This window comes from Phoxinus phoxinus (genome assembly GCF_949152265.1).
Source record: "Phoxinus phoxinus genome assembly, chromosome: 20".
Taxonomy (NCBI): domain Eukaryota; kingdom Metazoa; phylum Chordata; class Actinopteri; order Cypriniformes; family Leuciscidae; genus Phoxinus; species Phoxinus phoxinus.
This window is the reverse complement of record NC_136895.1, coordinates 26,058,855-26,172,594: the sequence shown is the minus strand read 5'-3', so window position 1 is coordinate 26,172,594 and position 113,740 is coordinate 26,058,855. Positions and strand designations below refer to the sequence as shown.

General features: G+C 38.6%; 5 protein-coding genes and 2 long non-coding RNA genes across 7 annotated transcripts; 3 read left to right on the top strand and 4 right to left on the bottom strand.

Annotated features, from left to right (window-relative positions):
* Positions 1 to 11,626: 11,626 nt before the first annotated feature.
* Positions 11,627 to 19,566, bottom strand: LOC306987925 (uncharacterized protein). The gene is made up of 5 exons (XM_079592572.1): positions 19,452 to 19,566; positions 13,478 to 13,720; positions 12,953 to 13,288; positions 12,585 to 12,863; positions 11,627 to 12,488 (listed from the first exon to the last, which is right to left on the bottom strand). The coding sequence occupies exons 2-5, from the start codon at positions 13,524 to 13,526 to the stop codon at positions 12,331 to 12,333; spliced, it is 822 nt and encodes a 273-aa protein (XP_079448698.1). The 5' UTR covers positions 13,527 to 13,720; positions 19,452 to 19,566; the 3' UTR covers positions 11,627 to 12,330.
* LOC306987863 (uncharacterized protein) lies at positions 17,888 to 26,721 on the bottom strand. Its single transcript, XM_079592462.1, has 8 exons — positions 26,446 to 26,721; positions 25,444 to 25,761; positions 24,906 to 25,226; positions 23,764 to 24,081; positions 20,520 to 20,849; positions 20,017 to 20,154; positions 19,860 to 19,891; positions 17,888 to 19,578 (listed from the first exon to the last, which is right to left on the bottom strand). Exons 1-8 carry the CDS (start codon positions 26,489 to 26,491, stop codon positions 19,498 to 19,500), a joined length of 1,584 nt encoding a protein of 527 aa, XP_079448588.1. The 5' UTR covers positions 26,492 to 26,721; the 3' UTR covers positions 17,888 to 19,497.
* Positions 26,722 to 31,360: 4,639 nt separating this feature from the next.
* Positions 31,361 to 52,352, top strand: LOC306988633 (SLAM family member 5-like). Its single transcript, XM_079593725.1, has 6 exons — positions 31,361 to 31,430; positions 31,879 to 32,196; positions 32,529 to 32,807; positions 32,905 to 33,018; positions 33,109 to 33,170; positions 51,999 to 52,352. The coding sequence occupies exons 1-6, from the start codon at positions 31,382 to 31,384 to the stop codon at positions 52,044 to 52,046; spliced, it is 870 nt and encodes a 289-aa protein (XP_079449851.1). The 5' UTR covers positions 31,361 to 31,381; the 3' UTR covers positions 52,047 to 52,352.
* A 9,246-nt stretch (positions 52,353 to 61,598) lies between these two features.
* LOC306988264 (uncharacterized protein) lies at positions 61,599 to 69,590 on the top strand. Its single transcript, XM_079593070.1, has 3 exons — positions 61,599 to 61,893; positions 66,565 to 66,909; positions 69,228 to 69,590. The coding sequence occupies exons 1-3, from the start codon at positions 61,665 to 61,667 to the stop codon at positions 69,557 to 69,559; spliced, it is 906 nt and encodes a 301-aa protein (XP_079449196.1). The 5' UTR covers positions 61,599 to 61,664; the 3' UTR covers positions 69,560 to 69,590.
* A 17,883-nt stretch (positions 69,591 to 87,473) lies between these two features.
* On the bottom strand, positions 87,474 to 91,321 carry LOC306988232 (uncharacterized protein; the record flags this gene model as incomplete). The annotated part of the gene is made up of 9 exons (XM_079593039.1): positions 87,474 to 87,665; positions 88,439 to 88,641; positions 88,790 to 88,843; positions 88,965 to 89,030; positions 89,909 to 89,968; positions 90,061 to 90,126; positions 90,677 to 90,745; positions 91,041 to 91,094; positions 91,195 to 91,321. The coding sequence occupies 9 exons, from the start codon at positions 91,319 to 91,321 to the stop codon at positions 87,474 to 87,476; spliced, it is 891 nt and encodes a 296-aa protein (XP_079449165.1).
* Positions 91,322 to 92,177: 856 nt separating this feature from the next.
* Positions 92,178 to 92,899, bottom strand: LOC306987955. The gene is made up of 3 exons (XR_013795282.1): positions 92,715 to 92,899; positions 92,472 to 92,565; positions 92,178 to 92,311 (listed from the first exon to the last, which is right to left on the bottom strand). It is a non-coding gene; the product is annotated as an uncharacterized lncRNA (long non-coding RNA).
* A 2,577-nt stretch (positions 92,900 to 95,476) lies between these two features.
* LOC306987945 lies at positions 95,477 to 105,524 on the top strand. The gene is made up of 4 exons (XR_013795273.1): positions 95,477 to 95,971; positions 97,825 to 97,840; positions 98,197 to 98,312; positions 105,078 to 105,524. It is a non-coding gene; the product is annotated as an uncharacterized lncRNA (long non-coding RNA).
* The last annotated feature ends 8,216 nt before the right edge of the window (positions 105,525 to 113,740 follow it).

Sequence of the window (113,740 nt, the reverse complement as noted above, 5' to 3'; positions counted from 1 at the left end):
TAACTTCACTACTTATTACTTTACTTTCCCGTTTCTTAATTTACCGTGTAGATACATGGACAAACATCATAGCCCTATCATCACTTAGCCTGCATGTCCGCATAGTGTTTATAAATGTAGCCTATAAAAATGGCATGTAAAACCATATAAAATAACAATATCCCTGTCTGCACAAAGAAATATGCCTCACTGTAAAATCTACAAACAACAGGATTATGTCCGTGGTGGTAGACACATGATCAGGGCTGGACAGAGATAAACATTATATTTTATTTTGACGGAAACTGCAAAACTGAAAATTTCTTCTCCATCTGTATTTTGACCATAGACCGTATATAAGAGATTTTGACAGATACACTGACACTGCACGCTCGCTCAAAGCCCAAAGGGGGAGGCATTTAATCAAGAAAATAACCAATGGGCCAATCTACGTGTTTCATGGGCCGGTCTGTCAGAAAAAAAACTAACGCTGACTTTTTTTAACCAATGCACCGACACTTACCCAGCGCCGCCAATTAAGCAAAACAAAACGAATGGGCCGCCGATGTACGAGTTTTATGAGCCGTTAACCCTTATGTGCTGTTGTGGCTGTTTTCAGCCACTATGGGGTATTTTTGAGTCTTATTTTGGCCATAACTTTTTCCGTGTTTCAGCAAATGGAATGATTTTTGGTGACAAAGCTTATTTTTACACATATTTTAGGAAAATGCTTTGAAAATTTTCAAAAACTCAACAGTACACTCTGGGCAAATTCACTACCCTTTCGTTATGTTCGTGGCTGAAAACAGCCACTACTTTAAACTGCTGTAAAAATTGATCAGATAAATATTTTTTTGCCATTTTTTTTGCATAAATCTATTAATCAACCTCAGTCCTGTTCAAAACTACTAAATGTTTTTTTAAAAAATCAAGATTTTAACTCTTTAATTGCCAAATTCATAAATTATGTAACTGATTTGGGAGGGGAAAAAACACAAAATTACTTATTTTCAATATAAAATGTGATTGTGGACTGGATTTTTTTTTACCTTTTATCACAGTCTTGGACATGTCAAAGATTAGAAACAACATTGGTTTTGATGCATTGTTAGTTTTTGTGCAGCATCAGATTTTAACTTTTTCTCCCTCACCCACATAGCAACATTTTGTCGGCCCAGATCCGGCCCACATCTGGCACTTGTGGAATGCGGATCTGGCCCACATGCCGCGTGGAATGACGGCCCTTGGGTGGCCCACTCCTGTTTGCCAGATCTGGGCCACAAGCAGGCCATAGCAATGCCACATGTCAGCCAAGAGCAAATAAATACACCAGAATTGGAGCTTATCTGAGCCACAAAACCTGTGTATATTAAATATGAAGTCATTTCAGCCTTAATAAAGCCTGTTAACAAGTAGAATCACTGAAGGAAAGAAGAGAACAGAAAAAGAGACGAGCAGAAACACAATAACTAAAACTGACTTCAGTCACAGCCTTAGAAGAAATCCACTGAAGAGAAAAGAAGACATTAAATCTGTGAAGATCTCAGCAGAGGAGGATTAAAAAACTCCACAAACAGCATTACCAGCTTCACTTATTACTAACCAGACGGACTTTGTTTCTGTTAGACGTCTACAAAAGTTTTATTGAGAATTAACAGAGGTTTAACTCGGTTTAATTTGAAGTTACCGTAACAGTGATTAGTGTTTCCATTAGTTGGGCTCTTAACTCTTAAAATATCTCTTGTCCATTTTGGCTGTTGTGACAGTGTGTTTTTCAAACACATTTGCAGCAGCAAAGATAGCTAAAGTGAAATGAGATCAGATGAGGATGGTGATCTGTTGATGGTTATATTCTAATCATGAAATAGACTGATTCACTAATGTCATTTGACTCTAACAATTGTGTTGTACCATTAATATATTAATATCTCAAACCCTGTGTTTCTGCTGCATGAGATCTGGCAATATTACAACAATCAGTTAGAAGATTTTAACAAACACGAGGACAAAAGTCTGATCAATCATAACACACACAGACATCAATAATCAGCGTATGAATCTCAACAATGGTGACAATCAAAAGTACCTTGCTGCAATGCATGCTGGGTACCAGCCTTGAACAAAACTCCCAGCATGCATTGCAGCATGAATAAATTATGCAGCTGAATTGTCCTATTATTTTGTTCTAAATATTTGCTTTTATTTTGTTGCTGTTGTTTTTGTTGTGACTTAGTAGATTTTCAGTGCTGTTCTAAAATGATCTGTTTATCTACATATTGTTGATTGTCACCATTGTTGAGATTCATACACTGATTGTTGATGTCTGTGTGTGTCATTGCAGGCTAGTTTTTTGTGATCGTGTTTGTTTAAATCTTGTAACTGATTTTTGTAATATTGCCAGACCTCATGCTGCAGTAACACAGAGTTTGTGATGTGCAAACATTAATGGAACAACAGAACTGTTATATTCAAAAGACATCAGTGAATCAGTCTATTTCATGATGACTATGGAACCATCAACAGATCATCTTCATCACCTGACCTGATTCACATTAGCTTTCTTTGCTGCTGAAAATGTGTTTGACACACTGTCATAGCAGCCGTAAAGACATAATAAGAGTTAAGAGCCCAACGAATGGATACACTAATCACTGTTATGGTGACTTTAAATGAAACAGAGTTAAACCTTTGTTAATTCACAATAAAAACTTCTGTAGACGTCTGACAGAAATAAAGTCAGTCTGGTTAGTAATAAGTGAAGATGGTAATGCTGTTTGTGGAGTTGTTTAATCCTCCTCTGATGAGATCTTCACAGATTTAATGTCTTTTCAGTGGATTTCCTCTAAGGCTGTGGCTGAAGTCAGTTTTAGTTGTTGTGTTTCTGCTCGTCTCTTTTTCTGTTCTCTTCTTTCCTTTAGTGATTCTGCTTGTTAACAGGCTTATTAATGCTGAAATTACTTCATATTTAATATACACAGATTTTGTGGCTCAGATAAGCTCCTGTTCTGGTTTATTTCTTTGCTCTTGGCTGACATGTGGCATTGCTATGGCCTGCTTGTGGCCCAGATCTGGCAAACAGGAGTGGGCCACCCAAGGGCCGTCATTCCACGCGGCATGTGGGCCAGATCCGCATTCCACAAGTGCCAGATGTGGGCCGGATCTGGGCCGACAAAATGTTGCTATGTGGGCATTTACTGTTCGTGGCTGTTTTTGCCCCATTGACTTCCATTATAACCACATTTTTTGATTGCAAAGCCATGACACCATAAAATCATTCATTTTTGATTGTTGGTGGTTTTCCCTGTTGGGAAGAGGTAAAAATTTAAATTTTTACTGTTGATAACCAGGTGGCACCATTAACCCTTTATATAGGCCTGTGCAAAAAAAAGCTTAGTTTCTGGCTTTTACATGGAGTTATATGGAGTATAATAGCATAATAAAGTGTGTGTGTGTGTGTGTGTGTGTGTGTGTGTGTGTGTGTGTGTGTGTGTGTGTGTGTGTGTGTGTGAGAGAGAGAACTCACCTTGATGCGTCTGAGAAAATCAAAATATGCACCTCAGCTCTCAGAACTACATGGAGTAAACAAAAACAAAGTAAGTGTATTTATGCATCTGCCTTTTGATGGTGAGAAATGCAGACTAAACAAAAACTAAGCAAGTGGATTTGAACACTTGCATGCAAGCCTGCTGGTCATTTGATGGTGAGAAGAGCAGCAAGCAACATGAGAAAGGGCTTGACTTGCAGTGAAGTTCTAGAGATGATCATGCAGCCTGACCCGTCCAGCGAGCTGCAGGATGTATTGTCTTCTCCCTCTGACACCACAGACTCAGGAGAGGCAGATCCTGATTTGGATGTGGCACCCTCATCATCCTCTCTAGCTTCCACTGAAGGCGAGGGGGATTCGGAAGATCCTGGGTCTGGGTGGATTGCGAGAAACGGCGAAGTGTGGTTTTCCACCAACGCGGAGACAACTCCCTTTCTTCAGCCTGCCAGAGGCGTGACTTCATGGCCGACGAGATGATTGACCTCATTGTCAGCATGACCAACCTCCAAAACGCAGAGCTCTGCTGATTTCTTGAATCTTGAGAGGGACATGGTGGCTCTAAAAATCGCACGACCATTGTGATCATCCCACAGGCATAGCGCGTCGGCCATGAAGTCACGCCTCTGGCAGGCTGAAGAAAGGGAGTTGTCTCCGCGTTGGTGGAAAACCAAACTTCACCGTTTCTCACAATCCACCCAGACCCAGGATCTTCCGAATCCCCCTCGCCTTCAGTGAAAGCTATAGAGGATGATGAGGGTGCCACATCCAAATCAGGATCTGCCTCTCCTGAGTCTGTGGTGTCAGAGGGAGAAGACAATACATCCTGCAGCTCGCTGGACGGGTCAGGCTGCATGATCATCTCTAAAACTTCACTACAAGTCAAGCCCTTTCTCATGTTGCTTGCTGCTCTTCTCACCATCAAATGACCAGCAGGCTTGCATGCAAGTGTTCAAATCCACTTGCTTAGTTTTTGTTTAGTCTGCATTTCTCATTATCAAAAGGCAGATGCATAAATACACTTACTTTGTTTTTGTTTACTCCATGTAGTTCTGAGAGCTGAGGTGCATATTTTGATTTTCTCAGACGCATCAAGTTCACACACACACACACACACACACACACACACACACACACACACACACACACACACACACACACACACACACACACACACACACACACACACACACACACACACACACACACACACACACACACACACACACACTTTATTATGCTATTATACTCCATATAACTCCATGTAAAAGCCAGAAACTAAGCTTTTTTTTGCACAGGCCTATATAAAGGGTTAATTGTGCCACCTGGTTATCAACAGTAAAAATTACAAATTGTACCTCTTCCCAACAGGGAAAACCACCAACAATCAAAAATGCATGATTTTATGGTGTCATGGCTTTGCAATCAAAAAATGTGGTTATAATGGAAGTCAATGGGGCAAAAACAGCCACGAACAGTAAATGAGGGAGAAAAAGTTAAAATCTGATGCTGCACAAAAACTATCAATGCATCAAAACCAATGTTGTTTCTAATCTTTGACATGTCCAAGACTGTGATAAAAGGTAAAAAAAAATCCAGTCCACAATCACATTTTATATTGAAAATAAGTAATTTTGTGTTTTTTTCCCTCCCAAATCAGTGACATAATTTATGAATTTGGCAATTAAAGAGTTAAAATCTTGATTTTTTTTAAAACATTTAGTAGTTTTGAACAGGACTGAGGTTGATTAATAGATTTATGCAAAAAAAATGGCAAAAAAATATTTATCTGATCAATTTTTACAGCAGTTTAAAGTAGTGGCTGTTTTCAGCCACGAACATAACGAAAGGATGGGAATTTGAACAATGCACAAGGGTTAAGACAAACGAACAAAAAAGTTTTAGATGCATCGGATCGGCCCAAAAAGCCGTGAATCTCCCGGTAGTCCCGATGGCCAGTAGGCTACTTGCCTGCCAGGGCATAGAGGGAATTTCTGGCAAATATTTTTGTCCTTTCGAGCAATAAACTGAAAGTAATGTGAATATCGCCACTGGCCGAAACTCGCGTCTCCGTCTCCATCTCCATTCCTCTCTGTCCTTCGCACCAGCAGCTACGTCACTCAAATCGATCTCTATGGCAACGGTGCCCAGGCAAGCACACACACACAGGCGTGCACGCACCACTTCGACAGATCAGAGCTTTACACACATTAAAACACGGCTTGAGTAACGCAGGAAAGCGCGTTCCTATAGTCTAGTAAAGTAGTATAGTTACTGATATTTTTAGTGTAATGCGTTACTTTACTTCGTTACCCAAAAAAGTAATATCGTTACTGTAATCCGTTATTTTGTAACTCGTTACCCCCAACACTGCTAAAGATGCATATGCAAGTATAACATTTTCCTTTAATGCTTTTTAAGCAGCATGTTGTTTAATTTATCAATAGCTCTAAGGTTTGTTGTGGCAAAAACAATATTTAACAAACACAGCATTCCCAGGCAAAAGAGACGTCAAGATTCAAATTGTATTTAAAAGAAAAATATACATTTATTCTTGCAAGAATAGTTCCCATTCTAGCCACACAGGCCAGCTGCAGGCTGGGATGAAACCCCAGCCTTCACAGACCAGTTTGCAGGCAGAAGTGAGACCCAGATAGCTGGTTTACTGGTAGTTTATAATTATTGTTCTCATGAAAGCATTCTCTAAACACCCACCCCAGAGGACAGGACCTGAGGAACCGCCATGGTTGCCTCCATCCCTCCCTAGCCTGGGGATCTCCTCACCTCTGTCTCAGTGTCACACCCACAACTGTATCAACGTTACAACATAAAGCTCAAAATACAGAACACAGGTCATTCAATTTTATCATTGAGAAAACAAAATAAGAATAAAATATTAAAACTGCTACTACAGGTTATTTCAACTTTTGGCTTTTTTTGTGGTTTGTTGTTCAGTGACGGGGCAATAAAGCATAAGCTTGCATTCTTATGCAAGAAATGACATCTGATATACAAGCTCCTCCTTTTAGGAACATTTTCAGCTTTTCCTATTATTATTCCTAATGTGTCTGAAATTTGCCGAATTAAATTTGATTCTATTTATTAACTTTTCACCTGTGTTTTAAATTAAAGACGTGAATCTATTACAGTATTATTCCCAGCTATTTGAGCTCTTGGACCACTGGGAGTCTTTTCCCTGCTACTATAACATCTGGGTCTAGATCTCTTTTAGCAGATAAAAAAAATAAAAAAAACATAAATACTGTTTTATCAGTATTAAGGTGCAGACTCGAGTTTGCTAGCCAATTGGAGATATTGATGCTCTTCTGCAGCTTGTCTCTTGTTTGTAGCATGTAGATATATGACTGTGTCATCAGCATACATCTGGCAGGTGACCTCAGGTAGATATATATATAAACGTTGATATATAAACTGAATAACAGGGGACCCAAAATGGAACCTTGGGGTACACCCAAATTAATGTCAGTTATTTGGGAGATGCTATCATCCACACAAACACATTGTTTTCTGTCTGTAATATTATTTTATCCATTTAATGACATCTGATGAAAAATGTAACTTCGATAACTTATTAATTAAAACCTCATGAACTAAATCGAAAGCTTTTTTTAAATCAAGAAAAACAGCTCCGACCACCCCACCCTTCTCCAGTTTAGCCTTTATATTTTCCAAAAGAAAGACATTAGCCATTTCCGTAGAATAATTTTTTTCTAAATCCAAATTGCATCGGATGTAATGGGAAGTAACCTGCATTTAAATGCATTGTGATCTGTTCAGATATCAATTTTTCTGAAATTTTTTAAAACTGCTGGAAGAATGCTTATCGGTCAATAGTTGCTGATGGCACTATGATCACCGGATTTAAATACCGGTGTTATTATTGCAGTTTTCCAAGAACTGGGAAACACTCCTTCATTAATTGACCAATTAACAATTTTCGTAATAGATGGAATGAGTGCCTCCTTATGGGTTTTTATGAATGCTGTGTCCATCCCATATAAATATTTTGCCCTTGAACCATTAAGAGAAGAGATGATTGAATTTACTTTGAAGTTTGTCACTTCTCTAAAAGTCATAATGGGGGCACGTGTATCTAAAGGAGTGAGAGAGTAATTTGATCTGGTTAAATTCTGAGATAGAGCATTTATGGAATTAATAAAATAACAATTAAATGCTGCTGCCACTTTACTTGGATCATGGGTTACATTTCCATCTATATTCAATTGTGTTACGTCATGGCTGGCTGGGCTCTTTAAAAAGCACCGTTTTGGATCAGTTCTCTCTCTCAATAGTATTGACAGGAGTCTGGTCAGTAGATGTCTAGAGGATAATTATTCTATGTTTACTTAGATATACAGATGCATCAAAAACAGATGACAATAGAGTAGGAGCTGCGTACATTATACCAGAAATGAATGTTATGTTAAATAAGAGAGTAAATGATAAATTGTCAGTGTTTACAGGGGAAATGTTGCCCATTCTCTCAGCCCTTGAGTGGGTAGAAAATAGTAAGCCAATGAAAGTGTTAATAGGGTCAGATTCAAGCAGTGCGTTAACCAGTATTAAGAACATGCAATCAGAAGCAAGACAGGATATTATGTTGGAAATAGCCCAAACTGTTTTCAGAATTAATGGAGTAGGAGTAGTAGTAAAATTCATATGGATTCCAGCCCATGTAGGATTACCGGTAGATGAAAATGAATTGGCAGACAAATATGCAAAAAATGCAACCAAAAAAACAGAGATAGATATGGTAGTAAGATATAGGATGGCGGAAGTTAAAAGCATAATCAAAGCCGAAATGAGAAAGTGGCAAGAGGAGTGGAATATGGAAACAAAAGCGAGAATGTACTACAGCATCCAGAAGAAGGTAGGAGGCATGAGAGAAAATAATAGGAATAAAAAGAAGAGGACATTATTTCGAGAATGAAATGCGCTTAACGAAACAGTAGAACATGTAATTATTAATTGTCAAAGGTATAACGAGGAAAGGATGAGGCTGAAAGTCTGGTTTAAGGCACACCGCGGACTTTGTGACCTAAAGTGTTGAAGCATATTAGTTATTTTAAATGATTCCTCAGGCCAATATACAGCGCTTGACACTATCAATGCTCCGAGTGGGGCTGCCCTCTTGAAATACCGCCTATGTAAGTTTGGAGAAGACGCACCGTCTTTGGCCAGGTCATGTGACCTGGAGAACGCCTGGAGAACGAATCACTTCACGACCGTCACGTGACCACAAGCTCTGATATACTCCAGGAGCTAACGCTTTTGCTACTATTTTTCCGCCTGCACGACTCCTGGCCATGGCTGAGGCAAGAAAAAAGTTTAAAACCGCTTCTGAGGAGGCAAAAAAGAGAAAACGCGAGAGGGATCGTGGATGTCTTCTTGACTTTTGCAACAGTGCTGCGGCGCTTGTGGCCTCCAGGCGCGCTAGACGTGAAAGTTACAGGTCTAGCGCCCCTAGTGGCCAAAAGTTCCGCGGTGTGCCTTTTAAGTAAAGAAAAAATTAGATTTGAAAAGGAAATATTACAAATTAATTCAGGGCATGTAGGGTGTAGAGCAATATTTGTGTTTTTGAATAAAACAGGGCTTATTAGAAGGATATGAGTTTAGTTGTCTTAGAAAGTTGTATTTAATAATGATGTGAATGATAATGTATTAATAATGTTATTAGATATTTATGTAGTTATTTATTGGTTTTATTTAAAGAATAGTGAGTAAAGGCTATGCACAATTAAAAGTTGCTTGCCAACCGCCATTAAAAGTGCCAGATAGGGATTGTTTTTTTATTTTTTATTATTTTTGATTGGGGGGTTAGTATAGGTTAGGGGAGATTTACAATTTTCATCAACACTTTCATGAGCCAGATATTCATTCCAATAGATTTCTTTAATTGCATGTTCAAGACTAACTTTTAGGGATTCCATCCTGATTTAACTTTGTATATAAATTTATAAATCGAATGCAGTTTCGGAGAGCTTTCTTACAATCCGGATCATCAATTTCTTACAATATAGCGGCATTTGAACTTCTCACGAAACGAAACAGTCCGCCTAATTCAACAACACGCGTGTGTGCACATATTACTTCTTAACCTTCTAATGTTGATGAACTCCGAGAACCCTACTCTAAATGAGATACCAAGAAATGTACATAAAATATGCCCATGTCCATTTATAAAAGGCCTTTCCGCACACCCTTTTCTTTCATCTCTCTCAGCAAACATGGCGCATGGGAGAAGTGTTCTCTAAACACAATAAAACACACTTTTACACGGACATACAGACCTAAGCCAGCTGTATGTGTCTTTTGACAGTTGATGGACTCCATTGACTTCCAGGAAAAAAATACTATGGAAGTCAATGCAGTCTTTCAACTGTTTGGTTACTGACATTCATTCAAAATGTGTTCTTTTGTGTTCAGCGGAAGAAAGAATTTCAGGTTTGAAACAGCTTGAGGGTGAGTAAATGATGACAGAATTTTCATTTTGAAGTGAACTATCCCTTTATTGTGACAAATACGCGTGTTAATTCAGAAAAAAATCAGACTGGACAAGCTGGCTGATTGAAATGTGAAGGTTGTAACTAAAAAAAAAGCACTTTTATGCAAATAAATGTCAACATTATTGTTTTCATTTGATAATTATTTAAAAAAAAAAAGCTGTTAAGATTATTGCAATTTTTAATTCAATACACAGCCTCTTTGTGTCTTTAAAATGATTTCTTACATTTAATTTGCCATTTGAAAACATAATAGATAAGCATATGCAAATATTAAGGAATTTTTCCTGTTAGTTTTAAATCTAATTTTTTTTTTCAAATGTCACATTAAGAAACAGTACACGCATTGAAATTATATATATATTAAAAAATCACCCACAATGTTTACATACCACACCAGCAGATGGCCAAAAACTGTATTTCATTTAGCCAATATTTTTTTATACTAGTAATAGACCACTGTTGAAAACTTTGCTATTATTGGGTGGGCAGTTGTATTAAATGCAACTATTATAATAAAAAACTGGTGAAAGAAAGAAAGAAAGAAAGAAAGAAAGAAAGAAAGAAAGAAAGAAAGAAAGAAAGAAAGAAAGAAAGAAAGAAAGAAAGAAAGAAAGAAAGAAAGAAAGAAAGAACAATGTCATATTTTGCCCTTTTTATAAATTGCCTGCTATTTAATTAAAGTGTGTGTATGGTTTAATCACACGAGCGTCATATAGTGTCCCAACCAGAAACTCTCCTTTCTGAAAAGGTGAAAATAAGCTCCACTAAACCTATAAATACATTAAATGGAAATTAAAAGTTGATTAGACGTTCATATTGCTAAGGATTGAGTTGAACAACTTTAAAGGTCAAAGATTGATTTCTAAAATGTGTTATAGTTTAGTCCATCAGAGAGTGTTGAAATCACATTCCACAACTTATCGAGAGAACAGACCACATATGTGCAGTGTATGTTGTCTTTTTTCATATTGTTACAGTGGAATACAAAGCTGGACAAGACTTGAGTTTGAAAACACAATAATATAAGTGACTATATGTACAGGAGAAGATTCAGCATTTCAGTTAATGTGGAAAATACACATGTTAATTCAGCCTAAAATAAGTTGATACAAGTTGACTGGAAGTAAGTTGGAATTCAAAAAGTGCACATTTTGTGCAAATAAATGTAATTTTATAATTATATTGAAAACCAATACATGTGGATTCTCCCTGAAAATGCTTATAACAGTAAATATTGTCATTGTGTTTTATGTATTAGTGAATATGTATTTTTAAATCCATACATAGCCTCTTTGTGCCTTTAAAATGAGTATTTAATTGATTTGCCACTTGATAAAACACACACACACACACACACACACACACACACACACACACACACACACACACACACACACACACACACACACACACACACACACACACACACACACACACACACACACACACAAAAATGCATGTAAATATTAAATAATTCGGACTGTTGGTTTCAAATCACAGGTTTTTATCAAATGCGACATAAAGAAACCGTATACACAAAATGAAATGAATAAAAACACTTCATATTGTTCCCAAAAAGTTTTAATTTAACATCAGACCAGCAGAGGACCAAAAACTGTATAAAAAAAATATATATATATATATTACTATTTTATGGCAGTGTTGGAAACGGTAATCGGCAGTTATGTAAAATAATAATGAATAAAGAAGCTCCTAAAACAAGCCAAAACAAACAATGAATATAAAATAAATCCGAATCAGAGGATCCAAGGTATTTATACACGACAACAATGAATTAAAAACAGTAAAAAGTCCCTTTAAGGTTTCCGCGTACAGACCATAACATTTTCAAACCGATCCCCGTTCACACGGTTCAGCAAAAACACTGTATTTTGCTGCCAGGCCAGAAGATGGAGATGTCATTTTGTAAAGAAACACTATGTGCCTATAGACTAAAAATGCTGTCCCCGTTTTCACAAACCGTTTTGTAGTTTACACAGAGACGATAACAGTATAGGTTTTAAAAACTTGCCATTTGAAACACGTTTTCAAATGTATGTTTTCAGGCACCCAAGACACTGTTATTGTGTAAATGAACGGCCAAAACGGATACAAGGTTTTCAGTTTATAGTTGAAAACAGTGTCGTGTAAACGGCCCCTAAGTGAGGTTAAGAAAGCAAGAATAAACCCACAGACTAAACTAATCTTTAAATGTTAGTGAGCTAATTAGATTGTAATTATCGTTTTGTTTGTTACATACTCTCTACAATATAGTAGCACACGTCATAAAACCCTCATCCCTGAACGTGACAATGTCTCTTTTTCACCTTTCCTGGATGTGATGATGTCATAAACTAAAACAGATACAGTAGCCACGCCCACCAGAACAGAGGCGACCAATCGGATGAACACTTCAGAAGCATCACAACAGAAAGCACAATCTGAGGGAAAAAAACACACAAAAAAAACATGATACACTTGTGAAAGACTAACAACATACAGTACAAGGCATTATGTCAATAATATAATTAACAAACCTGAACATGGTAGACAGAGATCAGTGTTGTCCAGATGTGTGGTCTGGTTGCTGAAGGAGTTGTTCAGCACACAGCTGTACGAATCATCCAGACACTCCAGATCTAAAGAGAGGCTTCTGTTGAGATCACACACACTGATGCTGGACAATACACTGATTCCTTTGTACCAGGAGAGAGTCACATGACTCACATTCACCACTGAACATAGCAGCACACATTTGGATGATCCTGATGATGAATTTGGTGGGAGTTCACTTATAACCGGAACGGGCAGACGAGCTTAAAAACATAACAGAAGAAAGAAAAATGTAGCTTTCCTGCAACTGTCCATATACAAAACACAGGTCAACCTGTAAATCTCTACTCACCGTAGACAGTAACGTTGAATTTATGTTTGTTTTTGTTTTCTTTACTGCTGATGGTCATTTGATAAACTCCAGCGTCTGTGATGCTGGTGTTGGTGATGGTCAGAGATCCAGTCTGATTGTCCACCTTCAGTCTGTCTCTGAATCTCCCATCAAGAACATCTTCCTTTATTGAGATGTCGTTGGTCGCGCGGTTGATTCTCACTAAAAGAGGCCCGTTGGTTTTAAAGTTCCACATGATCACATCATCTTTCTGTAGTTCAGTATCAGTCTGTAGAGAGACTGAATCTCCCTCCGTCACTGACACTGACTTCACTTCATCTGTCTCAGCAAACACACCTGGAGAACAGAGAAAAAATAGTCAATTGTGCAGATTAAGGTTCTTAAAGGCGTCGAAATTAAGCTTTAACTGAAATTTGTGGTATTGAAACACTTGCAAACTCTGGAAAGTCCAATTTTGGCTTTTCAAATGAGATCCTTTAAAATAAATAGATCTCAGAGATCTATCTTCATATGTTTGTAACTTACCAACCAGACGGCAACAGCACAAACAGAGCAAAATTGATCTGTCGAACATTTTCCTCAGCAGGTCTGAAATGTCCGTGAAATATTATCACTCAAGGTGCTCAAGCTTAAGACTCTGAAAGCGCAGTGGTTTGCAGTCGATGAAATCAAGCCCGATCTCCTCCGCTGCGCGTCTTCTTTCTCCTCCCTCCACAGACACCACAGCAAATCTGATCATGCAAAATGGTGGACGCGTAAGAGAGTTTCCTGCCAAAAAAACAACACCTTGCCTGAAATGACTTCACTTACAAGTCACTGAATTCACTGAAGCCGTTTGCAAAGCGCAATCCCCACAAATGGACAACTTTACATCTGGACTGTTTATTGTTGTATTGTGGTAATCCTGCTGAATAATGTGCCGTGTGCTCAAACGTAGATCGTTGATGCTTGTGAGCCGACAGAACACAGGACGACTGCGGATTGTCATGATAACAGTGTGCTTTCCACTTAGGATACGTTTACACGACAGCGATGTACTAAAAACGGAAAAGTTTTTCCTTTGCGTTTTTCAAGTACAGGCGACAATCTTGTCAAAACAATCCCGTTCACACAGAAAACGACTAAAAACACTGTATACTTCTGCCAGGCCAGGAGATGGCCTTTACACTTTGTAAAGAAACACATATACACATACACATGACATCAACCGTTTTCACTCGAGTTGTTGTTTACATGATAAAGATATACAATAATGGCATCGATTTCACAAGTTTGTGTTTTTTAAGGCCCTCAAAATGCCATTTGTTGTGTAAATGGACGTCCAAAACGCATTAAAAAGTTATCCGTTTTTCGTTGAAAATGGTGTAGTGTAAATGATCCTTTAATGTGATGATAAAGCATCAATTTTTTTAAAGAAAAAAAGTCCTATTGTGTTTTTGCTGTGATTGACTAGATGCATTAAACTGTGTTTGGGAGTCAAAATGAAACTTGCTGATGTGGAAAGTAATGTGGTTTGATGTGGTAACCGATTGTGTTGGACAAACAGCTTGTGCAATAGTGGCCTTTCACAGTTCCCCCATTCCTGCAGATATGATCACAAAACAGTTATTCTATAAAAATATAATATTAGGAATGCTGATGTTTGACATACCAAAGCAGTCTTCTTATTGTTTGAATGTGAATGTGACATTAAAATGCCATATACTTTGGATTAAGATTGACTTGATTGTTCGTGACCTCGATCTTGCAGTGTGATGTTTTAGTAGAGCTTATCAAGCTTCTCAGAAATAACCGTTGCTATCAAACCTATAGATCCCACATCCTGAAGATGACCAGAAGACATTCAAAAAATATGTTTTTTTGTGTGTGTGCGTCAATGCCTGGATTGAAAACAGTCAACAACCCAGACAAAGCGCAACAACCCCGACTGAATCCAATATGGCTGCTCAGTGCACCAACGGTAGTAAAACAGTAGCAAAATAATATTGTTCATTAGCACTTCTGTTTATCTGTGCCTTAAAAGTCAAGTGGTCCACCAAGTGGGATCCAACATCTATTCGTGGACATGACATTATCTGTGCAAAATACCGCTTTTTGTGTTTGTATTCCGAAAGCTCTTTTGCATTTCTCCGAAAGCATTTGCTTTCTGACCTCTGTGATGGAGAGCGGTCAACTCGGGAGTGACGTCATTCAAGCTCCTATCCCAAGTAAATGGATATCTGTGATATTTTTTATCTTCCAGCAGGTGAAAGGAAAGGTGAGAAGTCTGATCCTCAACAAGACACGTGATATGAGGATTCAGAACTGTATTAATGCAGGATTGTTTATTCACTGTCAGTGATGTACTTTTGCATTCAATTCAACTCAGGAAGTATGAATTTCCAACTTTTACTTCCAATATAACGCTGATTACAGTCATAAATGCATATACACACCAATTATTGTTATATAAGGGGTTTAGGTGGGTCAGAGCAGGCATACTTTAGTCTGGCTTTTTTGCTGCATTATGCCTTTACACAGACTTTTGAGCAGACTATAGAGCAGCCTTAACTCGGCTGTGTAAAGATGCTTAAATCCATTTATGCCACCTCTGAGCAGCATTTACCAGTATGTGTAAAGACACCTAAATGCCATTTCAGAAGCGTTTCTGCAATACAATGTAAATACAGATCTAAAGGACGAAGGACATCCTGGGATTTTTAATGACCACAGAGAGTCAGGACCTCGGTTTAACGTCTCATCCGAAGGACGGCGCTCTTTTGGCAGTATAGTGTCCCCATCACTACACTGGGGCATTAGGACCCACACAGACCACAGGGTGAGCACCCCCTGCTGGCCTCACTAACACCTTTACCAGGGGCTGGTAGGGATTTATGTTTGAACATTAAATCACAAACTAAGTTACATTACTTAGGTTAATTCGAATAAAAATACATGTCTCCACATCATTTTTAAAGACATATTTTAGTACAATAAATCTATTGTTTTAGTTATATAATAAAACATATTGTTTGTTAAATCAGCTGTATGTAATACTTGCCATTCTGTTGTGCTCGTTTAATTCTTCTGTGACACAAAAAGCATCATAAATAGCAATAACATATACTGGCATATATTGCTCTTTCAGCATCTGGAGACACCCGAAGCTGTAAGGACAGTCATTATTACAAGGATACAACTGTATCTTTATATTTAACCAATATTTTAGACTGATAATTACACCTTCTACTTCAGTGTTAATGATATTAAGTGAACTGATAAATGGCGCCATCTGGAGGAAACTAAAATAAATGACAGTCATGAGGAAACGGACTATGGCTGCATTCAAAATCACATACTTCCCAAGTATAAAGTAGGCGAAAAACAGTATGTGAGAAAATCACAGAACTCAAAATGTAGGCAAAAAGTCCACGGATGAGCTACTTCTTCTGGCGAGATTCTGAAGTGTGCATATGATGGACACTTTAATATCCCATGAGGCCACAGGAGAGGATTTATGAATGGCAGTGAAGAGATGCAACTGACGCTGGTAGATCACATGATAATGATAACATGGCGAATGTAGTACATCTGGATTACATTCATTCTACACACACACTCATACTATATAGAACATACTTTTTTTAGCGGTCGTGAAGTAATTAGTTATTAAAAATAAATACCTACACAAGAGGGAATGCGATTTCAGACGCAGGCCAAGACTAATATTATGCGTTGTTTATGTCAACAAGAACTTCAGTGTTGAAAACACACTCTTTTTCTAAGAATCAAATAATACAACGTCATGTTTTTCTACAAAACGTTCGGCTAAGCAATGTTTCTCTGCTCTCATTTGAATGTGAACTGGATTTGTAATGGTTATAATGGGAATTGTAACACACTACTGGACAGTTTCTGTGCAATAAAACCAGCACAAAGGCTAATCAAAAATAGTCCAAAACAAGCCGACCCTACATCAAAACCACTACATCAGAGCCATACTCCCATACCTAAAATGCATATTTTAAAGTCACTGTTATGCGTTATAGGCTACACAATTTCAACTTGAACATCACTAGTAGGCCTAATCATAAACCGTCTGTTTTCATAAGGGAGTTTAAAGGACCCTCCCTCGCAAAACTCATGATCTTGCAAGTCATTGGTAGAAAGTAAAATATTTCAATACATACACTTCAGTCAATTACAATTTATGCAATACATTTAAAATCTTTAAACTTGCAAAACCGAACACTTCACAAACTGAAGCGACGTTTTGAATTACGGTATAATGCCATGTTACTATTAGATCACATTTTAAACATATCTGGTAGGTGTGGAATCCCTGGCTGAATCTGAGATACTGTTCACTTGAAGGAGTGAATGAAAACGAGTGAGTGAATTCGGACAGCCGTTGAGCGTACATCGGCTGTACACTCGTTATTGCAGTGCACTGTGGGATTGAATGAGTCCACAATGGTTTCGGACACCACTACAAATGGCTGCACCCTTAAAGGGATAGTTCACTTTAAAATTAAAATTCTGTCATCATTTACTCACCCTCAAGTTGTTTCAAACCTGTATTAATTTATTTCTTCTGCTGAACACAAAGAAAGATATTTTGAAGAATCTCAGTAACCAAACAGTAGTCTGTACCCATTGACTTCCATAGTAGGAAAAAAAAATACTATGGAAGTCAATGGACAGACTACTGTTTGGTTACTGACATTCTTCTAAATATCTTCCTTTGTGTTCAGCAGAGGAAATAAATTAATACAGGTTTGAAACAACTTGAGGGTGAGTAAATGATGACAGAATTTTTATTTTAAAGTGAACTATCCCTTTAAATACTGCCCTATTTGAGGGTATAGGGGGGCGATTTCTGGTTCAGCCCATGTGTACCAGATGTGGACCGGATCTGTGAAGACACTGTGTTGCTGTCTGGATCACTAGTTAAAGTGAAAATAAGCTGCGAGCTTGGACTGTAATGTAGAAAAAAAAACTATTTTTCAAGTGCAAAACATATGCAAAATAGGCTACTCATCTATTTCATTTATTTACTTCTGTGCATTAATGTGGTTTGATCTGTTGGTGGAAAAACAGGTTTTGCATGTATTACTGGAAGTGTATGGTTGTTTTCAGTTTGTGTGTCAGTAGTGTGTCTGTCTACATGACTAGCATGCGGTTGAAATTGTGTTTATATAGGCTTAATATTTATTTGGCTATAATGCTAAGTTAAAGAAAACAGAAAGAGTGAAGATGTTCCGCTTCGAGCCGAAAGCACACAATTATTGTCTCTTACTGAGGTTGTGTTACAGGATTTTGAGGAGTTTGGCACACTATACTACAAACAGGCACCATGACATTTCTAAATACTATTATTCTTCTTGTTCACAGTTGCTGAGCTCTTTGAACAGTGACTCCGGAAACCGCTTTGATAAACATGAGATTTACACATTACAGGACTTTGCCATTGTTCTGCCGTTCACGTGCAGGCGATCATTTCCAATCACACAATACAAACGCATCAGGAAAACACAATAAGTCAATTAAATGATATAAAATGACACTAAAACAGCACAGTTTAACATAAAGCTAACACAGTTTAAACCAAAACAGAAAAGAAATGGAAGGAAAGAGAGAGATAATGTGAAAGTTTCCATCTTCCTCTTCACATGAAGTGCACAAACTTGGTAGTAAAAAACAATCAGCATCTCAAATGCTTTACAAAAGATAAAATGTTTCTCTTTTCTACACATTTTTGTTAAAACAAAGCACCAAGAAAAACATTCACTTTCGAAAGGGATTCCATAGTAGCAAACATCTGAAATCTATAATAACAAATGGTTTTGTCAGTGAACTCCATTCCGACGCTTAGCACCAGTAAAAGGCTTAATAAGCAGCCAGTAACAGTTATAGGACATAAGATATAACAATAAATTACAGAAACACATATTTGGCATTTTGTAGCTGCTTCAAACCACAGTGCAGTTCAGTAGTTTTCTTTTATCATATGTCATCAAGGCAAAAATGGGAATTATACTTCTATAAATATATAAAACGTTGGCAGATTTATGATGTTAATAACTGTGGAAAGGCGTCCTCACATCTGTGAAAACGGTCCATGCTCAAGTAAAAGAAAATGTGAATCGGATTGTAACATTTGGGCTTCATATAAACAGAACTTAAAGAATTTGAAATTGAATTCATTTGGACCGAAAAAATGAGTGCATGTAAAGACTCCTACAGTGTAAATGCTGATGCTAATGATCGAAGAAACATCAACACTGTCAAGAAACCGAGATAATCCTGCACTGCTTCTGTCTGGATCCTTTAACAGGATCGGTATTGAGTAGAAATGTAATAAAAAGTTACATTTTACTGCTATTGACCACTATTGGCTTCTTCCAGCCACCCCCCCCCCCCCCCCCACCCCCACAAAAACAAATTCTTTATGGCCCCTTCCAGTGAAAATAATAAAACAATTAAAATAATAAATAATGTTACTGTGAAATCCCAGTACCGTAGTCTCAAGTCTCACTAGATGTCCCATTATCAGTAGCCATCAGTTAAGTCTCAGTCTCATCATCATCATCCATCTGTGGAGTCTCAGTCTGATTAAGGGACGCTAGTTCTGCGACATCGTCCTCCTGAAAGACAGAAGCCGATTCACAGAAGGTAAAGCTAATGATCCAAGATTGATGATTCAGTCACACAAACACAGAAAAGTGTTTTTCCCTCTGATGTTTGCTGAATGTAAATACCCCTGTTCTTCATTCTGAAGTAAAAGCACAAGATCAGCGCTCTCTTAAATAAGTCTGATATTATTGTTTCGATGTGATTTCTAAGCTCAACCAGATACACACCGATGACAGTTCTCACAGATCTGAATCTGTAGTAAAGTCAGTGTTTTGCAGACAGAGATTCTCACCTGATGATGATCATTTTGCGGTGTCCCGTTTCCTGTTTGAACAACAATAAACTCTTACTTTGGTCAATTAGAATAAAAATACATACTTTTAAAGATTCTTTTTGTGCAATAAATCTCTTATTTATATTTTGAACAATCAGCTGAATGTAATACTTGCCTGTTTGTTTTGATCTGTGGTGACAGTAAATCCCAGCAGCAGCAGCCACCATCAGAACAGCAGCAGCACATATTCCTATTATAGCAGCAACACTTATTCCTCCTATATCAGCTGAAGACGGACCTGAACCTGGAACAGCTAAAGACACACACATTATTATTACTAGAGATCAACTGATAATCAACTCCACCAATACTTCTGACTGACATTTACACATATCAGTTTTATGATACTGATTTATTTTAACCGATAAATTGCACCTTCTGGATGTTTTTTTTTTTAAACAACAGCTGTTAAAACAGCATCACAGCTCTGTGAGATATTCAGGAAACAACGTTCAGAACGATCTGAACTATATTTTGATATTGAGCCGAAGCTCTCTTTTTCAAAAAAGCCACAATGGAAACATTTACTGGGTTGATGTATCATTTAGATGTAATATATTGAACTGTATTTTAAAACTGCTCAAGGGAAAATGCACCGAATTATTAAATGAGACTCACCCCTGACAGAAACACTGAAGCTCTTAGTGATGCTGAATCTGCTGTTGCTGATCTCTAGTTTATATTCTCCAGAGTCTGTGTTTCTGGTATTCATGATGGTCAGAGATCCAGTCTGATGATCCAGCTTCAGTCTGTCACTGAATCTCTCTTCACACTGAACATCTGTACAGATCTTACTCTGATCTCCAGTGATTTCAGCGATGAGAACCTCATTAAAATACCACGTCATCACATCATTTGTGTTTTTTATTACACCAGGATCTAAAGTTACATTTTCTTCCTCCTTCACTGACTTTATCTTCACTTCATCTCGTTCAGCAGCAGGAACTCCTGAAACACAAACCAACAGATGCTGGAGGATCTTTAAAAAAAAAAAAAAAAAAAAAAAAACTATTATGTGTATGAAAGTGATTATACTGTACATGTTTTTAATGACTTCAAGTCTAAAAAGCAACATTCATCCATGTTTTTGCATTTTACATAGTAATTTCACATCAAATCCTCATTTAAACAGATGATAAATGAGGTTAAAAGTTGATCTGAGACAGCATTCAATTCTGTAATCTTCACCAAAATACAAATGCATCTTTTTATAATTATGCAAACTGAGATAATGCTAAACATTTCTCTTTAACAGCAATATGCTTTTAAAGTGACTATGTATAGTGTATGTAAATTAACAGTCACGATTATGGCAATTTATTAGATGCAATTTATTAGCTGCTGTGGTAAACTCATTAACAACAGTTTTTGCATTGCTGATCACTGTAGCCAATCACAGACAAGATCACAGCAGCGAATCAGACTCGTTTAAACTGCACAGAAGAGTTTTGTTCACTGACTCTCATTATAAACAACAAAGGCTGTGCCTAAAAGCGGAAAACATGCTCTCTGTTGGCAGGATACTGAAGCAAGACAACAGAGCACACCTGAATCAAATATTTGTAATGTCTGAGATGCCTTCATACGGCTGATTTTTAACAGTAGCACAGATTCATTCCAGAATGACAACAGGAAGTAAATCTGCGGATTTATTGTTTCATGACACACTCCTGAAATTCCAATGATCACCGCAGCAATGTCACTGTTTTGATTTACTGACACATGAATTAGTTTTTTGGCTTTAGGCGAGATTCCCAAAGCCAACTATGGTTGGTATATAGTTCAATGGAACTTGAGACCATAGTATTCTCTTTTAGTTCATGTCTCTATGAAGCCCCTCCTTCTGAAAAGAACAATGTGCTCTGATTGGTCGGCTGGAGTAGTGTGTTGTGATTGGTCAAGAGCTTCGAGTGTGTTTGGGAAATGTCCCGCCCCACCGTAACCACCAGTTTCACACACCACTAACTAACTCAACCAGACCCCGCACCTTCATTCTGCATATGAATTATTAAAATGAGATGTAGTCCAAGTTTTCTTTCTTTCTTTCTATTACAGTCACCCTCTGGAGGAAAATTTTTCATGCTCAGACAGCAACATTACACACTAAAGACAGTTGAACATGGAAAAAAAGCAGAGTAGGTGTTCTTTAACTCCTCCCACTATTGCTCAGAAATGTAACCTTAAAGGATTAGTTCACTTTTTAAAAAATTGTTGCTGATAATTTACTCACCCCCATGTCATCCAAGATGTCCATGTCTTTCTTTCTTCCTTCGCAAAGAAATTAAGGTTTTTGAGGAAAACATTACAGGATTTTTCTCAATATAACGGACTTCAATGGCAACCAACGGTTTGAAGGTATAAATGTCAGTCTCAATCATAGCTCTCAATACAGCTTTAAAGTCTCTACACGATCCCAGTCGAGAAATAAGGGTCTTATCCAGCGAAACGATCGGTCATTTTCTAAAAAATACATACAAATTATATACTTTTTAACCACAAATGCCCGTCTTGTACCATCTCTGAGATGCGCTACGCATTACGTCATCATGTTGGAAAGGTCACGCAAGACGTAGTCGGAATTACCGACCCAGTGTTTACAAGTATGATGTATACGTTGAATGACACATATTTATATGTATTTGTGTCAGTTTATTTTTAAAATGGCCCTTACGTGTGCATATCATTATTGGTACGTGTATTAGTCTTTGCCCGTTCGCTTTGTAAACACGTCTTGCGTGACCTTTCCAACGTGATGACGTAATGCGTGGCGCATCTCAGAGATGGTATAAGACGGGCATTTGTGGTTAAAAAGTATATAATTTTTATTTATTTTTTTAGAAAATGACAGATCGTTTCGCTAGATAAGACTAATTTCTCGACTGGGATCGTGTAGAGCCTTTGAAGCTGCATTGAGAGCTATGATTGAGATGGACATTTGGACCTTCAAACCGTTGGTTGCCATTGAAATCCTGGAATGTTTTCCTCAAAAACCTTAATTTCTTTTCGACGGAAGAAAGAAAGACATGGACATCTTGGATGACATCGGGGTGAGTAAATTATCAGCAACGTTGTTTTTGAAAGTGAACTAATCCTTTAAAGGAGAACTCCGGTCAATTTTAACATTGAGCTAAATTTTTTGTAAATTTGGAGTGCTGTCAATACAGAGAACAACGACAAAAATCGGTGTTGCCTACACTGTGTTATCCTCTTTTTAAAATGTGCGCCCTATTGACTTGAATAGGGCAAATTTTAAACCTGCTTTTATTTCTCTTATCATCCTTGATGTGTCATTACAAGTTCCCAGCCATGTGAGTGATTCCTTCAGAGTGAACACGAGTGAATCTGACTGCATTAGATGTGAAAGATATTCATAAAAATGATGTTAATTCAACAAGCGCACATACCTGTATTTAGTTCCTGTTTTCGGTCGAAGTCCAAAGTAGTCGATTGTCGAGTTCACGCGCGTGATCATAGGTAACTAAACCTATGCGCATGAACTCGACAATCGACTACTCTGGACTTCGACCGAAAACAGGATGTAATACAGGTATGTGCGCTGGCTGATATAACATAATTTTTATTCATATCTTTCACATCTACTGCAGTCAGATTCACCGTGTTCACTCTGAAGGAATCACTCAACATGGCTGGGCACTTGTATGACACATCAAGGATGATAAGAGAAATAAAAGCAGGTTTAAAATTTGGCCGGAGTTCTCCTTTAAGTATAAATAGCATTTAAACCTATTAACACATTGCATGCACAGCATTTCTCACTGTTTTCACTTAGTGTAACAAGATACTAGTGTTGCTATTTCAACACAATACATATAAAACGTATAAAACATATTTAAGGACTCACCATTGACAGTAACATTGAAGTTCGTGCCACTGTTTCGGCTGTTCAATGATAGCTGATATTCTCCAGAGTCTTCAGTTGTGGTGTGTGTGATGGTCAGAGATCCGGTCTGATGATCCAGCTTCAGTCTGTCTCTGAATCTCTCTTTACACTGAACATCTGTACAGATCTTAATCTGATCTTTCATGATTTCAGCGATACGATTGCTATTGAAATACCATCTAATTCTGTCTTGTTGGTTCATTTCAACACCAGTGTTTAGAGTGACTGAATCTCCCTCCGTCACGGACACTCGGTCGTCATCATCAGCACCAGATGCACCTAAAGAAGAAATCAACAGCCAATTATAAGCCACTTTTGAAATATTGGGACAGTGCAGAGTAAAAAAAAATTATATGGGACATAAAGAGTGTATGAAGAAAATATGACTGGATTCACAGAGTGGTTATTTTTTAAAATAAGTGCTACATGACTAGAAAATACAGATAAAATAGGTCTGTAGCACATTTGCCAAAAATGCATGGAACTTAAACACCCATTAACTGCCGGGTTTGATCAGCCTGTTTGGCAGAAAAGGCCGTAATATGAGATCTTGTTACAGGTAACATGAAGAAAGTGTAAACATTTAAATGATACTATTGACACTGTCACAAATACTAAGCTAGATAAAATCAGCAAACATCCTTTTAAACTGTGCACAAGTTAAAGTGTTGGTATTTAGTATGTTTTAAAGCTACATGCCATGGTTTAATTAGTATATATACTGTAGGTAGTAGCAGAGAGTAAGACAAGTCATGTGTGTAATTGAGGGAAGCACATTTTTATGACCGTGTCAGGACATGTGCAGGAGGAACCTAGCTTGTGGGATTTACTATGTGTTTGGCAATCAAAACTACAAGTTTTACATGAAATCGACAAGCTTTGTGATAAAGTTTGGAAGCTTGTCTTGTTTAGATCTCATGTGTCAGAAACAACCCTACAACACATATAAGTGACAAGATGGTAATTTGTAACTTCACACATGTGAAGGTGATAGAGATGATCTCAATTAGAATGTAATACTAACTCAAAGCATCTTAAAAATATTGTATTTAACTGTTTTCTAAAATTGCAATGGAAAATGCATTGAATGATCAAATACTCACCAGTGACAGAAACACTGAAGCTCCTGATGATGCTGAATCTGCTGCTGTTGATCTGTAGTTTATAGGGTCCAGAGTCTTCAGTTGTGGTGTGTGTGATGGTCAGAGATCCAGTCTGATGATCCAGCTTCAGTCTGTCTCTGAATCTCTCTTCAGGAACATCACACTGTTCATCTGCACATTGATCTCCAGTGATTTCAACGATGAGAATGTCATTAAAATACCACGCCATCACATCATTTGCTTTTTTTACTACACCAGGATCTAAAGTGACAGATTCTCCCTCCTTTCTCTTCATTTTGTCTAGTTCAGCGGCACGAACACCTAAAACACAAACCAACATGAGGCACTAAATACTCACCAATGGAAATTATTTCGTTTTAAATCAAACTGAACTGTTTAATGACTTTAACTCTACAAATTCCACTCTCTCAGCAATTATGTTTTTAAAGACATTATATACTGTACTTGAATGAATTGATCTTGAATGTCTCTGCAATAAAAAAACAAGGATGCAACTGGCTTTTAAACATCCACTCACCATGAGCAGTGACATTAAAGATTTGTTCTGTGTTGCGGCTGTTGATCAGTAGTTTATAAAGTCCAGAGTCTGTGTTTGTGATGTGTGTGATGGTCAGAGATCCAGTCTGATGATCCAGTTGCAGTCTGTCTCTGAATCTCTCTTCACACTGAACATCTGTACAGATCTTAATCTGATCTCCAGTGATTTCAGCGATGCGACTGTCGTGAAAATACCATTTAATTCGTTCGTGTTCGCCTTTTATAAATCCAGTGTTTAGAGTGACTGAATCTCCCTCCATCACTGACACTGACACATCTTTATCAACATCATACGAACCTAGAAAATAAATGAACAGTTCATTATAAATAATTTCTGAGATAGGCTAACTGGACAATGTTCAATAAATTTTTTTTTTTTTTTTTCTACAGATCAAGACATTTGTCTGGATTCATAATGCAATATGCAAAAAAACAGCAGAAGATCATCATTGATTCACACATTCACTCAAACATAATCTCATGGATATCATGCAGTCATGGATGATCTTAATTAAAATCATACAACCATTCCTGAATCATATCCTCACACATACTATATGGGTGCATTCATATATTCAAGTAGAGATATTATATCATTTTTTAAAAGGTTTAAAATGACCAAGCCATAACAATAAAGGCTTTTTTTTAACCATATAAAGAGAGTGCCTTTGAGTTTCCTGAATCTTATCCACATGGAGATAATTATAGACTTAGATGAATATCTCATAATACTGCCCATAAACTTTAAATGACAGTTTTAAACGCTGTACTTTTTGTCTCTGCTCCAAACATAACTTTCTAAAATGTGTAAAACTGTAACAATGTCATTAAATTATAATGCTAAAACAACAATATTTTAGAAATAATACGTTTCTGTCAAGTGATTTACAGCCTGTTAATAACGTAGCCTACAAAAATGATGCATAGCAAGCGCCATTTGTTTATCGCTTAGCTAACGTTATAAGAGAAAGTGATGTCTTACCTGGAACGATGAATGCACTCAATGTGAGCAAAACAAAGCCATACATGTTCACCACTTTTCCACTGAAATGAATGCGGATTATCTATAAATAAAAGCGTTTTTTCCTACTGTGTCGACGGCGCCCAAATGAAAGTTATTTCATATAAAAAATTGTTGTGATGCCGAATGCTACTGGGTGATTCTCATTTATGAGTGTGCGTCCCCCAGTGGCTCGTTTGAGAAATGTGGGCGCGCGAGTAGGCGGTGAGGGGAGGAAAAGTATACAGGTGTAGCACTGCAGTATCATACAAGACCGAAGGCGGATATATTAATGCAGTTGCTTTTATATGAAAATGAATATGATGAACTAGACATTCAAATTAGGGAAGAGCGGGGCACAACCTGACACATTTGGGTTTTGGCTGAATTATTAAAATAAATAAGTTAGATTACACAAGCTACATACACATCACTGCTACACATTATTATTTTTTGGACCTACCGTTTTCGTACAGTTGCTCTGAAAGTGACAGAAGTGCAAAATGTTACAACTTACCCCATATGCGGGGTTAAAGGTAGGGTAGGTCATAATTGTCTAAAAAAACTTTTATTCAAATTTGTTTAAACTGTCTTTATATACCAATACATAATTAAAATGCAACTACTCTGAAATAGAGAGTATAAAAAACTGAGTGACTCTAGTGTATTTAATCTTCAATAAACACAGCTCATTAATTCCATTCACTGCCACCTAAAAACGGGTGCGCGCCTGCGCGCACGTGGGCAGAGCCAATAATAGCGGCGGTAGTCATGGCGACGGAGAGTGACAGTCGCGCAAGCCAATCACTTGTTTCGTCCCGAAATGGAATTAATGAGCAGTGTTTTTTGAAGATTAAATACACTAGAGTCACTCAATTTTTATACTCTCTTTTTCAAAGTACTTACATTTTAATTATGTATTGGTATATAAGGCAGTTTAAGCCAATTTGAAAAAAAGTTCTTTAGACAATTCTTACCTACACAACCTTTAATTGTAACAGACAGAGGGGTTAGTTGTAACACTTGTATCAGACATAATTCAGTACTATGTTATCTCTATAGTTTGATATTTTTTGTGTGCATCTGTATAGATATATATCCATAAATCCATCCCTCATCCAATCATCCTTCTATTATGGATCAATAGAGATATAAAGGCTGCACAGTTTTGCAATAAATAAATAAATAATAATAATAAAAGACAAAAATAATAATCAAATATTGTAATTGCAATTGAATTATATGTATGTGTGGTAGCTGCATGCAAAATTATTATTATTAATAATAATAATAACAGTAATAATAATAAAAACGAACAAACAAGGGTGAAAAATTAACCCAAACAAATTATCAATGCATAGTAAACAAATGTGAAAAAAAATCATACTTGGACATTTAAATTCCAACATTGTTTGTGAAAGTCCAACAAAGTTAAATGTGGCAAAACAAATATATAAACAAATACTCAAACCTAAAAAGTAGTGTGGCTCCCTGTTTTCATTTCATTATTGTACATTTGGCGACTTACTGTAGTTTTAACACTGTGCTACAACTATCCCCACTGTGTAAAAAACATTTTAAGCCTAGCTAACAGGAGTTGCTGACATGTTTCAAAATGGTGATATGTTTTAGCCAACAAGACAGCGATTCAGGTAATATAAAGTTAGATTTGGTGACGCACACACCCAACTCAGAAACCGAAAAAAATTTACTGTATGATGAAAACATTTACTTGCATGGTGTCAAAACACTCTTTGTCCAGTATCTTCACAAAATCTTATCAAAACTTTCCACAAATCAGCGGGTGACCGTATTCTGGCAGCGAGAGAAAAAGAGCGGAAACACAACCTTCTTGACCCTGACTAACTATGTAAAAGGTCCGTGGTACATTTAACCCCGCGTTAGGTTGTTCCCCGCCATTGTGTGAAAATGGTTCCATCCAATTTTATTTGGTCACAAAAAAGTAAATTACTGACGTTTATTAGATAGCCCACTATTGTTTTTTTTTTAGCACATAATGGCACAGTTGAAGAAGTTCCCAAATATACAACTGTGAACTCAGTCAACATATTTACACTGCAGGACTTGATGCCCAATTCTGATTTGTTGACTAGTATATCTGATTTTTTTTATGACCATCTTATGGCGCTTTTCCACTGCATGGTACAGTACGGCACAGTTCGGTACAGCACGCTTTGGGGATTTTCCACTGCATGGTACGGTACGGTACGGCTCGCTTCGGCTCGCTTTAAATGGTACCACCTCTGTTGAGGTTCCAAGCGTACCGTACCGATACCAAAATGTGATGTGAAAACACTGCAGATCACTGATTGGTCAGACAGACAGAATTGTCACTACCAGCGTCATTGTGTTTGTGACACGAGACACCAAACCCACTAGATTTAAATAGCCAACAGCCACCGCTGTAACATCTGTTTTTAAACTACTTGCTTGACTTGCTCGAAGAAAAAAGAAAAAAAAAAACTTAAAAAAAGAAAAGAAATGGCTGAATCGTGGTCAGTGAACGAAGTGCAGACATTCCTCTCGTTGCCGAGGAGCGGATAAACTATAACGATCAGTCTATAATCCCACCCACTTTGAAGCGGTACTAACTGCAGTGGAAAAGCAAACGGAGCTAAAGCGAACTGAGCCGTGCCGTGCCGAGCCGAGTCGTACCACGCAGTGGAAAAGCGAAGCAAGCCGAACCGTGCCGCGCCGAACCGTACCGAGCCGTACCATGCAGTGGAAAAGCCCCATTTCATCTTTTAAAAGGGACTCATCCAATATTTGTATTTACACAATACACTTAGGGTGTGTTCACACATGATGGTCAGATTGGCCCGGTTTGGTCAGATTAAAACAAACCCTGGTGAGTGCTCTATTAGTGCGATTAATTTGAATAAGTGTGAAGGATGCCATCTGAATCCTGGTGCGCACCAAACAAGTGGACCGAGACGGCTGAAAAGATAGTTCTCAGTCCGCTTCCGAATGAACTCTGATGTGGTTCGAATGATATATGAACGCAACGCAAACCAAAGACATAATATTCGACCTTAAAAATGACAGAATACTCAAGCACACCTGTTTTTTTAAATCATAGTCACGTTTTTGCCCATCACAGTTTTGTACAGGCATCAGAACCGCGTCTCAGATTCCTGCTGCTGTTTTGACTCCTTCACGAGTTCTCAGCTCATCAAAATACCATGATATGTAGGCTACGCACAGACAACAAGCCCATTTAGCTTGTTGTGAAATATATGTAATAAAAGCCAGGTTGTGAACATTTCCCCTATGCCTGTAGGTTCAGTATCTTTAAAATGCCAATGTGAACGCAAAGCAGACCAGTACTAAATGTTTCTGCCCGGTCGACCAATCGGCTCCACCTTTGTTCCTTGCCCCCTCGGCTCCACCTGGGACATACGGGTCCACTGAGCTCCCTCGATCCTTCGGCTGCGCCTTGGTCAGTCGTTGCTTTGCCTATGCCACAGACTTCCAGGCTTTCGGGTACGCCACATCCCTCTACCTCTTTGGCTCTGTCGGGCTCCCCCTTTCCTACAACCCCACCTTGGTCCTCAGTCCTAGCAGCTCTGCCTCAGTCCTCCATCACCCTGACTCCATCTCTGCCTCCCATCACCACGGCTCCACCTTGGCCTCCAGGTCCTTCGATGTTGCCTGGTTCTGCTTGGGCTCTGCTTGGGTCTTCACTTTTCCCATCTCCACCTCTGTCGCTCGGTCGCCAGGTTCTGCCCGGACCGTCTGCAAAGGCAGTCTCCTCCTGTCTCCTCCCTCCATCATCTCCTCCATGGGGGTTAGCTCTTCATTCGCATCCAGAGCCCCCACCGTCCCTCAATTTCTGTATCATTACACCGCGAGGACATGCTTTCCCGAGGACGGGGGTGTAAAGTCAGATACATGTTTGGTTTGTTTGTGTTTTAGTTTTCCCTGTCTGACTGCCCATCTGTTTTCCTAATATGTTTCTATGGTTACTGATTGTTACGCACCTGTTTCTAGTTCTGTTGATTACTCCCGGTGTATTTAAGCCTTCTGTTCTCACAGATCTTTGTTCTGTGTCATCGTTGTTTTACATTGTTGTTTTTATTCTGTTTCCTTGTGAGCTCCTGTGTGTTTCCTGTTGGATTTATTTTATTAAAGTTTGTTTGTTTTATATTTTCTATCATTGTGCAATTTACTGCAACCACACGTGACAACATAAAAGTTAACTGCTTAAACTGCTAATGTGTCTGTTACAGTCAGATATTTTATATGCATTCTCTTGTTCTGTGTAGAAAAGAAGTCAGAGTGTGAGGTTTAAAACCATTGCAAAAAAAAAAAGAAACTTGACCCTGTTTGTAAACTTACCGGGAACTTACAAACTAAACACAGATTTAAAAAAATAGCCACTGTGATGCACAAGATCTTTGTCAAAGATATTCCACCAGATTTCTGAAGAACAACCACTGCAGGTTTCAGTTTGAAACTGAGCTGCTCGTGGCACACTTTAGTATGACTGGCAACAATGTGAGATGGCGGATGGTCTATATGATTATAAAACCATTTACAAAACCATATATAAAAACATAAAACCCATAAGATTCATTGTATCATAAAACGTATGCTGAATAATCCAATATTAACACAGTTTTACACATTTCTACTTTTATGTATTTAACACAGTCAAACTACCTTTCAGAAACTATCAGAGATATATACAATTATATGAATGTTTTCCATTTGATAAGATTGTTTTTCAATATAAAGAACAGTTAAATGTCAGAAGAACAGTTATATGATTATAGATTCATAACACACATTCAGAGTGTGTGAACTACAAAAGTGAAACCGTGAGAGTATACAGCACATGATGGTTATCAGTAGGTAGTCTTTATAGGTCAGCCGTTTCACTGAACATTTGAAGAAAATGTTCCATATGCTTGTTTTGTTCTGTTTGTGCTGCTGCCGTCTGATTAGTAAGTTACAAATATATTTTTTGGCCTAATTTCTGTCTGTTTCTCAGTAATAATGCTGCTACAGTTTATATTATTTTAGAGTATTTTCATTTGCTGTTCTTGTTACCTTAATTAAATAAAATTCATTGTTGTGAGATCTGGATTCAGGTCTCTGTGAGTGTGTTACAATGAGCCGAATATAAAAATATGAAACTATTGAAAGTGTCAAGCAGAATTAAACTTATAGTATTACATTTTCACCTTCAGATTGCTCTACAAGCAGATAACTTTAAAACACATTAAAGATAAAAAATAAAAAAAATGTTGACACTGTTTGTACATTATAATCTCTTTTGCGTCTCTGATCCTGTTCTTCAGTTAGCTTTTAAAAGTTACTGACAACAGCTGATTTCATGCTTATAAACCAACATGACCATTAATCTGTGGAACATCTGTTCATGTTCTCCAGGTGTGTTTGGTGAGTCAGTGTCAGTGATGGAAGGAGATTCTGTTACTCTAAACACTAATGTCACTGAAATACCTGAAGACGATGATATACTGTGGACATTTGTAGCAGAAAACTCTCTGATTGCTGAAATCAGTAGAGCTGCTGGAATCTTCTCCACATATGATGTTCCTGATGGGAGATTCAGAGACAGACTGAAGCTGGATGATAAAAATGGATCTCTGACCATCACAAACATCACAACTTTACATACTGGGCTCTATGAAGTAAAGATGAGTGGAGCAAAACTGTCATACAAAACATTTAGTGTTTCTGTATATGGTGAGTAGAGATTTTTATTAAAACGTTCAAGTGTTATTAAAGGAATATTTGGGGTTTAGTACAAGTTAAGCTTAATCGACAATCCTTTTAGTGTTTTATGTTGTTGGTATTTTAACATGTACAGACTGATTCCTTTTACTTCCGTTTTAAAAGTCTCAGTCTATAACCCAGATTTTTGGTTTTCTGCTGGACAAGTGGAAATACATACTTTTGAAGTCATCAATATCATGACCCACAAATTCTGTTGATCGAGCTTAACTCACACTGAACTCTGAATGTTCCTTTAACTATTTGCATATTGAAATGTTAACTGATTTAAATATGTTTTCCAGCTCATCCCGTCACTCCTAGCATTACCAGAGATTGTTCATCATCAACATCAAATTGTACATTGTTGTGTTCAGTGTTGAATGTGAGTGATGCGACTCTCTCCTGGTACAAAGGAATCAGTGTGTTGTCCAGCATCAGTGTGTGTGATCTCAGCATCAGTCTCTCTCTACCTCTGGAGGTGGAATATCAGGATAAAAACACCTACAGCTGTGTGCTGAACAATCCCATCAGCAACCAGACCACGCATCTCAATATCACTCAACTCTGTCACACATGTGAAGGTACGACAACTTAGTGTTATTGTGTTTTTTTTTTACTGAGTTGCTCTCTAATCTTGTTATAGATCAGACATATTCAATTCCATTTGGTCCATTACAGATCAAGGACTACCTATATTGTACATAGCGTTGATCTCTGCTGCTGCTTCTGGATCTCTGATGATTGTTGCTGCAGTCGTGATCTTCTGCATCTACAAGAAATGTAGAAAAGCAGGTCAGGAGAGCAAGCAATTAATCTGTACAAATATTTATGTTTTTTTTTACGACCAATTTTTTAACATATAAGTGATTATTGTTAATGCAGTTCTGACCCAGGAGGAAGACAGAACTGATTCAGCATTGAGTAAACCAACAACACCAAAAACGGTAAAACCATTTTATATGACATGACATTGTTGCAATACGTTTCATTCAGTTAGTCTTTTCAGAGCTTTGTGTGCAGCATAAGACGGTCAGTGAGCAGACGAGTGTGGCTGTGTACTGTTTTGCAGACCTAAAAAAAAAATTATTAGTACAAGTCAACATTTATTAGCATATAGTAAAATGTTGTTCAAATGTATCAAAAGCAATGATTTATCAACCAGGTTCCCTAAGAAGGGGAATGACACGTTGCTTCTTGGTTATGACGTGATTGGAAATGCCCTTGAAGTGACCGGTAACCAAGCATGTGTAAATACATGCAAATCTATTGGCAGATGGCAATCCATGACGTCACACATTAAGTGCAAATAAAAGGGTGCCCAAGTTACACGTCATGAACTCTTTTCTTTGAAGGAGATGAAGGAGCCATGTGTCTTCATGAGCTGCAACTGTCTTATGGTCTTTTTGGGAAGGCCAATGAGGAGTCCATTACAATAATCCACCCTGCTGGTGATGGAAGCATGCACAAGTTTCTCTAAATCTTGACTGGAAACAAAGCATCTAATTCTTGCAATATTTTTCAGATTATAGTATGCTTATTTAGTTATTGCTTTGACATGACCACTGAAGCTAAGGTCTGACTCTAGAGACACACCAATATTCCTGACTTGATTTTTAGTTGTTTGACCTCTAGAGTGAAGGTATGCATTCACCTTGAAAACTTCATCTTTGTTTCCAAACGCAATGACTTCAGTTTTGTCTTTGTTTAACTGAAGAAAGTTTTGGCACATCCAACTGTTTACTTCATCAATGCATTGGAACAGGGAGTCAATGGGACTGTAATCGTTAGGCGATAGGGCTAAGTAGATCTGTGTGTCGTCTGCATAGCTGTGGTAAGCAATTTGGTTCTTTCTCATTATTTGGCTCATTGGGAGCATGTACTGGTTGAATAAAAGTGGCGCAAGAATTGAGCCTTAAGGGACTCTGCATGTCATGGATGTCCACTCAGGCTTATGGTCTCCTATACTCACATAATGACCTCTCGCTGACCTGAACCATTTTAGGACTATCCCAGAAAGCCCCACCCAGTTTTCCAGCCTGTCAAGAAATATGTTGTGATGCAACATAAAGCTGACCTAATTACCAAATGAACCAAACACAGACAGGAACAGAAGTCAAAACAAACTGACATCATGACAGAACGCCCCAATGACAGAAGGAAGGGGAAGGCGTGCCCTCACGCTGCAAAGACTTCACAGGGGTGGGAGGGTGGGCACCCTGGATGCCAACGAGAGCAAGGCCTAGCAGGACAAGGAGCCTCCAGGGTGGCTCAGGGAGTTCAGGGAGTCAGGACTGCACCGATAGTTCAGGGGGCCAGGGAGGATTGGCCTTGCCATGGGAGCCAGGCTTGGCCACTGTGGCCAGGGACGTATAGCACGTAAAAAAAAAAAATATTGGGAGGTTCTGGGCTAGAGAGGACTTTGGAATGGGCTCATTGGCTAGAGTGAACTCGGGGGCTCAAGCGGGCACTGGTCAGAGTTGTAGACCTGAGGAACAGCAGTGGAGACGCTAGGACCAGTAATCTGGCACTTCCCCCACAGTGAAGGAAACAATACGTCTGTTGCTGTGATTGAGTGCGAAGGCATCAATGATGTTATCGCAGTCAAGGGTCCTCGTTCTCTCTGTGTTTATAGCCAAAAGTGCCAGATTACTGGTCCTAGCGTCTCCACTGCTGTTCCTCAGGTAGTTTTTTACACGGCCCAAGCAAGAAAAACTGCGTTCACAGCTCACTGATGTAACAGGAAGTGTCAGGGCTATGCATATTAACGTGTACAGGTCCATAAATGCATCTTTATATGGCCGCATTAAGGATAGGAATTCCTGTGTGCTGTGTATGGCATGTCCCTGTTCTTCCTTCCTTTGTAGAAGCCGCCGCACCTGGTAGAGCTCTGCTGACAGGTTTTCCTCACTGACACCATTGTGCCGGGCCATGGGCAGCAGAAGTTGTTTGTCCAAAAATTATGTGTGTTTTGGGCTGAGAGTTGGCACACCTCTCAGTACATCATTTCCCTCTGTTGAAAAGCGCCGATTCATTTCCGCTATCAACCTGTCTATAACTGGATAAAAAGAGTGCATTTTCATGTCATCAGTATTGTCTGTCTGTGTTCTCTCTATCGGGGCCTCCACAATAAAATCCTCCAGGTGTCGAGTTTTCTGGGTCTGCCTTTTCTCACGTGAAGTATGTGTTGTGCCTGTGTTTGCACACAGAGTCTCTGCTTGTTGTTGGATTTCTTTCCACTTAGCGTCTGTGCGCTTTTCTGATAGAGCATTAAGTACAGACTGGGCCAAATCCTCTGCCGCAATGAGGTCAAAATTGGGGGCCTGTAGCTGATCTGACATGAACTTTGTTGTTCTAAATAAATCCTCAAACATGATGAGATGCAAAACAAACTTCTCATCGATGATGGCACTGATGGCTCTTGCCTCTGCCCTCCGATGTGGGTGTGACTGAGTGATGACATCACACAGGGTGGCTCGAATAGCGGGTAGAGTTTTCTTGACGGCGCAGATCGCATTATAATGGCAAGCCCAGCGAGTATCGCACAGTCTCTTGAGTTCCACTCGTTGTGCTGTCGGGTCGAGCTCTTTTTGTTTTCTCATGAATAGATCATGCACCACGGATCCAGAAAAAAACTTGTAGAGTGTTATGGCAATTCCCTTAATACAATATTAATTAACAGCATCAACAGGTAAAGAAAACTTTCAGAGGCAAATTGTTTTATAGAGAAAAGGTTTATTCTCTAAGAGAGGTCTGGTCAGGCCACCACAGCTACCTAGCGACCGGAAGACAGAACCTAACAGACCCATAAAAGGCATAGCTTTTATACAGTTTACTCCTCCTCCCCAGTTTCCGTAACTTTCCGTACTGATAAACCCAGATCTAGCTGGTTTGAGTTGGCTTCTACCCCCCTTAGGCAGGTCAAATTATTCTTTGTCCCCGGGAAGTCAAAAAGCTTCCATTTATGACTTAATTACCCTCCTGTTCCCCTCCTGATGAGGGTATGGGGCTTCACTTTATTACTGAATGACCCCTGTATTCTCCTGGCTAAAACCTTTCTCGGGCCCAGGTGTTACAATCTCCCCCTGCCCATCTGTTTTATTGTGTTTGTTCTTTCCTGTCTTCCGTCAGCTGTTAAGACACTCAGAGAAATACATGATTTGATGAGATCAACAGTAGTAAAAACAAATGAAACATAGAAATACAAATTAAACATAGAAATACTGAATTTTCCCAAAACAATTCCCGCTTTTTATCATTCTCTGATAAATTATTTCTTGAAAATTCACGCTTGTTTTCTAATTAATGCATGATTATACTATTAAAGGGTAATTACAAACTATTCAGTTAAAACTTGTCAATCCTGTAAATGGCTACATTTTCAAAATCAAGTCAGGTAAACATTTAAAATGTCAAAAATCAAACAATTAATTAAATGTAAAACAAACCCACAACGTCCCAAAAATGATTATAATTGTTTCAAATCTTTTCATCACAGTTATACTCTTCATTCTGATTTTTGTATATCTGATCATTCTACTTGAAACTTTTCAGAAAGAAGATAATAAAATAATCAAAAAGAATATTAATAAAGCTAATAAGCAATAATTTCAAGCTATGAAAGAAAATAAAGGCTAAAACATAGAAATCCCTCTTTTTATGTTCTAGAAAGGCAAAACAAAAACAGTTTATCACATTTCTGTGTAAATGTCATCACTCTCATAATCGTCACATTGTTCTTCATCAGCTTTTGGATAAACAGTCAGTTTCACTGCTTGAATGGACGTCCCAGCCCTGACTGATCTCTGTACTGAGCTTGAAATGCATCTTATAATGCATGGCAAGCATATTATAATCAGAATTCCTATTACTACAATTGGCAGAACAGTCTGAATTATCCAGTGCATCCAATCTCCCCAAAAGGACATAATCCACCCCGCCCATTGGTTGTTGGCCCTTTCAGGTTCCTTTACGGCCTCTCTCATGTGTTCAATTATGTTGGTTATATTATCACTGTAATCAGGAATGTTAAAACAACAAGATATCCCAAGCATTTTACAGACTCCACCCCTTTCTGCCGTAAGCATATCAAGAATTAAACGGTTCTGGATGACTGCGTCCCTCAGTTGCCTCATTTCGTCACTTATCAATGTTAAAGCGTTTTCTGTGCTATTGGCTATTGCTAAAACAGTCCATGCTAACCCATTAATCTTATTAATCGTTATCGCTGTACCCACCCCTAAGAAAATTGACCAACCTATATTTGCTCCTGGTGTTGTCCATGGATCCGTAAGTGTGTACCCTGCGTAATACTTTGGCAAAACCCCTGGCAAAATTGTAACATCCCGTCTCTCCCTCTTACCTATGCTACTTGGCAAATACACAGAAGTTCCCACGTTCATCAAAGCTGGATAACAGCAACCTGACCAGTCTTTCTTAGGCAAACGGTGATACGCCCTGTCACCACACACCCACACTGCCGCTGGTGAACTTTCGTTCGGTTTGTGGAATGGGCACGTGAAATTAATTGCTGTGTTGTTGATGGTCGCTGTACAATTGTTCATAGCTCTGTCATGTACGTTTATTTTGACTCTGCAGTCAGACCACCCAGTTTTTAACAGTCTCGGTCTGTTGAAACATACGCAAACATCACCCTGGGCATACATTACCCTCAAAGGTGGAATTACTATCTCAGTGTTGTTGTACTGCTGTATGTGCTCACAGTCGTCAGCAGGCTGTTTCGTCGGTGTCCTCCCTTCCTCCAGATCCACAACAGTTTTTAGCACATCAGTCATTTGTTGAGGAATTAGACACTTAGTTTCTTTGACTTTTTCTGCCATCAGGGGGACAGCTTTCCAGGCATGAGACATTTGTAGGCACATCCAGCAGCTAGTTTTGATTTCCAGTTCCTCTTTCTGCAATATTGCCAGCGCACAAGCTTTGTTTCCCTGGCATTTCATCATGGCTTTCTGCACTTCAGGATTTATCTGACCTTTGCTTGTGTCTCCATTTCCCATCCAGGCCAGTTCCTCTTCAGTAGCCTGTTTGGCCTCAGGTGACAAAAAAGGTGTCGCCGTCGTTGCTGTTCGTGGTTTGGTTGCCTCGACTACCATAATGTCTATTGTTTCATACCAGTCAGTCCCAGCCAAGTCCAGGGCGCAGTAGTATCTGCCTTGGTCAGCACGAGTTGCATGTCTCAATTCCACTCTCATCCCGTATCTGTTGTTGCCCATTTCGTCTTCATCCCGCACCAGAAATCTGTTATCGTATTCCGACTTGTGGTGATAAGCGTATGCCTTTACGTCTGTCCACTTACATGGGCTCTCGCAGAAGTAGAAATGTGCGTACTCTTCAGTATGTCCATCGCACTCGTGACAGTTCTTTTGAAATGGGTTGCACTTGAAAGTTACACTTGATCCTTCTTCTATCGTGATGGTGCTTCCCTCCAGTCCTTCCACCGGCTCCACTTCTGTGAATGTGTCTCTTTTATCACGTTGTCTGATGTTGCTGTTCAGCACGGCCGTTTCAGTCCCGTTGGTGTGTCTTTCCGCAGACCATACTTTCAAGTCCTTATTGAAACATAAAATGATCAAACAAATAGTCACTGATATCAAAGTCAAAATGAATGTAGTTTTACAAGGTCCGCACATTCCTGGCAATCTGAATGTGTGCCACGGTTTCGAACGATCCATCCTGTCTAGTTATTACAGCTCTTTGCAGTGATCGATGTCTCTAGTTGTGGCTATACAACTGGCTTTACCCTGCACACCGGCCTTACCACTCCTCCTGAGTGATTTTTGCACTTGCACTTGGTGGTTTGGGTTTGATCTCGGGCTTATTGTTGAACTTGTTGCTGCTGAGGTTCCTTCTGTTGTTGCTCTTCCGATATGGGCGGAACCTTCCTGCAGTGATTGGCGTGAACCCACGTAGCTCTCTCTCCGATTTTCACCGCCGTGTGTGTTATCAGCAGAACTTGATACGGTCCTCGCCACCGCTTCGCCCTCCAGTTTTTTCTCCTCAGGTCACGGATCACCACGAAGTCCCCCGGCAGGATCTTATGCAAAAACGTTTCAGCAACCTTCCCCTGGGTAGCTTTCACCTGCACAGAAATATTGGATAACAGACAGGACATTTCTTTGCAGTAATTTAACATTTCATTTTCACACACATCAGTTGATGGAAGCCTGCGTTTCCCCCCTTCTATTCCCATGAATGGTGGTCTACCAAAGAGAATTTCGAATGGGCTTAAATTTGTTTTGACTCTTTTTCTCATTCTCATGTACATTAGCACGGTCGGGAGCGCTTTAACCCATGAAAGTCCAGTTTCTTCACAACATTTTGCCAATTTGTTCTTTACTGTCTGGTTCTCACGCTCAATAGCGCCTCCACTGGCGGCGTGATAAGCACAGTGTGTTCTCATATTAATTCCTAAAAACTGACCGACCTGCTTTATTGTCTCGTTGACAAAATGTGTTCCGTTGTCAGAACTGATTTTTCTTGGAATTCCCCATCTCGGAACAATCTCGGTTAGCAGAGCCTTTGCTACTGCTGCTGCATCTTGTTTCGAGGTGGGGAAAGCCTCGACCCATTTGGACCACATGTCCACCATCACCAGGCAGTACTTCTGTTTTCCACAGGGGGTCAATTCAATGAAATCAATCATTAAATATTCGAATGGCCCCTCTGGGGCTGGCTGACTTGCCAGTGGTGTTTTAATACCCCGTGCAACATTATACGTGGTGCAAATAACACATCTTTTGCAAAAATTCTCAGCGTATATTGTGAACCCTTTGGTAAACCACAGTGTTTTCATTTGTGTGATCATCCCGCTTTTTGATACATGGTCCAACCCGTGTATCAATTTAGCATAATGTTGAAAGAAATGTTTGGGTAAACAGGGCGTTCCATCGACTGATGTCCACACGCTATCTACAAGGCTGCAGCCTGACGCCTTCCAGTGGTTTTTCTCAGCTCCTGTGGAAAAAGACTGCATGCTCTGTAGAGAAGGAGAAACGTTAAGGTTAATGTCAACTTGTGCGCAAGTGGCGCTTTTACTGTCATCTTTGGTCTGATCTGCTGCCGCTGCTTTCGCAGCCATATCAGCTCTGGCATTTCCTGTAGAAACAGAATCTTTATTATTAGTATGCGCAGCGCATTTGCAAATTGCAATCTTGTCTGGCAACAGGATTGCTTCGAGCAGGTCCGATACCAGAGACGCGTTTAGTATCGGCCGTCCATCTGATTTCAAAAATTTTCTGTGCCTCCATAAAATTCCGAAGTCATGCGTAACTCCATAAGCATAACGCGAGTCTGTGTAAATCGTCACACATTTACCAGTCATTAGTTTACATGCTTCAGTCAAAGCGACTAATTCAGCTGCCTGCGCAGAATAATGTGATGGTAATTTGTCGGATTTCACAGTTTCAAATTCAGTCGTTATAGCATAGCCCACTTTATTCTTTCCTGTTTGTGGATCTTTTGACGCAGATCCATCCACAAACAGGATATTGTCACAATTATCAAGCGGAACGTCCAATAAATCTGGACGCGGTGTGCACACCTGTTCAAGTGCTGACAGACAACAGTGATGCTCCTCCCCATCTTCTTGCGTTGGCAGGAGAGAGGCAGGATTCAGAGTTGTGCATCGTTTTACTGTGATATTTGGCATATCTAGCAGAATCGTATGGTATCTTAGCCAGCGAGCTGTAGACAAATGTGACGTTCGCTGCTCTTGCAAAATCATGGAGACGGCATGTGGGACCTTTAAAGTTAGATCAGAGTAGCCTACAAACTCTCTTGAGGCCATTACAGCCAGTTCAGCCGCTGCCACTGCTCTGAGACAGTGTGGCAGGCCCGCCGCAACAGGATCGAGTTTTGTTGAAAAATAGGCCACAGGTCGCAATCTGTCACCATGAGTCTGCAAGAGAACAGAAGTCATAAAACCATTCTTTTCATCAACCATCTGTACAAATGGACGGTCTACGACCGGAAGGCCCAACGAAGGAGCCATAGCCAACTGTGCTTTCATGTTATCAAATGCTGTCTCAGCTTCACTTGTCCAAACAAGCCTGTCACATGACCTCAGCATTTTTCCTGTTGTAAGGCTTCTTAAAGGCTGTTCTAAAATGGCATAATTAGGAATGAACGTACGACAGTAAGCACACATTCCTAAGAATGACAGCATTTGTTTTTTTGTTACAGGTTTTGGCACCTCTTTTATGGCCTGCACCCTTTTCTGAGACAGTGTTTTGCTGCTGTATTTGATAACATGCCCCAGGAATGTCACTTCTTCTTTCACAAACTGCAGTTTTGAAAGACTCACCTTGTGTCCCTCTTTTTCAAGATGCTTCAGGAGGGTCAAACTGTCTAATACACAAACAGATCTATCAGCCGAACAGATCAAAATGTCATCGACGTAAAAAAGTAATGCGGTTCCAGCTGTCAAAGTCAGATTCTCAATGCTTTTCTTAATTGCCATGTTGAAAATCGTAGGGCTTTCAGTGTAGCCCTGACATAGTCTTGTAAAAGTGTAACCCTTGCCATTAAAATCGAAAGCAAACCAAAACTGGCTATTCTCATCCACCGGGACGCTAAAGAAAGCATTAGCCAAGTCCACCACAGTGAAATATTTTGCATTTTGCGGAATTTGGGACAAAATAGTATAAGGATTTGGCACTCGTGGTGCTCTGGCAATGACAGATGAATTTACCATTTTCAGGTCCTGCACAAAACGCCACTCCGTTGGATGATTTTTATCTCTTATTTTTTTTACAGGAAAAATTGGAGTACGGACCGGTGAATCGTTACAAGGTCTAATTATTCCCGCTTTCAACAAAGAATCAAACACTGGTTTTATGCCCTCTAATGCCTCACGTTTTAGGGGATATTGTGCCTGGCACGGTCTGTAATCAGATTTTGGGATGATTACGACTGGCTCGCATCCTCTAATAAGCCCCACGTCATATTTATGTTTCGCCCACAAATTTGGTGATATTTGTGCCAAAGAAATATCAATTTCTGAAGCAGAAATATCCCCTTTCTCCTGTGTTGTCACATTCTTCCCAATAGCAGTCACACTTCTCACAACCCCCACATTGAAGTCACAATTTGATTTAAATGCCCCCACACTTTCACTCTCAGCTGTGTGTGAGTCAATTTTCACCCAGTCTGTGGCTAGTAAACATTCTTTTACAAAAAGCCCTACACCTCTCCATTGCTGGTCTATGGCTTTGGACACAGATAAGTGACACGCAGTGTTCTCTGTCATAAGATAACAGGCTTTCTGATTCTCATTCAGCACTGCAGAAAGCGCACACACATTTTCTTTCCAGAAAATTGTGTCAAATTTCACACTTTCATTATCTACAGAATTAAACCACATCTTTTCAAAGTCTGACTCTCGCTCCGTTACGACATGTGATGTACAATGCATTTTATCATGCGTCATAAACTCTGTGTTGATTGGGCTTGTTCGAGCTTTGGCCAATTTCAAAATCTTCTCTGCCCAATCAACATCTGTTATCTGCCACTCGTATGCCCATTTTGGCTCACATGTAGCACATGTCATTTGTGGTGTTTCCCCGATGCTAATTCCGTAGGGATTAGCATCGAGGGTCAAATTTAGTTTACACATTAAGTCACGAGCCAGCAGAGGTGCGGGACAGTTACGCGACCAAACAAACGCGTGGTTTAAAAACAGTCCGCCTTCTGTCTCGCACTTCAACGGCTCTGTAAACCGGTCAGAAATCAAATGGCCCGAGGCCGAAGTACTTTCGTTCATTTCATCGGTTAATTTTGGTACACATGGTAAATCACATGGTCGTAATGTGGAATGACAAGCTCCCGAATCAACAAGAAAATCGATCGCTACCTGTTACGTGTTTAAAGATGTAAGGGGATGATTACGTAACATTTATGTGAGACACTGTTGCTGTGTGTGGATGAGAAAAGACAACCAAGAAACAACTTAAACGTTAACAGAAGAAACGTTTATTCTCGGTAAATGAAAGTGAAGGACATGTTCATTTGAATCAACGGATTCGTTAGAGTTAAAGTAATGTACCAAAAATAAGAAAAATCAAGAGTGTCGCCAAATTATAGAAACTAGCAAAACATAACTTATATCTAATTTTAGCCGTACCTAAACTAACTAACAATAAAAGATAGAAACAAAACCGAATTCTTCAGCGGGTACGCCGCCTTAACTAAACTGTACTAACTAAAAACAAAAGTACAATTGTGGCAAACACTCCACGCTTAACTGACACAATGATTCCTACCTCCCGTCCGATTTCGCAATAGGTGAAACTCAGTGCTCTAGATCGAATTAGCTAGGCATCTCTCAATGTATATGAAGGCTCAGTTCAGGCAGAAGTGCTTACTCATTTCAACAGCGATAAAGATAATAACATAAAAGTGATGGTGGTTTTGAGAACGTGCTCGGATCACGCAAGTTGGATGAGATCTGGCGAGGATCTCTCTTCATCTTTATGAATGGGCCTTTTAAACCCATGGCACAGCAGTGGATTGGTGGAACAGATGATGACGCGCCCACAATGATGACACGTGCCCGCAAACAGCCAATGCCCGGTCACCACCTGAAACCAATGAAGGGAGACAGAACAGAAACACACACACACACACACACACACAAATACACGGGGAACGTAACACTACCCCATCAACTAATAACGGATAAATTGGCATTTCAGAAAACCCTGTGCTTTTGTGCAATTTTACACGCTTATCACTCATGACATTGCTCAAACGTTCATCAGTCACACATAAAGATTTGCAAGCAGATTTTTCATTGCAGGTAGCAGAGAGTAAATCAGTGTATGTGTTTGTGTGTGCGTGGTGTGTGTGTGTGTTAGTAAATATAATTTCACTTTCCTTTGCTGTAGTCAGAGACTGACTTCCCAGAGCTGGACTCTTTCCTTCCCGCTCTCCTGACCTCTCGGTTCAATCTGACTTCACGTAGGGACACGCATTTCTCCAGTGTCCGTCTTTCTTGCACACTCTGCATTTTGTACAGTCTCGGAGCGCGTGTGCATTTGTGGAGCAGACATAACAGTTCCACTTCCCTCCCGCAGCTTTTCCTTTTGGCCTTCTTTGATTCTCAGAGTTTGAACTGGAAAACGCAGGTTTGTTAGGTTCATGTTGCACAACTACCATTGTGAGGGGTTTTTTCTTGTCCTTCTTTTCCTCAAGCTCATCTTCAGCGTGTATTGCGTGCTGCAGTGCTGAAGCCAAACGTCCGTTCTTCCATTCCACATAACTTGATTTTGTCCCTCGCTTAACTTCGGGTCTCAGTCCTTGCAGAAAGTAGCCCATCAAATGACTCTCCCACGTGCTAGCTTTCGTTCCCCTGTCCTCTGGCTCTGTTAAACCGCTGTGTTTTGCAAATGTTTCAAAAAGTCTGTAATAATAGTTGCTTACCAGCTCATCTTTCCCCTGGGTGCAGCACGTGATTTTTTCGGTGTCCACACGCGCAGGAAAAGCTGTGCTGATGGCGTTGGTGAAATTTTCCACTTCTTTCTTATACGGAGCGTTGCTTACATGGTCCCAGTCTACGTGTATCCGTCTCAGGTTTGTGTTCGCCAGATTACCGGCCACCTTACCCCAGTTCGGAGCGCCCATTTTCACAGCGAGCAGCCGTCTCAGTTCTTGTGTGGTCGGGCTGAATTCCCGGCACATTGATAACAGTTCATTTGCAAATCTTTCGCCAGCGTCCTGCGGGTTTGGTAAATGCACCATAACATCCTTCATATCAGACATTGTCCAGGCTCTGAAAACCAGCATTGGCCCGTCCGAGCCAGCAACTTCGACCATTGGAGCCGTTACATTACTTTTGGCGCTGTAAAACTGACCTTTTCTTGATCTTGTCAGTATTTGTCCACTTTGTCCCGGTCTTTCATTATTCGGAGTGTCTGGACCTGTTTTATACCCCTCTCCGAAAACTTCCTGCTCTGTGTTCTCTTCTTCGCCGCTTGTTCCGGCCAGTGCTGAAAAGTCTGCCTCCCCCTGCTGTACTGGAGGTGTGGGTAGTTGTGCTCGAAGCTGTGCTGTTAGTTTTTCTGCCACTCGCTCTGCAGCTTCCGCCCCCGCTCGCGCTGCTCTTGCATCTGTCTCTGCCTGCGCGGCTCTTTGAGCTGTTAATGCAATTTGTGCTCTTGCTTCAACGAGTTGTTCTTCTTGGGCTGCCATTCGTTGTGCGATTTGTGCTCTGTTCTGTTCCAGTTCTTGCGTTGGTCTTAGGAATGGTGGAGAGCGGTCCAGATCGAGATCCAGCTTAAGGGCCGTCAGTTCTGCCACTGGATAGTGATTGTTATATGCCGGCGGCGGAGCCGTTGCAACCTCGGTCACATGTGGAAAGACACATACATTCGGTTCATTAGTAGTATTCTGTTCCATTGGAACTGTTTTCACACACATAACATCTTTCACTTCATTCATATCATTACATGCCAGTTCTTTCTGTATTTGCTTTCGTTCTCGTCTTTCAGCTTCTTCTAACCAACACTTTATAGTTTGTTCACATTCTTTACACACATGTCGAACACACACACATCCATTCTGTTTTTCATTGTTCCCTTCTATTGATTCTTTTACCACATTAAGTCTAATCTTACTTAAAGTCCCCGCCTCAGGGAAATCGTGATATTTGATCAACTTTTGTATGTCTACCATACATTTACCCCCGTAATTATTTCTCATTTGACAGAAAATAGGCGTGTAAAAATGATCTAGCCTACTGTTAGATGACCCCATCTTTGGCTGAATCTCCTCTCTTGGATTTTTACTTTTGACGCGCCTTACTAATCTGCTGAACGTCTTCAACAGACCTGATCTTTTAACCCAAAATCAGACAGGTTTTAGCAAATATGCTCTGTATTCAGTTGTGACTCTTCCGTTCACTTACTTAATCAGCTGTGGCTCTTCCGTCCACCTACAAGCTAGTTTTCAGAACATTGACCTGACTTCCTCATGTCAATTTTCCGCTTAAAAACTCTGCTCGCACCAAAGAGACAGTCTCAGCCAATATGGTTCACCCACAGTCAGCCTATATCAATTCTACACCCAACAATAAAAGTCAAATAGAATAAAAATAAAACAATTTGCCGTTTCTTACCCGGAGATGCTTTTCTGTTGTTATTTGCCACGGATTCGTTCTGATCCCGGTGAGGATTTCTTCTCTGGCCCTGAAATCAGGAGTTGGCTCTCTCTCTCGTAACCTGTTGAGCTCTCTCTCTCAAACCGTCGAGGTATGAGACCAGTACCTGGTACCGGGGCGATTCACTCCGTCAAATCCGTCTCAGGACCAGGAGAAGAATTTTCCTCACGGAATCCCACTTCTGACACCATTTGTTATGGCAATTCCCTTAATACAATATTAATTAACAGCATCAACAGGTAAAGAAAACTTTCAGAGGCAAATTGTTTTATAGAGAAAAGGTTTATTCTCTAAGAGAGGTCTGGTCAGGCCACCACAGCTACCTAGCGACCGGAAGACAGAACCTAACAGACCCATAAAAGGCATAGCTTTTATACAGTTTACTCCTCCTCCCCAGTTTCCGTAACTTTCCGTACTGATAAACCCAGATCTAGCTGGTTTGAGTTGGCTTCTACCCCCCTTAGGCAGGTCAAATTATTCTTTGTCCCCGGGAAGTCAAAAAGCTTCCATTTATGACTTAATTACCCTCCTGTTCCCCTCCTGATGAGGGTATGGGGCTTCACTTTATTACTGAATGACCCCTGTATTCTCCTGGCTAAAACCTTTCTCGGGCCCAGGTGTTACAATCTCCCCCTGCCCATCTGTTTTATTGTGTTTGTTCTTTCCTGTCTTCCGTCAGCTGTTAAGACACTCAGAGAAATACATGATTTGATGAGATCAACAGTAGTAAAAACAAATGAAACATAGAAATACAAATTAAACATAGAAATACTGAATTTTCCCAAAACAAGAGCATTTGTAGTGTCTCAAAAAACTCTGCTGCAGCGCTGACATTATGTACACAGTCCACTAACACTAAATTCAGCTTGTGTGCATGGCAATGTATATAGATGGCTTGCGGCACCTCCGTCCTGAATTTTTCCTGCACACCATTGTTACATCCTGACATCACAGATGCTCCGTCGTAGCATTGACCGACACAGCGATGTATATCAATATTACACTGAGTGTGTGTTTGATGCTGGCTAGCAGAGAGTCTGCATCCAATCCATCTGCGGCAGTGAAATGCAAAAACTCCTCATGCACTTCCCCTGACTCTGGCTGTAAATACCGCACGATAACAGAAATCTGCTCCTTTTTACTCATATCTTTACTCTTATCCACTAAAACAGCAAAGCATCTCTTACCTCATCACTTATCTTCTTTCTTATCATTTCTGCCATTACAGCAAATATCTTATTTTGAATATCATGGTGAGTGTATTTAGCGTTTGATGGGTTGGTAGCTAACTTCTTGTCCACTGTTGGATCAAACTTAGCAATAACATGCAGCAACTCACGAAAGTTTCCCAAGTTGTGTGACGACTCACCCTCTCTGTGACCTCTCTGTGCGATCCCTTGGCAGGCTGTGAACCGCAGGCTCTCCACCACAGCTTTCATGTATTTTCTGTTCTCCATAACTAACGCAGAATGTCCCTTATCAAGCAGGTTTGCTATTTTAGATTTGCTTGTCCATATCAAATTTGTGTCCCATACTTTCATGATGGCTCTTCAGAGATGCTGATGCTTTCCGCCAGTTGTTAAATCCGTTGCTGCTGCTGGTAAATGTTGGCTCTACATGAAATCCGTGCCCTCGTTTCAGAAAATGCCTGCACGCAAAACAAAAAGCGGCATCTTTGACCACGCTGTATTCTAGCCATGAATACTGATCCATCCAACTTTTATTAAAACTTCTCTGCTGATTCCCAAATTGCCGTGTAGGGTATTTTTGAAGGACTGGCCTTCTTGGGCCCTCTTGAGGATGGTTGCTAATATCAGCTGCAGGACAAACCGTAACGTTAGCATCCTCAATGGAAACCGCCGCCGGGGATTCTCCTCCGTCTTCAAGTTCATCCCCAGGATTTTCTTGTTCCTGGGGCTCTGTGACGACGAGTGGCGGTGTGTCTGCACCTTCACAATCTCGTTTCTCATTTCTTGTTTCAGGGTGTGACTCATCCACACGATCCATGACGATCCATGGTGTATTTTTGCTAAAACTCACTATCAAAAACAAGCTGAAATGCGTTAAGGTCAAAGGTTCGCCGGGGGCTGCGCCCATTGGCCAAAGAAGATCACCTGTTTCGGCCTCATGTTATTATAGACTAAAATATATATATATTAAATTATTATTTGATTCCTATTTTAAAAACATGAAAAAGAATATTCAAACATGACATTAAAATATAAATATAAAAAATTACAGACATTTCTTGGGGGTGCTGGGCAGGTGCTATGGCTATAATAGGGGGAGCTGCAGGACCACCTAGCTCCCCCCTGGCGCCGCCACTGGTGCTCAGGGATGCTCGAGGACCATTACGGGCAAGAAGGGATTGGAGTAAATGGTTTAGTTCATGGCAGAAAAAGTAAATCAGAACATAGTCCGGGAGGTTGGTGGAATTTGAAATGTCCAAAACATCTCTGATGTTGTCCTAGAGCGAGCGTGTTCCCTGGAGCAGTCGGACCAACTTTGCTGCTGCTAAATGCATATTGTGGTCATTTCTTCTGTTACACGGTGGTTAAACTCAAACTTCACAAAATAATCTCCAGAACAAGAATAAGAAAAGAATAACCAACTCATTGCAACATAGAACTGACCTAATTACCAGATTATCCAAACTGTTACGATCCTGTTCTTAGATCGCAACAAAGTAAGGGGGACGCCACACAACCGCTGCATAAACAATAAGATCTATTTAACTAAAGTAAGAAACATGAAATGTCAAGTGATCAGTGTAAGTGTTAGCGTGTCAGCATGTAAATGTATGTAGCAAGTTCGAATGACATCAGTTCAACCAAATATAAACAACAAAAAGTCCAAATCCAAACGTCATAGGGGATACTGGATCACATCAGAGCTCCGATGCGGCTGTGGTCTCCCGTAACAAACACATCCCGTCAGCTCTCCAGAAACCTCCAGAGCAGCAACAACACCAGCTAGCAAACGTCTCTCTTCTCTGTTTGACCCAGTCTCTGTTAAAGTACCATGATCTCGTTCAGGTGTAAAGCCACGCCCTCAAGCAATCAACCTGTAACTCGGGGACAAACACACAACCACTCACTGAGCCGTCACAAAACAGATCAAAAACAGGAATCAAAACAAACTGACATCACGACAGACTATAATACAGAGATGCATTAAACCTTAAATCTGTATAATTGGAGAGGACTGTAAATGGTAGTGTGGGAGAAAAGCATTTGCCCAATGCAACTCCATTCACCAAGCTTCATGTCGATTATAGCAACCACCCACAGGGGGACACACTATACTACTGTTTTCATAATATACTGCACCAAGCCTGATATGACACAGGTGACAAAGAAAGAGCAGTTATGAAAATAAATGTAGCCTGCTCTAACTCTGTGCCTTTCAGAAACGGTTGCTAAAACCAGCACAAGCCCGACAAGGAAGTGTAATGACTCACCTCCCAGACAAAATGCTGGAATGGAACTGATGATAAATATAATTCCATGCATCATTTACCAACCCCAGTTTTGTGGTTGACATTTAATATGTTTCTTCAAATGCCTCTGAGTGTTCACCTCCCTTAGGCCTTGCTTCCTCTTTGCAGCGTGCCATTTCTGCTCATAGGATTGAGGCAAAAGCAACCACACTGCTTTCTGACCCTGTCTTGTTTCAGGGGACAGGTCAAAATGTTTAGAAGAGGAAGTGGAGGGTTCAGGAGGTGACTCGTACCTTTCCGGGATGTACTTCCTGAAAGCAAATGACTACACTCTTGCCTCCCTGAATCTACCCACCTACCACTGCCTAAACAGAGTTCCCAAAGAGTCCAGAGGGCGAGATCAGGGCATCAGGAGAAAATGTTTACTTCTTCTCTTTAATTATTGACAGAATAAGCCAAAGGTGCCTTTCTGTGACTATTGACCGCCCAGAGAGCAAAATCTGTGGTCAAGTGCAGTTCAACCACCGCCTCTGGTGACAATTCCTGCCCTTTTCTAAGTCCCTAAGCACGTAGGTTTGGCATGACTGTAAAACTGCCATAGTGTGACCCTGACCCGCTTCCCCATATTCCTTACACACGAGCCACAAGGTGGTCTGACATGGCTCTGACGATAAGACCGGAGCCCTCAATGAGGATACCTAACCCTGTGAGAGGGTATTCAACCTGGCCATTATATCAGGCAACTCCACATTTGCAGGGCTGACGGGGGAATCTCAATATCTTGGCCTACTACCATCACATCAAGCTCCTCAGAGCTGGATCCCGCCATACACAAGTTATCTGCTAGAATCTAGCAGAATCTAACAGATCACTTGAACTGGCAATAGGAGAGGAGATGGGATGGGAAATAAATGGGAAACCCCCTCCTGAACTTCTTTGCCTGCTCAACCTGTGACCCCCATCAACTAACTGTGGGGTGCAGCTGCTCGTTACTTTGGTTTTAGCAACCGTCCAGCTCTATTCTCGAGAAAAAGGATAAGCGTAAGCGGAGCTTATTCACAGAAATCTTTACACAGTGAACGCCTTCAACTCCCTTGAAAACTGAACGAATGTGCTCTGCCCCAAAGCAGATAACAGAGCTTGAGCATGTCTTTAAAGAGGACCACACTTCCTAAAACACTTGCTTTCCATTACCACACGCTACAACAAACAGCTCCTGAAGACAAAAAATCTGATGTTGTGTAACTTAGGCATCCTTTTGTAACCACTCCACCCGGGTCGTTCTCACCCCGCTCCGTGCGGGTCTCGAACCCGGGTCTCTGGCATGAGAGTCGGGCGCTCTAACAAGGAGGCTAAAGACTGCAGCCTCTAGCGTCTGTCGCTAGAGCGCCTATTGAGATCAGAGGAGTGAGGTTTACTCGCACAGCGACTACTAGCTGGCCTCCGTTACACTTTTATGCACATGTGCTCCTGTTATCATCAGTAACATTATGAAGTTGGACTGCGACATGTCTTTAGTTTATGGACAGTTCATTTCTATTTTTGATGTGCTGCTGCTGTCCACCTACAATAGTTTTAATTTTACACACCATGAATGAATTGTTATGACTATTTCGTTATGCATGTAAAAATCCAGTCTGTGATCTATCTCTGGACTCCCAATTTAAACAATCTTTTGTTTGAAATCATATGTAAACAGTTCAAATTGTAAATTGGTTTGCTATTCTAAAATAACCCATACTACATAAGTTGTATATCATTTGAATGTCTTTGGAAAGAAAGTACAGTAAGAAAGCAGTGTTAACTCGTGTTAGCTGTGCTGAAGTGTGTCCTCGAGCTGCAGGTGCTCAGCGGTTTATCATTATTCTGAGCTGAAATGCAGCTTTAGCAGCCATTGTTTCTTTGTAGACATGCTACAACAATCGTCGCTGTTGCTTTTGCGTGAAGACAATCATCATCAGCTCAGATGACAGAATGGCTATCATGACAATCTGTCAGAGCTTGTGATGAAAGGGGCTTTTGATATTACTTCCTCTTACAGCTCCATGTTATATCTATTCTGTAGTACAGCAGTTTCATATCCATATTACTGAAGTAAATAATTTCATAGAAATAATTCTGTCGCATCTGCAGGTTCCTGATCGTGTCTTTGTTTCCTTTCAGAAATCAAAGATGGAGGCTGTGTATGAAAATATCCCCAAAAAACGATGATCAAATACTGTATCTAGTGGAATTGATGTTTGTGTTCATGCAGGACAATATCTCACACTTTTGGTTTGAGTTAATTCTCTGACAGGATATGTCTGTTTTTACTTTTTGTATCACATCTTTTGGTGTTATTGTGATGTATAAAAAGTTGTTTGTATTTACCAATAGCATAGCATACATCAACTTTTTTAGTTTTTAGTTTATCATATAGAAATTAACCTGTTGTTCATTATTAAAAATGTATCACACCCTTTACTGTACTCCTTTGTGTCATTTACTGTTCTTTTGCAAAATGTTATTGAATAATTAGCCTGCTTAAAACCTTTGACCAATGTGGTGGATTTTTCCCTAAACCTAACTACATCCTATAATATTTATACTCTAGCAAATGTTCACTAAATGCTTTAATCACTGCCGGGAGATCTCAGACAAATTCAATTGAGAATCTCACCAGAAAACACAGAAACAACAGTTTTTTTATAGAATAGAGACAACAAATAAAATCATTGTGACTAACATGTCACCTTCAATGTGATTGGTTCAATTGGGAAAGCAAGCCCCCACCCTTTTCCCCTCTGTTACTGGCATACGCTACTTATCTTGAAATTGGATCATCAAAAAGAAGTGGAAAGTTTTAAGAGTTCAGTTGATTGCTCAATATATCATGACATACTAGAGACAGTATATTTTTGACATTGTCTCGGTCAGCACTTCAGAATTTTCCATAGTCCTGTTCTAAGAAAGAACAGAATGTTTAGTACATTGTGTTTCAGTGTTAGAATGTATGGCCTGAAAAAGGAAGTAATGTTTAGATGTTAGAATCATGGTTAGTTTAAAAGATAGTTCACTATCTTATCTATTAAAAATCTATCACAGCAATTCAGTTGAAATATAACATTCTGAACTGGGCATACTTTCAATACATACAGGTCAGAGAAGTATTTAGATAATCTGCTGGTTCAAGGAACTTTTTATCAAGCCCTTTCACTTTTAAAACCAAATAAATTACTGTCACAAATATCTAAATTATTAATATCCACTAGATAAGTTATATTTAAGATCAGAAAAACAAAATAAAAGTTTACATAATAGTACATAAAACCGATTGGAATATATATATATATATATATTTTTTTTGAGCAGGGAGACCCTGGATGGGCTGCCAGAATAGAGACCTTGCTAAGGCCTCTGCCAGTGGGACATAATCTTGGATGCACCAGCGTGCATATTTCCACTGACCAACAGGTTTAAGGCCACGCACACAAAAGGGGGAATATAATAAATATTCATGATTAGGCTACTCCAGCCACTAGAACCGTTTTTCACAGGAACACAACACTGGCCACGTCACTACGTCATCGCGCTAGTGCAGGGAGCTTCCTAAATTATTACTTTCACTACAATGTAGTAGCCTACCACGGAGCACATTTCCAAAAACTGTTAAAATGATGCATGCCGCCTCGATTTCGCTCTTATTGTCGTTCTGCCTACGTGTGGGTTTTGGTAAGACTTTTATGTTACTATCAACGATAATAACAAACGTGACGTAGTTTTTAGTTCGTATGGGCCAGAGCCATAGAGAGAAAGAGTTGCGACACTCCCATAGACCTCCATTGTAAAAAATGGCGGCGCTTTTAACCGCCTACTTCCGGGATGTGGAGATCGGATTAGTTCCAAACACTGTCATTTGGGCGTTGAACCCCATTCACTTACATTGCAGCGCGTCGAGTTGTTTCAGAGGTAACTTGCTGAAATATCGACCTCTTTTGAATTGTCAACTGTCTATATTGTTTCAGAGGCCCTTTGCGATGCTTATACTGGTCTTCATTTGTATATGCACAGCGTAATTATTTATATTTTATCTTGGTTATTTCAACCAATTTTCTAGCATTGCCAGCGTGACTTCGCCAGCTGTGAAGGTAGCATATCTGATTAGTTCGGTAATTCATCGCTACCACCTTTATAGCAACTTTTATTTAATTGATTTTTTGGGATATAGCAACACACCCATGTGGGGCCCATATGGGTTACAAATGGGCGACAGGGGTACAGAGTGGGCATGGGCTCAAAATGGGCTTCTTATCTGGGGCCCACTTGGGTCAACTGAGTAAGTCCAACATGGGCAAACCCAGTTGGGCTCCCTTTGTGGGGCCTAGGTGGTTCACTAATGGGAAATGAGTGCATGGGTTGAAAATGGGCTACACTTGTGGATCAGTTTACAGAGGAAGTGCAAACAGTCAAACCCAAAGTTTTTTTTTTTTTTACAGATAGTACACACATATGCACCTTTGAAATTACTTTTATCTATACAAATGCCAACAAAATTGCCATTTTAACCAATTTTCTGCCAATTAAAAGGACCAATACCCTGCAGATACTGTCACAGTGGTGCAGTCAAAAGTATGCACACTTTTACTCAGAATATAATTTAAACAGTTACAAAAAGACCTACAGGTAAGACACGGTGACAGATAAAAAAAAAAAAAAAACTTTTGCAGGATGGATCTCGCGAGATTTCATTCAGCGCCATCCCATGGATCTCGCGAGATTTCATTCAGCGCCATCCCATCCCCCTCGCCCTTTTCGCGCCCGCGACACCATTCACTCTGTAGTCTCTCACTCACTCTCTGCTGTAATTTTCGGGAGGAGATTTGGAAGATTCTCGCTGTCTTCGTAGTCAAGGCTAAGTCAAGGTAAGAAAGTTACATTTCACAATATAAATGTTAATTCAAATACATTGTTTTCAAAACACGATGTTAACCAAAAGCTTGTCACTTTAGAATTTCGAATTCCAGATCGCGCAATATGTTCCCTTATTTCTGGCGCCAAGATCTGTAACGTTAACTAACATTCTTATTTTTTATGTTATTGTTAATACACCAACTGTGTTATGACAAATTGATTGGAGTTGAGACTCCAACTTTACAATTTTACCACTGTTTTACGATAACGTTAAATCCCACAATGACAGCAATTTTTTAACTTGTATAAGATCGATGTGCACATCAAACAGCCAAAAGGAAAGCATTTCCTTATTAATTTTTCGAATGCAATTACAAGACAAGCCTGTTTAATCGTGTCTGCTCCCGTTTATTTTGTGATCACAGAACAACGCCATAACAGCGACCATTTCAGCAGCTAACGTTAGCTGTTATTTTAAAAGTGTGCACATTCAATGAAAAAATCCCCTTCTCAAATGTTATTTTTTTTATAAATCTTTAATAAATATCTATTTCGTCACAGAACAACTAGTATCCGCTCAATTATGAGATTCGAGAAGCTTTAACACCATCTGCGCGGCCTGTGCTTTTTTTCCCTTTTTTTATTTAACGTTAGTGCTAATTCAAATAACAAATGGCACAAAATAGGCTATATAGAATATAGTTAACGTTACACTTTAGAATACTGTTCCAATTCCTTCGTAATTTATGCATTATGAACTCATATAGTAGTTATCTGTATGAAAAACAGCAGTTATTGATTAGTTATAGAACTACCACATTCAACTGAGGGCTATTACTATTTCATTAATCAGAGTTCCTTGTTAGTTAATATTAGTTAGTAGATAGTGTTTTACTCATTTGTTCCTGTGTAGTTATTCATTGATGATGGAAGAGTATTCTAAAGTTTCACTCAAAATATTAACTATTATAACACTTTACGGTAAGGGTACATGAATTATCATGAATTCATGCATGAATTATGCATTCATTCATGCATTAATATCTCATGAATCATCAGGAACTAGCCTAACACAAGTTCAACGTTTTCATTTACAACTTAATGGATGAACAACACCTTAATTAAAACATTAACTAAGATGAGTACATCATCATGAAATATGATTTATTACGCATGATCATGATTCTTTCTTTTTTTACAGTTATGCCACCATATTGTTCATCAGTGTTTCAAAGGACCTAGTCAGCGTTTTAGTTGAGGGGCCACACACATGATGAAGTCATTGATAGATAATGCTTAGTTAATGATGACTACTGTATTTGAAAAATAGACCCCAAAATATACCAATCAATATACCAATCACAGCTCATCATAGCACACCAATTTTGTTGCCATTCAAATACAGTAGTCATCATTAACTAAGCATTATCTATCAATGACTTCATCATGTGTGTGGCCCCTCAATTAAAATGTTTATAATAAAGTTAAATCATTATTAAATACAAGTGAGGTTCTACAAATAAAATAAGTAAAAATACACTAGTTACAAGCATAGGTAAATACAATAGAACAAAAGTTACTAAATTAATTTAACTGTAGTTTTCAGGTACAGGTACAGAACCAGTCCCTTGTTTGTTTGGTTAATACACCTTTGCAGCAAAAATGTCGTGTTTGACAGAATATTATATCTGATACCATTATTGTATTACCTGAAAAATAACATGGTGGAGATTTCTGCTTTGTTGCAAGGGCTCAAATAAGGAATTTAATCTCACTCTAATGCTCTTTATCTTTTTTACAGGAAGCTTGAAAAAAATGCCCTTACAAACCAGATTACTAGAAGAGATGCTGAAAAGGCAGTGTCAAAGTGGCTAATTGGTGCCAGGGACAGGGGAGGAAACCGTACAGCGAGGGCACGTGGTGGAGAGCAAGATGGGTAAAAGTCATTATCATTAAAACTGCAAAGTGTTTAGCCTATATATTTGTGTAAAACACAACATTGTGCTTTTGTCAAACTTTAAACTCTTGTCAAACTGTAGGCTAACCTACAACTGTCACCCAACCAAAATCACACACACACACACACACACACACACACACACACACACACACACACACACACACACACACACACACACACAAAACTGATTTTAGACAGACTTAGGAGGTTTAATGATCTACACCAAAGGAGAGAGAGCATTGGTGACAACAAAGTGAATATAATAATTACTACAATACTAATTTCTAGAAATTACTTAAAATGAAGTTTTATTAACTAAGTTCGGGAGGAGCACGTTCAGATAATTAACACGAGTGTATAGCACTCAGCAATCAACGATAAGAGGGTAAAAAAAGTGGTAAAAGTTGGTCAAAATGTTTATCTTGTGCCTCCAATATGTGCAGTGTTCCGGGACAGGTTTGAAAACCCCTTATCTACATAAGCTTGATTTGGAGCACCAAAAGACTAACCTGACATCTGAACTGTGAGAAAAGGAATTGCAAAAGTTGAAAAATGGTTGATTTATTTATTTTCTCTTTTCAAAGGGCCGTTGAGAGAGCGACAACAGAGGACTGAGATTCTGCACTTTTGTTTATGAAATATAGAGTTGTCTGACAGAGGACTGAAAAGCTGCACTTTTGTTTTGTTTATGAAATATAGAGTTGTCTGACAGAGGACTGAAAAGCTGCACTTTTGTTTTGTTTATGAAATATAGAGTTGTCTGACAGAGGACTGAAAAGCTGCACTTTTGTTTTGTTTATGAAATATAGAGTTGTCTGACAGAGGACTGAAAAGCTGCACTTTTGTTTTGTTTATGAAATATAGAGTTGTCTGACAGAGGACTGAAAAGCTGCACTTTTGTTTTGTTTGTGAAATATAAAGTTTGTCAAAAGCTTTCACTTTTGATACTTGTCTGTTAATATAAATATTATGTTAATAAAGTAAAGCATGAAGTAATTGTTTCTGTTCATTGATTACATATAATGTTTATATTTAGGGGTTTACTGTAAAATAAGGTAACCCAAAAAGACAAATATGGTAGCCCATATATACACCTGTTGTGGCCCATAAGAGCCCTAGATAAGACCTATATGGGTCCCATCATCATCCCATGTGGGCAGACTCCTGTAGGCCCTAAATGGGAACTACCTAGGCTACCCCTATGGGCCCGATATGGAGCCCACCAAGAGCCCATCATCAACCCATCTGGGCTAACACATGTGGGGCCTCCATGGAAACTGCGGCCAAAATTAGCTGGGTCCCAGCTGGGTAGCCCGGGTGGGCCCTGGATATCAGCCCATTTGCAGCCCGTTTGGGCCCCACATGGGTGTGTTGGCTGGGAGCCTACTAACTTTTCATTTATTGTCTTGAGTGAAGCGGCGTGAGAACAATGCTGGACCTCTAGGATTGTTATGGCCATCACCAGTCCTGTCTGTTTCATGGATCACCTGCCCCTGCTTTTTGTTTTTCTTGTTCACACATTTTTGTTGTCTGTCATTGTTTAATAAAAAATATTTTATTTGAAAACCTTCATTTGTATCAGCCATGCGAATTCTGAACGGACCGCCACGGCAGACCTCTGCGTGATCACATTATAAGCAAAATCACGGGAATCAATAGTCTAATACAGCCCAGTTGTGCTAAAATAAATATCATGAGACGTCCATCATCAAATGAATGATATGGAAAAGTTAAGTTAGAGCCGCTAAAGCAAGTGCTACTACCCATGCGACCATGAACACTAAGCTTTTCCCTCCAAAAATATAGCCTAAAACTTATCTAAGTAATATACAGTACCTCGTTGCCCCTCCAAATGCAAAACTGATATTAACAAAATGCAATAACAGCTGAAAAAGTACTTGGGTATGTGTTTTATTTTATATTTACCGTTCAATAATGCAATCGCTGCTGTCTGTCCCATAGAATAACATGACAGCCAGCGTATGTTTTGGAACTATTGGGGCTTACATGAACCACGTGACAGCCATAGCGGCGACATCAAAGAGTGTCGCAACTCTCTCTCTCTATGGCTCTGGTATGGGCTAACTTATCGGTTAGGGGTGAGCGAGGCTAGTTATAACACACATTAAAACTTCTCACACATGCTAGCATGACGAAACTTAGTGTATTTACTAGTTGCCATAACACTATGTAGAGAAAAAAAATGCTTAAAAAAAAAAAAAATCAGAAGATATCATTGGATTTATTTAATCATAGCACAAATAAATGTCTTAAGTTCGTTTTTCATCTCTGTTTTTTTTTTTTTTTTTTTTTTTTTTACTTAGACAAATCGGATATGATTTTAATCTCCAATATGTTATTTAACAGTTGAGATAGTTCTTTAATGCTGGTTTACCAACAGAAGACACCAGCAGGGTTTAAATCCCAGTTGAGCAGGTGGAGCATGTTGTCACACCGCATGTGCCCCTATTATAACTATGCTGTATTCCATACTTGTATTAATTCTATTAAGAAACCATGAGAAAAGGGTGAATAAAGACTGACAGTGAATGCTAAGCAATTATTAATTATTATGTTTTGAACTATGCTGTATAGCGGTGTTTTGCGGTGTGTTGGTGTTGCCATTATTAAAAAAATGCCATTATTTTATATGAAAAAGTTTATTGTATTTTATTAACAAAATATTTTAGTTTGTCTTGTATATATATTTTTTTATAATAATAATAAAAGAATTTACACAAACCGAGAAAGTCAAAAAGTGTTTCTCCCCTATATTTGCTTTACATCTGACATTATTTTTTTTTCTTCTAAAAAGACATAAAGAAAGAAAGAAAATCATTTAGTTTTAATTTAGGCTATTGAAATGATAATTTTTGGAGTCACAATTTAGCAAAAGTAAAAAAAAAAAAAAAGACAGACACTGGCAATTATTCATTGATGAATTAACCAGAAATATTAAAAATGAATGTGTGCTTTGTTATGGAAATTTTACATTTAGATGTGTTTCTTTTACTTTTAGATGGGTACAACTTTTATTAACGATGAAGATTCATTTTTACTCATAAGCATTTAAAAGAATATAATCAAAAGCACATTATTAAAGATATAAAACTAAGTTTTTTTATAAATGTATAAGTTAGAACAAGCTTGAAGGAACAAAATGTTCACTGGGTCATGTAAGGGCTGACAATATGTGTACTCCAAATAACTTTTTGTACTCCAAGTGTGAAAAATATGTGCGCAGCTTTGATCGAACTAAAGATAGACAAGATGTGTGAAAAAGAGCAGCAGCTAAGTACAGGAAACTTTTGCAGACATGACGTTGCTCAGACCAGTTAGAATTTGGGTTGGACATGAGATAATGAGCTAAGACATCTCCCTTTAAGGTAACAAAGGATTTTTTACACAGGGTGTGTTAGGGTATATAACCTTGGCGAAAGGGACTAGCCTTCGCCTTCTCATGTCAGATGCTCTCTGCGTGAGAATGCCATGGACCTTCTCATATCAGACGCTGTCTGTGTGGGAACGTCTTATTTCATGCATGAAATAAAATACTTTGTTTAATCTTTTGAGAATCGACTTTGTCTCTTTCATCCAGATTTTAATATTGATAATTTCCACGACAGCTTTCACTTTTTGAAATGTTTGCATTTGCACTGTATTGTCTAAAAACAGAACTGTGAAGGGTTGCACGGACCAAAAACAAACATGGCAGTTTCAATCTCAGCCCAGATCAGTTTGTGAAACATTATGGCCAAAATATAAACAATGTGTCCCTGTAAATGCACAGTTATTTATGTGGGAGACTGAAAGAACAGGATTAAAAATAATGACGATATGTAAAAAACAATTGTATCTTCATGTGTTGGAAAATAGCACAATTTCCTTTGCAAGTATTAATATGGGTAAACATTTTTACTGCACTTTCCTGTTGTATAATGTTATTTGGCTTATAATTACAGTAAGTGTTAATTTCTTCTTCAAGGTGCTATCATTCTTGGATCAGATGAAGTGTCCGTGATGGAGGGAGATTCAGTCACTCTACACACTGATGTTAAAACAAACCAACGAGACAATTGGTATTTTCGGTCCAGTAGCATAGCTGAATCTATAGATTTGAGTAAGTTCAGTGATGAGCAATACTTCGATCTATGTATTACCCACTGTAGAATCACAGAAATCACCGACTGGGAAAAAACCTGGGAAAGATTCTCATTTCGTCACATGGATGTTCAGTGTGATGACAGTTTCACAGACAGACTGAAGCTGGATCATCAGACTGGATCTCTGACCATCAGAGACAGCAGAACTATAGACTCTGGAGTTTATTATCTACAGGACTGCAGCATGTTCAATATAAAGCACTTCAGTGTTTCTGTTCATGGTGAGTCATTATGTTAAAAAGCAAGTCATGTACTGAAGTCGTGTCACAGTGACATTCAGAGCTGTTTTATTCTCTTTACCTGCATATTAATTTACACGCAGTATATAGATAATTTCTTCAAAAAACACATTTACTCTTTCTAAGTGGATATAGATTTAACTACAAATTTAGTTCACTATGATTTAACCAGGTTTGTTTTTCCATTGGTGTGTTTTTGTTTTTAATAGTTTTGATCTGCTGATTGGTTCTCAAACAATATCTGATCATATTTTCTGTTTTAATGCACGTGTTATTTCATATTTAACTCTTAATCCAAAGTGAAGAGGATTTGATGTAGGCTAACAAAAAAAGAAAAGAAAAAAGATGCAAAATATGTTCAACCCAACGTGAAATGAGCATGCAAATCCCTTTCATATACACAGTTCTTTCATGTTATGTAGTTGTTTGTTGTTAGCAAAAAAGTTCCTTCAATCTTCTGTTGGTGTGTGTTTCAGGAGTTCCTGCTGCTGAACGAGATCAAATGAAAAGAAAGTCAGTGAAGGAGGTAGAATCTGTTACTTTAGATCCTGATGTAATAACAAACACAAATGATTTGATGAAATGGTATTTTAATGAGATTCTCATCACTGAAATCACTGGAGATCAGAGTAAGATCTGTTCAGATGTTCAGTGTAAAGAGAGATTCAGAGACAGACTGCAGCTGGATCATCAGACTGGATCTCTGACCATCACAGACACCACAACTGATCATACTGGAGATTATAAACTACAGATCAGCAACAGCAGATTCAGCATCATTAGATACGTCAGTGTTTCTGTCACTGGTGAGTATCATTTAGTGATAATACTTAGGAACATTTTTGGCCTTGTTACTGTGGTAGAAATTCCTGTGACTTAAGTAATGATGTCTCATAGACCAGACACCTGGTACCACCAATCCAGATTATCCTCCAGTTTTCATTCCTGAGTCGGATGATGTCTTTCTCTATGAACACTTTCACTCGTGAATAAGTTCTCTAGTTTCCCACTAATCTGCTGTGCAGCAGTAACCAGACAGACTCCAGATAATGCCTGTGAAAGACCTCATTCCTATCACAGGAAATCCTCGCGACAAAAATACTACAGCAGTTTATATAGTATAGGTGTGCATTTAATTATATATATATTTTTGTAATATGATTGGTTGTTCATAAATGCAATTCAGCAAACCCCCTCCTCTTTTACTGGGCAGAAGTACATTTAAAATTTTAGATTATCTCAGCTTTTTTGCTTAATCATGGGCATGAGGTTATATATACGTGAACACGCTGATGACTTCAAGTGTCTGTGTGAACAGACTGCGCAGTGTGTATGCAAAAACACGTTGACTGACAGGGAACACATGATTAAAGGACCGTTCGGACCGAACGATATTATTGAACAAACATTTTATGGTCCTACGCCTTCCACAGACGACATATATTTATAAAAATACATTAAGACCATGTAGACTTGGAATTAAGCTTTTTCCCCGTTATTATTTGATTCACGGGACCGGACACCAGTTATCTTGCCATGAAAAATCTTTATTCTAAATACTGTATGTCAGCATAGGAGAGAAACTTGAGAAGATGTTGTATTCATGCCAGGTTTATGTGTTTCTCAGTGTTTCTCTGGAGTTAGTACAAGGATTGAGCTTATATACACCACTGAGGGACTTACAACTTCCTTGTAAGGTAGAAAAACATGTTGCTTATGTTTAAAATGGAACGTATACCTCATGCTTACACATGGCACAATCCACTTTCCATATTAAAGCTGAAGTCGGCAAGATTTGTTTTAAATATTCACTGAAACCGACGCTATGGTCCGACAGAAAATCATAAATCATCTGCTTTTAGAAAAAAAACCCCACGCTTCTACCTCCACCTAAAACCTTTTATTTGTTTTGCAAAAATCCACCGCTCCCGGTTCTTCTGGTCCAATCAGCGCATGAGATGGCTCGATGGGATGGTGCTCTGTGGTAGTTGGGGAGGGGCATGGGAGTTGTAAACATTCAACATTTTGGATAAGTCCCCTCAATCTGCAAGACTTGCCGACTGCAGCTTTAAGAAACTGTCCCTTCAGTGTATACATTTGTGGTATTCACATCAGAGGAAACATTCCTTTCCTTGTAAATAATATGCCAACTGTACACATTTGATGTATCATCATCAGTGGAGTGTTGCATTGCACAAATACTTCTATGCAAAATATAGCTCATCCCATATCTCGCCTCAGCACACATGGGTTCATGCAATCTATTCTAGCTCATGCATTTTAAACTTTATAAGATAATACAACTGATTATGAATACAAATAACGAATAATAATACAGATACACAATACTGAACATAGTATTATGTATTATTCATAATACATAATAATGAAATTATATTAAAAGATTACACTTGTGACTTTAGTCTTCAGTGATTGCTATCAGGATATCAGCTTTCCTGCAGCTCAAACTGTAGAGCGTTGGCGCTTGCAACACCAAGGTCATGAGTTTTATTTCCAGGAAAAGCAAGAACTGATAAGAATGTAAATGTGTACCTTGAAATGCAATGGAAGTCACTTTGGATAAAAGCGTCTGCGAAATGCATAAATGTATGAGGAGACTTTCAACCAGCATAACAAAAAATGTTTCTGCAGAGAATCACCTACTTCGAGAGTCATATTTATGATAGCACGATTATGAAAGCATATGATTTGTATGTAGTTTTCATGTGATTTGGGCTTTTTTTTTTTTTATAAGAATATGGGATGATTACATAAGAAATTCTAAGCAGTAGGGATGTCACGATACCAAAATTACAGTAGTCGGTATCAATACCAATACAATTGCACGGTTCTCGGTACCAATTTCGGTACCACAGCAAAATCTGTTTTATTTTTTAACTATTTTGATTTGATAATCATGCACACCTGTTGTTCATTTCATTGATTAGTTTCCCTGTGTATTTAAGCCCCGTCAGAGAATGTCTAATAAGGGGAGAAGGTTCACTCTCGCTACACTTCCGGCTTCTGACTGGTTGCAGTTCCACTCTGATTCCATATGAGGGCGCTCACAGGACGAGTGCAGAATGAATGGAGGTCTATGGAGCTATACCCCTCAAAATCCACTTTTCTCAAGATATAATTTTTTGTCTAGTAATTTGAATGTTGTATTCGAAAGGAGATGCAAAGAAATTGCACATTGCTGGGTGTTAGATTTTTTAGAGTCACTTATTTGCTTTAAAAAGTCTTTCAAAATGTCAATGACGTCATACACATCGTACGACCAGAGATACTGCTTTACGGCAATCCTTCAGGCACTGTGGTGCTTTCGCGCTCTGCACTTTCTTTTCTCTCGAGGCATCGCCAGCACAGCGGACACAGGTAAACACACGGGCTAGAAGAGTTTCTGCTAGAATACATTCTGTTCCCGCTTCAGATACCACGATGCCATCAAGCGGTATCTCTGGTCGTAACCAGTCCTTCACTGACCAATCAGCGTTCATTAGCAGAATGCTAGCGTGTTATGGGCAACAACAACTTAACCTGTAAGAAATCGAAAGGACATAAGTACTCGTTCATTCAACTTTCGACCTATAACCCATGTTGAACTTGCCAAACCTACAATCAAATCTGAGATTTCTCAACGGCAATCGGCTGAAAGGGACACATTTAGCCGTCTAGCCCCATAGACTCCCATTCATTTTGCACTCGGGGGCGATCGCCCCCAGTGGAACTCTGGTGGAACTACAACCAAAATTCGGTACAATAGGACTTAATAGGGAGTGAACAGGCTCTCCGTAGACGGGCTCTGGCCCCGTGTTACTGTTTTGTTCAGTCACCAGTTGTTCGGTTCATGTTTTTCTAGTTAAAGTTTCTTTAGTGTTTTGTGTTCTAAGTATAGTAAATCATTGTGCAACGGCCAGCGATTAGATCCAGATCTTTTTCTTCAGTGCTGCAACCGAGTGTGACAGCAGGTGTAGCAATTAGCTTATTCCAAAATGCTACAAACATCATAAATCTACCTCGTCATATGACCAATCCACATTAGATCGCAACCGGAAGTTTTTACAAACACTCCATTGTTGTTTACATTGAGTTTTGAGTAAAAGCGTACTATTGATCTCATAAATTGTCATGTGTAGCTTGATGCTAATTGTAGCTAGAATTCACCTGTTATCCAGATATGATTATATTTCATGATGCATGTTGTCAAAAGAATTAACGTAAGGTTGTAAGAATTTTTTGTTTTCTAGAAATATTTTTGGTAATAGTTGGGTATAATGCTGTAGTGTAGACACACCGGGGCCCCCCAGGCCCCTCATTTACATCGCAGGCGGCTCTAATCGCGGCATATGCTCCTACACCTGAAATCAGCTCTTCGTAGCAGTTATAAATATTATAGAATAGAATGAGGCATTTATACAGTGCTTTCATATGTACTACTGTAAACCCAAAGCGCTTTACAATGATACATGTCGGGGTCCCTCCTCAACCTCAGTTATGCACACAGTCAGGTGAACCACTTGACTTCCATCTGTAAAGTAAGTCAGGTACATCTTGGATAGCCTGGGGATGATTTAAAGGTCCCGTTCTTCGTGATTCCATTTTTTAAACTTTAGCTAGTGTGTAATGTTGCTGTTAGAGCATAAATAATACCTGTAAAATTATAAAGCTCAAAGTTCAATGCCAAGTGAGATATTTGATTTAACAGAAGTCCCCTTTCAAAGCCTACAGCGAACGGCCAGTTTGGACTACATCCTCTACTTCCTGCTTAAATGACGTCACTAGAACAGTTTTTTGACTAACCTCCGCACACAGGAATACACAAAAAAAGGGCGCGTGGTCTTGTTGCGCTCCAACAGAGAAGAGGAAGAGTTGCGTTTGTCGCCATGTCGTCGAGACGCTGTTATTTTCATCCCGGTGTGGTAAAGTGTTGGGTCCGGCTGCCCGGAAAGGTCACGCCTCTCCACTATGGTAAGAGGCGTGACCTTTCCGGGCTGCTGTCGAATCACAACACAGGGTTCCTTGTGCCGTGTGCCAGCGGTTCACTGGCACAATCAGAACTCGTTACATATTTCTGAAGGAGGGACTTCATAGAACAAGGAAGTAATCAGCCCGGTTTTAGGAAAGTTAAAACAGCGGTATACAGATAAGTAAATTTTGTGAAAAATACAGGGTTTTTTTTACACGCGAAACATGAATACATGTTATATTGCACACTGTAAACACAATCAAAGCTTCAAAAACACACGAAAAATGGGACCTTTAATTCATCAGGAAATTAAAAATTTTGGGTGACCTACTCATTTTTAAGTTGTATGAGATATGTATTCTTCTACTGTTTGTTTGCATGTTACAATATAACTCGAGACGTATTTATATATTCACAGTCTTTATGATCTATAGAAAAACATTTTCACAGCACTTTCCTGTTGTATTATTTTATCTGGCTCTTAATTAACGGTTCATTTCTTCTTCAGGTTTTTTTGGTATTGGATCAGATGGGGTGTCAGTGTTTATGATGGAGGGAGATCCAGTCATTCTACACACTGGTGTTAAACAAATCCGAAGAGACATAATTAGATGGCTTTTTAATGACATTCGTATAGCTCAAATCCATGGATACGAGCGTAGGAAATGTACAGATTTGAAGTGTTATCTTTGGTTTAATGAGAGATTCAGAGCCAGCCTGAATCTGGATCATAAGACTGGATCTCTGACCATCAAAAACACCAGAACCACAGACGCTGGAGTTTATGAACTAAGGATTATCAGCAGAAGTGGAAAAACCCGTGTAACAAAGCACTTCAGGGTTTCTGTTCGGGGTGAGTCTTTGTCAAAAGCAAGTCTTTTACATTTATATCACGTCATTAATGTCTTAAATGTTAAGTGATATTTTTGTAGTGACATTCAGTGGTTTTTTTCTCTTGTGCTTTAATTGTCACAATCTGTGTGTTTAGTTTATCAAGCGACGGGAATACTTTTTGTGTGCAAAAAACAAACAAAAATAACGACTTTATTCAACTATTTATTTTCTTCTGTGTGGGCCTCTGATGTGAGTTCACGTAGTGTAACAGTGCAGCGCTTCTGGGTTGTACGTCAGAACGTAGGCTCACTATTGGCTGACGCTGGTCGTGTGTGATGCTGGCCAAAATTAACATGACAGGGCTGTAGCAATGTTGTTGCGCGACATTCAGCAAATGCTAGATGCCGCTCTGACAATTTATTTTTTAATGCTAGGTATAAATATCCCATTTAGCATGTTATGTTTAATTTTTTTAATTAGTCAGATGCTAGATAATTATATACATTTTAAATATTGTTTATCCTTATTATTATTTGTAATACACGTTGTATAGAACCAATCAAAAAGCTTAGAAATGTACATACACGCTGATCATTTGCCAATGGGAAGCCCCGTTTCGACTGACCGGCACGCGATTGGTCCAGCCATCCTCCTGTCAGGCTCTGTGTAAACAAGCTTGCTGATCTTCTCAGAAAGATTAAATATTATTAATTTGAGAAATGTTGTGTTATTTATTAATGTCTTTGGTCAAATTAAGCTGTAAAATAAAAAAGTTTATACATTTAAATGCAATGGATTTTGAAAGATATCAACATAAAACGGGCAAAAAAACTTTAAAAGCGATTTTCTCAGGTTTTCAATTGGAAAAAGAGGGCAGACTACCATAATTCAAATGTGTATACCTTTACAACCATTCAAGGTATGACTTTGACTAGGATATAATTTGAAAGCTTATGGTCTCCGCTTTCCATTAATACCAAAAACTATTGAAATTTGGGTCACTGTGACTCATTTTGCTGGATCAGGTCACATATAACGCACGTCATTCCAGGGAATCCCCTATGGGCTTTTTGGTCAATTTTTCTCTAGTTCGCACCTGACCTAAGTCTACTTGGGTCTCGTCTACAATCGAAGTCCCTGAACGTGTTGACGTTAGTTTCCTATAATATTTATTCTACACATCGGAGTCTAATCCTATACTCGCCGATAACAATGGCAGAATTTTTATTGGTATCGGCGGCATTTCCGATACTAGTATCGGAATCAGAACAACCCTATTTAAAACACTCGACTGACGTTATGAAGTGAGTTCGGAGTAAAAACAAGTTATTTAATGTCTTTTTCATAAGTTTCATAAACGCTTCTCGTGTTTGGAAAATGTGTATGTTTGACTCATGTTGCTTTTTCAAATGCAGTGCTTTCAGATGAAGCGTTACTAGTGATCACAAAGCTGCTCTTCACTAACACGCTGTGTACGTATTTATATCATTAAAAATTGCAGCCTTTGCAAAATTGTAATCTCATTAAGCCAAATTAAGATTTTGGTTCAATTTCGATTAATCATGCAGGCTTAGTGCTGAGACATTTTTCTGTTTTAGAGATGGGGATACATTATTTTGTAGTGCCAAATTTGACAAGGAATTAAAATTTTCCATTTGAATGACTCTCTGCTTGTTGGGTGTCAGTGTACCCTAAAATAGCCTACAAAATCTAGCCTACAATGTATGTGTTTTTTTTAAAAGTTGGTCAAGGAAGCAGTAGCAGCACTAGTTGGCCTGGGATGGAGTCAAATTCCCGGCCTGAATTATTGTCTCGATCCGCCACTGACCACAGATAATCATTGGAAAAAGCTTTTTCTTTTTCTTGAAAAGCTAAATTTTGTTTTTAAAGCACAGGTCCTCTCAAGTTACTTATAGGCTATAAGTGTTTGGAACCTTACAGCTTGGTTTAATATCCTTGTTTGTCATTTACTTTTGTATAAATTGTTTATCCACAGATCACAAGACTAGGTTGTTCTTACTGTAGAAGAAATAAGTTCTGGTGAAGATGTTAGTTCCTCATCAGATCACCTATTATTTGCTTAAATGTGCCTAGTATTTAATATTCAGTATTTATTTGTATTTCATTTATTTACCAGGAATACAAGTGCATAGGATTCGATAAAAAGAAAAATGCAAAATATGTTCATAAGCACGAAATGTGGACAAATGTTGCTTTTCAGATTGAAAGTGAATAAAGAGCATAGAAATCCCTTTCAAATCCACGGCTCTTTCATGTTATGTAGTTTGTTGTTTTTAGCAAACATTTCCTTCAATCTTCTGTTGGTGTGTGTTTCAGGAGTTTCTGCTGCTGAACGAGATAAAATGAAGAGAAAGTCAGCGAAGGAGGGAGAACCTGTCACTTTACATCCTGGAGTAATAAAAAAACCTAATAATTTGATGACATGGCATTTTAATGTAACTGTCATCGCTGAAATCACTGGAGATCAGAGTAAGATCTGTACAGATGTTCAGTGTAAAGAGAAATTCGGAGACAGACTGAAGCTGGATCATCAGACTGGATCTCTGACCATCACGAACACCACAAACACACACTCTGGAGAATATAAACTAAAGATCAGCAGCAGCAGATTCAGCATCATGAAGAGATTCCGTGTTACTCACTCTTGAAGTCAAGGAAATTCGTATGGATTTTACGAAGTGGCTACCCAGCTAACAAAATTATGTTCTGAGAACGTTGTGGGAACGTTGATTTGAAATGTTCTAAAAACGTTGAAATGTCCAGTTTGCTTAACGTTGCTGGAATGGTTTCTTAATGTTAGCAAAACATTGCTGGAACGTTAGCATAATGTTGCTGGAACGTTATCTTAAGGTTAGCATAACGTTGCTGGAACGTTAGCATAACGTTGCTGGAACGTTAGCATAAGGTTGCTGGAATGTTATCTTAAGGTTAGCATAACGTTGCTGGAACGTTAGCATAACGTTGCTGGAACGTTAGCATAACGTTGCTGGAACGTTAGCATAACGTTGCTGGAACATTAGCATAACGTTGCCGGAACATTAGCATAACGTCGCCGGAACATTAGCATAACGTTGCTGGAACATTAGCATAACGTTGTTGGAACATTATCTTAAGCTTAGCATAACGTTGCTGGAACATTAGCATAACGTTGCTGGAACATTATCTTAAGGTTAGCATAACGTTGCTGGAACGTTATATTAAGGTTAGCATAACATTGCTGGAATGTTAGCATAACGTTGCTGTAATGTTAGCATAACGTTGCTGTAATGTTAGCATAATGTTGCTGGAACATTATCTTAAGGTTAGCATAACGTTGCTGGAATGTTATATTAAGGTTAGCATAACGTTGCTAGAATGTTAGCATAACGTTGCTGGAACATTCTTAAGGTTAGCATAACGTTCATGGAACGTTATTTTAAGGTTAGCATAACGTTCATGGAACGTTATCTTAAGGTTAGCATAATGTTGTCGGAACGTTCGCATAAAATTGCTGGAACATTGGCATAACGTTGCTGGAACATTATCTTAAGGTAAGCATAACGTTCCTGCAACGTTTTCCCCCAAAATGTTATTAACAATACAACATTCAAAGAACATTAAAATGTCCACTGTCTTTCATGTGAAAATGTTATTTTAAGGTTAGAAAAACAATTCTGCACCATTCGTTCAACTTAATTTTTTTATTAAAACAACCATGTGAATTATAAGCGCACTTTTACATCACATCAAAAAGTAGAACATTTCATATGATTATCATACATTTTAAACGCTACATAATAGCTTAAAAAAACAACTACAAATATTTTCATGTAAACATTTAAATGAAATGATAACTGTGTTTAAGGGTTCAAAAAATTATGTCAGTAATTACTCATGTTATTCCAACCCCGTAAGACTTCCGTTCATCTTCAGAACACAAATTAAGATATTTTCGATGAAACCTGAGAGAACAGCAAGGTGGCAACAAGTGACAAAATGTATTTGTTATTGAATCATTTATTAAAGAGAATGTAGTAGTATGATGCTTTTGAAATAAGTCAGAAAGGCGTTTGCTGTTCTCTTCTCAGGCGCTCGTGTTCTCAGCGCCGCCCGTCAAAATAAAAGTCCCGCTTCCAAAACGTCGGCCAATCAGAAAAACTAATCGGCCAACGCCGATATTTGAAAAATGCCTTATATCGGCCGATATATCAGCCTGGGCGATATATCGGTCGACCACTAATCGTCCCAGCCCTAGAGTTCACGAGATCAGCGAGAACTGAGAAGATGACGCAGATGGGTCTCGATGTAGTGCGGCACTTTTGTTAACTCACTCAAGAGGCCCACAAAAATGATTGTCGTTGCTTGATAAACTTAAGGTTGAGCCACTGTAGTCACTTGGACTATTTTAACATGTCTTTACTAACTTTCTGGGCCGGCAGAATGAAATTGCCTAGAAGCCTATGGAGGAGTGAGCCAGCTCTCATATTTCATCAAAATATCTTAATTTGTGTTCTGAAGATGAACGGAAGTCTTAAAGGGATAGTTCACAAAAAATGAGAACTCTGTCAGTAATTACTCACCCTCATGTTGTTTCAACCCCGTAAGACTTTCCTTCATCTTCGGAACACAAATTAAGATATTTTTGATGAAATCTGAGCGCTGTCTCACTCCTCCATAGGCTTCTTGAGGGATTGAAACTTGCCGGCCCAGAATAGTTATTAAAGGTGCAATGTGTAATATTTCTGAGGATCTATTGACAGAAATGCAATATAAGATCCATAACCATGTTTTCAGTGGTGTATAAAGACCTTACTTAATGAGCCGTTTTGTTTTGAGTCATTTATATCTACATAACCGCAGGCACCCCCTTCTATGAAGCTTGACATATTGTGACGTCATGTTTCTACCGTAGCCGACAGCGAACAAACAGCGCTACAGTGCGCGTTTCGTCACTAACTTGAATGAGAAGCTGCAGAAAACAGATATTGTTTAGGACAAGAGCCGACGGAGGGTAAATCTAAAAATCACGGGTCAACATCGGTGTGGCTTTTCACTGATGGAAGGGAAAAGCTTTCCCTTTCACTGAGGGAAAAAGGCTTTCAAAGCGACGCCGAAGTGTCCTGTTTTCTGCTGGACAGGTATTCCAACTTTAACATTGCAAATGAAAACTGTTGTTTCATAATGTTAGCATTACCAAGAAGCTAGCCATAGACACCGTGTGAAGTGACTTTTCCCTTGTCAGTGGTGTAAAATATGTAGGTATATTGTTTCATGTAACTTAGTTATTCTCCCTCCCTGTGTTATGGCTTTTCTATGTGGGGATAAATGTGCTGTTACGTTCGTGAGACAATCAGCTGATTAGTACTATTGACTGTAAAACACTAACATTAGCCTACAGCATAACAGTTCATACTAGCCAGCTAAACTAATCTGTTAGAAAAATTTTGTAGTTGGATAGTTTCATGTGGTTCTTCTCCCTCGCTGTGTTGTGGGTTTGCTATGTGGGGAGAAATGTGCTGGTTACGTCGGCCACCGTGCTTCTCTTTCCAGTTTGAGAAGGGAGGGATAGGCCGCAAGTGACTGGCTGTTTGCAATTTGCAAACCTCACCACTAGATGCCTCTAAAAATCACACACTGCACCTTTAAAGACATCGTTAAAATAGTCCAAGTGACTACAGTGGCTCAACCATATGTTTATCAAGCGACGAGAATACTTTTTGTGCGCAAAAAACAAACAAAACTAATGACTTTATTCCACTATTCATTATGTTCTCCGTGGGCCTAAGTGTGTTTACGTAGTATAACTGCACATAGTATATCTGTGTTGCACGTCACCACGTAGGCTCACCATTGGCCGACGCTGGTCATGTGTGTGATGCGTGTGACCTATGGAGGAGTGAGACAGCTGTCAGATTTCACGAAAGTCTTACGGGGTTGGAACAACATGAAGGTGAGTAATTACTGACAGAATATTCATTTTTGGGTGAACTATCCCTTAAATATAAGTAGTGTGGGTGTGCCAAACTAGCACTGTGGTCCAGTCTGTGGTCCAGTCTCTTCATGCCCCGTCTGTGGATAAAAAACAGATTGACTGATGTTACTAAAAATTGGTGAATTATTATTTCATAAACATTTGATAATAACAGTGTGGCTACTCCATAAATGTTAAAGGAACACTCCAACTTTTTGGGACTTTAGCCTATTCAACTTATCCCCCAGAGTTAGATAAGTCCATACATACCTTTTTCATCTCCGTGCGTGCTATAAGTCTGTTTGACGCACCCACCGCTAGCCTAGCTTAGCACAAAGACTGGATGTAAATGGTTGCAACTAGCATACTAATCCAAATAAGTGACAAAATAACGCAAACATTTTCCTATTTACATGTTGTGATTTGTATAGTCACAGAGTGTACAAAAAACAAAGTCACATGAGACACAGACATATTTTAACCGTATAAATACTGGGAACTATATCCCCTGAATATAGGGCGGAGTGATAACCGCAGCGCACCTGAGACGCGCTCTGAACGAACTCTCTGCTCCTCACCACGGCGCGTCTCAGGTGCTGCGGTTATTACTCCGCCCAAGTAGCAGTGCTTCACCTTCTGAGAATATAGTTCCCAGTATTTATACGGTTAAAATATGTCTGTGTCTCATGTGACTTTGTTTTTTGTACACTCTGTGACTATACAAATCACAACATGTAAATAGGAAAATGTTTGCGTTATTTTGTCACTCATTTGGATTAGTATGCTAGCTGCAACCATTTACATCCAGTCTTTGTGCTAAGCTAGGCTAGCGGTGGGTGCGTCAAACAGACTTATAGCACGCACGGAGATGAAAAAGGTATGTATGGACTTATCTAACTCTGGGGGATAAGGTGAATAGGCTAAAGTCCCAAAAAGTCGGAGTGTTCCTTTAACCCTAAAGTTATTTAGACTGTGCTTTGAGTACTATAAATTTATATTAGTTTTTTTCCAACTGCAAACACGTTTTCAAAACGATGTCACCCTTTTTCAAAACTCTACACACAATTCCCAAAACTGCACACACAAAATGGCCTCACATCTCTTTCAAAATGTAACACTGCATTCAAAATGCCATAACCACATGACAGAATGAAGCATTTGCATCAAATGGCAAACACTTCTTTCATAATAGTAAATTTTTGGATATACCATGTAAACACTGTTGTTCTATATCTAAAGCACTCTGATCTTTCATAGGCTTATATCTTCACTTCAATACAATGTTCTACAGTGACAGTAATCTGCTGAGAGCGGGAACAAGTACACTAAACACCAATGCAATGTAGAAACATAACATGTTTTTTAGGCCAAACATTACTGTTGTATACAGTAGCATACAACACAACCATAAACATATGTAAACCAAAAGTATATTCTTTAGAATACAGTAAAGAACACAATTGTGTGTGGGGAGTCTCTGTCCATTGATGGCATCAATAGTTCAAAACAGGTAATCTGACCTTTGACCTATATGTGATTGGTTAGTGATCAGTAAAGCAAAGTGTTTTCACATGTGAGGAGTGTTTTTTTTCTCATGCAACAGTACATTCCACAACAACATGCTGGCACGCTGACAAAATTTTCGTCTTCGAGCATAGTACGGGGATAGTTTCTCTCACCTTAGAGCTCCAATTCAGAGGTCAATGCATCCAACGGTTGTCCTGTAATGGGATGATGTCTGTTTGGTATGCTTTGGCCTTGAGGGGGAAGAACTAGTAGAAGCTTGATGCTCCGCATCCGCCAGTTCAGACGCCCGTCCCATTGGAAGTCTCTGTGGGAAAAAAACTGTAAACCACACAAGATTAAAATGTAGCTTACAAATGTTATACAATGGAAAGGTTCAATAACACATTATAAAGGATTAGCTACACCTAAAAAAATTATGAACTTCCATCATTGAGGGGAAAATAAGATAATGTGCATCAAAATTCTGTGTAACTTTACCTGCTAAACTTTTCTAATTTGTACTAATTTGCCATACTATGGAAGTAGTAATATAATACTTTCATTGTATGACAATAGCAGCATTGAGAAAGGTCTTCTTTGAAGCTATTATAATAAAATTATAAAAATTTATAAACCAGGGCTTGGCATTAACGTTAACCCTGGTATTGTACTTGTCCTTTGGACAAATAAATCGTTCATTCACTTGTAAAAAAACAAAAAGTAGCTTGTCAATGAATATATACATTTTTTGAAGTAACGTTAAGGTTATTCATCTGTGTGTAACGTGTGTGTGCGCGCGCGCGCGCTGTATGCTTAACGTTAAATTAAAAGAGCACATTAATATGAAAACGGTGATTCAACTGACTTGGAATTAACGTTAACTTACCTGTGAATTAAGCGGTTGCGTGACATTCATGTTAATACTAGGCATAAATGGCATTATAAAACCCCAATTTGCCCTCCTGTAGGGCATTCCGTCATGTGAAAACTACGAAATAACCGTCCAGTGAATACTTTTAAGTTAATTAATTTTAAGATAATTTAGTTTACTTCCATTCACATTGAAACATTGCCACCAAAACCTTTACAAAATCGCTAATCAAGATTACAAGCCTAAAGCCTAAACTTAAGTTACAGCTAAAGTCTAACAGTTGAGATGCTAACGGACTTTTCCCGAAGACACTAACCATTTCTATAAAGTAAATATTCAACGGAAGCGTGTTATTTACATGAAAGAATGTGTCAGAAACATTTTTATGTACTATTTGTGTAATTTTGGGGACTAAACTTACCTGAAATTAGCGAAACCAACAGTGAGAGACAGAGTTGCTGCTTGTCGTCAGTTGAGCTCCCCGCCCGTTTCCATGGTAACTCCAGTTCAAATCTGGTTCAAAAGCAACTCGAGTGTTCAGTGCGCGCGCAAATTAAAATACGTTACGTAGAAGTCACGCAGCATTTACATGAAAGAAGAAATGATGGAGGGAATTATTTGATAATCAGATAAAATATCCTGAAATGTGAGGTTAACATTAAGTGTATAGACTCGTGGCCATCAACAAACTGTAAACGGAATAAGAATATGAAGCATTGAGTGTAAAACAATGTTTACAAAGTCATTTATAATAGGTTATAATAGGCTATAATATCATGTAATATAGTCTATAATATTATATAGCTTTATATAAATGGTTAACGTGGTGTATAAATAAAATTGCTAAACATTTATTAAAAACTAAACATGATAAGGCATGGATATATTTTATGAAATATACACAATATGTACACAATTTACTGATGTAACATGAAGAACAATTTAAAAGGTTTATGTTTAAATGTTTAAAATGTATTTTTTAAATAATATATGTTCAAAATGTATTTCAATATATTTAACAGAGCTTCACATAATGTGAATAGCATATCTATAAATTACAGGAAGGTCTGTCTGTCTGTCTGTCTGTCTGTCTGTCTGTCTGTCTGTCTGTCTGTATACTGTAACCACATATCTCTCGAACCGTTAGTCCAATGGATTTCAAACTTGACAGGTTTCTTGCTACGGGCACGAGTAAGTGCAGTGTCAAGTTTGACGTTGTTTGGATTAGAAATGCAAAAGATATCACTAAATATATCGGCAAAAGAAGGTAATTGTTTAAAAATAAACATTCTGACATAAACACTCTGTCAGCTAAACATTTAGTCAGCTACACTGTTTACTTCTGAATATTATATTTTATTCACAGCTTTTCTCGGAGTTCACTGTGTAGCCTGCTCCCTGAATCGTGTAGTTACATTTTCCATATTTATTGTATGTCATTATGTCAGTATCAGTATTTGCTTTCATGCACAAATAAAAATGTCACTGAACTTTTGCTGTGTGATTGTAATGAGCCTAACCCAACCCTAACCCTAACCCTAACAGGCACTTTGCCATCAATTATAGTAACCTATTCGCACACTGTTTGCTCAAGCGTAGCGTTTTCTCTGAGTTACTGTGTGTAGCCTGCTGCCTGATTCATCACGCTTATTCATTTGTGGATGTTAACTGAATCTGTAAGTCAGCTATGCTGTTTACATCTGAATATTATATGTACTTCTCTGGTGCGCTTAATGTTATCGCTACTGTGTAATAGTAGCTTATGCTATTAACCAACAAAACATATAATATTCAATGCGTTCACAATCTCTTTAACAGGCATCATTTGTAGCCTATACACAAACTGTTTTTGCTCAAGCGTATAGCGTTTTCTCTGAGTTCACTGTGTAGCCTGCCCCCTCAATCGTATAGTTCAATTTTCCACATTTATTTTATGTAATTATTTCAGGATCAGTATTTGCTTTCTACCATGCACAAATAAAGATGTCACCGAACTTTTGCTGTGTAATTGTAACAATGAGCACTCAAACACACCAAAACAACAATTACTAAAAACACACACAAAAATTTATTTTGCAGAGGCATTTTGCACTAGTTAATATACAATTATTTATAGCGCTATAAGTGCTGGTTTATTGGGGTGGTGTTATAAACTAGCCTACTGTGATGTTTAAAATGTTTATATGGATATATAGTCATACAAATCTAGTGATTGTAAACTAATGTTATGAAGCACACATTTGTTAAGTGTAGCCTACTTAACATTATGAGAATGTTCAGCAAATAACATGTTCCCAAAACGCTGTATGACAGCCTAAATATAACATTCATAAAATACTAATAACATTATAAGGATGTTCGGAGAACGTTGTTCTAAGAACGTTTTCAATTAACGTTATGAGAACTTTCATCAATCACAAATAACGTCGAAAAGACGTTGCAAGAACGTTGTTCTAAGAACATTTTATATCAACGTTATGAGAACGTTCATCAATCAAGAAATAACGTCAAAAAGACGTTCCAAGAACGTTGTTCCAAGAACGTTTTATATCAACATTATGAGAACTTTCATCAATCACAAATAACGTCAAAAAGACGTTCCAAGAACGTTGTTCTAAGAACGTTTTCTATCAACGTTATGAGAACGTTCATCAATCACGAAATAACGTCAAAAAGACGTTCCAAGAACGTTGTTCCAAGAACGTTTTATATCAACATTATGAGAACTTTCATCAATCACAAATAACGTCAAAAAGACGTTCCAAGAACGTTGTTCCAAGAACGTTTTCTATCAACATTATGAGAACTTTCATCAATCACAAATAACGTCAAAAAGACGTTCCAAGAACGTTGTTCTAAGAACGTTTTCTATCAACGTTATGAGAACGTTCATCAATCACGAAATAACGTCAAAAAGACGTTCCAAGAACGTTGTTCCAAGAACGTTTTATATCAACATTATGAGAACTTTCATCAATCACAAATAACGTCAAAAAGACGTTCCAAGAACGTTGTTCCAAGAACGTTTTCTATCAACGTTATGAGAACTTTCATCAATCACAAATAACGTAAAAAAAAACGTTCCAAGAACTTTGGTTTTAGAACGTTTTCTATCAACGTTATGAGAACGTTCATCAATCACGAAATAACGTCAAAAAGACGTTCCAAGAACGTTGTTCCAAGAACGTTTTATATCAACGTTATGAGAACTTTGATCAATCACAAATAACGTCAAAAAGACGTTCCAAGAACTTTGGTTTTAGAACGTTTTCTATCAACGTTATGAGAACGTTCATCAATCACGAAATAACGTCAAAAAGACGTTCCAAGAACGTTGTTCCAAGAACGTTTTATATCAATGTTATGAGAACATTCATCAATCACAAATAACGTCAAAAAGACGTTCCAAGAACGCTGTTCCAAGAACGTTTTATATCAACGTTATGAGAACGTTCATCAATCACAAATAACGTCAAAAAGACGTTCCGAGAACTTTGGTTTTAGAACGTTTTCAATCAACGTTATGAGAACGTTCATCAATCACAAATAACGTCAAAAAGACGTTCCAAGGATGTTGTTCCAAGAACGTTTTATATCAACGTTATGAGAACGTTCATCAATCACGAAATAACGTCAAAAAGACGTTCCAAGAACGTTGTTCCAAGAACGTTTTATATCAACGTTATGAGAACGTTCATCAATCACAAATAACGTCAAAAAGACGTTCCGAGAACTTTGGTTTTAGAACGTTTTATATCAACGTTATGAGAACGTTCATCAATCACAAATAACGTCAAAAAGACGTTCCAAGAACGTTGTTCCAAGAACGTTTTCAATCAACGTTATGAGAACGTTCATCAATCCCAAATAACGTCAAAAAGACGTTCCAAGAACGTTGTTCCAAGAACGTTTTATATCAACGTTATGAGAACGTTCATCAATCACGAAATAACGTCAAAAAGACGTTCCAAGAACGTTGTTCCAAGAACGTTTTATATCAACGTTATGAGAACGTTCATCAATCACAAATAACGTCAAAAAGACGTTCCGAGAACTTTGGTTTTAGAACGTTTTATATCAACGTTATGAGAACGTTCATCAATCACAAATAACGTCAAAAAGACGTTCCAAGAACGTTGTTCCAAGAACGTTTTCGATTCAACGTTATGAGAACGTTCATCAATCCCAAATAACGTCAAAAAGACGTTCCAAGAACGTTGTTCCAAGAACGTTTTATATCAACGTTATGAGAACTTTGATCAATCACAAATAACGTCAAAAAGACGTTCTAAGAACGTTGTTCTAAGAACGTTTTCTCTCAACGTTATGAGAACGTTCATCAATCACAAATAACGTCAAAAAGACGTTCCGAGAACGTTGTTCTAAGAACGTTTTCTCTCAATGTTATGAGAACGTTAATAACGTTAAATGAACGTTCCGAAAACATTACTTTAATAACGTTTTGTACTAACATTTACACAACTTTTAAAGAACGTTAGTGAATGTTCTGGGAACGTTCCCTGTTAGCTGGGTAGTTCCTACGAATTTGTATAATTTTCGCTAAATCGTAGATATTTTACGAGTTGCCCAATTCGTATGAATTTGTACGAATGAGCCCGCCCCTGAACCACGTGGGTTTAGAATAATCATACGAATTTGTACATTTACTCACTCGTACGAATTGGTTGTGAGATAGCGTTGGTGAATCTCATTGAGTGATGATATGAATTGTGTAGGGCAGGGGTCTTAAACATTTTTCAGGGCAAATACCACTTAGGCAATAGAGACATAGACAGGGACCAAAATGTGTCAAACAGCTACAGCATATTGCCTTCGATATTAATATTAATTAACTATTTTATGATTAAGATTAAGTTAAATTATGTTAAGACCGTAGATCAGAACTATGCACATAATTGTTGTTGCATATGCATCACAGACTATAAATTACTTTTCATTGTTAAAATTGAGATTCATGCATCATATTGTACAACACGTTACAATAAAAATCACAATTAATTAGTTGGTTGCTATTGTTGTAAATTATTTTGATGGATTTGCATACTCATACATTTTTATTTTATTAATGGACAAGATGGACAATTAAACATTTACCTGAACTTTAGCTACAAGTTTATTAACATTACAGATAATTTGCAAGTCATTAGTTTAAAAAATAATTGGAATGGAATTTTAAAAATGTATTGATATGAATATTGTTTTAATCTAGTCTGCATTTGCATTGTATCTATTTTGACATGCCACCTTTTTGTCCTGTGCTAGTATTACTAGTAAAATGCAATTCTGCATTTATGTCACTTCTAAAATTTTGCAGTGTGTATAATTGGCCATCATTTCTCTTAGCAGCATAAAAAACAAAACGTAAATTCAATGGATTGTATCTATAGCTTTGAAAGTGGCTTTAATCACAAAAAATCAGTCACTCATCTCTTTTTGCAATCTCACAACGTTCCATTAAAAAAAATAAAGTTGTGTACACACACGGCCTAAGGAATCTCTAATGTAGGCTACATCGTGTCTCGTACACGATTACGTGCAGAACTCATCACTGAACAAAAACTCAGTGAGTGGATTAAACACCTCTGATTGGCCATTGTGTTCAAGAGATCAACAGACATGTCTGTGATTGGCTACATTTCTCACCGCTGCAAAAACACGCTGTAAATTGGAACATTTCACGTTCTCCAGAGCACAAACTCAAAAAATAAGTTGTATCAAACATTAATTTGCGGTTCCCCCTGTTGAAGAACCTTGGTGTACGGGGAGGCCGGTGATGTTGTAACATTTTAAGCCAATGCATTCAAAATGTGATTCAAACTTACAAGTTTCAGCTATTAAATGACTTAGCTGTTATCTTTGCAGCACAAACAGAAAATGCATGGTTTAGTTTCAAACAGGAGGCGTGAAATGTTATAATTTACCCCATAGTCTGGGTTAAAACTTCTCTGGGGTGAGATGTAACCAAATTTTTTTTTTTATTATTACTGTCAGTTTTAGTAATTGGCCATAATAAAATTTAACTTGACATTTACAACTCCTACTGCACCTCAATCAGGGGTGTAATTTGTGGGGGGATTGGGGGGGAGATAACCCCCCCAATATTTATACCATGATCACATGAAAACCCCCCCAATGTTCAAACCAAATCTACGCCCTTGACCTCAATTCTAACAACATCTTTGAAAAATTCCAGTTTTAGATCTTGTCACAGTACGGAAACTGTTTTTTTTTTTTTAAGTATTTAATGACCTTCTCTTAATTTCTGATTCTGGTAGCTCTGCTGTTTTAGTGCTTTTAGATCTGACTGCAGCGTTTGATACGGTTGACCACAAGATTTTATTGTCAAGACTCGAGTCATGTGCAGCCATTAAAGGCACAGCTCTGAAGTGGTTACAGTCATATCTGAGAGACAGGTTTTTTCTGTAAACCTCGGGCCTTTTTACTCAAGTAAAGCACCGATTAACAGCGGGGTGCCTCAAGGCTCAATTTTAGGCCCAGTCTTGTTTTTGTTGTACATGTTGCCCATGAGATCAATTTTCCAAAAATACAACATTTCCTTTCACTGCTTTGCAGATGACGTCCAAATGTATTTACCTCTGAACACTAAAACAAATTCAGTTGAAGCACTGAGAAAATGTCTACATGAAATAAAAGATTGGATGTCACACAATTTTTTAAACTTGACAACACGTAGACAACATTTTTTGAATGGTAAGTTGATGAATTTATGCAGCTTATGTGTAGTTGTCTTCAAGTCATTGATTAGCATATTCTGTCATGATAATCTATAAATCGCGTTCCCGGGGGCGGGGTTTATGAATTTTAGGGTTAGTGATGTCACTAATCCGGGAGGAATGTCATGTAGTAATTGTAACTTTGCAGATGTTGTTTATGCTCAAACAGCAACTGTAAAAAAGGCCACCCTTTGGAAATGGACTCTTTCTAACTCCCCCGCCTCTGTTCGTGAGTTGGACTGTTCAAAAACTTTCCGGGGAGTTAAAAAACAAGCTCATATGGAGAGAGGATGTGTAGATGTGCTTGTTTATTGTAAAAGAAAAAAAAAAAAAGTAAGATTATGTGTGTGCGTGCAACTAATTAACCACATACATTACATTTGCACAATAAATCATCTACAAGTACCGTCTGGTGTGAGACGTAATGTTCTAACCGGACATAGCCATTCAATTACTCCGAACCAGAAAAGATAAAAGAGTTAATAGCAGTTTTTTTACAGCAACATTACACACCAACTAAAGTTATAAAAGTGAAATCATAATCAACCACCCCTTTAAAGCTACACTGTGTCATTTTTTAAGTTGATTCTTAGCAAAAACCACTTTGTTCTTTCAAAATTATATGTGCTCATTAATGTATAATTACTTCTACCAACTAATCAAGTATTCTCGTAAGCGTAGAATCTGCCATTAATACTACATACGGGTGAGCTGCTCGAATGGCAGAAGCCATGTTGCGCCTCCATCTTGAAAATACATTAGGCAAAGTGGGACATACCTGGAAATTCAAGCTTCGCCTTACGCGTTTTTACACAGTGGCCCCGAGACGAAGGCGAGAGGGAGATTACTCGCGACTGCAGGCAGATTTGAAATAATATGGCCACAGTAGGAGTTAAAACGCCCTCGGAATGGGAGGGGCTAGAAAGTAATATTCAATCGGTAGTCATATACAATTTCACCGCTAGATGGGAGTAATTCCTACACAGTGTAGCTTCAAATTAAAACATGAAATACTATTTCTTTGAGATATTGTGGAAAATACCACTAGGTTAAAGCTTTATTAGGTAGGCTATCCAGAGGTGAAAATAGTCTCATTGCTTGCTCATATAAATGTACAAATATATGGAGAGCAGAGTATGAAATATGATATGGGTTGTATGGTGTGCATTAAAGTTAGACCATGAGATCCATTGAATGTGCCGCCGCCATCACAGGTCGGTTCCTATTTCCTATTGCAATTGTTCAGGAATTTTTAAAACTAAAATTTCTCTTTCTTGCAGGATTAACATTTATATGCTTTTGAATACTAAGTCTGCAACACTTGACCCAGAGTTAGTGTGTCTGAATATAACAAAAGTGGAAACGGAACAAGACAGCCGTCTAGTTTTGTTATATCTAACCTCATGAGCTTAACAATTCAATTCAATTCAATTCAAGTTTATTTGTATAGCGCTTTTCACAATACACATTGTTTCAAAGCAGCTTTACAGAAAATGCATTTCAAAAATATACATACAAAAATACAGTTAGTTAATCATGAAATTTAGGGCATAACATATCGCCGGCGTTGGGTCGTCTCTTCACAGGCGTCGAGTCGTCTCATCACAGACGTTGGGGCATCTGAAGTCTCCATGAGAGGCTGGATACATAACTGGAGCTGACGAACTCTATTTGAGTTATCTCGGGACAGGCGTCCCGAGATAACAACAAAAAAGGCAGATGGGAAATAATTAGCGTAGCTGCTGTTCTTAATATGAATGCATTTGATCTGATTTAACTGTAGTATAAAAGGTATGAGATGCATCATGTGAATGCTTGGCTAAAGAGATGCGTCTTTAATCTAGTTTTAAACTGGGAGAGCGAGTCTGAGCCTCGGACAGTATCAGGAAGGCTATTCCAGAGTTTAGGAGCTAGATGTGAAAACGCCCTCCCTCCTTTAGTGGACTTAGATATCCTAGGTACGACCAGAAGCCTCGAATTTAGCGATCTTAAAGAGCGCGATGGAATATATGGCGATAGAAGATCTCTTAAATACACAGGAGCTAAACCATTTAGGGCTTTATAGGTCAGTAACAATACTTTGTAATTGATACGGAACTTAATAGGTAACCAGTGTAGAGATGATAAAATTGGTGTTATATGATCATATTTTCTTGACCTAGTAAGAACTCTAGCAGCTGCATTTTGGACTAACTGTAGCTTGTTTACTGAGGATGCAGGACAACCAGCTAATAAAGCATTACAGTAATCTAGTCTCGAGGTCATGAATGCATGAACTAACTTTTCTGCATCAGAAACTGATAGCATATTACGTAGCTTAGCAATGTTTCTAAGGTGGAAAAAGGCTGTTCTTGTGACATTTGAAATATGATTTTCAAAAGACAAGTTGTGGTCTAGTATAACACCCAGGTCTTTTACTGTAGAGGATAAAGTAACAGGACGTCCATCTAGATTAAGGTTGTATTGTAAGAGGTTTTGTGGGCAGTTTTTTGGACCAATCAGTAATACCTCCGTTTTATCTGAATATAATAGAAGAAAATTACACGTCATCCAATATTTTATATCTTTAACACACTCTGTCATTTTAGATAATTTAGTGTTATCATCTGGTCGTGATGAAATATATAATTGAGTGTCATCAGCATAACAGTGGAAACTTATTCCATGTTTTCTTATAATATTACCAAGTGGCAGCATATAAATTGAGAATAGCAGGGGGCCTAATACAGATCCCTGCGGCACTCCATAATTTACTGACGTTATCTTTGATTTTTCCCCATTTAAATGGACAAAATGGTAACGGTCTGATAGGTATGATCTAAACCAGCTTAATGCCTGTCCCTGAACACCAGTGTAATTTTGAAGTCGATCTAAGAGTATTTTATGATCTATAGTGTCAAACGCAGCACTAAGATCGAGTAAAACTAGTATTGAGATACAGCCTTGGTCAGAAGCTAAAAGTAAATCATTTGTAATTTTAACCAGCGCAGTTTCTGTGCTATGATGTGGCCTGAATCCTGACTGAAACTTTTCATAGATATCGTTTTCTTGCAAGAAAGAGCACAATTGAGCGGACACAACTTTTTCTAGTATTTTAGACATAAATGGAAGATTTGAGATGGGTCTGTAGTTTGCTAGGTTATTTGGATCTAATTGTGGTTTCTTAATAAGAGGTTTTATAACTGCCAGCTTGAATGTTTTTGGAACATGTCCTAAAGATAGAGACGAGTTAATAATATTGAGAAGAGGCTCTTCCACTACAGGTAACACTTCTTTCAGTAGTTTAGTGGGTATTGGATCTAATAAACATGTTGTTGGTTTAGATGCAGTGATAAGTTTATTTAGCTCGTCCTGTCCTATAGTTGTAAAGCACTGTAGTTGTTCTTGAGGGGCGATAATTGAGGCTGAATCATAAGACGCTGTCAAAGATTGTACATTTACAATTGTGTTTCTGATGCTTTCTATTTTCTCAGTGAAGAAATTCATGAAATCATTACTATTAAAATGTAACGGAATATTTTGTTCAGGTGATGTCTGTTTATTTGTTAATCTAGCCACAGTGTTAAATAAAAACCTTGGATTGTTTTGGTTATTTTCTATTAGTTTGCGTAGATGCTCAGACCTGGCTGCTTTTAGAGCCTTTTTATAACGTGACATACTGTCTTTCCACGCGATTCTAAAGACCTCTAAATTAGTTTGTTTCCATTTGCGCTCTAAGTTACGAGTTTCTCTCTTGATAACATGCGTAGCACTGTTGTACCATGGTGCTTTAGTTTTCTCTCTAACCTTTTTTAATCTAATTGGTGCAACAGTTTCTAATGTACTAGAGAAAATGGTGCTCATACTGCTAGTCATTTCCTCTAGTTCCTCTGTTTGTTTGGGTTCACTGAGGAGCGGAGATAGATCAGGTAAGCTATTCAAGAATCTATCTACAGTGGTTGGAAGGATCCCAGATAGCACACGCACGTCGCGCAGACATCTGTGTGACGTCGTCGTTTTCATCTGGAAGACGTTTATATTAGGGCGTGTGCTCATATGCTTTACGTCGCCGAGACGTCCTTGCCAGCTGTTAGAACGACGTCTAGGCTATGTAAATAAGACGTAAATAATTTAGAACGTCGGCAATCCGCTCTTTTAAAGATGTTCATCAGATGTTCATACATCTCCAAGACATCTGATTTATGTAGACCAGACATCGTTTAAAATAAATTATTCCTTCCATTAACAAATTCCCATAAAACGCAGCCGCTACAAATGGCCACGCTGTACGAGAACAAACACAACTTCAGCAGGCGTGTACCACACTGCAAACAAAACAATGTTTCCTAGCAACGGCAAACCGCGCTAAAATCTAATGAGAAAACATAGCACTTACAATCTGCTGTCCTCTTCTGTTACTCGACTGCTTCTTCTAAAAAGTACTTGCAAACACGGTAAATATGTACTTTTACCTGGCTTTGGACAATACTCTTCCTGCGTGAGTCTACATTAAACCATGTGCTGCTGATGCCGCGTGGAGAAGACGTGCTGACGAGTTGTGAGGAAAAATTAGCTTGAGGTATGTATAAAACAAATTTATTTTAATACTATTTGTGTGACGTTTGTGGTCGGTTATATCTTTAAAATTACGTTATGTTGATTGGGTTAGATATATCATATATGATAATCACCTGTTAGTTATAGCAAGTTGTTTTGTGCACGTGAAGTAACCATGCACGCTTTCCTGAACCTAGAATAAAACACGCATTTGCTGTCGTTTTTAGAAATACATTTATTACTAATAGACAACATATTTACAATTAATCATATTCATTACCACTTTTAATTAATTATAAAAGGCCACATTAACAGAACGCCATATTAACATATATGGATATTTAAATAAAACAATACAATCTAATACACAAATATGAACAACATAAATTACACTCTCCCTGGGGCCAAGCGTAGGAAATCTTTGATGTATTTCTCTGCCTCTGCTTCCGTTGGAGACAACAAGACGGGATTCCTCATGGCTGAAGCTGCATAAAATAATAATAATAAACTTTAATTTTTTTATCCGAATAAATTGGTCAAATATATCAAACATGCAGAGAGTTCAGATGCGTCAATCTCTTCCTGAGTGAGTCAACGTAAAACTGCAGTTGCTGACGCGTGGAGAATGTGTCCTGACGAGTTGTGAGGAAAGATTGACATTTATTTTATATACTAATTGCGTTTGTGATCGGTTATGTAAAAACTTTGAAATGACGTTATGTTGATTGAAATCACCTGTTAGGTAACTATAGTGAGCACGTTGTTTCGTGTACGTTTCTGTGGTTGGCCCTCATTTAAGTTCTTAACAAGCTATTGTATTTGCTAACTATATTTGCAAACGGAACGTTGCTGTTGGTATTACCACATGTTTGATTATTACCTCATATGAACATGTTAACAAGTACTTGTAACCTACCTGACTGACTAACTTCCCGCCATCAAATCTAATGCATATCTGTACAACATTTGAACTTGCCTATTAAGAGTGAGCCGGTGTTCGATGACTTTATCCCCCGCTTGTCTCCTCTCCCGCACCAGTTCAGTTCCCGGGCGACGTTCGTGGTGAAGACCTTGAAGCAGATTCTCCACACGGTCTTCTTCATTGTTGGCCCGCCACTGATGGATAATCTGCTCACCTTCAACAGGTACATTTTAAGTAATATTTTAGCATATAGAGGTCCTCTTCTGTACTTTTATTTGTATCCGTCAAAATTTTGGAATAATTATTATTTTGTAATGTTTTTGAAAGTCTGTTCATTGACTTGATTCAAATGTTCTATTTTGAAAAGCAATTCCTGCTTTGCAAAGCTGAATTTTCAGCAGCACTTGATCCTTCAGAAATCATTATAATATGCTGATTTGCTGCTCAATAAACCTTTCTGATTATTATCAATGTTGAAAACAGTTGTGCTGATTCATAGTTTTGTGGAAACTGTGATAAACTACCATTCAAAAGTTTAGGGTAAGTAACCATTTTAATCAGCAATGTTAAATGACAAACACATTTCATTACGTTTATTTCAAATACATTTTGTTCATTTGAACTTTCATTTGAATTTTCTGTTCATTAAATAATGAACTGTTCATCAAATAATCCTAAAAACAGGATAACTGTTTCCTCAAAAATATGAAGCAGCAAAAACTATTTTAACATTGATAATAACAAGAACCATTATCAATAATTGAGCACCAATAATAATGGCTATTAACCAATGAGAAAAACAGAATATTAGAATATAATGTAACACTGGACTAATGATGCTGAAAATGTAGCATGTTCTGAGCAGCAGAATTTTTTTTCCGTTTTTTTTTTACAAAATCTTGATAATTTCAGACTTTTGACAAGCGTGTAAACATGCACAGTACATTTCATTAGTAGTTGTAGGTTGAAAATTCAGTTGATTCTTACCATTCTCTGCATAAACCCCCTGTCAACTAAACTTTGTTCCAGCCGGTCTAGGTCTTCAATAGATGCGATTGGAAAGACGTCATCCTCTTCGTCATTCTGCATCTGCGGTAGAATGCGCCTGTTTCCCACTAGAGACTGGACAAGTGAAGTCAGGTGGTTGATCTTCATGTCCATTTTTTCTAGTGTTTCCAGAATTGCCCTAGCTGCAATACAGAAGATCATTTAAATCGATAAATGACTTACGTGGTACAATACTCAAGACTGGATTTTGGTAAACACTTAAATGCTGCTGATGATTTTCATAACAGCATAAAACAATATATATAAAAATATAATTTGTAGGAAACATACTCTCCTCTCTTCCTTGGTGGTTCCCTGAAGGTCTCAGGACAGAAAAGGTTTGCACTATTGTTTGAACAGATAATGTAATTATATGTATTTGTGTGTGTGTGTGTATATATATTAGATTGTCTTTAAATGTTGTGAATGTGTTTGATTTCCTCATGTCTAATTAATGCTCTTTTACCTGTGTTCGGTGGATCAACACTCCAGCCGGCACCATGATGATCTGCCTGAGAGACGCCCACTTGAGCTGAGGAAGGTGGAGTAGGTAAGATTCGCTTGTTACCAACACAAGTTAACACACACTAAAATATAAAACCGAAAACCATAAAACTGATTTTTGTTCACTTCTTATAAGAACAGTATGGTTAATTTATTCATTATTACACAGGCATTACCAACAATCTCCAATCAGTACATCAGTGCTCTTTTGAGTACAGTTCTAATATTTCCAAATTTGAGTGTGACTATTCCTGGCACCCCCTGCAGCTGAGTCTGCTGCAGAAGTCACTTGATTCGGTCAAATCCATTTGAAAAAAGTATAATCTTTATACTTTTGCCTGGCTCCTCACTGCTGACTGCGCACGCACCTCCCAAAATCGTTTCTACTTGACATACTCTCTATTGTACAAATCTTTGAAATGACAGGGGGTGACTAGGAGTAGTTGCTCTCCAAAATAGGGATACATTGATATGAAAATTTTGTCCGAAACCGATAACCATTAATTCTTTATATCTGAAAGCCGATAACGATATATTGGACGATAAATATAAATCCAAAATTTGATATACTTAGAGAGCCTAATTACAAAAAAAAAATGCTCTTCATTAAAAGCTTTGTCCCAAACACAACATAAATCAAACATATACAGTACAGAAGCTTAGTTTGAACCAGTGTAAGATTCCTTCAAATTAATTTTACACTCATATGGCCAACAAAAAATTTACAACACTTCAGAAATCCAATCAGTTATCCAGATACAGTGGCCACTTAATGTGAACAAATGTAAATGTGCCATATGATCCAATCTGCGTGATCGGATCACTGTGAAAGCATGTTAATGCCAAGTGTAAACGCAGCCTGTGTCAGTTATTTGTTGTTTTTATTTATTTTTCATTATTTCTTACTCTGTGATCTTCCTTGGTGGTCACAATCACCTGAGGGTCTCAGGACAGAGAATGTGTGCTCTATGGAGTGGAAAAGATCATGAACAGGTTTAGATTTTGTGCTGTGAATAAGATTTTTTCTCCCTTTTCTATTGTAATTAATGCTCTTTTACCTGTGTTCGGTGGATCAACACCCCAGCCGGCTCCATGATGCTCTGCCTGAGAGACGCCCACTTGAGCTGAGGAAGGTGGAGTAGGTAAGATTAGCTTGTTTCCAACATAAGTTAACACAACCTAAAATGTGTAAATGTGTAGTTAATTTAAATATCAGAAAATAATAAAACACTGGAGTTGGACAATGATGGAGAGATTCAAAAAGAAGTGACATGTAAAGCAACAGGACTTTTCTGAATGGTCAGTTGATGAGTTTATGTTGCCGATGTGGAGTTAACTATCTTCAATTAGCATATTCTGTCATGATAATCTATAAATCGGTTGTGTGGGAACTGTTGTGAGATGCCTACAGAGTGACATGCTATTGCATTTGTGTTACGTACTGTATTGCATGTGAAAAGACGAATGCGACAGCTTGAGCAGACTCACAAATGTGCTCGACTACAACAACTCTTCCTATTCTCAACATGGACTGTGTGTTCCCGGGGTCAGGGTTTATGTCATTTTTAGGGTTAGTAATGTCACTAACCCAGGAGGGAGCTTGTGTAGTCCCTACCAGCCGTTTTTTACAAGCCTGTCTTGTTTCCTCCTACTTATTGTAATAAATGCTTTTACCTTGTGTGTTCGGTGGATCAACACCCCAGCCGGCTCCATGATGCTCTGCCTGAGAGATGCCCACTGGAGCTGAGGAAGGTAGAGTAGGTAAGATTCACTTGTTAAATTTGTAAAATAACACACTAAGGCCTGCTTCACACTCAGCGGGACACATTCATTTCAGCATCTATCTTAACAAGGGTGGATTATGTTGAGTCGTCCCAGTGCCTTAAATCTGGCTACATTTGTCCAAAAATCATTTTGCAGTTATTTTAAAGTGCATTTCAATTGCAATCTGAACTGTGATCTGTTAACTGACTCTATTTGGGTAAGGGGTGTCAAATTGTAAAATTTACTTAAGTGAATTTATGTGCAGTAATCTTACTCCGTGTTCTTCCTTGGTTGTCCCCTGATGTTCTCAGGACAGAAATTGTGTGCTCTATGGATTGAACAAAAATATGATGTTATTTAGTTTTATATTGCATTTAAATTCTGTGAATGTGTTTCTGATTTACTCATCGCTGATTATGCTCTTGTACCTTGTGTGTTCGGTGGATCAACACTCCAGCCGTCTCCGTAATGCTCTGCCTCAGACACACACACTGGAGCTGAGAAAGGTGGAATGGGTAGGCTGCACTTGTAACATGTGTAATTGTGACAGGGCATTACCCCATAACTTAAAAACTTCAAAAAAGCATTTTCATTTGAGCATACCCAACAGCCAGATACAACTACCGGTAATAATGTACCTTGAAAGCTGGAGAGACTCTCACACCAGGTCTGCTGTTGCTCTTCCGTTTCCCTTTGTTGCTGATTGACAAATACTGTTGACAGTTTATTTGGTCATTAGCAATGTTCATTTTGATATATTTGTGCAGCTGCATGTTTCAACAATTACATAGTTCCAAGGAACAGGATGAAGAACCGCTGACATAGTTGTATCTTTGAGTAATCATTGTAGATTTGGATAAAAAATTTAAATAAGATAAAAGAGAAACTTAAGACTTACAGTTGCTTAAATGGTTTACAGCTTTGCTCTGGAAAACCTCAGTTTGCACAACAGGACCTAATAATAAGGACATTTCGTTTATTTTAATCTGGCTGTTATGCACTTTTAATCTTACTTATTTCATCAATCATCAAATCAACCAAATTTCAGAAAATAAAAAAATAGTATAATATTGAATGTCATGGATGAATTTTTTTGGAACTGTCACCATTGACACATGCAGCAAAGATCACTGAAGTCAACAGATTTTTACTAATAGACTACCAATCTCTCTGTAAAAATAAAATAACGATGCTGCTATCTTTCTAAACGCCCTGTGTTTTGGCTCCAAATATCAGGTCAAAATCGTAATTTTAACCCCCCTACCCCCACACACCCTCTGCAGAATCGTATATATATATATATTTTTTTTTACCTTTGGTTGAGTCGACATGGAAAGTGTATTGTTATTCATAGCATTCATTTCATTAACATTAAAAAAATGTAAGTTATTTTCTATTACCTTTTTTTTGGTGCGTTTAGGAAGTGCTGGAGGTTTAGGTGCTGGAGGAACACTTTCTTTGCCTGCAGTTTTTTTTTTTTTAAGGGGTGGTGGTTCTGGTGCCTCATCATCTGATGAGTAGATGAGATCAGAGCATGTTTTCTTTCTAGAGAAACAAAGAAAAAGTACAATTGGATGCTCTTCACTGTATAAAGTCAAAGCTACGTAAATATGCTGAATGGTCAGAAAGCTCAGAGATTTCATCAAAAATACCTTAATTATTGGATTTCCATGTGTAAAACCATTTATTTTGTCTTGTTACTTACTTGGGAATCCTTTTTCTGGCAATTTCAGGTTCTGAATTTATGTCAGATGTGTAGCTGGCTGCCTTCCAATTTTTGGCCACATTTTGAAAAGATGCTGACAAATGAAATACAGTTTTGGAGCTTTTACATGTTGTTTATTAGAGCTATGTGAGATCACATTGTACAGTATAGAACAAAAAATGAAATGAAATACAGGTATGCTGGGCAAGATCATGTTTAATTTACAGTATAATTTGCTCTTACCTGACTCATGCAGGATTCTGGTTCTGTGACGGGTCCACCCTTTCTCTGGCTGTGGTTCCTCCATGGTTCTGACGCTCTTCAACACCCTGTCAAGGTCTTTGTATGGAGGCCACCAGGAGTAGCCGTCTGCGTACCATGACTTGGCAATTGGTCCAGTTGTACCTTCTCCCTCAAACTCCACTATTAGGTACATTTTTTTTTTTTTTTTTTTTTTTAAGCCTGAAACCCATATTATTTAATTACTCTGATAAAATTTTCAACTATGTAATCCAAATGCATAAACTATGTAACAAAAATCACTGATAAATAATTAATTTGAATGTAAAAGAGGAATTGCAACAAAATGATGTTGATATGGGACAAGAAAAATTTTGTTCTCTATTTCCTCAAACTTGCAGAACTCAACGGTTGTTGAGAGGTCGCCAACTAAATGGATGCCGAGTGTAGAGGATGGTAGAGGATAGTCAAAGAAAGATTCCTGGTTGTTGAAGGTGCTGTAAGCAACATAAACTTCATCCTTGAATGAAATAATGTTCTGGAGCTTAGAAGCTTTGCCGCCGATGTAGACGTGACTGTTTGCCTGGTCTAGTTTAAGAGTATAAGGGCTTGTCCTCAACTCTTTATATTGAGTCGCCTCATGAAAGGATGCAGGGAGAGGACCGTTCGCATGCTGTTTTTTGAGCAGATGTGGCCTGGTTTTCTGAGGTGTTTTGCAGCTTCTTTGCATCTCTGAGAATCTTTTTATTATTTGACTCAGAGGGCATGTTGGTTTCCTCAGAAGTCTTTTGAGTTTGTTCAGGTGATTCTCATACTTGAAAGCACTGAAGTTGTCAAGAATGCCATGCTTTTTTGCATCATCTGCAAGATGTACGAGGGAGTGTGCATTATACGACAAGAACTGTGGACCGTACAGTTGCCCAAAGTGAGTGACAAAAAGAACTAGCATTTCATTTGCATAATCACAGTAATCTTCAATGAAACTGTTGTTGCACAGGATGAAAATTCCCACAAAAAGCAGCATGAAGTTTTTGTACACCTCTGTGGTGAGGAGATCCTTCATCATGACAGGTCCCGTATACAGTAAAAACTGCCTGAACTCTGTTGCCTTCCACCTATCAATTTCCTTCAGTGCCCTTGGTTTCCGTGCAAACTCCATGGGGACATATCTGCGCGCATTCACCAACCTTTCTGTTAATGTGTTTATTTGAAAACCCGACAGCCTACAAGTGAGAGGACCCAACTTCAGCCACAAGTGGAGAAGCCGTCTCATGACTCCGAGGCACACGAGGTGCATGTAGTCGAGGGGAAAGCCAGAGACCATATCCAGGGACGTTTCTTCAAGGGGTGAGAGACCACGGTGATGATCAGAATCGGTCTTGTTTCTGAAGCTCTCATTGGTTCTTCGAGGCAAGTCACTTCTTGGAAATGTCATCCTGTTTTCCAGGTACACGCCATCCTCTGTGCATTTTTCACATCCATGATAGCCCGTGTGCCCTTTCACATTTTTCAGGAATGCACGAGCAGGTGCGTCGCAAACCATTGATGACAGTTGTAAAGTTAACTTCACTCCTTCAAAGTCGAATCCATTGGCCAATTCATTTACTTCAGCGATGAAGTCTTCAAGATACTCAGTTAGGGAGGTAGGTTTACATGTGCCACAAAATAAGCCTATTGTCACTGGTTCCTCTTGTCTGATATTTTGCAGTGTTCCTAGAATGGGCCAGAACTGTGTTGCTGAGCTCTTGAAGAGGGGCAAACCATCAATGCTGACCTGAAGTTGCAGCGTGTGAGTGTTGCTCAGAAGCTCTCTGTTCTGATGTAGCACCTCTGTAATGGATTTCAGCAATCCGAAATGGTAATATTGACCACCAGCCTTGACTTGTATTTCAGGGTTGAAACGCATTGTTCCCAGCAATGTCCTGGAGTCTTTTGGCAGATTTAAACTGTGCTGACGCAGTATGTCTAGCAACGAATTCAATGCAACGTGTGTGATTTTTTGTTCAGTTGCCCAAGTTGCCAAATCGTCTTCCAAGGAAGTTGGATCAGATTCGGACTCAGTGTCTGATTCACTGTCGTCAAGAACACTTGCCATATTGACACCTTCATTCTCATCAATATGAGAGAGACAGTCCATAAATGTGTCTTCGTCAATTTGACATTGACCGGTATTGTCACTGTGCAAGCAGCCCAACTCATTTCCCCAAGTTGTTGTTTGTATTGTCTGCAGTTGTTGATCCACCTTGTCCTTTGCTCTTCTTCTCAGTGTCCAATAGGATGGTTCATTGCAAGCCATAGTTTTAAGACCTTAACAGAAACAAATCCTTTTTTTGTTGTTTGGCCTGCCAAGACTACTAAACTGCATCAACACAATTTATGTAAATACATGCACTTCAAAACATCAGTTGCACTCAAAGGAGGAAAACTTCGGATGCAAAAGCCATCCGAAATTCCATCTGAATATTTTCTGAAGGTGAGTTTTTTTAGGAGGCTCCTATGTTTTTAATGGATATGAACAGGAGGACCTATACCTTTCTATTAAAGTGAAATTACTGAATTTTTTTATTTTATTTTTTATTGGTGAAACGGCCCTTACAGGTTTTTGCATAAAGTCTGCACAAGTTTAAGACTGGTAAGAACAAAATGTATATAGTTTTTGAAATAAGTCTCTTATGTTTAGACAGGGTACATATATATATATATATATATATATATTTTTTTTTTTTTTTTTTTTTTTATCAAAATAAACACAATTGTATTTTTTTTTACAAAATCATCTAATGTAAATATCTACAAAAATTGTTTATTCCTGGAGTTATGGTGATAATCCTTTGATAATAAGAAATGTTACTTGGGCATTAAATAATATTAGAATGATTTCCAAAAGAATGTCCCAGGAATAAATAGCATTTTAAAATAAAAAAAGTTTATTAATTCGTTATACAATTTTGCCGTTTTACTGCATTTCTTTTAATTAAATAAATTGAGTCTTTAGTTAGTTTATATTGTGGAGTATATGACAAACAAATGTTTTTGTTATAGCAAGATATTTTCTTCTTGCTGTCTAAATGCATTTATGTATTTTATATTCTAGTATTGAATAGCGCTTAGTCTCGCGAGAAGTGAATTCCGATTCTCTGTTGCAGGGCGATTGGCTGTTCGCTGCTGATGTCACTTTCATATGCGCGCGCGCGCCTCCGTCATTCGGTCAGGAGAGGAGTCGATGGAGGACGTTGATGAGTGTCATCTTCATGATGAAGGTAACTTAATCGTGTTTAACACGACTTGTTAATCATGCATTTTAACAAATAGTGTGTTTTGCATGAGTTTAGTCAAAAAAAGTAAGTTTTGCATCATGTTTAGTGCTTGTGTAACTTAATCCGGGCCGCTCTCCCCCTCGTGCACACATCGTCTTTCTCTATGGCTCTGCATTGGGCCAATGGCGCTTTTCCACTGCATGGTACGGTAACGTTACGGCACACGGTTAACACAGTTAATTCGGAGGAGTGAAGGAAAGCGAGTAACGTTAAGCGATTTAGGACAGCCGTTGAGTGTACAAAATGGGAGTGATTTTACACTCGATAACGTCCACTTAAGGTTTCGGAAACCAGTGTTAAGTAGAACAGCGCTTCACATTTGTACGTTAACTTTTATAATCTCTTTACAATCTTGCTCCTGTTGTGCCTTTGTCCTGAAGAAATCAGCTCAAACCCCAATTAAACACCTGAACCAGCTAATCAAGCTTTTATTAGGTGTGTTGAGCTCAAGTTGGAGCTAAACTATAGGGAAAAGTGGCCTTCTAGGACAAAGTTTGCACGCCCCGGTCTAAACCAATCAGAGCAGCTTTTTTTTCCCGCTCCGTGTTGTCGTCACTCACAGCTGTTTTGTGAGGAAAGGAAAAACGCACCCTAATCTTTGCCGGTATTTTTTTACTACGTTGTTTGTATTTGTGGTTTAATGTGTCTGTGTTATATTATGTATAATAATTCTTTATAATAAACTTCAAGATGTCAAAAGGCTGCTTAATTCATACTTACCAACAACTTGACGAACTGAAGACAAACAAACTTAAAGCCGGCAAATAATTAATTAATAAAACAACACTGGTAAAAACACATACAACGAATGAACTGATACAAAATATATACAGTTAATTGGTAATTACAGGATGTTAATGTTGGATTATTGATCAAAATGTCGAGGGTACAGTAGGCTGAGGAAATAATAACGGTCATCTGATGCAAATTATAACGTCATCGTGTATATATAGTATAAGGTCACGTGACATTCATTTTATTTTATTTTTTCTGAGCTAGATACGGGGAATCCAATGTCCTCATGATCAGAGCGTTTATTCATTTTGCTACATTTTAATAGAGAATTAAAATAAATTGTTTTATTTTTGTCCTTGCTTGTATGACAATTCACCATGACATCACAACAGTAACAGACGTTCTTCCGGGTGGCAAAAGCCGAAGCGTTCCTATGGCAACGCAAGTAAATTGATTGGAAGGCACCCACCTTCAGCAGTGAAAAAAAAAGTAATTCAATATTATGCGTTTTTTATCACAATAACTGCATTTAATGATACAAGTAAAACATATTATAAATATGTAATATAGTAGGCCTACACATAATTAGCAAAATACTCAGATAGCTCTTTTTTTCTAGCCAAAATAACGTGATATATTATTGTCATTAAATGGCTTTCCTGAGGTAAATGTTATGTGACATAATTGTTCTCCAGCTGTTATATTGACCTCTTTGCGTGGTTGAAAAACACTGATTGGTCAATATTATGTATGAGGAATATACATTTCGGTAAGTTGAGCGAGAAAATGGATGTTAGAGCGTGTGAAATGTGACAATGCGTGAGAGTTGGCAGCCCTCTTTTATTTCAGGCAGTGACTGGCAATGAGTCTGATCTTCAAAAGAGACAAATTTACTAATATTAGTCTCGAATTTCCCCGGCTGAAGAAAAAAAAATGCTCTGCTATGATTTTGTATGTGTCGTTATCTTTTAGTTTTGAGTGACGTAAAATCCCTTTCAATGTTTATAAAAATATATTTATGAGTTGGTTCTTTAACTCTTGCTTTTGCTTTATATTTTTAGGTCACGGCAACCACAGGTAAATCCATGCATGGCTCTTCACTACACATTAATAATTAAAAGTTTTTCTATCCACCTTTTTCCTGGCTAGTCTACTGTGTTAAGAATCATGGGTGACGCTTCCAGTTTTGGGAACTGCCATTCAAAAAAGACAGAAATCATCCTTTTTGAGAAAGTAGATAAAAAAATGCTGTAAAGAAAGGGTTTGTAGTTAGTTACTTTCCACCGCTGTTAAAATATTATGAAAAAATTAAGTTCCTAAATTTAATTTATGGAAGCAATAAGCCATGGAAGGTCATGTACTAGTGACTTAACCTTTTGTTTTAATACTGATTATTTACAGTGTATTTTGTTCTGCTTACCTGACTCGCACAGAACTCCTGTCCTGATTGGCTGTGGTGCCTCCATCAGCGACTGGTCTTTGTATGGAACGTGAGAGGCCATCATTTTGCTATAGATCTTGTCTCTTCTCCCACAAACTCCACTATCAGGTACTTAATTTTTTTGCTGCAGTAACGTTGATGTATTTAATATATAGATTTTCACAATTAACAATGTATCTTGCCGTTCAAAACGTTTCCAGAAGGATTAACTAGTGCTGTAGCTATCGATTATTTTAGTAATCAAGCATTCTACTGATTATTCCATCGATTAATCAAGTAATCCGATACAAATTGTGGTAATAAAAATAGATCCATTATCCAAGTGAACGACAGCCTTTAAAATGACTTAAAAAACATAGGTAACACTACATGAAATATGGTTCATTAGTTAACTACCTTAGTACAATACTTCTACAGCATTTATTAATCTTAGTTGATATTAATTTCAACGTACTAATACATTGTTAACAAATAGGCCTAAAACCTTTGTACTGTGTACTAACAAACAAAAAATGAAACTAACATTAACAAAGATTAATAAATAGTTACAAATAGGGGTGGGCGATATGGCAAAAATATCATATCACGATTTTTTTCAGGAATATCACGATTCTTTTTCATGTTGGTTTTACTATTTTGCAAGTGACTGACAATTACAGCCAAACTAATGTCCCTATTTTAAAAACAGCCTTAGGTAACAAAATATAAAATAAAAAAGAATGGCAGACATTAAGGCCAAAGTGGCGAAGATAAAAATCTTTGTCATTATTTTCTTTATTAAATATTAAGAACAAAGATACACATACACAACTTAATATACAAATTAAATAAACAGTGCTTTATTTTTTAAGTTACAGTAGGTGCATTTAACAGCATTGAAGAAAGTAATGAAATGAACACGTATGCAAATAAAACAACATAGACTTCACTGTATAAATTATACATTGATTCTTATTATCATTTACTCTCTCAAGTTGTTTTAAACCGATTAAGTTTCTTTCTTCTGTTGAAAATAAGTTATTTGGAAGAATGTGGGTAACCAGACAGTTGATGTACTCCAGTGACTTCTATAGTATATTTATTTCCTATGGAAGTCAATGGGGACCAGCAACTGTCTGGTTAGCCACATTCTTTATATCCGGGTTCCGGGAGAAAAGTCAGTAAATTCGAGTAGAATCACAGGCTTCGCTTATCCCGTGCGAATGCGCCACACGAAATTCAGATGTCGGTGGGGTAATTTCTAAATCACACGAGGTCCATAGATAATACTAATCCCGTGCGAATAGGGCTTATGTAAACCTTGTGTGTATTTGCCAGTTTTAGCGCAATAAGACTCGGAAAGATAACTTAGTCCAGTAACCAGGCGCTGTTAGACAGGCTTTTAGTGCCTGTAAACTTCGGGTGTACGCGCTCAGTAACAGGGTTTTCGCGGGGTCCTAAAAAGTAAAAAATTCGGAACTTTACATTTAATGCCTTAAAACGTCTTAAAAACGGCCAGATTTTCATCCGAGGTCTTAAATTTTATTTAGTCAGGTCTAAAAAATAATTTACCCTCGTTCATTTCCAGAAACGCTGGCCCCAGAAAGTTATTACAAAGTAGCAAAAAAGTATCGAATCGTAGCCCACAAAAGTGGAGCTCAGTGGAAAGTTTGTAGTTCAGTCGAATGTCAATGGCAAAGAAAGTAAAACGAGGCATGTAGCTTATTATTAACGATAACTGACCGTAGAGAGAGAGAGAGCACTTCTGTTGAATGCTCTTGATTGCTGATCGTTCACTCAGCGCGTGTTATTTGGATTAGGGATGTTAACCGATGACCGTTTGACCAATGGTTGACCGTATCAACGTTAACCGATCAAAGTTTTCGGCAGTCATTTAAAAAAAATAAAATTTGATCTCTAAATTAGTCTATTATAGACAGTGGACTAAACGCTACTACAGTTAGCATCTCATTTCAATATCTTTTTGTGTGAAGTGAACAAATCCCTCTCACTCAATCTTTCATAACTCGCCCGTTTGTACTTAATAAACCAATAAAAACATTCGGCGCGAGGTCACAGCGTTTGGGTTTGCGCGCTCACAAGGTTTGCAGAAAGTAAAGGCTATAGGCTAACACACTCGAGGTTAGAGCCAGGGCAGACGACAGGAGGAAGCGTGCAGAAAATAGTAGTGTGTGGGACCATTTCACCAAACAGAACGACACAGATGTAAGTTGCAACTTGTGTGATACAGTGCTTAAATATAAAAATACACGCGCTACACACTGCGAGCGGGGAGAATAGCGCGGACACACTTCACACTGCGAGCGGGGAGAATAGCGCAGACACGCGCTTCACACTGCGAGCGGGTATGTCAGAGAATAGCGCAGACACGCGCTTCACACTGCGAGCGGGTATGTCAGAGAATAGCGCAGACACGCGCTTCACACTGCGAGCGGGGAGAATAGCGCAGACACGCGCTTCACACTGCGAGCGGGCTGCGGGCACCCAAAAGATTGTTTGACTATCAATAATCCCTCACATCACTCATTTTTTAAAATTATTGTATAGGTGAAAACAGACTTAAGGAACAGGCTCCAGGGGTACCATTTAGCAAGCATAGGCTACGCTCAGCATCAGGGGTGTTTGTTGTTTGGACAGACCTTTCCCCACTGCTAAAAAAATCCTAAAGGAAACACTGTAACTCTTCTCATTTTAACTTTTCTGAAACATTAACCAAGATGGCCTAGTATTTTTGTTGATATGAGTCTGTGTTGTCATTTTTTTTTCACCGTAATTCTTAAAGTTAACATAATCTGACTGAGTAAATATTTTAACTGTGGTCAAATGTAAATTATCTTGTGCCTATTTAACTTTATTCAGAAAATTATTTAATTCTGCAATTTGCCTTCATTAGCGATTATCATCAATTTGATTACACATATATTAATTAAACTAAACAGCTAGACAATGGCATCTCTGAATTCAATAATGAAATGCCTTTAACTGAAAATTGAATGTTTAATCTTATTATTATACATTACTGACACTCTATCCTCCAATTTGATACTGTTAAAGTAGGCTATATTTTAATCTTTGATAACAGTAGGTTATACAAATACAACGGGTCATGTTAGCCCTGGTCCAATTAAAAAATATTAACAGATAGAACTCAGGACATTTTTGTTCATGTAAAATATACCTCATTGTCATGTTCTAGACTTGTTATATTTAGCTTTAAATAAAAAAAAATACCCCCTTAATATTGTGGCAGTTATTTTCTCTGTGGTATCGAATATCGATATTTTTCAAGGTATCGAAGTTAGAAATTCTAGTATCGTGACAACACTACTTATGACTGATCATGCACGCGTTTTCAGCGCGTTCACAGCGGTGTTTAAAATGCTGCATTAACAGTCAGAGAACGTTTCTAGTCGTTAAGTGTGTGTCCCAGCATTACTCTGCTATCAGCGGCTCAAACATCCGTTACTAACTCTACAATGACCTTCTGGAATTAGCAATGGAACATGGGTTTAGATGCGCAAGGAATTAGTCCTACATACAAGAGCGTTTTAATGACAAAAACTTTACAAACGTCTTGAAATGCATCATCTGAACAATATTTCGAGGTGTGGTAACTGTAGTATAACGGCCACTCCGCTTCGCGTCGTGACCGCATTACCACCTCGGGTGTGCATTATTTTTCTAATAATTCAACCGCCTGAAGTCAATTATTCCTTACATTAGGTTAACACCTTGCCGTTTTATTTTTATTTATCAAATTATGTAAGTGTCAGGAAGAACAATAGGGATACTTTAGCTCACAGCTAAAGTTATTGCAGAGGCCAGACAGACTCACGGAGGCGATTGGCATCTTACAACTCGCACTTTATTCCCCAATCGAACTCGTGTAACTGTCTATCACACGTTCTACACAGCGGTACTTGATAAAGAAAATAAGATAAAAATCAGAATCAAACAGAAATAACCCGCGGACATGGGGTATCGAGGCGCATAGGCCTACAATACACAGACAGTTCAACAGGGAGCGCGCAGCTCTTAACCTGTTAGCCTTCAGCGCCACTTTTGAAAAATCCCCAGAAATAGCATACCCAACCTAAAAAAGATTAAATTAATTGACTCTTTGTCCTAAAAGCTCAAGTATGGTCTCATTTGAAAGCTGACACCTGCCACTTTATTGGAAATGTAGAATGAATTATTGTCATAATGAAAAAAAAATTATGAATAGCTTCAAAGTTGTGTAAGTTATTAGAAATTTATTTTTATGAAACATCTTCATGAAAATTAAATTGAAGTTGGCCCGTCAGCACTCTAGAAATGCACTCCAGCTAAAGACACATGTCTGACCATGTTATATTTAAAATTTGAAGGTGATAAGTCTAAAACTCTGTATTTTGTTAAATGTTTTTCAAGATCATCTCAAATGACTTTATTTTGAATTGACTCTAAAATGCAAACTTGTGTTTATTGTCATCTATTAGCATCTATTCAGTCTATTGTCTCTATTGTTTTGTGGTGCAAACGAGCCCCATTCAGTGTCACTCTCTCCTGCACACATTTACACCTTTCCAGCCGGCTTATGGCCATAAATATTATTTTCCTTTGTCTCCATTATAATCGCTAACGACTGGCTATTCACGGTGTTTCACCCCCTAATTTCTTTCATAATCTTTACTTCACATTTGAAACTGTATCAAATGCCTTTCTTAAATAAAGAAATATTTCAGTAAGCATTCCGATTTAGAAAAAAAATCATAAAAAATAACAGCTAGATGGCAGGTGCAACTAGAGAGCTAGCTAGCATGTTAGCTTAGCACACCATCAATACACGACAATTTATGAGATTAAAACCCTGTTTGTGCTCCAAACTTACTTTATAGTGCAAGTCGAGTGTTTTAAATAATCTTCTATGAGCTTATTTGGCTTCAGAAAAGAAAATCAGACAGAAAATATATGATTTGATATTATTCTGCACTATTGTAAAGTCTATACCGGTTAGCATTACATTTTACATATAATCTATTATTATAAAAATACCTGACATGGCTCGAAGAACACAGGTAAATCAAATATCATTGCAATCATGTTTATTGTCTTCAAAACATCTTTATCTGCATGTTATAGCGATCTCTGAAAGCTAACGTTAGCTGTTTATGTCAGTGACGTCCTGGAAGGTCACAGGTTATTTCTTCTTCGTGAGCTTTCATATTTGAAAAAAACTGTGCAAATGGCGCCCTCAGCCTGCTGTATGGATTGAAAACACAGTACATCAGAGTATCCAGCGCTCTTTATGTATACATCGACGCATTTGGATATAAATTCAATAAATATTATTCCTGTCTATAGAAATATGATGTAAACCTATGATAATATATCAATATTTCTCCAAATCTGCACATTTTTGAGCCAAAAGCCCTGGGGAACGTTGTTTTGTCACGCGTTCTCAAGACAACAGCACCGGAGTTTTTTTCGGAATGGAGCAGCTGACGCTCATAATTCATATTAAAGGTATCGACTCATTTTTTCATTACATAAATCCTGACACAAATTAAGACATAACTGTCACTATAAGTTTCTCAGAATACAATAGTGGTCAAATACTGAAACGTGAGACTTATATATTTTTAATGATGTATAGTTTGTCAAGGTAATAACATTAAATCTGATAGTAACTTTGAACTATTTAAAAAAAAAAACGCTTCAGAGCGTCCTCGCTCTGGTGAAGGTTAACAGGTTAAAGGGGCCACACCTTATTTACACTCAGTGGACAGCTTAAAGGGGTCATGACATGGGTTTTTTTATTTTATTATGTTCCCTTAGGTGCAATTATAGTATTACTATAGTTTTTTTTACAAAAAACTTTTAAAATGTAGTGATTTATGACCTTTTCCCACCCTGTTTCTCATCCTCTGATTCAAACAGTCTGTTTTGGGGGTGTTTCCCATTTAAGAGTTCAGTGTTAACGCCCACTGTTATGATTGGCTAACGTCAGTGGCTATGCATCAATTATTAACGCCCCCAGCCAGAATATTTGCGGATTCGGCGTATTTAAAGTAATTTAAAGTTTTAAATACATTACTTACAGTTTGCGTCGTCGTTGTTGAGCCCAGAATAGTCGGCACGGACTTATCTTTGAGCAACAGTTTTCTGGCAAAGCCAGCATCATTTTGGGATTTGTTCTCAAAACAGTCATCCTTCAAACGTAACATTATAGAACAAACGCTTAAACTAACACTGCCGTGACTGAGACGTCCGCAAAAAATAAAGTGCATACATTTTTCCCTGACGACTCTATCTTTCGCATCGTATTCAAAGATGTTGTTTGTCCACAGCCAGGAACAGCACATCTGTGGCATCGTAATATCTCTGTACACAGACCCACTCGCTGTCCGGCGACTGAACACTTGTGAGGCACGCGGGCGCGACAATGATACGAAATGAGCGTAGTTGTCTTGTGCCTGGAGGCGGTCATATGCAAACGCTGGTACGTCACTTCGTACCGTGACGTCACTTCTTACCATGGATCCAGAACGAGCTGTATTTAGAGCTTGATTAAATAAATGATTCGTTTTAATGGTACAAAGACCTCTTATATACCAAAAGATCAAGGCAAATTTGGTTTCTTTGTCAGCTTTCACAGCCATACTGGTAAATGAGCAAAACAAAATATATTTTTTTATTAAATACTGTGAGATTTAATCTGATTTCAATGCCACAGTTGTGTAGTATCTATTGTTGACCGTGTTGTTCATGTTTCTACATTTAAAATGGTGTTGACGACCCAATATTGTTTGTGAGAAATACGTATATTTAAACCCACAGTAACTTTTACTTATGAAATGCTCTAACATCTTTTTCTTTTCTCCACCAAAACAGCTTTAGGAGATGGTTCATCCTAAGATGCAGATCTACCTCTAGTCCACCTTCATTCCCACACCCACCTGGCCATCAATGTTTAATTAAATATGCAATAAAATATGTAGTCAATAACCAGTGTCTGCCATGCACAATCTGTTCCTTTTTCATTGCAAATGTTTTTTGGATTGTTCTATTAAAGCTCATTATAATCTTTGAGACCGGTATTAGGGTAGCTGCAACACTTACTAGAGAAGGGAACTATCGTGTAGGTGTTCTGACAGAACTCGTCCAGCAGGTTGTGGGTCATATTGCTCCAAGATCCTCCAATCAGCACCAAGTCATCAGTGAAAGCCAGAGTAGTTACTAAACCTTATTTGTGACTATATTCAGCAGTTACTAGATTAAATTGTGTCCTTTCTTTTATATATATATATTATTTAAAGCTGGTAAAAGTTGAATCAATTCTCTGGAAAGTAAATGGCATTAAATCTGTGAGGTAATATGAATCAAATTAACGAGTGTATTGTTTCCTCCTAGGGCTTCTTCCTCATACATACAAGTGTTTTCCTTAGCATTGCCATTTGCCACCTTTGTCTTGCTCATTGAGAGTTTTATTTATGTATTCTGATTTGTATCCAGTAAGAGGATAAAGTTGCACTTAAATCATTGAAAGCTTAATTAAAATAAATCCATGTATTTATGCTTAGCTTTATTTTTTTCAGTACAGAATAATAAAATAAAAATGTCCCTCGTAAATATGAATGTAGTAAAACAAAATGGATCAATGAAACTGCATTTACAATGCAAAATCACTTAAAGGTAAAACTACTGTTTTTTTCCCCACATGTACTGGTAAGGGAAAAACGCAACAATGGTTTTAATGCATGTCAAATTGTACGCTAATAAACTACGAACAATGAGCCATCAATGTATTAGATATAAAAAAAAAATCCGTGTTTACATGCGAGTGGCACAATGCGAAGCCACGTGATAATAGACCGCCGGCCGCGTCTGCTGATCTGCTCGATCCTACATGCAATTTCAAATGTTGAAGACTCATCGTATAGACATCCTATAGAGGTAAGGAAGACGGCTCAGTAACTATTAAAAACGGTCGTTCGAACGCGATGTTTACCAGATGCTACGATCTTTCACAGACGTCTCCGCGATGTACGTGTGCTATCTGGGATTGTTCTGCCTGGTCGATAACGCGGCGCAACATGACACATTTCAGCCGTACGTAGTATGCAAGTTACCATGTAATGATCAGTGACATCATCACTTTGCGGTATAATATCTATATCGGTTGGATCGGTTCCATATGATATAATTAAATCTAGAGTATGATTAAGACGATGAGTGGGACCACTAACGTTTTGCTTGACCCCAAAGGAGTTTAATAAATCTGTAAACGCAGCTCCTAACGCATCATTTGTGTTATCAACGTGTATGTTGAAATCTCCAACAATTATTGCCTTATCGGCATTGACCAATAGATCTGAGAGAAAATCTGCAAACTCTTTTAGGAAATCAGCGTAAGGCCCTGGCGGTCTATATACGGTAGCCAAGGCTAGAGATAATAGGGATTTCTTTCTTACATCTAGGAGCGTAACATTTAGAACAAGTACTTCAAACGAATTAAACCTGTGGCCTGTTTTCTGAGTAACATTAAGAATATCTCTATAGATTGTTGCAACACCGCCGCCACGACCAATCAGACGGGGCTCATGCTTATAACCGTATCCTGGTGGAGTGGACTCATTAAGACCGAAATAATCATTTGGTTTAAGCCAGGTTTCAGTAAGGCAGAGTACATCAAAGCTATTATCAGTGACCATTTCATTTACAATAACCGCCTTAGGTGTAAGCGATCTAATGTTTAGAAGACCTAGCTTTAGAAATTGTTTTTGTTCACTAATATTGAGATTTTCTGGTTTAATCACAATTAGATTTTTCTTAGATCCTGCAGTAGATTTATTGTTTGGCCTCACTAAACGAGGAATAGACACAGTTTCTATATAGTGTTCTACACTGGTACTTATATCAATTAATTTGGGACAGCAAAGAATGTGATTTGGACTTTGACTTACTAGTCATATGGTGTGTAACGTCTTGGAGATGTTGTCCGACAGAACAGCCGCTCCGATTCTGCTGGGGTGCAGGCCATCAGCACGGTAGAGCCTAGGTCGCTCCCAAAACAGATTCCAATTATTTACAAAGAGCAGTCTCTGTTCATTACACCATGACATCAACCATTCATTTAGTGCAAACAATCTACTGAACCTTTCTTGTCCTTGTCGGTACGTGGGAAGCGGTCCAGACACGACGATCTTTGCTTCAGGCGATGTTCTGCGTACCGTCTCGATCAGGCTCCTGTAGTCCCTCTTCAGAACCTCCGTCTGCCGCAGCCTGGTGTCGTTCACCCCCGCGTGCAGCACGACAGCTCCGACGCGCTCGTCACCGTTCAGGATCTCGGGGACCTGCGCAGCGACATCGAGAACACGAGCACCAGGAAAGCAGTGAGTGCGCACCATACCTTTACCTGAGGTAGCGCGGACATGCCGGACCATGGAACTGCCGATGATCACAGCGTCGTCGCGTTCCGTCTCGCGAAGAGGGGAGAAGCGGTTCCGGGTGGAGATCTCGAAGACCGGGAGGGGCGGAGAGGTCCTTGCTCTGGTCCTGGCTCGTGTCTTCCGCTGTGGCATCATCCAGGGTCCATGGTGCTGTGTCGGTGTCGGGGTAAACGAAACCAGGGGTGCTCGGGTCCTGTGCAGAGAAATACACGGAGTAGAGGAGGCCGGAGTCGAAAAGTTACTAACCACAGACTTGTGAGCCTCGGCGCGTGATGCTTCAAGCGCTGATCGTCGGTCTCGCAGCTCGGCCTGCCTCCCCAGCAGATCACGGATCTGCTTCTCCACGGACTCCAGCTCCAGCCGCACCGAATGCAGCTCAAACGTGTCCTCACCTGCACTCAGAGGTAGACACACATCCGATATATTCGCCATTATGACAGATGAACAATAAATTAGCAGTGATGCTACCAATATCACTACTAATTTAGGACTGAAATCATGGATAGAACCCGTATCCTTCCAGTGATTCGAGTGTAAATAAGACGGTCAGGCGAGACCACGCGTGCAAATGCTAGCGGGCTAACTTAACGTTAGAGATAGTAACGGAAGTTCGGAAAGTTGGATATAACCAGCGATATCAAAGCAATCCGATTGTTTTTTTATAGAGAGTAACGTTAGTATCGGAGATATGTTCACATGCTCACAAACTAACAGTTAAGCGATTCGAAACACAAACTCCAACACAACCAAAGCGGTTCAAACACAAACACAAACTTCAAACACAAACAGAGCGATTTCAGTGATTCGAGTGTAAATAATACGGTCGATAGGCGAGGCCACGCGTGCAATGCTAGCGGGCTATCGTTAGAGATAGTAACGGAAGTTCGGAAAGTTGGATATAACTAGCGATATCAAAGCAATCCGATTGTTTTTTATAGAGAGTAGTATCGGAGATATGTTCACACGCTCACAAACTAACGTTAACAGTTAAGCGATTCGAACACAAACTCCAAACACAACCAAAGCGGTTCGACCACAGACACAAACTTCAAACACAACAAGCGATTCGAAGCACAAGCACAAACTTCAAACACAACAAGCGATTCAAACACAAACTTCAAACACAACAAGCGATTCGAAGCACAAGCACAAACACAAACTTCAAACACAACAAGCGATTCGAAGCACAAGCACAAACACAAACTTCAAACACAACAAGCGATTCGAAGCACAAGCACAAACACAAACTTCAAACACAACAAGCGATTCGAAGCACAAGCACAAACTTCAAACACAACAAGCAATTCGAAGCACAAACACAACTCCAACACAAACAGAGCGATTTCAGTGATTCGAGTGTAAATAAGACGGTCGATAGGCGAGGCCACGCGAGCGATGCTAGCGGGCTATCGTTAGAGATAGTAACGGAAGTTCGGAAAGTTGGATATAACTAGCGATATCAAAGCAATCCGATTGTTTTTTATAGAGAGTAGTATCGGAGATATGTTCACACGCTGGAAAAATAGAAAATGCTCGTTTCTAAATTAGTGTAAAGAACAAAATCAACGATTTATGAATCAAGTCGACGGAGCTTCAGTTCAAACACAGCGCTCACTCGCGACGCATGCGCAAACAACCTACTGTACATGGATAACTACTGTACATGTAGCTTCACACCAGCTATCATTCACACCAGCTAACATATCATTGTGCATATCAACATATCAACAACAAGCAGAAGTATCAAGAAATCCTACCTTGCTTTTACCTTATAACAGATAATTATACATGTGAAGAACCAATCATATTGGAGAAAAATTATGAAATGAAACATGTGCTGTGGTATCGGAGCTATTAGGGTTAGGGTTAGGCATAAAGCATAAAGTGATGGGTTAGGGTTAGCTCAGAAAGTGAGCTTTAAGTAATAAATGGAAAGCAAAGTTACCCCCCACCGCTCCCCACCCCCACCCCCACCCCCACTCATTTCTTTTTCTTGCTGATCCGAAAAATTATGTAATGAAATGTAAGATGGTGAGACTCTTGAAGCTCAGAGTAGGGAAATTGTATTGATAAAAATGGCAATAAATAAACATCAATACCACCAGATTCATAGCCTGGTTCTACCAGACTCTCGTACATTTCATTTGTACAGAGAGTCTGGCCTCTCTCCATTGACAAGCGTTAACTTCCTTGTAGGCGGGTACTCTGTTGAAGTTTAAAACTATAGAGCATCACAGTCCCGCCCACAGCCCGAGAGAGCTCTGGTGCCGGAAGTAAATTTCCCATTCATTTCTCCCATTGACTTTTGGAAAAATCCGTATCTAAAGAGTTTTAGAGCATGTCTGAGGATAACCAGCGATGGCTGAACTCATAAGCATACAACATATCATTTCGAGTGAAAAAACGAAGAGAAAATCCAAAAAAAGGCAAAGGTACAAGACTGTGTACATATTTTCATTTCCGAGCGGAGGAACTACTCATCCCATAAACCACCGCGCCTCACTGAAGTCGACTGAAGCCAACCGCGAAAGAGCCTTTTGAGTGCATTTTATATAGTAAATGTGTAGTTAATAGCAGTTCTTTCAGTAATAATCGTGTAAATAGAAATAATAATATATTGTGTGCGTGTGTGAAAGCGGTTAACCAAAACGTTAGCAACATAGTGCAGCTCAGTCATCAACACACGTGTGTTCAGTCAGTGTGTAACGTTAGTTTGTGTGTTTATTTCAGAGCCCTTTATGACACAGGACACTCTGCTGACAGGACAGGTTGAGGTCCATGCTCATTTTCATGATGTTATAGTTCATCCTTAATTGTAATAACATTTAATGTATTTTCTTAATATCCACAACAAGTGAAAATTAAAAAGTGATGGTCAGCAAACCAGAAAGTGCACAGCGCCACCGGTCTGATGCATGGACCGGTGCATGGTCTGCTCTTGAACATTATTCAGTTTATTAACTTGCCATGAATTATTACACAAATGTTCAGTAAATGCATGAAGAGGTATGCCTAGGCTTAATATTGTTTTGACAGTGGCATCATAAAATGCTTGATATGACTCATACCATATGAAGGCTACAGTAGCCTATCTAAAGTGAACGATAAGTAAGGGATAATGTAAAGCGAGGCGGTTGTTAACTTAAAGTCCCTGTAAAGTCAAAATTAAGTATGTGTTCTGAGTTTGTCATATCACAGAAAAATGTGTTATTAGCCACCCAGCCAAATTTGAATGATAAAAAAAGCCGGCAAGTACATAAAATAAGCTATTAAAATCTTGAAAAAATGAGCAGTGGTCTCTGCTCTCAAACGCTGGGGGCGTGTCCGCCGGCTGCGCTGAAACCTGTCTGACTGACATCCAACTTCTCGAGTGACTTTATGCATGAAAGACTCGGTCTCTTTTGTGGTCGGAAGGGACTGCTTTGTGAACAGATAGTTTAAATTACTTGGCTAAGAAATCATATTGATCATATAAATAAACAAAAAAATCACGTTAGAGTGTTGCAGTATTTATTAGCCTACTTACTGTGGACTACCTACTATAATTATAACATAAGCACACAAGGCAGCCTACCCTCATTGGAGGGCACGCACTGCCGAGGATGGCACCAGGTGTCGGCGCGACGGGAGGATGAAGGCCGAGACGGGAGATAGTCGGTTCGGCCACATTCACCAGTAACAGCGGATTATCAGAGCATCCCAGTTGTCTCCGACGAAAGTTTATAAAACTATCCCGTGTAAAATGATCACTACAGAGGCGGGTTTTGGTGGTGATCCTCAGCTCTCCATCAAGGTGGCTCTTCACAAAATTAATCCACCTCTTCTTGATGTGATCGTTTTTAGGAAATGTTGGACACCGATCTGTTTCGTACATGATCGCATCAAGGTAGTACGCATTTCCGTGACGAAGGCATAGCTAACTAGCAAACTGTAGGCTGTAGTAATAATAGTACTAACAGTAACTTAACTCGCGATTGAGCGCCAAACTGATGCGTATGTGCTCTGTCTATATTGTTAGAGAGCGGCCAGGCTCAGGGGCTCCAGTGCGTCATCAAGTAGGGGCGTGTCCAGGAGCTCAGGGGCTCCAGTGCGTCATCGAGCCCCCGTTTTAGCCCCGCCCAAAAAATCCGGAAAATAGCAATGGTGAAAAACTGTTTAACGGTCTAACTCCACAATTCAGTACTTCGCAGTTCACAGTCTTTGTAATATGTTTTAGCAATACATTTATAACATTTATAATGTGTTTAGAATTTTTTTTTAGAATTGCCTTTACAGGGACTTTAACGTAGCGAATACAACTCGCGAAAGGCTGATTATGAGCCCGAAGCGGAGCCTGAAGGGAGTTGTATTCGCTATAACAACCAACTCGCTATACATTATCCCGCTTATTACATGGCTACCTACCAAATAAATAAATAATTTGACACAAAATATTAATTTAAAAAGGAATGTATTGATTTAAAAACTATTTATATGGCTTCCGCTAAAGAAAACAGTCCGTTCAGATACTGTTAGAATCCTGCTTCCATGGCAACGCTCTCCGGACCTTCGCGGGGTTTACACGACATCCACCAATCAGATGCATCACTGTGGGATTGTGGGATTGTTTAGGATTGTGGGTAATGAAGTACTTATCCAAGACATCGCGAATAAAAGGCATTTATCTCAAATCAAGGTTAGTGCCCCATGAACTTTTGGCGTTTATATGAGCATATACAATCGCTTAGTACAGCCGTTGCTGGTTTTAAGTCTACCATGTATGGTTACGTTTTTATGGCTTATACCCCAAATGTCTATGGAGAAATTGTATTGAATTTTTACTTCCGGCACCGGCTGTGGGCGGGACTGTGATGCTCTATTGGATCTGCCCAGAGCCACTCAAGATCTGCCATAACCAATCGCTAACGTTTGCTCGTGACGTATGTCATGCGCCTGAACCGGCCGTAAACACGTATCCGAATGATCAGAGGATTGTGTTTAGAATAAGATGTCTGTCAACGAGAGCTGCAGGTTTAGTTCTTCGAATTTAAGAATTCACGGAACAATTACAAATTCTAAATGTGACACTAAGGACAGTGATAATGTATTCAGTCAACTGTCGAAGCTGGGTCTAATCATTAACAATACGCCGCTGCGCTCGGTTCGGATCTGCCGCAAATGCTGTGTAGTTACTGAAGTGCCATCACTGAACTACAACTCAAACTAACGCACGACATCAACGTCATTGTTCTCAGCCACTCCCTCTGTTCGCTGATTGGACCGGTGAAATGTTGATTTCAGAAAACCAAAGAATACACCACAATCCCAGACTTAGTACTGAAGGAAAATGAAAATTGAGCGGGATTACGTAGGAGGGTGGAGCCAGGCTACCAGGTTCATATATAAAGCCATTAAAAATAAATGAAGATTAATATATGATTGAAATAGTTGAGAATGAGAAATTACATCATCATTTACTGCCCCAATGTGTGAATATGTGCTTGATCTTGTTCAGCTCTTCTGGATCTGATGTCATAAAATAGAACAACCACAGTAGCCACGCCCACCAGAGCAGAGAGGACCAATCGGATCACAGCTTGAGTAGGACCACAACAGTGGACAGAGTCTGAGGAATAAAAACATCAAAGTGATATCAGATCAGTTAATAAACACTAATATCAGCACTGACTTCATATCATCAGACCTGCTGTACCTGCACATGTGTGGCAGAGTGTGTGGATGTCCAGATGTGTGGTCTGGTTGCTGATGGGATTGTTCAGCACACATCTGTAGGTGTTTTTATCCTGATATTTTTGTCCTCAAAAACTTTAAAATGATTCAACAATTCAATACGTTGATATAAAACAAGCGTAAAAGACAGGACAAATGATCTACTCACCATAGACAGAAACACTGAATGTTTTTGATGTTATTTTCGCTCCCCTTATCTCCAGTTGATAATCTCCAGCATGTTCAGTTTGATTGTCCAGCTTCAGTCTGTCTCTGAATCTCCCATCAGGAACATCTTCATATGTGGAGAAGATTCGGGTCTCAATGCTGATTTTAGCTATCAGAGAGTTTTCAGCTCCATATTTCCACAGTATGTCGTCGTCTTCATGTATTTCA

Bases quoted from the DNA above. Each gene is read 5' to 3' on its own strand.
- LOC306987925 (XM_079592572.1), bottom strand. From the start codon at position 13,526: ATGTTCGACAGATCAATTTTGCTCTGTTTGTGCTGTTGCCGTCTGGTT. The intron at 13,289-13,477 runs GTAAGTTACAAA...TCTGTTCTCCAG, and splicing joins GTGCTGTTGCCGTCTGGTTG to GTGTGTTTGCTGAGACAGAT. The intron at 12,489-12,584 runs GTTTGTTAATTA...TTTTTCCCTCAG, and splicing joins TCTCTGTCTACCATGTTCAG to ATTGTGCTTTCTGTTGTGAT.
- LOC306987863 (XM_079592462.1), bottom strand. From the start codon at position 26,491: ATGTATGGCTTTGTTTTGCTCACATTGAGTGCATTCATCGTTCCAG. The intron at 25,227-25,443 runs GTGAGTGGATGT...TTTGTGTTTTAG, and splicing joins CTTTAATGTCACTGCTCATG to GTGTTCGTGCCGCTGAACTA. The intron at 19,892-20,016 runs GCAAGTATTACA...TTGTTCAAACAG, and splicing joins CCACAGATCAAAACAAACAG to GAAACGGGACACCGCAAAAT.
- LOC306988633 (XM_079593725.1), top strand. From the start codon at position 31,382: ATGTTCCATATGCTTGTTTTGTTCTGTTTGTGCTGCTGCCGTCTGATT. The intron at 31,431-31,878 runs GTAAGTTACAAA...CATGTTCTCCAG, and splicing joins GTGCTGCTGCCGTCTGATTA to GTGTGTTTGGTGAGTCAGTG. The intron at 33,019-33,108 runs GTCAGGAGAGCA...TTGTTAATGCAG, and splicing joins CAAGAAATGTAGAAAAGCAG to TTCTGACCCAGGAGGAAGAC.
- LOC306988264 (XM_079593070.1), top strand. From the start codon at position 61,665: ATGAAATGGTATTTTAATGAGATTCTCATCACTGAAATCACTGGAGAT. The intron at 61,894-66,564 runs GTGAGTATCATT...TTTCTTCTTCAG, and splicing joins CGTCAGTGTTTCTGTCACTG to GTTTTTTTGGTATTGGATCA. The intron at 66,910-69,227 runs GTGAGTCTTTGT...TGTGTGTTTCAG, and splicing joins CTTCAGGGTTTCTGTTCGGG to GAGTTTCTGCTGCTGAACGA.